The sequence below is a fragment of the Elgaria multicarinata genome, chromosome 6 (assembly GCF_023053635.1).
Source record: "Elgaria multicarinata webbii isolate HBS135686 ecotype San Diego chromosome 6, rElgMul1.1.pri, whole genome shotgun sequence".
NCBI lineage: Eukaryota > Metazoa > Chordata > Lepidosauria > Squamata > Anguidae > Elgaria > Elgaria multicarinata.
In genome coordinates this window covers 16,765,540-16,895,398 of record NC_086176.1, presented here as the reverse complement: position 1 = coordinate 16,895,398, position 129,859 = coordinate 16,765,540, and the positions used below count along the sequence as shown (strand labels likewise).

The window sequence follows — 129,859 nt, the reverse complement described above, 5'->3', positions numbered from 1 at the left end:
GAGGCATTCCATAAGGTTTTGCGGTCCCAAGCCATGTAGGGCTTTATAGGTTAAAACCAGCACCTTGAATTGGGCTTGGAAACGTATAGGCAGCCAATGCAAGCGGGCTAGAATCAGTGTTATATGCTCAGACCTCCCTGCACCAGCTATCAATCTGGCCGCCGCATTTTGCACAAGCTGCAGCTTCCGAACCGTCTTCAAAGGCTGCCCCATATGGAGGGCATTGCAGTAATCTAATTTGGAGGTTACCAGAGTATGGACAACTGAAGTTAGGTTATCCCTGTCCAGATAGGGGCGTAGCTGGGCCACCAACCGGAGTTGGTAGAAAGCACTCCGTGTCACTGAGGCCACCTGAGCCTCAAGAGACAGAGATGGTTCTAGGAGAAGCCCCAAGCTACGAACCTGCTCCTTCAGAGGGAGTGCAACCCCATCTAGAACTTGTTGAACACCCCCCATCTGGTCAGAGGAATAGCAGTCTTATTCAGTAAAAGAGGCTACTGTAATTCTGGGAGCAAACTGTAGTATTTCCTGACGCATAACACTAACCTGAAAAAAAATCCAGGCATGCTTTGAGGTATTGAAAGCCGGAGGAATAGGGGGAGAAAGGGTTGAATTAGTGGAAATGCACCACAAAAACCTGGGTTCATATTGCCATTCAGCTACAATGGTCACGAGTGATCCTGGGCCTGTCACTATCAAAGCCTATTCTACTGCACATTTTCTTTTATATTGCAGGGACAAACATAGAGAAAACACCATGTTGGCTGCTCCCAGAATCTTGGAAGAAAGGCAAGATACAAATGTGATACAAAAATGTGCAGTTCAGGATTGTGGGAGAGAAGACAAGTGTTACATTGACTGGCAACTACTGTCCCACCATTCAGTTCAGCCCCAACGGGCTTCCTAACTGGCCCCTCCCATAGTCCTGTTCCCTCCCATCACCATTACACAGCCATTTTCTCCCATGAGAGCAGAGCACAGGGAGTGATATCACCAGAGTGAATTATTAGCTTGTTTGGAATATGAATTTCTCCAACTCGTAACACGTGACTGCATTACAAATCAATTTCCCTGAGAAGGTGCTCTGAGGCTCAGGTGGACTGAGCTTCTGAACATGTGCAGGCCAGCAAGGAGCCTTGGGACATCTTCTTTTCCAAGGTGACCTCTTCACTGAGCCATAGGGGCCCTGGAAAAAAAAACATTTACCAGGGTCTCTGGCACCTTAGACACTGCAATTTCAGCATTCCCGCCACCTGTGAGGAATGAAGTCCACCTGGTTGCCACCAATGGGTGAAGTGAAAGGGAAGTCAGAGCTCAGATGCGGGCGTGGGGATTGGGAGACAACATTTCAGGCTCGTTTGCATTCCGAATGTCAGCAAGATTGCCACAGAATTTCCAGATTTCAGAAGGAGAGGGGGCAGAGAGCTTTCTTCCCACTTTAAATTAGCCGAGTCCATTCTGGTTTGAGTTAAGGGATGTTTATCCATCAATAGGCACAGCCGTACAACTCCTCAGACTGGTGGGGAGGAGACTTATACCCACTGAAGGGTGTGTGTTTTAACCCCTTAATATCCAGCTGTACCTTAACTTCTGATCATGTCAATCTAGGGTGGCCAGGTGTCCTGTGTTACAGAGGATAGTCCTCCATTTGAAGACGACCTCTATTTGATGGGCTGTCCAGTCTAAGTCTGGTTTTTTTTTCCGGTTTTTTTTATTATTTTAAAACACAAAATAAACATCTTACAGAAAAGAAACAACAACACAACATACTACATACATTTTGAATAAATGTTGAATACATATATAAGATAAATATTAACTATAACCTATCCTATCATTACATATATAATCATTCTAAACATATAAGTGCACCCTCCACCTCGGGATCTATTCCTGCTTCCAAAATCTCATACTTTCTTCCGCTGGCGGTTTCCCACTTCCCTTAGTAAACACAAATATTAGGAACTGTTTCCAGATTCCTTCAAACTCATTTATTTTAGTTATGCCTTTCCTCCACTTAATATTACAAGTCAATTTATCATTAATAGCTATATCCCAAACTTCTCTATACCACTCTTCAATAGAATATTCCCCCTGAATCTTCCAGTTCCTAGCTATCATCAATCGTGCTGCAGTCAGCAAACTCGATATCAATTCTTTAATTTCTTTTCCACATTTTAAATCTTCAAATAGTGACAGCAATGCAATCTTTGGTGTTTGTTCTATCTTCATTCCCACTATTTCTTCAGTTTCCAAAAACACCATCTTCCATAATCTTTGTACATATTTGCATTCCCACCACATATGTAAATACGTTCCTTTTTCCCCACAACCTCTCCAACAGTTTGCTGAATGCTGCTCATTTATCTTATTCAATCTAATCGGGGTTAGGTACCACCTCCACAAAATTTTGAAGTAATTCTCTTTTATTCTCACTGACATACTTCTCAACACTCTTTGTTTCCACAGTCTAAGTCTGGTTTAAAGTAAAGAAAAACCAGAAGGAAAAGGGCCTTAAAGCTACCCATCAGCAGTGAGTACCTAGACCAGCCTTCCTGAACCTGGGGCGCTCCAGATGTGTTGGACTGCATCTCCCAGAATGCCCCAGCCAGCTGGCTGGGGCATTCTGGGAGTTGTAGTCCAACACATCTGGAGCGCCCCAGGTTGAGGAAGGCTGACTTAGACAGTAGACTGAAGTGCTGAGTCCTCTTCTTTTTTTCCCCTCATTCCTTTTCATTCATGATGTTGTGAATGGCTTTTTTGTTGTGTTATTCTTTTCACTGCTGTTGGTTTCCCCCTTTCTCTTTTTTTGTTTCTCTTATAATTGCAGAGGAAAGAAAACAGGAACAAAACAGTCAGACCCTAAAATCCAATTTAAGAAAGCCTGGTAGAAATGGGGTGTGTGTTAAGCAGAGATAAAACCAACAGGATCATGAATCTAATAAAAAAGATAGTTCCTAGCTAAACTAGTCATTTAGGCTGCAACCCTATATCCACTTACTTGGTACTGAACTCATTTGGGCTTACTTCTGAGTAGTGTTTATTTATTTATTTCATTTTTATACTGCCCAATAGCCGAGGCTCTCTGGGCAATGCACAATGAAATTAAAACATTAAAAGTTTAGGATTGAACTGTTAGAAATTTAAGCAGCATCCAGATTCTCATAATACATTAGGAATGTGACAGTCAACTTGAATGCTCAGAGGACAATAATTTATATAGGAGATTACAGGGGAGTTGGATCCTTCAATCAGATATGACCGTGTGGGCTTGGGCACACCTCCACGAGCAGTGTTTTGATACTGGGACAATGTCCACTGGAAATAACGGGGGATATGCCATTCACACCTTTCAACAACCAGTAAGGTGGTATAAGATATAAGAACTGGGACAGATTTGCCCTCAGATCCTGGCAGACAGAACCATCAGGAGACACTTCCATCCTGTGTGCACAGGCTATGCTGAAACTGGTCAACACATAGGTTGGCACAATTCATGCTTCTCCCCACAACGTGCCAAATCAGCTCAGCATCTTGGGATGGGGGAATTACATCTGTGTTAGAGGCCTGCACTGCCACGTGTTATTCTGTTGCAAGTCTAATTCCCTATTGTGGCCAATGCTGTCTTGTACGGGTTGCCATGTTCAAGGTTCTTCTGCAATTGATAGGACAATGTTAGAGCCACACTGCTCCATTGTACAGAGTAAAGAAATGAGCCTTCCTAGGACTAGGCAACCTGTTGCCCTCTGGATGTTTTGGACTGCAACTCCCATAATCCTCAGGCAACATGGCCAAAGGTCAACATTTATGGGATTTGCAGTCCAAAGCATCCAGAGGTCACCAAGTTGCCAATCCCTCCTTAGTGGGTAATGATGGTTGAACAGGCAGAAATCTAAGAAATTAAAAATCCGTGATCCTATATACCTACTGTGACCGGAAGAATATTATAATAAGATTATTGTGCAGCTTAAATATATTGTGTTAATTCTCCCATTTGGTTCTTTAGCAAGTGAGTTGGGTTCCCCTTCTATAGTCCATACACCAACAGACAAAATGCCACCAATTTTAATTACCCATCTGAATTGGTACAGTCTTCCCCACTGTGGTTAGATGTACTGTATTTCCGTTGAAGTTATAGTAATTATTTCCAAATTTGTGTCTCTGTATATAGATTAGCATATACAAATCTATCCCCCCCCCTTTTGGGGGGCAATTCCCCCCTAGGTATCTTCACCCAGTGGCGGCTGGTGGTTCTGTGGTCAGTGCAGCTGTGAATCTGTTGTTGTGCTGCTTTATTTCAGTATTGAAGCGCACTGATCAACGTTGGGGCGCATGACACATTCCATATATCACATTCATAGTGTTATTTCCTGCTTTTTATCCCACGTTATCCAAAATACTGCAACAAATGTCATTGTGTGACCTATGTGGTATAAAATGCACACGAGGAATATGTTTTGACACAGGGTGTAGATCTGGCCTGGGTTTCACTCACAACCAGCCAGAACTCTAACATTAGAACATAAGAAGAGCCCTGATGCTGGATCAGGCCAAGGGTCCATCTAGTCCAGCACTCTGTTCACACAGTGGCCAACCAGCCATCGGCCAGGGATGAACAAGCAGGACATGGTGCAACAGCACCCTCCCACCCATGTTCCCCAGCAACTGGGGCACGCAGGCTTATTGCCTCAAATACTTGAGATAGCACACAACCATCAGGGCTAGAAGCCATTGATAGCCTTTGCCTCCAGGAACTTATCCAACGCCCTTTTAAAGCCATCCAAATTGGTGGCCGTCACTACATCTTGTGCTAGTGAGTTCCATAATTTAAATATGCGCTGTGTGAAGAAGTACTTCCTTTTATTTGTCCTGAACTTCCCACGAGTCAGCTTCATGGGATGACCCCGGGTTCTAGTATTTTGAGTGAGGGAGAAAAATGTCTCCCTGTCCACATTCTCCACACCATGCATAATTTTGTACTCTAAAGGAGCTATCCAAGGTGCTGAACGTATTTTGGGGATAGGGCTCAGCACTTTGGACAACTCCTTTAGAATTCTGACTAGTTCTGACTGAGACCCAGTGTAGATTCGCTGCCCCACTGACATTGGAGCCACCAGCTTCCACTGCCTCCACCCTGCCTGGGGTGGCGCCTAGTATGGAATGAGAATGTTGTCACACTGACACCACCAGATTGCACACTGGTCTCCAGAGTGGGGGCTATTTTGTTGAATGCTAGCCTGCACTGGCCGTGCGCTCCATAAAAATCTTTTTACTGAGCTAACTTCGGAACATTGTTGCCATTTGTCACACGGTGTGACTTGAGGGAAATCCTGGGTGCTCCAAACAAGTTTAATTTTACTCCCTGTGCCGAAAATGAGATGGTTTAATCCCCAGTGAGAGTGACCCGAGGAGAACATTTCCTTCCTCATCTGTTGCAACTGCTACCAGCTTCCTCTTCAAAAGCTTCACAGTTTGGTGCAAATCCTAAGCTCTGACATCAAAGAGAACCGGTTCTCTCATATTCACCTCTCCAGTCAGCAGCTGAATGTAAAAGAGAAGCAGAAGGAAGCCATAGCTTTACAGCACCCCCCCCACCAGAGTTGTTATTTCTTTCCTTTTTACTAAGGCTTTTTTTAAAAAAAATGTAAGAAGACTGAACCTTAATCTTAGGTTAGATTTTGAAGAAATTAAATCAAACTTTGAAGTTGCGAAAACTCAGAATGTCAGGCCCAGTCCTTTGTACGTTGACTGAGGAAAAATGTCCTGGTGAGAATCAAAGTTCTAATGAACCTTTAGGGAAGGAAAAGGTGGGGGCGGGGGGGGCGGGGAGGTAAAGTAAGGGACTGTTATAATGATTCCTTTTAACTTGGGAAAGAAAATGAAAGATCTTTGTTGGTGTAAGCCGCAAAGTCATTTGATGGTCAAAATCTGCAATTGGTATTCGTTGATGCAAGGAGAGAAGACCACCATGGAAGCCTTGCTTTGCATTTATTTTTTATTTATTTATTTATTTATTACATTTTTATACCGCCCAATAGCCGAAGCTCTCTGCACTGCATTTACAGCAGTGCAGAACATAGCAAGAATCTCCTGTTGTGCTGTCACCATTCAACTGCGGCTGATAAGGGAACATTTTGGGCACACTCTGACCCAACCACGCTGCTGCTGCCTGTTGCCACAACGTTCTTTCAACTGCTTAACCCATGACCCCTACAGTCAGTCATCTGCCACAGCAGCAGTATAAAACCCCCGGCAGACGAAATCCCATCGCTCTTTTCAAGAGAACACAGCAATCAGGCAAAAGACCTCAGCCCCATCATTCTCAGATAGCATTTTCCTTGGAAACGTTGAAATGCCGGGAGGACGGAAACCAGAATTTCTGCTGTTCTTGCACTCGACTGGTTTCTACGAAAATCTCCTCCTCTTCTAGAGAAGCAAGCCGGGTGACTCTGAGCTCAATCCTATGCTCGTTGACGTGGAAGTGCCCCCACTGTGATCCATGGGGATTAAGCGTGTGTAGCAATGCAGCCTAAGGACGCAAACCTAGCTTGCTGAAGAGTAAGCCCACTTGAAAAGAGTGGAATAAACATACAGAAATGTAATATGGGGAATGCCCTGTTGAGGCATATGATGTGGCCGTGCTTGCAAAGAGACTCCTATCGCAGGCTTGAAAGGGTAAATACCCACCATCTGTCATTCTATGGTCGGAAGATTTTACTGTTCTTGCTGCATTTGAACGTATCTCGTACAGCCATCAGTTTCGAATGGATGCTTATTTAGATATATGGACTGCTTATATTAATGTATATATTTAAAGCATAGAATCCTTGATTTTCTTTTTCCTCCTCCCTCCCACAATATTGATGGAATGTTATTATGGGTGGATATGGTTGTTTTTCTGAGGTCAATGTTGTTGTAGACATTATTTTCCTCTCCTTTCTTGTGTTTGTTATAATTAAAATTAAAAAGTGTGCATAGCAACGCAGCCTGAAACTGCAAGCCTAAATTACTATGGAGTAAGCCCAACTGAAGACAGTGGAACTTACATCTGAGTAAACATACAAAGGATTACCCCGCCCCCGTCTATACGACAACGGGATTGCTCCTCATTAAATATAAACCCGAAATTTCATTGATCTGAATGAAGGTAAATAAAGTCACACTGCAGCAGCAACACTGATTTATTTCCTGAATTTATTTATTTTAATATGAGTTATAAATGCACACATGCGCATTATCACATAGACGAAGCTATAAATTTTACATGCGGAGCTCCGCAGATTCATATAACACACAAACCGGGAAGGGGGAGGGGAAGGAAAGACACAGCACAGGAAAAGGAATGAGGCTACAGAGGGAAAGGAGTGAGGCAGCAGAACACATCCCCTTTGTCTGGCCGCCTGTTTCCCCCCTCTTCGTTTTTGTGAACCACCCAGAGAGCTTCGCATATTGGGCAGCACAGAAATGCACTAAATATATAAATACAGAAATAAATTTGTTTTAAGACGCTTTCTCTGCAGAGCTCCATAGAGAGACTTCAAACTAAAATCGGGGCGAATCTGATTGGTGCAAAATTAGGAAATCAGCCAATCACATTGTCCTACCTTCAAAGCTCCGCTCACATGTCAGAATCTGAAATTGTTGGAGAGGTTGTGGGGAAAAAGGAACGTATTTACATATGTGGTGGCAATGCAAATATGTACAAAGATTATGGAAGATGGTGTTTTCAGAAATTGAAGAAATAGTGGGAATGAAAATAGAACAAACACCAAAGATTGCATTGCTGTCACTATTTGAAGATATAAAGTGTGGAAAAGAAACTATAGAGCTGATATCGAGTTTGCTGGTTGCAGCACGATTGATGGTAGCTAGGAACTGGAAGATTCAAGGGGAATATTCTATTGAAGAATGGTACAAAGAAGTATGGGATATAGCCATTAATGATAAACTGACATGTAATATTAAGTGGAGAAAAGGCGTAACTAAAATAAATGAGTTTGAGGGAATCTGGAAACAGTTCCTAATATTTGTGTTTACTAAGGGAAGTGGGAAACCGCCAGCAGAAGAAACGATCAGATTTTGGACTCAGGAATAGATCCCGAGGTGGGGGGTGCACTTTTATGTTAAGAATGATTATGTTGTAGTATGATAATGTATAGGTAATATTTCTTCAACATATATGTACTCAACATTTATTCAATATGTATGTAGCAGTTGTTTGATGTTTCTTTTTTTTACTATTATTATTATTGTAATGTTGTATGTATGTTTTATAGAAAACAAATAAAAACTATTAAAAAAAAAAAACTCCCCCAATTTAACTCCCCCAAAGACACATAGCCATAATGCGGTGCAAACTCGGACGTGATATAAAAGTTGCGGTAAATCGCCAATGCGAAGATGCGCATTATCACGGTTAAAACCCAGCGCTGCGGCAAATGGATGACTGCGTCATGTAACCTAAAATGTGAATATGCGCATTTAAGTCGGAGTAAACAAGCCATATAGACAAGCCCCCTGTAAATGTGGCAGCACTAAACCAGGGATGGGCAACTTGTGGCCCTCCAGGTATTTTGGCCTACAACTCCCATCAGTCCTCACCATTGGCTAGGCAGGTGGGGGTTGATAGGACTTGTATGCTAAAAGATCTGGAGAGGACATGCTGATCTAGAAGCAACAAAAGAATCATTTAGCCAGCAACAAGGGGGGAGGGAATCTACCATTTATCTAATTCTTTTGCTTTCATCTACTTGATGAATAGCTGCAGGGAGGTGTTTTTCAGGCTGAGTAGAGCCAAAGAAGTCAGAGTGCTCTGCCTGTCAGCCTTTCAAACCACAGGATGCTGTTGCTTTGCCATTTTCAAATGCAAACCATTTGTAGCACACCTGAATTCCCTAGCACAAGAACAATAACTCTCCTCTGGGAACGGAGGCACAGCTATTACCTGGGAGCACATGATATTCTGGAGCTCTGGCTGAGAACACAGAAAGCAATAATAGCCAAGTGCATTTCTTGAAATGACAGTTGAAGTACTCATAACTTCAACCGCTTGTTAATGTCAGCAAAAAGTAGGATTCCTGACCACTTGATAATTAACACAGCCAGCCAGCCCATGTAAAAAGTCACCTTTTGGGGTAACAGGTTTAAGAAAGATGAAGAGTAATTGGGGTCGTGAAATTAGAGAAGCCAGTTACCAAATAAGTCAAGGCTCCATAACATTTGGGGGGCAGTGACCACCTTTGTAATGTTGAGAGAGTGTCATAGGTATTGCTATGACAAAATGGTCGCCGTGGTGGTCATGGCTGATCATAGAACAACCATTTCCCAGAAGGCCCAAATGGCGAGACTGAAAGAAAAGTAACTTATCCTTTAGCCTACGTACAAGGCCAAAGTTTCAAAACACAAAACCTTTTTTTAAACTGACAGTTTCTACTCCAAAACTCATTTCACAGATGTGCTGATGTTTATAGCTGTGGGGCCCAGAGGCATTCTTGCACATAAAAATGGTGCTGGAGAGGGTGAGGCCTCAGTGTGCAAAATGCCTGCCTCCCAGTTAATGTTTTACTTTTTAAAGTCCTTTAAAAATAAAAATAAAATCAGGAGGGGCAGGAAGCCTGGCGGGCACCAAGAGAGATGTCCGCCAACAAATGGGTTCCCACCTGCCCCAAAATCAGATAATCAAGGAAGAGTTCAAGGGCCATGCGATACTTAATGGAATACTGGCAAACAATGCCAAATTCTCCCAATGCCCAGAACAAACTCCTACTGGATCCTAACCTTTGCTTTCCTAAAACCTTTGCTCACAACACAGATGGAAAGCATTGGCTGGGGGTATTCATTTACACACAGTATACTTTTGCTATTGCTCTTTGCTGTCTCCAGTCCAGAGGGTCTCCTACCAGCTTTCACAGTTGGATCCAGACCAGGGGTACGGGGGCCTGTCCCCCTCCTAAATTTCCTCTCCGCCCCCCTAATATTTTTTTTACAAACAAAAATTAAAGAACAGTTTACAATTTTGTCTTGGTCACAAACTAAGGGAAAGTTTGTGGCCATAGAGCTATTAAAAAAGAGACCCCTGCAATCTTATCTTTAAATTGCAGCTTGGTTCTCAGAGAAGAGGACTCATGGGAAGGTAAGTTCTGGTGGCCGCAGGAGCTGGGAGGTGACTGAGAACCGGGGGGGGGGGGGGGGAGAAGGGAGAAGGGAGAAGTTCCAAATCACATGAGGTACTGGTTCCTCTCTATTCGGCCCTGGTTAGGCCTCATCTAGAGTACTGCGTCCAGTTCTGGGCTCCACAATTCAAGAAGGACGCAGACAAGCTGGAGCGTGTTCAGAGGAGGGCAACCAGGATGATCAAGGGTCTGGAAACAAAGCCCTATGAAGAGAGACTGAAAGAACTGGGCATGTTTAGCCTGGAGAAGAGAAGATGGAGGCGAGACATGATAGCACTCTTCAAATACTTAAAAGGTTGTCACACAGAAGAGGGCCAGGATCTCTTCTCGATCCTCCCAGAGTGCAGGACACGGAATAACGGGCTCAAGTTAAAGGAAGCCAGGTTCCAGCTGGACATCAGGAAAAACTTCCTGACTGTTAGAGCAGTGTGACAATGGAATCAGTTACCTAGGGAGGTTGTGGGCTCTCCCACACTAGAGGCCTTCAAGAGGCAGCTGGTCAAGCATCTGTCGGGGATGCTTTAGGGTGGATTCCTGCATTGAGCAGGGGGTTGGACTCGATGGCCTTGTAGGCCCCTTCCAACTCTGCTATTCTATAATTCTATGACTCCGGTGAGTCTTTCCCAATTGGGTGGACAGGGGGAAAGGCCCAGCACCACTCCAAATTGGCCCGAAGCACCCTGAGGCTTTGGTACCAACTCTGCTTCATCCTTGGGGTGCCTCAGGACAACCCGGTACCATCTCAGAATTCCAACAAGATACCTTGGGAATTGTAGTGTGGTTAGAATTCTTTGTTGAAGAAAACTCACCAACCCCCATGGAACTACAGCTCCCACGGACCCTGCGAAGTGAATGAGACTCTCTGTGGTGCAGATATACCCTCTCTCTCGTGCTTTATGATTTTAAAACACCACACTCTGTATGCGATTATTCTAATCCTTGGATTCTTTTTTAAAAATCAGCCCAGCTGTCTCAATATAGATATCTCATCTTTCAGAGACAGACACACACTCACACTCATCTGTGTTATTTTGTCATGCCCGGGTTCTATTGAAAATTTGGGCACACTTGGAAACAATTATTTTGTGAACCATTTGACAGCAGATTCCATTATCTGGAGATGGAATGCAGAACAAGCTCTTTCTCTACCCCCCCCCCACCCGCCCCCGTTTTAGTTGTCCACAGATGGCAACACACAGATATGCTACAATTACCAATTTAGGAAACAATGGAAGGCCTTTGAGCGATGGAAGCTAAGCTGCACTACCAAGCAACGCTCCTTGCATATCTTGACAAGTCTGTCAGCAAAAGTATTCTCTAGGCTTCAGGGCGTGGCGGCTGTTCATGGAAAGGACAGGGCAGCGAGCGCTCCTAGGAGAAGTGAAATAATAGTGTCAGGCAGGGGCGTTGCTAGGCACCCAAAGGGCCCGGGGCCCTGAGACAAAGTATGGCATACAATTTGCATGTGCGAATGTATATCTGCAAATTTAGAGATAATAGGGTTTAAATTGTAGAAAGGCACGCCAACTTTCAGAGGCCTTCTGACACTTTATGAAGGCAGGCTGATCTGGGCCTGCTCTTAACCTCACCGCCTTTGAGGAGTTGTCTGTTTCTTAAAGGGCCATTGCTTGATTCTACAACCACTGGCTCCTCTGGCATGGGGATGGTGGGGGGTGGGCATGTGCCCTCTGAGTCCAAAGAGCCTGGTAATTGCACATCCCCTGGCCAGGAAGGTCCCAGTGTAACAGACAGTGGTTCACTGGAGGATGTCTCTTCCACCTTGGAGTTGTCCTCTGAGCTAAGGAATCAAGGGCAAATAACAAGTCACCCTCTTCCTGGAACACACACACACACACACAAACTGGACAAAGTTGAGGACTGAAACCTTAAGAATGGAAAACCTAGCATCCAGGTCATGGCTCCAGGACTCTTGTGGCTGGCTGGGCAGGCAAATAACTGACCTAATTTTTAGTCTCATTCGCTGCTGCTGTACACTTCTGGAGCCTGGAGTGTGCCATTTGGAGCCTAAAACGGGACTTCAGAAGAGCACGCTGTTGGTTTAAAACATAATGCTGTTTTACTTGTGTCAAAATGTTTTATACAAATGTCTTAGTAAGCCCATTCAAGGTGGTTCATATGGTGGCCAGATGTCCTCTTTTACAGAGGACCAGGGTTGAAGGGCTGTCCAGTACAACTCCAGTTTAAAGATAAAGAACTACAAGAACTATGGCACAATATACAGCATTTCTAGTTAAACTATCAAAATTATTTCTAAATTTGCATCTATGCATATCAATTAGCATATGCACATTTTATGCAAATTGGTGCCCTCTTTTGTCCCCTTTTTTTTTTTTTTGGTGATGAGTTTCCTCTTTGGGGGCTATTCAGAAGTGGCTACCCCAGTACACAGATTAAATCATAAAAACAATGGGGGAAAAAACATTCCCCTGGTATATGCATTTGGATGATCCAAACACATCCTCTTTAGAGCTGAGCCAGAATTACCCAGCCTCCAACAGAGGCTGACCGGAGGAAGGCCAGGCCAGATCTGTCACCCATGCAGATCCACAAAAAGCAGCTTCCTTTCGGGGTGCATACTGTGGGCTCCCCGGCACCTATAACTATTTAATTCGGAGCACTTCAACCCCTGAGGCACACGAATCAACCGAAGCACGGAGTTTGGGCAGCGGAGTACTACAGCAAGAAATAGTGAGCAATATCGCTGGTTGCTTGGTCATAAACCCGATGTCTTCTTTCTACCATAAAGGCAGCCATTATATTAAAGTGCTCCAATGGGGCGATTTTCTTTCAGTGTTCTGTTGCTTTTGCAACGTGACTGAAAGCCATTACTGATGACAGCGTCATGCTCTTCGACCTGTTGGGGCCTTGGACGCCCTTGAGAACTCCCAGTAATAGTGTTTGCCTACTGCTGGAATTAAAATCACTTGCATTCATCATCTATCAACCAGAGCCACTCATATTACACTTGACATCAACAGAATTAGTTCCCAATGCATGGCTAATTGTGTTTACTGTACACAATGTCTTAATGATGTTGCAATGAGTTCAGCCCTCAAATGCAAAGCAAGTGGCTGGACATTAGGGATTTAACAGTTAACCCTACCTTCTCTCGTCTCAAGATCCATCCACGCAGCCCAGTATCACCGCATATAAGAACGCTGGACCAGCCATATTTTTTGAGTGTGTAGATGCCTCCAGAGAAACACGTAAGGATAGCATAGCTTCACCAAAAGCAAAAACGTGTTAGAGTAGGGAGCATCAACTTGTGACTCCAGGCAAAATCTAGCTCTCCCGCAGATGCCTTACAATTGTGACCGTGAAGACGGAAAATATATAAAGTGGAGGTCGGTAATCAATTGTCCTGGCAGGAAACGACAGGGGATTAGGGGTTGGCCTGCCACCCAAGGGTGTTGCTAGGCACTGAAAAGATTCAAGGCCAGGCCCACAGGGCACAAATTTCCACGTGCTAATTTATATCCATATATGTAAATTTTGAAATAATGACTAGGATTTAAATTTCACAGGAGGCAGAGCCAGTTAATTCATTTCTCATCCAAATCATCTCAAATAAAATAAGCACATCAGTCTATTTTTGCAGTGACCCAGATGTTCCCAACCAATGGGTGGGGGGGGGGGAACCTGTTTTCTAAGTTTAATTGCCATGCAAGGGAAGATTTATTCTAGGTGGGAAAAGTGTCACAGCATATAGGAAGGGAGAGTTAATCTTTCTCTGCCCATCTGCAAGTTTCCTTGAAAATTCCCCCCTACATGGTGTTTAAGAGCTCTGTGGACTAGATCCCAGGTCCAGGAATGGCAAGGCCTTGGCTGACACCCCTTAGTTATCGAACTGGCCTGTCTCAGGAAAACAATTTGCTGATTGGAATTTAGGGCTGCAACGTTTACAGGATCCAGCACCTGCCTATTCTTGACGGAAGGGGGACACTCTGCTCATGGAAGATGCCACCACCCAATTTGGGGGACCCTCCTTCCCTCCCCCTGCACCATAGCTAACTTTATTCACTAGGGTCCCCATACCCTCTGCATAGCATTTCCAGGGGGTTGGAAGAGTTGCTGTGGTGCCCACTTCCAGCAGCCCAGCTGCCTGTGCTGAATTCTGAATATGACCCACTGAGTTCAATGAGGCTTACCCTCATGTCAGTGGGCATAAGACTGCACCCTGTGGTTTGCAAACAAGGGTTAAATAACCCACCATTTGCCACCATGACATGCAAACTGGGTCATTATCTGCATCAGGAATAGATAACCAGGTACCCTCAAGATATTTTGGACTATAGCTCTCATAAACCCCAGCCAGCATGTCCAACGTTCAGGGATTCTGGGAGATTTTATTTATTTATACATTTATGGGTCTCCTTTCAGCCCAAACAGGGCCCCTGAAGGCATATTACAGTTGTGGTTTAAAATATCTGGAGGGAACTGGATTGCCTAACCCTGGATTCTACGACAGGGCTGTTTGCATGACACGACAGCCCACTAAGATTGCGGCACATGCAGCCACCATTTTGAATATGCCAACCCCATTCAAGGATTGTGTTGTACGCACCCAATGATTGTGGGTTATATGAGGGTTAAACAACCTAGAACAGACCATGGGTTATGGAAGGGTTGTTTTGTAACCTATGATGAGCTGCAGCATGTCATCCAAACCCAGTCATTGACTGAAGGCAGCTCTCCAGGGCTTCAGACAGGGGCCTTTCCCATCCATCGTTGCTGGGGGGGGGGGGGGGAGAGAGAAGGGTCAAGGGCTGCTCTTGGTGGTCCTGGCCTGATCTACTCTTGCCTGGAGAGGTAAGCTGTGTTGGTGTGACAGGAGTTGAGAAACAAGGTTGCCAGGAAGTCCACCAAGGTGTATATTGAGCACTGACAGAAGAATGATGAGAGCATTCCTTTCCAGTAGAAAAATCTCATTTACAGAGAGATGCATTACGTGACGTATGCCATCAAGCCTGTGCAAGAAACACAGGACAACAGAATTTCCAGAGGGGTCATCGTGCTCAACTATTACAGCAAAAGCCAGTGTGGTGTAGTGGCTAGAGTGTTGGACCAGGACTTTGGAGATCCGGGTTCTAGTCCCCACTTGGCCATGGAAGCTCACTGGGTGACTTTGGGCCAGTCAGAGACTCTCAGCCCAACCCACCTCACAAGGTGGCTGATGTGAGGATAAAATGGAGAAGAGGATTGTGTACGACGCCTTGGGTTCCTTGGAGGAAAAAAGGCAGGTTATAAATGCAATCAATAAATAACGCAACCAAGTCTTGTGGCATCTTAAAGACTAACACATTTCTTCAGCATCGGATGTAGTGGGATACGGTCCACGAAAGCTGATGCTAGAATAAGTGTGCTAGTCTTTAAGGTGCCACAGAACTCTTTGTTTAGGATAGAAGAAGACTCTTCATTCGTGAAAGGTCTGGCTCCAATTCAAGAAGTATTGATTTCACTTTAGGTGCCACCAGAGGGCAGTGTGGGCCAATGTTCCTCCTTGATCAATTGCCACAGCCAGGAACATCTTTGGTCTTAGGGCCCAGCTGGATGAAAGATGTGGCATTAAGGTCTCATTTTCTTTCTCTTAAGTTAAAAACGAGAGATTGGCTCTGGGGAAGGAGAAATTAACCCTTACCATTCCTCCCCACTGCTTTCCCATTTGGCCACCTGGGAGGGAACATGTTGGCTTATACGCTAAGAAAAGTCAACTTAGGCTGCAATCCTATATAAACCTACCTGGAAGAAAATTTAATTTACCCCATTTAATTTAATGGGCTTTATTTGAGAGTAGTGGTATAGGAGGTGTGTGTGTGGGGGGGGTGGAGACCTAGTCAGGATGTCTACACAGGAAATGGGGTTTGCAGACAATGGGTGCACCAGGTGATGGGATTTTCAGGGAACAAGGAAGTCTCAGTCAGTTTTAGATCCTCCATATTTGAAAATATAAAATCCAGCTGATAACTCAAACCTGTCTCCATCCTGAGGAAACCAGATAGGTTCCCTTCTTGGTGGGAAACAGAAGTAGAGATTAATATAGACTGATTAATCTAGACAGGGCCGCCCCTACCATTAGGCAGAATGAGGCAGTTGCTTCAGGCGGCAGATGCTGGGGGGGTGGCAGCAAGGTGCTAGAGGAGAGAGCTGTGTGGCCAGGTCTGCACTCCCTAAACAAGCCTGCTGCCTTCCAGTGGGGTGGAGGTTGCTGCTGACCCATTGCCAGTATAGAAGGAAGATTCAACTGCTGGTCCAGTTGTCTTCTGTACATGGAACAGGAAGGGGTGTCATCTTGTCTTTCCCTTCAGGCAGCAAGATGGCTTGGGCTGGCCGGCCCTGCACACAGAACATGCGTGAACCTCTTCAACAGGGTCACCTTTGAAATCTTGCCTCACATGAACGCACGCACCACAAATACCCGTTTAATTGTTTACAACAATAGTTACGCAGTTGTGTAGAATGAGTGAGTCGGGCACGAGCCACTCTTGAGCGGATTGAGGAAAGCGCTTCTGGTCTGACACACAAGCGAAGACACACAGCCCAGTCCAAAAAGACACCCTGTAGTCAAGGTGCCCAGACTGAATTGGGAGACGTTATAAAGTGGTTTACTCTTCATTAGAATCCTTTGGCTCTCTCTGTGGGAAAGCCGCACACTAAAAAGAACATGGTTCAGGAAAAAGCACCAATACCCCCCCACACCTTTCCCCCACCAAAAAAGGATGGAGATGATGGGAGTTATAGTCCAACATATCTGGAAGGGACCAAGTTAGAGAAGGCTGCTACCCACACTTATCTGGGAGCAAGGCCCTTTGAACTCAGTGGGGCTTGCTTCTGAGTAACCGCACGTAGGATTGTGTGTTATGGAAGACATAATAGAGGCTTATAATAATAGTTTTTTTAAAAAAACTGCACAATAGATTGGAAAGAAAAACGTTTCACTCCTTCCCTATTACACAACTCTGAGTCAGCTAGTGAAAACTTGACTGACGATCGGTTCAGTTGAGGACAAAAGAAAGTTATTTTACCACAAATTAATTTCTGGGATTCACCTGCGCTAAGACACATTGACCTGATTCACATGACAAGACAGCCCATGGGCTGTCACGCACAGGCAGGAGAGAGAGGATGCCTTGCCTGCTTTTACTCAGCAGCCCACAATTGGCTCTGCCTAAGGCTGCTTAGTGTGATGTGTGAACCCAGAGAACTGGGATGTTTAGGGGCTAAACAACCCAGTGATTAACAACAGTTTGTTGTTGAATTTACCACTGGGTTGTTTAGCCCTCAACCCCCCCAGCACTCTGGGTACGTATGTCGTGCTCAGCAGCCTAAGATGGAGCCAATCAGGTTTTGCTGAGTAACAATGGAAGTAATGGGCGCACCGCAGCATTGCACCTGCTCTCTCACTCTGACCACCTCTGGCAGACCAGTGGGTGGGGAGGAAGAAAGAGGGCTTTTCTGCATGAATCTGCATCTTTATGGAGTCTTCTCTTTCCAGATTCATTGTGGGATTAAGATCAGGTCCTTTACATGTTTTTTCCCCCAGGGGCTTTCTTTCTCTGCCTTTCTATGTGTTCCATTACACAACCAATAAGTATAGCGGAATTGCACAACGGCACAAAAATTCCATGGCATTTTAGAAGCCATTCAGAAAAAAATACCATATTTCTATCGTTAGGGGAAAATGTGGTAATGGTCACAAAGCATGGGAGGAATCCTGGAAGATTATGACATCATGTAAAGGTTCCACAAACTACCGTGAGGAAGCAATTGTGAGCGCACAGTAGAAGTCTCATGTACAAAGGCAGAGAGAGATGGTAGGTAGAATAAAGAGGGTGGCAGATAGAAAAGAGGGGGTTTCCTGCCCACTTTTGCCTCTGGCCACTACTGGCTCCAGCCATGCCCACTGCCAGAACGCAACCCTCATGAAGAAATACAGCACTTGACAGAAAAAAGATTTACCACTCCTGAATTAGATGATCTGATCCAGAAGGAATTGAGTGTCTGCATCCCTTTCCTTTTACTCTCTGAAGTGGAGCGGCACAAACGCATCCCCCCACCCACGGGCCTCCCGCTCCCCTCCCTCCAACTCTTAAATAATAATAATAATAAAGTTCACAGATGGAAGCAGCAGCCAGAGACGAGAGGTCAAATATCCCATTAACAAGCTGCCAGAGAAGGTGCCAGCATCACTTAGCGTTATAGAAATTCACAGTGAAATTGACAGGATCCAACTAATGGGCATTAAAATGAGAAATTAGAATTGAGTATTAGAAGCACGTTAAGGTACCGTCAAACGGACGGGAAAGGGAGGGGCGGGGGGAAAGGGAGGGATGGACGTGAATGACATTTGTCTAAACAAAATAGCGCTGCTGTTTTAGTGGGGATCCCAGCCACATCGCAGCCACTGTCCCATCCCCCCAGCCCATAATCAGCATTCTGTGGCCCCTGAACGTCTTTGGTGTCCCCCCTCCGTAATTCCCCCCTTGTTTCATTTTTCAATCCACGTGGTTTCCCCCAAGATTGCTGACCCCTCCCTCCTTTCTGTGGGTGGGGCCATCTGGGCTACATAAGCTAGGGTGACCATATGAAAAGGAGGACCGGGCTCCTGTATCTTTAACAGTTGCATAGAAAAGGGAATTTCAGCAGGTGTCATTTGTATATATGGAGAACCTGGTGAAATTCCCTCTTCATCACAACAGTTAAAGCTGCAGGAGCTATACTAGAGTGACCAGATTTAAAAGAGGGCAGGGCACCTGCAGCTTTAACAGGTATGATGAAGAGGAAATTTCATCAGGTTCTCCATATATACAAATGACACCTGCTGAAATTCCCTTTTCTATGCAACCGTTAAAGATACAGGAGCCCTGTCCTCCTTTTCATATGGTCACCCTACATAAGCTACACCACTTGCAGCTGGACATCTGGAACACGTCGCAATACAGAATTGCAAACTGACGTCCACCCAAAGGCCACAATGCCGGGCTTTCCTCGGTGACTTTGGATACGGGGAAAGCATCCATGGTTCTGCTTTACACGTAAGGATTTTAATATGACATTTGACTACATTGTTGTACTGTACAGTTTTCAGTTTTGTTTTATGAGAGAGAGAGAGAGCTTCAGCCACCAGGTGGTAGAGAAACATAATAAATGTAAGTAAATCATTAAAGGTATTATCCCATCCTAAATTGAGTCCTGGCTCTTTACTAGCCAATGCAGGGACATAAACAAAAGAGTGGTCAATCAAGCAGGAAAATGGTCAAGCACAGGCAATCAGTCAAATACGTGGGGTCAGACTAAAGCAGCAGTGGTCAAACACCAGCAAGGCAGTTATACATTACACAGTCAAGAAGCCCAAGGGTCAATATCGCAGGGCAAGATACAAGGCACTGGAACTACTAGAACAGTGTTGTTTCCACTACTGGCTAGGCATACACTGAAGGCTTTTAACAGCAGAGCTTCCTGCCCCATCCAGGGCTCAGCTGCAGTACATTAGAGCTCTCTGGTCAGAACTCTCATGAGGAGCCCCTTTCCTTCCAAGTAGACCTCTGCTGCAGCCTGGCACTTGGTTGAGGTTCCCTGAGTTGGGCCTGCATCCTTTGGCACCATCACTCCCTGAGAGTGCTCAGCCTCCTCCTCTAAAGCAGAGTTCCCTGGCTAGGCATACACTGAAGGCTTTTAACAGCAAAGCCTGCTGCCCCACCCAGGGCTCAGCTGCAGTACATCAGAGCTCTTTGGTCAGAACTTTTCCCATGAGGAGCCCCTTTCCTTCCAAGAAGACCTCTGCTGCAGCCTGGCACTTGGTTGAGATTCCCTGAGTTGGGCCTGCGTCCTTTGGCACCATCACACCCTGGGGGTGCTCAGCCTCCTCCTCTAAAGCTGAGTTCCCCTCTTCCTGAATGGCTGGGACCTCAGCAGGCTCTTCCATGGACTCGGGCCCCTGTTACGGTGCAGGCCCTGACTGGAACTGGTCATCATCGGTTGGGATTCCAATAGGGGCATGACAAAGCTCATGTTAGCAAAGAAAAATGAGAAACAAACTACAAGGGAGCACAGGCACACAAATTCCAGCCCTGTGAGGCTGGAGATCCTTCAGAACAGGGATCTAGAAGTAGTCATTTTGGCTAATGATGCGTTAGAACCAGCAATTTCTCTTTTGCAAGAGGAAGGGACCTTCAGCAAGAAGAAAGGCTCCACTCACAGAATGTCCCTTTGCCTTATTTGGGGGGATCCCCCTTCACCCTTATGTCACAGCTCAGCCCATTTGATAAAGCATCTTGGATAGTTCTTTTAGATGGGTTCTTACTGAACCCAGGAGTGGATTCACCACCCCACTGACATTGGAGCCACCAGCCTCCAGTGCTGGTCCTTCACGTCTGACAGAAAAATGTTGGGGGGCCAGAACAGATTCATCTTCGAGTTGAGAAACCGGGCCAAGGAAATCCAGGAAAGGAGGAAAAGCAAAGGTAGATCCTTACCTAAAGTCACCCATCAATCCCACTGTGAATTAGGCCTCATCCTCTAGAATCAACCCATCGTCATTTCAACTGAACCTGCGTTGTGAGACCTTTCGGGGGATTTTCAACACACTGGACTAACTTCCTGTGGAGACTGGAAGCAGATGTCAATTCATGTCATTTGTAGGTAGCAGCCTGAGCTCTGAGCTGCAAACACTTCTTCCCCTCGTCTTCAATTCTCACTTTGTTACTATAATCACGCCCTTCTGCCGTGCTCACTACGTGTGCATTCTTCCTCGTGTGCATTCCTTCCTGATGAGATAACTCCCATCAGGGCAAGAGCAACACTCAGCACTGTGTTTACGGAGTGTTTTGATCCAACCTTGGTTCCTTTAGGTGCAGAAATCACTACCCCAAATCCTTCTCTCTTCACCTCAGGGGCTTGCCTCCCTCCCAACCACGCAAGGCAAGCCAGAAGAGGCTTGAGTTTCCTGTCACTTGCACCATTTGTACTACATGGAAATGCATAGACAGCTTGGAATATGGAAGAGAAACAGAATGGACATTTCTGCCAATACTGGCATTACATTCCTATTTCAGATGAATCTAAGAAAAAGCCAATATAAGCTCCATATCTGAAAGAACGAGTGGGCACTCTGTTCACAGTGGCCAACCAGCTGTCAACTAGGAACCCACAAGCAGGACACAGTGCAACAGCACCTTCACACCCATGTTCCCCAGCAACTGGTGTATGTAGGCCTACTGCCTCTGATACTTCCTTTTATCTGTCCTGAATCTTGCCACCAAGCAGCTTCATGGGATGATCCCACTGGGTTCTAGTATTACGAGAGGAGAAAAATCCCTGTCCACAGTCTTCGAACCATGCATAATTTTGTACACCTCTATCATGTCTCCCCTTACTCACCTTTTCTCCAAGCTAAACAAGCCCAGCTGTTGTAAACTTCCCTCAGAGGGGAAATGCTCCAGCCCTTTGATGGTTTTACTTGCCCTTTTCTGCAACTAGTTCCCACATATCTGCCCACAGACGAATGCTAAAACATGCTTTGAACTGAACTGACAATTACAAGATGCCATGCCATGCCATGATGAGTAGTAGTTCAGATGGCTTTAAAAAATGGTTTAGCCAGGTTCAAGGACCCGGGTGTTCAACTGGTTCTGGATGAGGTTGCACTCCCCCTGAAGGAGCAGGTTCATAGCTTGGGGGTTCTCCTAGAACCATCTCTGTCTCTTGAGGCTCAGGTGGCCTCGGTGACACGGAGCGCTTTCTACCAACTCCGGTTGGTGGCCCAGCTACGCCCCTATCTGGACAGGAATAACCTAGCTTCAGTCGTCCATACTCTGGTAACCTCCAAATTAGATTACTGCAATGCCCTCTACATGGGGCAGCCTTTGAAGATGGTTCGGAAGCTGCAGCTTGTGCAAAATGCGGCAGCCAGATTGATAGCTGGTGCAGGGAGGTCTGAGCATATAACACTGATTCTGGCCCACTTGCATTGGCTGCCTATACGTTTCTGAGCCCAATTCAAGGTGTTGGTTTTAACCTATAAAGCCCTACATGGCTTGGGACCACAATACCTGATGGAACGCCTCTCCCGACATGAACCTACCCATACACTGTGTTCAACATCTAAGGTCCTCCTCCGAATGCCTACTCCAAGGGAAGCTCGGAGGATGGCAACAAGGGAGAGGGCCTTTTCAGTGGTGACCCCTCGACTGTGGAATGATCTCCCCGATGAGGCTCGCCTGGTGCCAACATTGTTATCTTTCAGGCGCCAGGTCAAGACTTTCCTCTTCTCCCAGGCATTGAATGGCATTGAACGCTAAGTTTGTTTTTTAATGGACCCCAGAATTGTTGTTTTAAATGGATGCTGCTGTTTTTATACTGTTGTTTTTATGTTTCTGATAGTTTTTAAATTTTGTATACTTTTAATGTTTACTGTTTTTAGCTTTTGTGAAACGCCCAGAGCGCTTCGGCTGTGGGGCGGTATATAAATGTAAATAAATAAATAAATAAATAAATAAATGAAGAGCTATCGATCATGCTAACTGGAACCAAATTCAAGATCAGATGCTTGGGACATGTCACAAGGGAGGGTGGTGGCATTCATGCCTGCTTGTGAATTTCCAGAGACAATTGTCATTGGAAACAGAACACTAGGCTAGATAGCCCTTGGTCTGATCCATCAGCGGAGTTCTTACACCCGCCCCCCCTCCCCAAAGGACAATGCTTTTCAGTTGAGTCAGTTCACACACATTCAGGTCTATCAGGTCCATCATCCTGTTTCCATACTGCTGAACCAGGCACCCCCAGGAAGTCCACAGACACGACATGAGCACAATTGCCACTGATAGCTTTATCATCCATGAATTTGTCTAAGCTCCATTTTAAAGAAGTCTAAAATAGTGGCCATCGCTACACCTTGGGATAACAAATCCCATAGTTTAACTATGTGTTGTGTGAAGAAGTATTTCCTTTTATCTGTTCTGAATCTCTCACCATTCAACTTCAATGGATCACCCGGGTTTGAGTATGAGGAGGAGGAGGAACAAGAAGAAGAAGACAAGGAGGAGGAGGAGGAACAAGAAGAAGAAGAAGAAGAAGTAGTAGTAGTAGTAGTTGTTCTCCCTACACACCATGCATAATTTTATCATGTACAAGTTGCTTGCCTTTTCCTGAACTAAACATAGCTGGAGCGTGTTCAGAGGAGGGCAACGTGGATGATCAGGGGTCTGGAAACAAAGCCCTATGAAGAGAGACTGAAAGAACTGGGCATGTTTAGCCTGGAGAAGAGAAGATTGAGGGGAGACATGATAGCACTCTTCAAATACTTAAAAGGTTGTCACACAGAGGAGGGCCAGGATCTCTTCTCGATCCTCCCAGAGTGCAGGACACGGAAAAACGGGCTCAAGTTAAAGGAAGCCAGATTCCAGCTGGACATCAAGAAAAACTTCCTGACTGTTAGAGCAGTGCGACAATGGAATCAGTTACCTAGGGAGGTTGTGGGCTCTCCCACACTAGAGGCCTTCAAGAGGCAGCTGGACAAGCATCTGTCGGGGATGCTTTAGGGTGGATTCCTGCATTGAGCAGGGGGTTGGACTCGATGGCCTTGTAGGCCCCTTCCAACTCTGCTATTCTATGATTCTATGATTCAATAAACCTTACTCGTGAGGGAGTCACAAGTTGCATAATCAAATCATGTACATACACTTGTGTGACCTAGACCTATGACAATCTGTGGTCTACTTTGTTGTTCCCTAAAGGATGCTGCACAATCCTAACCCACCCTAAAACACACCACAGATGTGGAGCTATTACCAGACTGCCAACACACAACTAACTGCCCTTTATAATTACGAATAAGGAAGGCTAGGATTGATTTCTTTTAATCACTGAATCATAATAATTTCAAAGCAAAATACTTTGATCCAGGACATTATGTGCCAAACATTCAAATAGATTATCCATAATTGTTTACAGGGTACAGCCTTAAGACAATGCTCATTTTATGTACATACACGTTTATACATTTTTTCATTTGACTATTACCAAAATTACTCAGCACACAGAAATTCCCCCAATGAAGACAAAAATAAGATTTAGGTTTCCCTTTGTTCATTAGTTCACCAATCCCGTAAACCCCACCCCACTCAAAAGCAAAACATACAGACTACTTATAACAAGGACAATAAACTTGCAACATTATATCATAGAATGAGCAAAAATCTCAATTCATTAAATGTTCTTCAATTCCGTAAGACAATATACAATACATTCACCAAGTGATCAATATCAAAGTGTCCACAATGCCTCTAAATCCCATTTTGATTTCTTTCTTATTTCAAAAGTTTAAATAAATGCATCCTTCATAAAAAACAGTTGCATCAAGAATTTTGAAGGTTTCTTCTGAAACTGGGTGTGCAAAAAGCCACAGCGTAAGAACAGGCAAAATGAGGGGTTAAGTATGCAAGGACTCCCCCACCCCAAAAGAGAATGGCAGACCCCTATTTTTATTGCCTTAATACAGTTTCTTTTTAAAGCATCTTACACCCCTTGCTTAATACTTTGCAGTTACTACACTGGATAATTAAGAAATCCAAAATGGCGGTTGGCAAACCCTAAAATAGAAAATACTCACAAGCCCTAAAATAGAAAAACATCAGCTGAAGAAAGTGAGATTTGGATCGCTTGTGAAGTAGTAAAAACAGAAATGGGGAGGGGGGTAAGGGTTACACTATGACCCTGTTCCGACAACAGGCTAAGCCATGGTGGTACATAACCACAGTTTAACTAACCATTCGCTACAAAAGGGTTAGAGGCTTAACCATGGCTTAGCGTGTTGTCTGAACAGGCTCCACATGTCAAGGGCCCCAGTGCTTGTAACAAGAATCTTAGGATGGAGGTGGCATCTAATTTGAGTTGCCACCGAACTACCAGTGCTTATGGCCCAGAGCGTAAGTATCAGACCAAGGGAATAGAGAAACACGATGACATCCTCTGTCAGCTGGAGACTTCTGGATTTGCCAGGCATAAATACAAGAATACACTCAAAGGGTTGTCTTTAGTCCCAGTTCCAGCCATTGACTGTAGGGACCTTTGGTGGCAGAATGCCCATTCCGGACTGGCTTCAGGTATAAGCTCACCTGTGCTCTCAGCCCAATCCTGGGCCACTGGCCACTGGCGTGCATTCATGCCAGTTATACAAAAGCAAAATTGCTCATAGGCTAAGGAAAGGACATCAAGTCAGTGGCTGGAGGGTGAGGTTTAAAAACAACAACCAGACAAATGTCAACACTGCGTTTACCCAATCCATTTTTACATTGTCATCATGACACTGCTCCCATAGTTACTTGTTCTTATAAAGCACCCACATCTGGCAAAAAGGGGGGAATGAATATTATTTTTCAATGGAAGAACGTTACGGGATTGCTGTATAGATTTGTCAAGTGATGCAGCCGGGCAAGGTTCCCTTCAACCTGCTTCACAAAACTGAAGCATCGTTAGAAAACAACTGAGAAACAGAAGGGACGTTACGAAATCGGAAACTAAGTTAGCTAAGATGGGCAATTAACAATGACATTCTTCAACACTCTGAAATACCGTTTTGGAGTATTACAGCCCGAGCCATGCTACGCTGCCATCGGGATAGAAAAAAAGAAAAACAGGAAGCATTAAACGGTTTGGAACACCCACATGTTGCTCCAGTGGGCTGAATGGGAGGCGCAGTTTCTCAGCCTCAGTCAGAGCTGACGGCCCAGAGCCTGGCCTGCTTATAGAGTTCCTACTGATCTCTGCAAATTCACAGCCAAAACGGAGAAAGCTCTTCTCGCACACCTGGGGCTGCCTTGCTACGCCACAACCGCCATGTTTAAGCCAGAGGGGGAGAGACCATAGCTCAATGATGGAACACCGGCTTTGCATGCAGAAGGTCGCAGGTTTAATCCCCGACATCTCCAGGTAGGGCTGGGGAAGTCCCCCATCTGAAGCCCAGGAGAGCCACTGCCAGTTATGTTGGTTGGGGATAATGGGAGCTGTAATCCAACATATCTGGAGGGCACCCAGATAGGGAAGGCTGATATAGACAATACTGATCTGCATCAACCAGTAGAAGGCAGCTATCTACATCCCTAATCCCAGATGACAAAGGATCGGGTGATAGACGATGGGGAGATATGATGGAGGTATATAAAAGTATGCATGGTGTGGACAAAGTGGATAGAGTGTGTATAACCACAAGAAGTAGTGATGGCCACCAATTTGGATGGCTTTAAAAGGGGATTATAGCCATGTTCTTGGAGGGTAAGGCTTTCAATGGCTGCTAGTCATGATGGCTAGATACAGTATTATCTCCACTATCGAGGGCAGTATGCGTCTGTATGCCAGTTGCTGGGTTCATGAACAGGAGGATGCAGTTGCACACATGACCTGCTCATGGGCTTACCAGAGGCATCTGCTTGGCTACTGTGCGAACCGAATGGTGGATTAGGTAAACCTTTGGTCTGATGCAGCGCAGCTCTTCTTATGGTCTTATGAAAGATGTCCGTCTGAGACCCTGGGAAGTTCCTGCAGTCAGAGTAGATAATACTAGGCTCGATGGACAATTGAGTCTGACCTGGTGCAAGGCAGCTTCCTATGTCTTGCTAGGTGTGGCGTCACATCCCATACAAGTCATAAGAGCAAGCCAGAGCCTTGGTGGCTGCATCAAGGGTCCCCCTTTTGTCTGTGTTTGAAAAGACATGATTTAGGCCACGGGAGAGAGCTTGCCAATTGTCAAATCGAAAGGAGTTCACTTAGTCTAGCAAAACTTGAGATCTGCCCCCATCTCCAAGGAAGGTGCCGTTCTCCAAGCTTCCTAAAGTAGTGCAAGGGTGTCCTTACGTAGAGATACACATCTTCAATTCTCTCACTTTTTTATATTAAGGAGTGAGATGCCTACATCCACACTTTGAGACATGGCCTTGTTTTCAATAATGATTCTTTGAACCTGTTGGCTAAATTTAAATGGATTTGCATTTTAACAAAACTTCAATACAGGTGCCTTTTTAATTAAAGTCACAGAAGGATGAAGTTGCTTAGTATGTAACTAAAGCTTTCACTCGGTCTGTTTTTTCTAAACGTCTTTTATTTTTATCCTATATAACAATTATACAGCAGATCTAAAATAGTCTTTAAAAAGCAAGTTCCCCGTCGCTCACAGCCCCAATGACAAATTTGGCCCCCAGTTCACCATGAAAGTTTGCAATCCTACTTATTACCCTCTTCTTCCTCCTCTGGTGCCTCCTGCGTTAATGAAATTTGGGCTGCAAACAACTCTGGGCCAGGGCCAGCTTTTTCCTTATGCTACTCTGTCAAATATCATGAACATTGATGGGAGCACTGTGAATATTATTTAAAATATTCCTATCCTGTCTTGCCCAGGTGTTCAAGGAAGCTACATTGTATATAAACAACCATGTGCAAAGCAGCTCCTGGAATTTGGTCCTAACACTCCATTAGCTGGGTAAAAATAAAATAATAAACCAGTAGCTGCAAGTTTTGAATTAGTGGAGTTTCCTTAAAAAGAAGAGGTGGGCCCTTTCATGCAGCTGTGAATTTTTTGCACTCTTGAGGATTAAACTATTTTATAACATTTGTAATAAGAGCTGGGGTGGGGAGAATCTTAGGGCAGTATCCAATGTGACACGAGCACTAGCATAAATGATGTTGCATGAGCATAATGCGCAGAGGAAACTTCTATTGCAGTACCGATAGCATTAACAGACATGATTGGATTCCCTGAAAAACCCAAATGCATCAGCTAATGCTACTGGTATTGCACTACAATTCCCTTACACTAGTGCAACACAGGCCTTAGCTAGACCTAAGGATTATCCCAGGCAAATGGAGGGGTCATCCCTGCCTGCTCCTGGGATCCCCTGTGTGTTATTTGGATGCACAGGGGTGATCCCGGGATATAGGCCTGGTCTAGCCATGGCCATAATTGCTGTAAGTGCTCAAGCCACACTGGATACTGCCCTTAATGCAAACTAATAGAAGCTATTGTGTACCTTTCTCCATGTCATAATCTAAAAGGTCCTGCAATGTTATGAAAAGGGGAGGGTTACTATGGAGCAGGGGTGGGGTGCAGAGAGAAGTTTGCAGTCCTCATTGTTGCTGGGATCATCCTGGAAATATATTGGAAGTTCTGCGGAATATGTCTTCAGCCAATGGGCCGGGCCCTGACTTAAGATCAAAACCACAACCGTTTTTCTTTGGTTTAGGATCTCGGTTGTACGTCTGACAAGGAGAAACTCGGGAGAGTCATCCCAACTCTTTCAACTCAGGCCTGCCGCCAAAAACGTCAGCCCCAGGTCAAGAGACTTCCCTTCCATGAAGTGAAGGACCCATATCCATCTATTTCCTGGTCCTAGATGGTTGGCCGCTGCCGGCCGGGGACAGGAAAATGCACAATGTGACAACAGGATATGGTTTAAATACAGATTATGGAGAAGGAAAAGGGCATAGTGCTGCCTTTTCAACAGCAGACCTGGACCCTCTTTCATCATCACTCCATCCACCAATAGAAAAACAACATCTGCCATAGATAATTAGATAGCAGTTCCCTATGGATGGCTTTAAAAACAGCGAAGAGCACTCTAGTCTGTGCCCACAACTCTGGCTGTGGTGGGAGTTCTGGCGTAAGGAGCCCGACTTTGACTAAATATAACTGCATGGAGACAATTAATGGGGCTCAACCATAAAAGCACCAGATGTGATGGATGCATGAGCAGCCGTAGCCATTTGCAATGCTGACTGCATATGAAATGCAACCCAATCCATACTGCTGTGCTTCCAAAATAAGATTTATACTAGTGTAGGTCCAGTCTAGAAATTAAGGGGTAGAGATTTTCATGACTCAACACTCCCCAGGACTCCCATCATCATATATGGGAGAGAGTGCAGAATCTACACAGCACTGCTGCAGGACAGAGTCCAGGGCAGTTGCCTCGAACTCTGGATGGCCCATAGGCGCTGCCTATGGGAATTGTGTAGCCTCATTCACAGGATGTTTTCAGAAAGGAAGTTGGGGGGCAGGGTGGGACCAATTGAGACAATGGTAAGGCTGTTCTGCAGACCCGATTCCTCGCCAACCAGAACTCTCCCACTAAAACTAAATGGGCAAGGCAACTAATTGGAAAAAGTTAGGTGCAACACAGACTGCAGCGGTCCCCAAACTCGTTCTCCATAAGGGGTCTTCTCCCTAATGCTGCCACTGCTGACAACCTAAGAGGTCCAGCTGCCATCAGCTCCGCTTAGAAATATGGGAAGAATCCAACCATAGCAGTCTTCCCCAACCTGGGGCCTTCCAGATGGGTTGGAGTGGAATTCCCCAAATTCCCAGCCATCTCGCTGGCTGGGAATTATGGGAATTGCACTCTAAACCCATCTGGAGGGCCTCAGGTTGGGAAAGGCTGGACTAGACCAAATAATAATAATAATAATAATAATAAAAATATTTCTTACCCGCCTCTCCGTTTGGATCGAGGCGAGGAACAACAGTAAGTATAAAATACATAAAACTGAATTAAAAACTTAGCATACATCATTAAAACATCCTAAAATTCCACTGGATAGGCCTTCCGGAATCTATCAGTCTTTATAGCTTTCTTAAATGCTAAAAGACTGTTAAGTTGACAAGTCTCCTCCGGCAGGCCATTCCACAGTCTGGGAGCAGCAGAAGAGAAGGTCCTCTGGGTAATACCTGTCAGCTTAATTTTGGCTGGCTGAAGGAAATTCTTCCTGGAGGAACTGAGTGTGCGGGGCAGATTGTACGGGAGAAGGCGATCCCGCAGGTAGCCTGGACCCAAACCATGTAGGGCTTTAAAGGTGATAACCAACACTTTACACTTTGCCCGGAAACTAATTGGCAGCCAGTGAAGAGATTTTAAAACTGGTGTCATGCCTGCATTGGTTTACACTAGCGCACCATCAACAGTGCTGACACATGATATGACTGAAAACCTGGATTGTATCCAAAAGCTACATTAGCAACCCTACTGTCTCAATCTATCAAGTATGATTTTGAATGCCTCACACACACACAAAGAATTCGGGTTTTATCAAGATTTTTTTTTAAAAAATGGAAATACTGTTATAGAGTAACGTATAGAGGGCCAAAGAATTATGAAGAACATGGAATCCTCTACTGGGCGGACTGCCTCCCTGCCAGAAACATACAGTAAGTAGCTTTCAATCTACAACACCCAAGTTGGTGCAGCTAACGTATATATGGGGTCATAGCTCAGAACAGAGCATGTACAATAATCCGGAGCTTAAATGCCACAAAAGAGGAGGCCACGAATGTCTCACTGGAATGCAGTGTTTTCCACAAGTGAAACACCATCCCATTTATTTACCACACCCACATTAAGCACACACACAAAAAAACCCCATTTCTATGGGTCAAATAGCCTACTTGCTTGAATAATAGCTATCTCTGTTTGTAGGTGTGAATTTCAGTTGAAAAGATTGTTCAGATTTTACATAGCAATAGCCAATTGGTAACCCACACAACTGATCTTGACTTCCAATGGGCGTTACTAAACTTTAATCAAGACACGGGGCAGTTTCACTCCTGAGAAAAAAGGAAACGGTTTCAAAAAGTTGTGACGAACATATACACATTCCACGCCACAATATCCTCTCTTTGGGCTTGTGCATTTTTACCAGGCTTACAGGGACTTGGAGACTTCATTGCAGAGCTCAGACCGTCTGTAAGCAAAGACGAGTCATGCAACCACGTACATGCCTGCCTCCTCCTTTCACTCTTGGTCCTCTCTCTGAAGAATGAAGTAGCCTCCTGAGAATACTATAGGAATAGCAAGTTGTTTGCTGTGTTTATTGGGGGGGGGGGGCGGAATTGATGGAAGAGGTCAAACTTTGTCTTAACTTTGTTCTGAAGCTGCGAATTGAAAAAGCACCCCTCCCTGACCATACCAAACCTCCCACCTCAGCAAAGAAGTTGTAAAACCAGACTGGACAAACCAGGACGGCTTGCAAAAATAGCTTAAAATCGAACCAACCTGAATGGCAAAGCTAACACTGAACACTGGAAGATGCCAACACAACCCTAGACTCCATAATGCTGATTGCATACAGAGCTAGCCTTGCTATTTAGCGGAGTATTGTATTAAATTTTTCAGTTTACAGAAGTGAACGATAGTCGGGCAAAGAGTGCATCTCTCCATACTTTAGGCTTAGCCAGCATATCCAAGAATCCAGCAAGATCCTAATTTTTGATCCCCACGGACCTCCAAAACCAACAGGCTTTCAAACATGCGAGCAGATGTGATCCATAGCTGTCAAAAGCACAGGCAGGCCTTCAAAACGGCAGCTAAGGAGGCAACGTTTACCCAGTTCAGTCTGACAAAAATCAAAGTAAAAGAAGCCATTGTGCTCCCATTTCAAGTCTCAGCAGACCTGCCAGCCTGCTTCCCTCCTATACAATCCAATCATGTCCATTGGAAGGCACATACTCCATTTAACTGAGTAAGGAGGGGAGGAGAGACAACGCATAAAGTTTCAAATGAACTCTTCAGAATAAACTTTGAACAGCCTTGCCTCCAAGAGGATCATAATAAATAAGACAAGACCAGTCCTTAAATTAAAGCTGAGATCTGTTTCCAAGTTTACATTAAACACACACACACACACGCAAAACCCAAAGGTTCACCTTAGACCAAGTCTTCCTCCAATAGGAGCATTTTGGCCAAGCTACAGTGTAAGGAACGCAGGTGTTGTCAGAAAACTGTTTAATTATATACAGAATGATTATCGGAATGATTACATAAAATACAGAAGAAAATGTACACCTCTCACAGAAACCAGGAAGAAGAGACGCTGAGCAAACTCACAGCTGATAAGGTAACTAAAGCACTTTGAATAAGGCAAACAAGTAAAGTAACAAAAATCAAAAATCACAAGGACTACAGGGGGGGAAATAGAAATGCAAATTGAGGTCGTGTGTTTCTTCAAATGGACAACCAAAAAAAAAAAAAAATCAGGATTCAAAATGGATGATGTTTCCCATAGCTAAGTTTGCCCACAACCAGCAGTCATCGTCAGACTTTTCGGCAAGGCTCCATGCTAGCTGAGATGGCCTGGAACGTTCCACTCCCAGGGCACAAACATCCCGGCGCTGATGGAGCCAGAACGGCCCCTGTGTGACGTCTCGTATTCTATGTCCTACAATACGCGCCAAATTGTGAGTGTATAGTTTCAAGGTGTGCAACAATCGGGAAAGGTCTCTCCCCCCACCTCCCCTCCCCTCCTCGGCCTAAGGAGGTTACACTAACAGCACTCAAGATTTCGGTTTCGCTGCCAATACATTTCGAAATCCTCCCCCTGCAAAAGGGAGCATATTAGAAAAGCGATTTTGATCCTTGGTTTTCAAATTCTGACCACGCGTCGTTCAGCTCCATGAAGATCATTTTGGCGTACTGTTCGTAGGGCTGCCCCGTGGCCTGCAGGCAAAAGAAAAGGGAGTATTACTATGTAACTGCCCAACCGCAGGGGCAAGGCAGCCCTTATTCCTTGAGTTAACACCAGAAAACAAAAGAAAGCTCTCGTGAGGTCACCATCCGCTCAGCGATACGCCCTCCTCGCAACTGCATACAGCAGGGGTGCAGAACCTCTTTCAGCCTGAGGGCCGGATTCTAGTTTGAAGAGGCTCTCGGGGGCCGCATTCTATTTATTTATTTATTTGCTGCATTTCTATACCGCCCGATAGCCAAAGCTCACTGGGCGGTTCACAAAAATTAAAACCATTCAAAGTATAAAACAAACAGTATCAAAACATAAAATACAATATAAAAGCACAAGCAGGATAAAAATCAGCAACAGTACAGGAATCCAAATTTAAAACAGTAAAGTTAAAATTAAATTTATAGACCGTTAAAATGCTGAGAGATTAAAAAGGTCTTCACCTGGCGTCTGAAAGAATATAGTGTGGGTGCCAGGCGAACCTCCTTAGGGAGCTCATTCCACAGCCGGGGTGCCACAGCAGAGAAGGCCCTCCTCCTGGTAGTCACCTGCCTCACTTCCTTTGGCAGGGGCTCGCGGAGAAGGACCGCTGAGGATGACCTTGGGGTCTGGGCAGGTACATATGGGAGGAGGCGTTCCTTCAGATAGCCTGGCCCCAAGCCATTTAAGGCTTTAAATGTTAATACCAGCACTTTGAATTGGACCTGGACCTGGATTGACAATGCATCAATAAGCAGCAGAAGCAGAATTCTCCAAGCTGCTCAAAGTAGCAAGCAACCAAGATGCCTCTATGCAGGGCCTGGGTTGGGGGTATGGACACTACAACTCACTTGCTCTGGCCCATTGTTTTCCCTGCAGTTCCCTCCTATGGCCAAGAGGTGGCAATGACAGCACACCGGTTGGAATTTCCACCCAGCACCCTTCTGGTTCCCAATTCAAGGCGCACTACAGACTGAAGTCCTGCCGAGACTGTATCACATGTTCCATTGTGCATCACTCTGGGCACGTGCAATGCCTTCAAAGGGACCCCAGCTGCTCTGCTCTGCAAATGTACTTGCTTCCGAGTGGAGGGAGCAGAGCACTCTGAGTCTGGGCTACCAAACATCCACCAATAGGGGCAAGGCTTGTTTGCGCTTTAGGTACACAGGAGGACTTTGGCACAAGGAGTTTGATAAATAGCCTCAAACACTCACCTTATCTGGATGAACAACAAGCACTGCCTTCCTATAGTACTTCTTGACATGGTCTGGGGTAACCAGGTCTGCCATGCCAACGGGTTTCCACTTGGTTTCACCTTCCCAGAGCACAGTGTGAAGAGTAGACAATAAAGCTCTTATATTCCTCTCTTTTCCATCAATCCAATCTAGAAGCTAGAGAGAGGGGGGAGATTGGAGGGGGGAGAGCTCAAATAAGAAGAAAAATCGCACAACATTCCATCTATTTGAAATATTCTATTTAATTATCATCATCACCTTCATCATCTCTTCCTCCTCACTCATGGCGGTTTTTCTAGACGAACATGACGGGCTTTGCCCAAGTCATGCTATATTTTACAGATTCAGGACTATTGAGATTTCCTGACTATTGAGCATGTTTTAAGTCTGACTGCTTTCTGGATGTTTGTGTGGATGTATTTTAGTAGGCCCAGTTTCTGAAGGTTTTCTTTAGGGCTGTGCTCTGCTCCATTTCGGGTCGTAGAAGCGGGAGTGCCGATTCACCTCCGCCAAAGGCGGAGCTGAATCAGGTCAGGGCAGCTGCAGATCGAGACGAAGCGGATCGAGACAAAGTGAATCGCTTTGCCTCGCTCTGGAGCTCCGAACACAGGTTAGTGGGGGGGGGGGAAGGGGGGCTTACCTGGCTGCGGTGCCACAGTCCGTGCAGCGACAGCGGCAGAGCCAGGTAAGGGGGCAGGGGGAGAGGGGAGCTTACCTGCCTCCATCGCAGTCCTGTGGCGGCTTCAACTGAGGCCTAGCCCTCAGTTGAAGCCTGTGCCAGACCGCAATGGAGGCAGGTAAGTGGTGGTGTGGAGGGGGGCCTTACCTGGCTCTACCGCCCACCGCCGTCGCAGTCTGTGTGGCGGCGGATGGCGGAGCCAGGTAAGGGGGGAGGGGGACTTATTCGCCCCGCATTTTGTTCTCCACTTACCTGCCTCCGCCATGGAGGCAAGTAAGTGGGGAAGGGGGGGCAAAATGGTGGGCGAATCTCGATCCAATGCTTTGGATCTCGCTCCAGGATCCGAATCAGAGCAGGTTGGGGGAGGGTCGGATCGGCCCAAACTGGTTTGGGACTGATCCGTAAGTTCTGGATCGGGCCACGAAGCGGTTCGGGGGGCTGGTGCACAGCCCTAGTTTTCTGTATAGTTTTTTGATGTGACAGAAGTGACTAACAAAGGCGTTGTTGTTGTTGTTATTATTATTAGTAGTAGTATTTATTACAATTCTATACTGCCCCATTGTTGAAGCTCTTTGGGCAGTTTACAAAAGATAAACCACCCAGATACTCTATTTTACATATAAAGTATATTTAAGAATGTCACATACAGCATAGAGTTCACTTGTTGGGGCCTTACACACCAGAAGAAGTTGCAGTATGGTAAGTGTACAGTGTAAAAACACCAAACCTTTAATTTTAGAGGATCCATATCTTTAGACATTTCTTGCTTTCTCATCTCAGCTATAGTCTTTGGTCCTTTTCTATCCAGTTTCGCTGAAAACCCTTGATTCGACAAAAGATCTTCAAAGTCGTTTTCTGAAACTTTGGGTTTTTGTCCTAGGAAATGAAATAAGAACAATGAAGTTCCCTGTTGACTGAAGAATGACACAGAAGTGGGGGGGAAATCCAGTATATATTGTAATAAGAGGACCCATGTTTTATAAACACATTCATTCACTATCTCCAGGGATACCGTCACAAATCAATAGCGCAATCCTATGCACGTTTACTCAAAAATAAGTCCAACGGTGTGTTTAGGATCGCAGCTTAAGACCTTTATTTATTTATTTATTTAAAACATTTGTATCCCGCCCTATATCATTAGGATCTCAGGGTCACCTTCCAGTGTGTTCTCAGCAGCAAATTTCCTTTTAGGTCGAAATTTCCCTTTATGCCAATGAGCGTTACACAGACCCACAAAATGACTGATCGTCATGAGCCATCCTATAAGAACACAGAAACGATGCAGCTGGAGCACACTGGCTTACATAGTGAGCCGGGAAGTTTCGGTTCAAATCTCACCTGAGCCACAAACTGAGCTTCTCCCAAACAAATTTCTCTCACCTCAGCTCCACATCTCTACGAGAGCCATTTCCACGTAGGGGGACAAGAGTTCTGGACTTGGGGCTCTGGAGACTTGGATTCAGGTCCTTGCTCAGGCAGCCTCAGTTGTGGGACTAACTGGCCCAGTCACTATGGAGGCCGTGTTCTCTAGCTAAGGGCCCCTTGGGAAGCTGCTAGAGCTTGGATGACCTCAAAGCTACAGATGTTGGAGGAATCTGCATGGATTCAAATGGGCTCTTTTTGAGTCACACAGATTCCATTGGTTTTTCACTTTTGCGGAGGGATTTGCGCTAATGCGCATTAGCGCAAGTAGAACAAAATGCTGGTTAAAAAAAATCCAAGCAGACGACGGAACAAAAGACATGAAGCACAGACAGAGTGGGTTCAACAAAATCCGTAGATTGCCACACACACCCACACACACCAGGTGCCGTACTGTTTATCAGGAAGGGCCAAAGGGGCAGATTCCTGGTATTTATCCCTGGCCAGGCTAATCTAGCGGCCTCATATTGCTTGGGGATAATGCTGAACATCTTTAAAACACACACACACACACACACACACACACACACACACACACACACCTTGAAAGGGCTCTGCAAACAAAACTCAGTCCTTAGGAGATCCCTGGGTTATGTCTCATCCCAAGTCCAGAGACTCTTACAATCTCACAAAGGTGACTGCTGCTCAAGTTTGTTTAAAGACAGAGAGGATGGACAGAATCTGATTAGTATGTATGGATTTTAAAAAGTGAAAACTCAAGATCTACATAAATGGACAAAAGGGGGGGAATACTCTTCAAAGATGAAGAGAATTGGAAATGGAGAAATGGGTAAGCTTTACTGTGTAGACGAGTTCTCACGCCAAGACTTTGAGCCTAACGGCATGATCCTATACCCATCTACTCAGGAGTTAGTCCCAATGAGTTCACTGGGATGTAAGTTTGCATGGCATGGCAGCACATCGGGCATCACACAACAGGACTTACCAAAGCCAGGGGCCCTGATGCCTCTCTCTTCCCGCCCTCCAATGACACTGAAATTCACGGTGTAGTTGGGTTTCAGCTGCGCGCTTGGCCTGGCTTGCTCGGATGCTTTCGGCTGCGCCGGAGTTTGCCACGATGTGCCAGCGGTCTGCTGTTTGCCAGCCTGCCACTGGCTCCCTGCTTTCTGAGACGGAGCGGACTTCGGAGCAAAACTTCCAGCTGGGAATCCTCCACTAGAAGCACCTGGACAACAAGGATCAGGGTGGGTGGGAGGTGCTTTGTTTAAGACATTGAAGGAACGCCATTTTGTTTAAACCAATGAGCACGAAAGAAGCCAAAGGCTGCTTGAGCCTGACAAGCCCTGCAGTGTTCTCAAACCGTCCAGGGAGCTTTGGCTATTGGGCAGTATAGAAATGCAATAAATAAATAAATAAGACCATGAATAACAGGGGTGTTGAACCTCCGGCCCATGGGCCAAACCTGGCCCACCTCTGGTCCCAATCATGGCCACGCCGCCTTCCACTGACCCCACCTCCTTTTCCCCAAACCCTTTGGTGCTTTCCTTGGCATGGTTTCTTTCTCTCCCCTCTAAAAGGTTAAAATGCCTCTCTCCTAAGCCTTAGCTGCTGGCAGAAAGAGCTTCAAGCTTAAATAAACAAGCATTTATTTATTTATTTATTACATTTATATCCCGCCTTTTTTCCTCCTTAAGGAACCCAAGGCACCATACATAATCCTCCTCCTCTCCATGTTATCCTCACAACAACAACCTTGTTGAGAGTCTGTGACTGGCCCAAGGTCACCCAGTGGGTTTCCATGGCCGAGTGGGGACTAGAACCCGGATCTCCCAGTCCAACACTCTAGCCACTACACCATACTGGCTCCCTGGTATTTTGGCACCACCCCTTTTTGCTTTGGGCCCCACCCACCCCTAAAATGAGCCCCACCCCCACCAAGAGTTTTTGCAAAATTGAATTCGGCCCTGGTGCAAAAAGAGATTAGATGCCTGTGACCTAAAAGGATCCCTTTATATAGAGAGAAGAAAAGCATGGCTAGGGTAGAAAAAAACCTATTGTAATAAGCCCAGTAAGGAGATAAAAAGGTGCAAAAGAGCTCATGACAGCTGCGGAAATTGCTCATATGATAAACTGACCCTCATTTCACGGGCGGTCGCCATTAATTAGAAGGTGCAGAGTCCTGACGGAGCGAGTTCACTCAAAATGGCTCTCAGAACCTTCTGGAAACCCAAACCGGGGCAGGGGGGACCACTGGCTTTGGGATGTTTTTGTAACCTGCATATGGTTACATGCCCATCACACAGAGCCCAAACTTGTCACCCGTGCAGAGAGGCTAACACGCTCATGACACCCCAGGGCTAGCATACTTCTCAGAGGTCATGCCCCCAATTACTTCGCAAATATGCTCTTAGCTTGTCAAGCCGCCAAGTTCAGCCGACAGGGTACTAAATATCCCAACGTTCTGTTGCTCAATTTCAGTTGCCTATGCAACTCTTCAAGATTGACCCTTTTCTGTACTTAGGCTTTTGTGCAGAAACAAAATGCAAACGGGTTTATTCAATTCAAGCATGATTCCATTTCCGAGTTCAAAAGGCCCTGGGGAGCTTGTGAACAAGCTACCCCTCAAAACTAAATGACGTAACAAGATCTGTGGAAGGCTGTTTGTGAAGAGAGAGAGAGTTGCACAACCAGGCCACAGGAGTTGAGTCCTCAGATATGCTACTGAGCTGTCCTTAAGCTGAATGAAAAATTTGCAAATTACTTTGCAAATCGCCGCCTGCGTTTTAGCTGTAGTATCCACCCTAATTTTTTATTTATTTATTGCATTTATATCCCACCTTTTTTCCTCCAAGGAACCCAAGGCGGCGTACGTAATCCTCCCCTCCATTTTATCCTCACAACAACAACTCTGTGAGGTAGGTTGGGCTGAAAGTCTGTGACTGGCCCAAAGTCACCCAGTGGGTTTCCATGTCCAAGTGGGGACTAGAACCCGGATCTCCCAACTCCCAGTCCGACACTTTAGCCACTACACCACACTGGAGTGACACTAGAGATATGAACCCTAGAGATATTAACACTTTTAGGGAGTAATCCTATGCTTCCTAGACAGCTCCTGGAGGGACACAGGATTGTTCGTTTTCCCGCCTCCCCCCCTCGCAGCCTGCGTGGAGAGAACCGCGACAGACACTTTTCCACTCTCACAAAATGGAGTGTGTAGATGGGGAAAAGGGGGAATTCCTGGGGCAGGGAGGTGAGAAGGCTGGGATGGCTGCATTATGCTGTTTCCTGTGGCCGTCCCAGACGCCTCCCCTTCCTCTCCAAAGCGCCACTGCTAGACGGGTGAAACACCCGTCTAGCAGAAATGCAGGGTGGGGCTGGAGCGTGGTGCAAAGATTGCTTCTGCCCTGCTCCCACTCATCAGCCTTTGAGTTTGGAGGCTGAAAGGAATCGCAATGCCCTTATTTTCCTTTTATTAGGCACTCACACACTTACCTGGAAGGCCAGTTCTCAGGTTGGCAAGGTCAGCAAAGGGATCAAAATTCTGCGATTTTGCTTGACTGAACGAAAGGCCCGAGGAGACACTTGCTGGACCTCCTGTCGTAAAACTTTGGCCTACGTAGTAAAATGCAATTACTGTACAGTACAAAATGTCACATTAGTGGTAGCAAACACTCTTACGTTCTTAGGCCTGACTAAGAAAAACAGCTATGTATTTATAATACGAGAGCAGTGAATGGGCTAAATTCAGAGGAAAGCTTTCTTTGGCAGACTACGAAAAATGACCTACTGGTATATTGATTAGATAGTTATTGTTTTCACTAAAAGGATGAACAAAAGTATCTTACAAGGGCTATTGCTAAATTTACTCTTTATTTATTTTACTTATTTGGAATATTTATATACTGCTCCCCATTGAAAAATTTCGGAGTGGTGTACAAGATAAAATGAAAATAAAAACAGAATAAAACAGTTAAAACAAAATTTAAAAGAAGCAAAAACAGAGATTCAAGGCTGCATATTAAGGAAAGGCTTCTTGGAATAAAGATGTTTATTTAGACAGCATGGACAAAGCAAGTTACATAAATTCAAAACGTTACTGACTGTGCACGTGGCAACCTTGTTCAACTCCTATTATTTTGTTCTGTTTTAGTTTCCTAAATATTACGCAGGTAGTATTGCACATAATCTTTGATTCCCCTGTATGCGACCATTTCATATTGAAATTGTAGTGGCCATGGTGGGTAGTCAGTAAAAATACAAAACCCAGTTACATCACAGCTAGGCTGGTGACACCTAAAGTACACACTGGATTCAAAATATGCTCCTGGTGGTTCCACATAGACCCATCCTCCGATTGGAGTCCATCGGGGAAGAGCCTTCAGGGTGGTGGCCCCCCTCCTGTGGAATTCCCTCCTCTGGAGGTCAGGCAGGCGCCAACTTTGTGCTCTTTTCAGCACCTCCTGAAAACATCATTATTCCAGGAAGCCTTTCCTTAATGACCAGCCACGGTTCACCTTTCATTTTGCTTCTTTTAAAAATCTATTTTAAAGTGTTTTATTCTGTTTTTGTTTTATTTTATCTTGTACACTGCTCTGAAATTTTGAATGGGGAGCAGTATACAGATATTGCAAACAAAATAAATAAAATAAAATATATGGACTGGAGCCTGTGTGTCTAGATCACCGTCTGCCAACTGCCCATTGCTACAGCACCACCACAAAAAGCAGCCTCAAAGCAACGTACATAAACACAGAAATCCTTAATAAATCCACAAATATATAACAGAAAACCCACCAAAATCAATATACCGTAATCAGCGCAATATAAATAAATAAAAACAAACACCATAAAAACATGACCTAAAACGATTACAAGGTGAAAAAGCGCTCATTCCCAGTACACAAAATCTACTGTATGCCACACACACACCCCAAAAATAGAAGGAACACCACAAAAGCACCCCACAACAACTGGGGCAGGGAAAATCAGTATGCGTTTGTTACAAAATCAAGTAAGTACTTGAACTCTTCCCTATCTGCATGGAATGGAGTTTGTCTACATCACCCTTCAGGCCCTTTCTAGCTTCACTATTGCGCAATGTCTTGTTTCTAGTCGCTGGAAATGTAAGGGAGCCTCGTGTCCGATACCTTCCAAAGTGGACTTCTTCGGCGGCTGCGCTGGTGCCGTGGTGCTAATTGGTGGGGAATCAGCCCATGAATCCCAACCTCCTAAAAGGTCTGGCTGGCTTGCAGAGGAAGTCATTTTCGGTGGGTCTGGTGCCAAATTTCCTAAAGAAACACAAACCCAAACGCGCACATTAGGGCAAAAGCATGCAAAGAATGCCGCACACACGTCAGCCCATACAGATTAAAATGTGGCAGTAATACTGGATTTCTTTTCTTTTTTAAAAACAAGTTCTTTAGATTTGAAGGCAGTTATTGTACAAAGCTGCTGTAAATCCATTTTCATCATAGTGAAATAAAGGAAATCTCAATTTCTTTCCCCACTTTCTAGAAGGAATTAATACCTCTGTTGTAAGAGAACCGTACTTAATAAGGTCCTAATTTTATGACACCAGTATCCTATAAAAGTGACACAGACCCAGGTTCGGCACTCTGGAAAAATAGCCCAATGGCTATAACATTTTTTTAGGATTGTCAGAGGTGGATGGAAATTGCAGGCCTAGTAGCCCTTTAGAGGAGATTATTCCTGCCAAATTTCAGAAAAAGATGTGCAGTTGACTTTGTGCACACTCCTTTTTATCAACACACACACACAATTACACAATTTCAAGGGAGCTGGTGGTAACACTCTTATTTCTTGGCAGAACTGGGTGAGATTTGTAGAGATAGTTGAGCCTTCTGTTAGGATCGAGCCTGCCATGTTTCAGACTAATAGGTGCAAGAGCAGCCTCTACAATTTGTGAGTATCTAAAACAGGATGCAACATTCCCTATGATCCTTGTGGACCATTTTTCTGAAAGCGACAGACAACACAGAGGTGGCTTTAAGTCAGAAAACAGGCATTTCAGAAGAACAGGGGCCGCAGTTCATGTGGAAGGGGAGTGCTCGAATTTTTTGAGGGGAGGGTGGGTGATTACGTTCCCTACCCTGGGGGGTTTCTGGGGCAGTTTGTATGAAAACGGTACACATAATAGAAGTATCCCCAGGAAAGACACCCGCACATTTTCAGAAGGATAGGTGCAGGAGCTAGGATGGGATGATGACTGAAAACAGGTATATAGTGAAGCCTGATGCATTGGAAGAATGACCATCTCACAGTCCTATCCTTGTTCTCCCTCAAAGCATACTGATTGGAGAGCCCCAATCATGCCATAAGATTAGAACATGCCATGCGAGTAGAAGGCACTCAACCCCACTTTCTCCCCCCACCACCAGCATTTAAAGAAATGAAGGCAAAAGGCACTACTGGGCACAGTAATGGACTGAATGAGGGCCAACAAACTGAGACTCAGTCCAGACAAGACGGAGGTACTGTTAGGGGATGGTTCATTTGTCCGGCTGGGTGATGTCCACCCTGTTCTGGAGGGGGTTGCACTCCCCCTAAAGGATCAGGTTCGCAGTGCTCTTGGATCCATAACTCTTACTTGGTGGACTCAGTGGAGCACCTTTTATCAGCTTAGGCTGACATACCAACTGCACCCTTATCTGGACAGAGATAGCCTAGCTAGTTATCCATGCTCTGATAATGTCTGGTCTGGATGACTGCAAAGTGTTATACCGTATTTCTTCGATTGTAAGACGCCATCGATTGTAAGACGCACGCTAAATTTCAGTATCACCAACAGGAAAAAAAACCCTAAGACACACCCGCGATTCTAAGACGCAACCCATTTTTAGAGATGTTTATGTGGGGAAAAACTGCGTCTTAAAATCGAAGAAATAGGGTATGTGGGGCTGCTTTTGAAAACGGTCCGGAAACTTCAGTTGGTACAAAACAGGGCAGCACGTTTATTAACAGGGACTGACCGACGAGACCACATTACGCCAGTCCTTTTCCAGCTTCATTGGCTGCCAGTCCAGGTCCAGGCCCAATTCAAAGTGCTGGCATTAACATTTAAAGCCCTAAACGGCTTGGGGCCAGGCTATCTGAAGGAACGCCTCCTCCCATATGTACTTGCCCGGACTCTAAGATCATCCTCAGCGGTCCTTCTCCATGAGCCCCTGCCAATGGAAGTGAGGCAGGTGGCTGCCAGGAGGAGGGCCTTCTCTGCTGTGGCACCCAGGCTGTGGAATGAGCTCCCTAAGGAGGTTCACCTGGCACTTACACTATATTCTTTCAGATGCCAGGTGAAGACCTTTTTATTCCCTCAGCACTTTAACAGTCTATAAATTAATTTTAACTTTGCTGTTTTAAATTTGTATTTTAAATTTGTATTTCTGCACTGCTGCTGATTTTATCCTGGTTGTGCTTCTGTATTGTACTTTTATATTGTGTTTTATACTGTTGTTTGTTTTATACTTTGAATTGCATTTGATGGTTTCAACTTTTGTGAGCCACCCAGTGAGCTTTGGCTATTAGGCAGTATAGAAGCGCAATAAATAAATAAATAAATAAATAAAGTCCATTCCACCTTGATAATCACCAGAAATGGTCTAAGGGGCTCAATACAGCTCAGGCTGTGGGCAAATCTGATATCCTGCTCAAGGCATACACAGGTGAAGGGTAGACTAAGAGACAGAGATTTTCTGATGGCCATAAGGCGAACCTTCAAGCCCTCATTTCCCTGCCCAAGACCACACACACGTTATCCGCCCAGCTCAAGTTCAATTTCTTGCTTCTGAATGTTACTAAGTAGGCCATAAAGATGATGGTTTTGTCAACATTAACTGCTAGCTCCGACAGTGTGACACGCAGCATGAATAGAGAAAAGGTTTTGATGTTCTCTCAGCTGGGTAATTCAGACTGCGAGGGAACACAAACTAAAGAAACATCACAGAAAGAGCGCCCACGCCTCAGAAGAGCTCAGGATTCAGAAACCTGATGTGAACGTGGGTGCCATCCTCCGAGACACCTAACACATTTCTGGGCTCTAGCAGGAGGCGGCAGCCTCTTAAAATAGGCCTTTTGCACCACCTTGGGGAAACTGACTGAGCAGGCAAGTTCAAGGCTTAACACCAAAGTTTTTTGCGGGTTTTTAACACGGTGCCCAAATGTAAGACCCAGTACTTGAGAATGTCTTGAGTTTACAGGGAGCATTCCTTTTTCATTCTAGTAGCACTGCTCCCTTCAAAAACACGGAATGGGATTTTACGAATAAATGTGACAATGTAATCCAACCACACTATGTCTACACATTCACTTGAAGCCAGGCTGCAAATCTAAACCCCTAGCAAAACAAAACAAAAACCTTCCTACACAAATCTCTAACATTACAAAGCGTTCTGTTCATCTCTGCATAGGATATTAATGCAACTGTCCAGATACCTCAATACTCCAGCTGGGTTCACACAAGACACTAAGCCACCCAGGGTAGTGGATTGTTGTTGAACCCTAGTTTATCATGTTGTCTTGTGATGGTTTAGCGCTTTTAGCAATAAAGATTTCATTCATGTTGTCTGAACGCAATGCGTTTTTCTGCAGGGTGGGTTATCGTTTTGTTGGAATGCAGAGGGTGGCTAGTTAACCATGCAGTGTGCGTTCCCAAGGTGGCTTGTTAGAGAAAAATAAACCACACTGCATGGTTAACAAGCCACCATGTGGAAAATGTGCTGTGTTCAGACAACACGATAACCCACACTACATTCCGACAAGTTAACCCACCCTGTGGAAAAAGCACTGTTTAGATGACACAATAACCCATGGTGGGTTAGCGTGTTGTGTGAACCCAGCTTCCATGTGACCAGCTTAAAGTTCTATCTGGACAACCAAGACATGTCCAGTTAAAGCCCAAACAATCACAGGTTTTGATAAGGGATTTCAAGACCACCACGGGAAGACTGTGCATACAGCTGACGATTACCCAACTCCTAAAGCAATGCTTGACTAAAACAACCATAGCAGCAGCACATAACCACAAAGATTTAGTCATGCTGTTCCTGCCCCACACTCAACATAGTGGGGGAAATAAGGTTGGCAGGCCTGGACTGACAGAGTTTCTCTGCCTTGGGTGGCTGAGAGAGATTCAGCAGGAACAGCTTCTGTCTGGGCACTGCTGCAAGAAGAAGTCACACTTGCTGAAGCTCTTCTTCCTACTCTACTGATGGAGGCCCTGAACTGTGCTGCAGTTGACAGAACCGGTGGGAAATGGGTCTGAAACTCACGATGGGGGGCGACTAACTTCAAGTGAGCTGCAGCTGGAAAGCTTCAGTTAGGGGACAAAAGGTATGGAGGAAGAGCCAGGGCTGAGAGCAAGGGAGTCACGGTTATTTGACCCGAATAAGAAGCTGAAGAGCGGATAGACCAAAAGCTCTTTGCCACTTCCTGGAGAAGAAGTCAAAAGGTTCTACGACTGCCACAGTAGTGTAACCAGGTGTAGCAGAGACTGCTCCATGGGAAAAGGTAGGCATTTCACATCCTGTTTAAAAGGGTATGGTTACACTCTTAATACAGCTGGCCTGAAAATTAAACCCTTTATAGAACCCAAGAGTCTAACATGTAGCTACTACGAGACATTTAATAAAATACAAAAAAAAAAAATCTGGCATAACCCAGATATTCTAGAAAATGTATGAAGAAGATCTATGAGTGGTATGACTAACAAAACTGCTGCTGTTTGGTAAAATGGGTATGTGTGTACAGGCAACCCTTTCGGGCACATCTGACATTGTGGAAGTGTCCTGGGCACCACCACAAACTGCAGTGTGTGTTGTGGGGGACAGGGGAAAAGGTTAGAAAACAACCCAGCTCTCTAGATTCTCACTTTACCTGCCCACCCGCTGCCCCAGTGAACAGAGGTGGGGACAAAAGTCCCCTGCCAAAAAACAGGTGAGTGCAATGAGAATCCACCTTGCTCTGATTTTTTGAACAGAGGTAGGGAGATGAAGGGGAAGCAGAGGTGAGCGGAAGGCGAGACATGGAGCCTCGTGGGAACCCGGGGAGGTTTTCCGGGGTGTTGCGTTGCCAACCCCTGCTTTATACTATTAGCTTGAACGGTAAATTTCTCAGTTGCTTCTGTGCTAATGGATGACCTGCAAGCCTTTAAGACGCGCTTGCACACAGAAGATCTTTTAATTCTCTAATTAAAGATGACAACCAGGATTTCCTGAGAATCGAGATACAGGTTTAGCATGACATAAGATTTAAGCCTGTCTAATACCCGCTTCCAAACATGCCAGCTCTTCATTATCCAGTCGCCACCATCTAGAAAAAGCACAACGGCGCCATTTAAGGCGGGCCGGTTTGCATTCACCACCACCTGACGCCATACGTTTGTACCACAGGTTTGATGGGCGGCTTTTCTAGGGCATTCCACACGGGGAATCTATCACTACACCAAAGAATCCTCTGTCTCTCTTGACCGCTTTGCCAAGGGCAAAAGGAGCTGCCGGATGCCCTCTAGTCTGGAAAGTCCACCCTCTTCCATTTGAACAGCCCTTGGAAGAAATCATAATAGGTCAAGCCAGCTTCCCGGTCTTTGAGACAAGGGAGTTAAATATTTAAAAAGGAGGGTCCTTAGCTCAATGGTAAAAGCACGTGCCTCTCGCTACAAGTTCAATCTCTTCAATCCCGTCTTTATGCTTTTTATGGTTTTAAATATTGTACATTGGTCATCACCACCACCACCACCACCACCTTCTCCTCTCTGGTTAAAGGAGCTCGGAGTACATAGCTAGGGAAAAACTCCACTGGAGGCCTTGGAAAGCCATTCCTAGACTCTGGAGTTAGACCAGCCTTCACAAGTGCTGATTGGGGAAGATGGGAATTGTAATCTGGAGATGTGTTTCACTTCCGTTCACATGATCCCCAGCCAGCATGGGCTGGAGTAGACTTATTATTATTATTATTTATTATTATTATTTATTTATATAGCACCATCAGTGTACATGGTGCTGTACAGATAACACAGTAAATAGCAAGACCCTGCCGCATAGGCTTACAATCTAATAAGTTGTAGTAAACAATAAAGAGGGAAGGAGAATGCAAACAGGCACAGGGAAGTGTAAACAGGCACCGGGTAGGGTGAAGCCAACAGTATAGAGTCAGAACAAACTCAATATTTGAAGGCTATAGGGAAAAGAAAAGTTTTTAGCTGAGTTTTAAAAGCAGTGATTGAGTTTGTAGTTCTCAAGTGTTCTGGAAGAGCGTTCCAGGCGTAAGGGGCAGCAGAAGAAGAAGGACGAAGCCGAGTAAGGGAAGTGGAGGTCCTTGGGCAGGCGAGAAGCATGGCATCAGAGGAGCGGAGAGCACGAGCGGGGCGATAGTTTGAGATGAGAGAGGAGAGATAGGCAGGAGCTAGACCGTGAAGAGCTTTGAAGGTCAATACTAGGCAAGACAGAGTGAGGGTCTGGCTCAATATAGGGCATCAATAAATATGTACGTCTCTGGTGTTAATCAGAGCTGGATGTGCGTAAGCAGAATTTAATACATGGCCCATTCGGTATGCATCCAGTCCGACACATCGAGAATGTACAAATGCTACCAGCATATGCAGAGAGAATATTATGTGTATTGCCTGGGCAATATACACGACTCCAAGTGATGTGAAACAAGGTGAATTCCTGCAAATGATTTCAGCCATTGCCCAAAGACCATTATGAAAAAGCCGAACACTTTCATTTTTGAACAAGAAAAAATAAACAGCAACCACATTAGTGCTTATATCCTAAAACACACATAACGTAAGTAGAGCCAGGCTGGATCAGACCAAGGGTCCATCTAGTCCAGCACTCTGTACATACAGTGGCCAACGAGCCATCGGCCAGGGATGAACAAGCAGGACATGGTTGCAACAGCACCTTCCTGCCCATGTTCCCCAACAACTGGTGCACACAGGCTTACTGCCTCGAATACTGGAGATAGCACACAACCATCAGGGCTAGTAGCCATTGATAGCCTTCTCCTCCAGGAATTTATCCAACCCCCTTTTAAAGCCATCCAAACTGGTGGCCATCACTATATCTTGTGGGAGTAAATTCCATAGTTTGACTGCGCTGTGTGAAGAAGTACTTCCATTTATCTGTCCTGAATCTCCCATCAATCAGTTTCATGGGATGACCCCGGCTTCTAGTATTATGGGAGAGGGAGAAAAATGTCTCCCTGTCCACACCATGCATAATTTTGTACACCTCTATCAGGTCTCCCCTTAGCCTCCTTTTTTCCAAGCTAAACAATTCCAGCTGTTGTAACTTTCCTTTATAGGGGTGATATTCCAGCCCCTTGATCATTTTAGCTTCACTTTTCTGCCCTTTTCCCAGCTCTACAATACCTTTTTTTAGGTGTGGTGACCAGAACTGTATACACACACACAATAGTCATTTCTGATTTAATACTGGGAACATTTCCTCACCATTGGCTAAGGCTGATGGAAGTTGTACGCCGAAATATCTGAAGGCCCACACCTGGGATAAAGTATTGTTCCAACTTGCATTCATAACCATATCATTGGGTACAGTATTACAATGTAGATTTTGTAAACACTGGTATGGAGCTTAATCTTAAACCAGCAGAGACGTGGATGTGAACGAGTGTGTGCAGCATTCACTTTACACATAGTCCAACAGATTGTATTGAATAGAAAAAATATATGCCAACAGCTTGAGTTGTACACCTTAACATAAAAGAAATACGGAACACATAAAACCAGGATAATACTACAAATGTTTAATTCCTATCACTAAAATTGCATAGCTCACCCCAGAACGTATTTATATTGTAATAAGCAGCTGTCATGAAGTGAAATTTGTAGTGCTCTTCTGAAATCTCACTTTCAGTGAGATTTCAGAAGAGCACTACAAATTTCACTTCATGACAGCTATTTATTACCACAGACTTGGCCTTTTCGGTGGTGGCCCCCAGACTGTGGAACAATCTCCCTGACGAGGCTCGCCTGGTGCCAGCGCTGCTATCTTTCTGGCGCCAGGTTAAGACTTTCCTCTTTGCCCAGGCATATGGCAGCACATCTTAAATCACCCACGTTTAGTGTTGTTGTTGTTTTAACGGTTTTTAATGCTTTATGTGTGTATGTTCTGTGTTTTCAAATTTTAAACTTTGTATACTTGTTTTTATCTCAATTTTAGAATTTCTGTAAACTGCCCAGAGAGCTCTGGCTATGGGGGCAGTATATAAGTATAATAAGTAAATAAATAAATAGTGTGTTCGTCTTCTTGCACCAGCCTTTGCTTGTGGAGTGTTTTGCTTGTGACATTAAAACAGTAACTACTAACTAACTGAGGGAGAACTAGCACGATTTCTGCAAAGTCTTGCCTCGCTAACTTTTTAGCGTGTTGGCAAGCATGCTGCAAACTGCCCAGACAGCTTCAGCTATTGGGCGGTAGAGAAAGGTAATAAATAAATATTGCGTTCCTAAACCAACGGTGGTCGCTGCCTGAATATCTTACTCAAGCCGCTGCCCTCCTTTTACAATCTCACAGTAAGCCAAGATGTTCCAGCGCCTATGGCGGAATTCCAATGGGATGTTCTAGCTTCCCCTAACAGGCTTCTAAACCATCAGTCACCTGGTCCCAGTGGCAAGTGACCACCACTATTAGCAATACCAAGAAGGGAAGCTTCGTAAGTGTTGCTCTGCTGCCTTCCAGGTTAAAAGTTTTGTGGAAGAAGGCTGCCTAGTTTAAAAAGAAACTGGGGGCTAGTAACTTTAGTGGACTTCTTTGTAAGACTGTTCTTTAAGGATGATGCTCCCTGCCCTCCTCTGCGCAAAGCCAATAGCATATTTGACATCAAGCAAGCTTCACACAGGATGATGCTAGCATTAACGGCAAAGGCTTATAAAATTATGCATGGCGCAAGGCAAAAGCCACGCATGTAATCAGACGCAGCCGATATTTCTACAGCAGCTTCTCCCATTGCTGGGCAGGCCGGCTCACCCTGCCAAGGAATTCACAGAGGTGTCTCTGGAGTTCTCTCATTATGCCCTAACATCCTGCCAAATCGGCTAGGCAGAAAGACTTGCCCAAAATGACCCAGTAAGCTTCATGGCTGAGTAAAGACCTGAATCTATTTCCTTTATCTCAATCCAACACTCAAGCTGTTAGACCACACTGACTTTCAATCTTATCGATTTGCATTCGAGGCACTAAAGGGTAGCTTTTTCAATTGAATCCAGCAATCTTAATATTCCTGTGCCAGTAAGCAGGAGCCGAAACGTATCACAAGTTCTCTGATAGGATAAGAAGGTGAACCCAGCTCATATCCAACAGGACCATGGGGTATTCTGAATATGAAGGCCAGCCACTGTTTTCCAAAGGACACACCAGCATGAGTTTTGAAAACGTGCTGTTTTTCTGAATTGGTTTGGGTGTTTAAAATGATCACCACAGCCAAGTAGAGCCAGAGCAATGTTTAATTAAACCTTTCTTATCTGGGGGCTACCCAAGTGTATAGACTACAACACCCATCATGCCCAGCCAGCTAGGGATGATGGGAGTCGTAGTTAAACACACTTGGAAGGTGCCAAGATGGGGAGGTGGGGAAAGGCTAGTCTATGTCAACATGGGACTGTCAAAACTCAGCTGTGGATATTCCCCATTTTAAGAAAAAGACGCCTCTGTATGGAAGAACAGACAACAATTTCTCCATTTCAAATTCTCTCTGCAGAAATCTCTCAAGGCCCAGGTCACTGCCCACCTCTGTCTCACAGCAAGCCCACTAGATCTCACCCACAGACCCACACTTGATAATTTTAGAAAGACTCTCTACATCTTTCCCTAAGGTGCAGAGCGGATGCTATTTTTGTGCCGTTAAGTCGGCAGGAGAGATCTCTTCCTGATTCCACAAACAGCTATTTATAGGTTTAATCAGGAGAGAAGCCTGAGCAACAAATGTGCGCATTCCTCCTCTAGCAGTTCAGAATTATTACATGACCAGGGCTATTTTACACATTCTGTTAATACACCCACAGGCGCATATTCAGAGGGAGTTTTACTACGGTGGGGTGGGACAGATGTTGTGTTCCAGCACACAGAAATTGGCCCCACGTACAAGAGGAGTCTAATGAGTCAGGAAGGCAAAGGGGAAAGTGCAAGTAGTTTGGTCCAGACTTCTCGGTGCCCCAAGGAGAACAGACGCATGTGCAAATATGGCCCAGTGGCTCCAGCACGCATGGTCGTCTCTGTTCTTTTTGAAAGAGCAACGAAAATACACTTCCTTGTTACAGATTAAAGTGACATCATCTCCATATGCAGGCCAGGGCATTTAATCAGAACTACGGAGAGTGAATTAAATTCTCTGAGCTCTTGCCAATTTGATCAAAAGTAAGGACACAAATCATAATCACCACAGATGTCTACACTCAATTCTTCCGCACTTACTTTTGTTTTAGCAACCTGTGGCTCTCCAGATGTTTTACCCTACAACTCACCATGATCTTTCACCATTGGCTATGCTGGGTAGGGATGATGGGAGATGTAGGTCAAAACATCTGGAGGGCCACCTCTTTTTTAGACTGAAATGAAAAGGTCACTGCCAGAGGAATTTAAAATCTGGTACAATCAAGCAGATGTCTAAAGTCAATTGGTTTTTTTGGTTTTATTAGGTCGCAACATTATTCATTTTTGTGTTTTGCCTTTAGGATTTCAGAACACTAAAATGGAACTGCTGATTTCTATATCTCTACTGTCTTGATATTTTTTTTCCAATTTGGGAAAGCTATTCTCCAAATAGCACAATTAATAGTTTGTATGACGAGTGCTCAAATATTGGATTTCTAATCTAACAGTCACCATATAAAGTATGTCAGTTCTCCAAGAGCTCATCCATAAGCAGTTAAAACTCCACTATGATATGCACAAGTTGGAGATAGCGGCAGGCTTGGGGGATCCCCAAAGTTTACAGAACTACAAAAGAACCTTTTAAGAAAAAAACACCCCAAGTACAGCCAATGAGGACTGAACACACCCAGGGGCCATGAAACTGGGCAAAGGGGAGGCAGGAGATGGAAATTAGGGGGAATGGAATATCCAGGAAGAGAGCAGAGTTCCAGCCAGCCAGCCATGAACAGGAACATTCCACACTGCAACGTTTTGTTGCAGGCCACACTTGTAATCTATTACTGGGAAGAACTTCCTTCAGCCAGCCAAAACTAGGCTGACAGGTATTACCCAGAGGACCTTCTCTTCTGCTGCTCCCAGACTGTGGAATGGCCTGCCGGAGAAGACTTGTCAACTAAACAGTCTTTTAGCATTTAAGAAAGCTATAAAGACTGACCTCTTCCGGCAGGCCTATCCAGTGGAATTTTAGGATGCTTTTAGTATGATTTTAGTATGGTTTTTTTTAGGAAGTTTTAACATTGTATACTATGTTTTAATCAATATTTTATGTATGTTATACTTATTGTTGTTCCCCGCCTCGATCAGGATGGAGAGGCGGGAAAGAAATAAAATTATTATTTTTGTTGTTGTTACAAACTTGTCTACCATGCTGTATTTGAGACTGTATTTGAAACAACTAACGAGCTTAGCTCCTAGTTAAAGTATAGGTAATCTATAAGTATCAGGACATACAAGATGTTGTTACTAACTACAATGCTAGATGCAAGTGGGTAAGGATGACACCCATCTGCACGGAGAAGGTTAAAAATAAGTAAGCCAAAGCGATTCTATCATCTTATAGGCCGAGAGGAACTGTCATCACAAAGTGCCAATTTCATACCATTACAAGACAGTTAAAGGCTAGGATGGCCAAACAGGGTCCAGGGGGACCTCAATTTGATCTGCCTCCCCCCACAAAATGTTACATCCAAGTGCAGTATACATTTGCCAACAGCGCCACTCTGAAAGAAAAAACGTATCCAGATTGTCAGGAACAGAAACACCCTAAGTTTGTAATGTTATGTCTCCAAAAAGCGCAACTAAAATGATCAAAGGAGATGGAGCAACTCCCCCATTAAGGCCAGGTTACAACATCTGAGATGGTTTCGCTTGGAAAAGAGGCGAATAAAGGAAGACGTGACAGAGGCGTGCAAAATTAGACATGGGGTGGAGAATGTGGATACGGAGACATTTTTCTCCTTCTCATATAATACTAGAACCTGGGGGTCATCCCATGAAGCCGATTGGTAGGAGATTCAGGAAAGAAAAAAGAAATTCCCTCTTCACACATCGCATAGAATTCAGTTCCACAAGACGTAGTGACGGCCAACGCTTTGGATGGCTTTAAAAGGAGCTTGGACAAATTCATGGAGGATAAAGCTCTAGTCCTGAAGATTATATGCTGCCTCCAGTATCAGAAGCAGTATGCTTGTGTACATCAGTTGCTGGGGAACATGGGTGGGAGGGTGCTGTTGCACTCGTATCCTGCTTGTGATTTCTCATGGGCAACTGGTTGGTCACTGTGTGAACAGAACGCTGGACTAGATGCACCCTTGCTCTGAACCAGCACGGCTCTTCTCATGTCCTCTTTTTAACTTCGCATGTAATGCTTTCGCTATGTCTGAGCACCTGCATTCTGTAACTGTGAAGGCGCTTGCGTTTAGATGACTCCAGCTGTGAAGCGGTAGTTTATATGGCAAAATAGAATAATTAACTCTCAGATCACTGTGGATAGAGTAGCCCCCGAGGCCACAGAAGTTAGCAATCTCTGATGTAAAGAGGTATTACATCTTTTGGGAAGGGGGAGAGAGGGGGCAGGAGGCCAATTTGAAATGCAATGTTCTGTGTTCCCAACTCAGACCCCTGAAGATAAAAGCCTCTGCATTCACAAAATGCTAGCCATGTTACAGCGCAAATGCTAAGTGCGCACCTGTAACGCAAAGCTTGTTAAAATAGCAACACCGTCAAGTTGATCCATTAGACGCTAATCCACCTTGACTAATCTGAGTGGAGCGTGTCATTCAACGGGCCGTGTGATGGCAGGGCGGAGGGAGGGAGGAAGGAAACCATGTCAAACATGCACTTACCTAAATTAAGGAAGTCTGTGCTAGAGGAAGGAGGTGGAGCACTATGCGCAGAAGGAAACATACCAGATACTGTCGGTTCATTGGGACTAAGGAAGTCGCCAAAGAGATCAGGGCCGGTAAGAGTTGGATTGTCGGGGTTGACTGTGAACGGGTCAAACGGGTCGGCTAAAGACGGAAAAAAAAAAAAAGCAACATGGTTGGTTTTACTGAGAGGCTTCCAGAAATAAGTCACAGGCAAAAAAATTAGATCCTGGCTCCCGCAAGTTACGGCTGGCATGACGCCGTCTCGCAAACACGGTGGGAACACCTGCTTTCTAGCACACCGTTAAGCGCTCCGACGTTCTTCCTGACATGAGGGCTTAGATCATTCTTCCCCATCGTGGCGTCCTCCAGACGCTTTGGACTACAACTCCCACAATCTGGCTGGGGGATTATGGGAGTTGTAGTCCAAAGCATCTGGACGACGCCAAGTTGATTCAGGCTGGCTTAGATGCTCTTACGTAACACCAGGATTTCTGCTCACCCAACGGGAAAACAACGCACTTCTGAGATAACTCCTCAGACACTCGCGCATGCATTCAGCCAAAGCACCACCACCCCAGCTCCCCCCACGAAAAAAACCCTGCAATCCCCCAAAACGCCAGTCAACCGTGCCAGACCGTCATTCTTCACTCAACCAAAGAAAGTCAAGTCACCAATGGAAATGGCTGCAAAGGAGTTGAGCAGCAAGGAAGCTGAGAGGTTCTCCTTGCAAAGACACAGCCAGAGGTTGCTCTAGGAATAACAGAAAAGCTGTACTGTACCAGTCTGGATGGAAGGCATTGCTGAGGTGGTCTTTTTCCTCCCACCCAGAAGGACGGAGAAGGCCAACAGAAGAAGCGGAAGGATGCGGAGAGAGAGGCAGTCTCCAGCCACAAAGTCTTTCGCTGACCACTGTCAAGCAGCGGCTAATTGGAGCCGCTCAGGGGATAGTATTTATACTCAGCAGGAAGTGGCATACGATGGCCAGCAGGGAGCCTGGCCGGCACTCCGGCTCGTGACCGCCGCACTCAAAGGTCAAGATCTTTTCAAAGCCAAGCCTGCCCTAACATTCTCACACTGCGAAGCACAGAGAGAGCCCAGTCAATTGGCAACAGCACTGCAGAAGGGAAGGGCCCCGTTTCAGAAACACACACGTGCGTCCCTTTACTGCCGCTGCAAGCGGGTAATTTAGCCCACGCAACAGCAACATCCCCCGGAGTTTTCATCACACACCAGTCGTCGTGCCCAATAACGAACAAGCAAGTTTTCAGAAGCAGCGGAGGCGCCGCAAACAATCCCGCATCTGTAAGCGGTCAAAACAATCGCCGCACTGTTGCTTTCGTGTGACGTCAAGACATCTTAAACAAGCATCCGAATAATATATTTTCCAAACGCATCTTTTTGTCCTGTGGGAGCAGGTTGTGGAATGACAAAACACAGACTGCTCTTGCCTTTCACAAGTTCCATCAGTTCAAGAAACGTCCAGATGTTAAACTGCATTTCCAGCCATTAAAAGGCATAAGGATGCCTCTTGCTTAAGCACAGAAAACAGACATGCCCTCTACAACAGAATACACCTTGCATTAGTTCTACGTTGAACTTGAAAACCCAATTTCCCTGGTTTCTCCCACTGCACAACCTCTAGCCAGTGGGTCTCATCAGATTCACAGTGCGGTTACAACAAACCATTCGGAATCCAGAAAGGAGAACAGCTGACCGGCTGACCAACAGCAAAATGGTGGGTCAGGACCCATCGGTGGGCTATGAGAGCTTTTGTTGAGAAGGGCTATTAGGCTATTGGCATTTTCCTGAAATACCCCACTGTAGTCAGCTGGGTTTCCCACTCAGGCCAAGAGGCTTCCAGACAGATGGATGAGATTCAAATTAACGACCTAGTGACCTGACTCCGTGGGAGACTTCCAAGCAAAAAGTACATCCAATTCTGTAATCATTTTACACTACAATTGCTTAGAGCAGCCTTCCCCAACCTGGTGCCCTCTGGATGTGTTGGACTACATTTCCCATCAGCCCCAGGCAACATGGGCAATGGCTATGCTGGGTGGGGATGATGAGAGCTGTAGTCCAACATACCTGGAGGGTGCCAGGTTGGGCAAGGCTGGTATATAGAAATTCAGAAGCAAAGCTTTACAGTTTTTAGATAACTTTAAGGCTTCTATGCAGAAATCAGAGGCGGATTGGGACTCCCTTGCCCCCATGCCCACGACTGGGCAGAGAAGGCAACAGTCAAAACAGATCGCATGATGTTTCACTGGCACAGGAGAACACCTGATGCTTTCATCTGCCCCCTCCCTTTTCCATTTGGAGACAGATCATGGGGTCAGAAAGCTCTAATACACAGAGAAACATGTTACAACGAGACAGGTTTGAACGTTGCTTTCCACGCATACAGGGCGGGGATCAGGAGAAAGTTAAGTGTGAGCCCAGGACGCCCTCCCGCTGTCACTGCATTACATCCGATTTTCTGAAAATTGAGAATTACATCAGCGTGCCAAAAACAGCACTGCAGAGGGCACTGCCAAATAAGCCATTTCTCATTTGGAACGTGAGTTTGCTAGAGTCCGAACCCGAACCGGTGTTATATGCTAGGTTATTACATGCCTGCCTCTCTTTAAAATTAGCAGTTAAGCTAAGGAGAGGCCATGAGGATGGATAAGCAGGCAGTTTTCTCCTTCTCTCATAATACTAAAACCCAGTGGGGTCATCCCATGAAGCTGATGGCTGGGAGATTCAGGACAGATAAAAAGGAACTGTACTTCTTCACACAGCGCAGAGTTAAACGCCACCACAAGATGTAGTGATGGCCACCAATGTGGATGGCTTAAAAAGAGGATTAGCCATATTCAAGGAGGAGAAGGCTATCAATGGCTACTAGTCCTGATGGCTTTGGGCCACCTCCAGTATCAGAAGCAGTAAGCCTATGTACACCAGTTGCTGGGGAACATAGGCGGGAGGGTGCTGTTGCACCCGTGTCCTGCCGTAGGTCCCTGGTCGACAGCTGGTTGGCCACTGTGTGAACAGAATGCAGGACTAGAGGGATGCAAAAAGGGGAGAAACGAGTCCTCAAGATGCTGAACTTTTTATTTTTGTATGTTAGGTTGAGAAGCCCGACGCGTTTCAGCCTGTATTTTTGCTAGGCCTTCCTCAGAGGGTTGTAGGAAGTAGTTGGCAGAATTCTTCTTAACAGCAAAATGTCGTTCACTAATTATTATTAGTTCAGCATCTTGAGAATGCTGAACTTTTATTATTATTATTAGTTCAGCATTGTTTCTCCCCTTTTTGCACCTTTCTTGGACGCTTCTCTCCTCCTGTTTTTGCTTCTGGACGAGATGGACCCTTAAGTCTGATCCAGCATGGCTGTTCGTATACACAGCTCTCGTCTTGTCCAGAAGGAAAGGGAACAGGGATCCAGAATCCACAAAGTTCCAGCTCACGGACTATCTCCACTTCCCCCACACACACATGCACACCCCTTGCAGTCACAAGGACTAGAAACGTGCCCTTTAAAAACGAAAACTGTTTTTCCAACTAGCTTTTCTTTAGTGCAGAAGCGCAATGGAAGGGAAGCCCCAGCTACCCACCTGCAGAAGCTGGGGCGGCTACCGCTGAGGGAGCGCTACCCTGGGGATTGGCTGAGGGCTGAGGTTGGCCACCGAAGAAGAAGTCCGCTCCCCCGCCCAGAAGGTCTGCGGTCGAGTCTTCCGTACTCTCGGGCGCGCCAGCCACGAACAGGTCGTTCAGCAAGTCCGCGTTGCTCGAGGAACTCTTCATCTCTGAAGGAGGCTGGAGCAGTTCGGGCGGAGCTTCCGAATCCAGTCCCAGCAAGTCAACACTGTCTTCCACGAGAGAACCTTCCGGCTGAGCGGCAGCGGGAGATTCAAAGTCAGCTTCAAAAAGCTGCTCGTCCGCTTCCTGTTCCAGGGTCTGTTTCTCTCTTTCCTCGGCTGGTCTCGCGTCGCTGGGAAAGGCAGCAAATTCTTCGTCGGAGAGCTCACTGTCATCCCTTTCCTCAATTGGCCCTGGACTCGTTTTCAAAAAGTGGCCCTCGGGTGCTATTTCAGAATGTTGGCCTTCTGTAAGAGAAAGAAAACACCGATACGTCCTTGGAACTAGTCTGTTTTAAAAACTGTTTTAAATGTTAGCTGTTTTTATGTTTTTGTTTTTAAATTTTGTATATCGATTTTTAATGTTTAGCCTTTTTCATCTAATCTTTTCAATCTTTGTAAGCCGCCCAGAGAGCTTCAGCTATGGGGCGATATATAAATGTAATAAATAAATCAATAAAAATAATAATGAAATGGTACTATTCTAACACTCAGCAGCTCATTGTCTTGGGGGGGGGGGTGGCGGCGTTACACCCCACAAGTCAGTTCCCAAATGTATGCCTGCAGTTTGTAAGTCTGTGATGTGTTTAGAATGTTGGCCTGAGTGGGCGGAGTTAGAATGTCTTGGGAGCGGGGAGGAGTGATATATAAGGGAAGGACTGATGGGATTGAGAGAGACTTTTTAGGTACTCTGTGCGTTAACTCTTGGGGTTTACAGTACTTGGGTCTGGAGAATTTGAGGTTCAGAGTAGAGAGTGGTGTCTTTGGAGTGTGGTGTGCACATAGTTGATGTATATTAATCAATACTGATAATAAAGAAAGTTCAAGAGTGATTGTGTGAGAAAAAGGAAAGCGTGTATGTGAGTGAGTGAAAAGATTGTATGATAGGTTTCAAAAAGGTTTTTAAATGGTTTATTTGAAACAAAGCTTGTGTACTTTTGAAAATAAATTTTGATTGTTTTGTTTTTAAACTACCACAAAAATCCCACGTGTCTGTTTGGCGTTTATCATCTAAAGTTTACTTATTTAACACCCACTCTGACAACCATTCACCTCAGCACATATAACTCACAGTGTTTTATTTTATATATTAAAATCCTTCTCCATTTAAACCCCTTTCTCCACATAGTTTGGAGGAAGGTGGGTTTTATCCCTTGCCTCAGGCGTATCAAGTGGTGGTGCTTGGCTTGAGCAGGGAGTAGCCGCGGCCAGGCCTGGTGTTCAGAGCCTGTTTCGTGGCAGGGGGTCATTCTGATAACAAAGAGATAAAGAGCAAAGGGTTCAAACCACCCCACCATTCCTCCAACTGGCCTGCTGCCAAGGCCTCGTGCTACAGACCCCACTCCTTCCATATCCCTCTTTTACCTCTAGGTTGGCCACCACACATGGTGAGGTGGCCAGATAGGAGCCTCCAGTTTCTGGGCCCTATTCTGTTCAAAGGAAGCAGGTGACATTTCAGGACATGGCCCTAATTTGAGAGAAAAGACTACTTTGGAAGGCCATAGCCACCAAAAACCCAGGGAAAAAGCAAATTGTTTACTGGCTTTTCTCATCTGGTAGAAGAAACCAAGAGAAAGGCTACCTTTTTGAGTTTAAGCGCAGTGGGCTCTCCTTTTGTGGCGTTTGGTCAATTTGACTCCCCTTAACTGGGAGTAGAGGGTTGAGGCCTAGCCAGAAAGGAGCAAGGCAAGAGGCAAAGCGACAACAGCGCCATCACAAGGTCTCTACGGACATACTCTTACTTGATGTCAGGTCAGAGTCAGCGTCACAGACTTCAGCTTTTCTCAGAACAGATTTTGAGTGGCCTGGTGAGAAATTGTTAATGTTTGTAGCAAGGGTGGAGGTGTACAACGGAAAGCATCATCGGGAGCTATTCTTTTGGCTCAGTTGAAAGATCAGCTCCATCAGGCTCCTCCCGCCCTCTAGCAGAGATGGGAAGCAGGGCCCACTAGCTCCTCCTCACCCAGAACGGTTTCTAGCTGGTTATTGTAAGAGCTACGACTGAACTTTAAGAATTGGGGCCCGAGCTTGCTTCTCCTCCCCTCTTCCCTCCCCATCCCGTTTTCCTTTCGTGTCGTGTCATTTAGACGTCTCATCTGCAAGTTAAGCCTTGCTTTTATTGATTGGACATAAGCCGCTCTGGGAGCCTTTTCAGCTCAAGCGCGGGATCAACATGCTTGAGAGGAAGAAATAAAATAAACCGCAGCAATGCAACCGGTGTCCGTAAGTAACGGGTTTCCTTTACCTTGCCAGTCAAGGGTATGGAAGAAATTTGCGTCAGTGCTGCTGCTTGGCGGAGAATCGGGCTCCCCAGGTGTGCCTTCCGAAGACTGTTCCGACTTGGATGCTTCCGCTTCGTATTGGGCAGTTGAACCTGGCTGCCTAGGTAGTTCCGGCTTACCTATCAGGTGAAAAATTCAAAGCTCAGGAATTTAGAAATGCGGGGGCTCATAAATTAAATTGTAATTAAACGGAATTTAAATGGAATTAAATTAAATCATTCAATGTTAAAAACATCCTATATCCAGGCTTGAATAAATAAGTAAATATATATTTGTATTGGCTCCGAATGTACATATGTGATGTATTATTTGATCCCTGTAACTGGAACTACAAAACAATAAAAATAATAATAATAAAAAAGAAATTTAGAAACGCCCTTTTCAAAGCTTCGATCTTTTAGGAAAAGGGGAAGGGGCATGGCTAACTGGAGACCCCCCAGGTGGGCCGGATTTGATCCACAGGCCCGAGGCTCAACAACCCTGTTTTAGTGAGATGCAAGTTACTAGTGCTCATGCTAAAGAAGACAACGAAAACACATGCATGCCCTGAAATGGAAGCCTTTGAAAACTATTAGCACTATTTCAGCCCAATTTTGTTTTCCTTTACCGAATTTGGTTAAAATCTCTTGCTGTTCCTCCCGGCTGGAGAAAAGGATCTTGGGATTTAGACCCTTGATGTTCAAGTTATCCCAGGGGGCTCGCTCAGTGCTGGGTCGATCCCGCGGCTCCACCTCAACTTCCAGGTTCACTTGGAATAAGTCAGGATATTTCTCTTGAATGTCGCAGGCGTCCAAATCGTACCTGCGGCAATTTCACACCGTAAGAAACACGCACATATAATAATAATAATAACAACAATAATACGAGCACAATTCGCTGGGAAGCTAAATTTCTCTCCTCCACCCCACCCACTCATCCTGTGATGCCTTGACCTCAATTGTTTGGTTTTGGGGCTTTTGTGCAAAAATGGGGGGAAATGCACAGAAGCCAGGAAACTTCCGAACAATCGGCACCTGGGGGGGAGGGGCAGTAACCATCTGGGGACACTGGAAGGCTGAATTTGGGCCCTCAGGCTGGCCGGATTTGGCCACCAGGTCTGAATGTTGCCACCCTTGGCCTAGACATCCATGCTCAATATATGGATAGGGTGTTTTTTTGTGGGGAGGGGGGGAGGCCAGTTCACACAGGCACCACCTCGCAGCGCAGGTCCGCTGCTACTTCATCATGTGTGCACACGTGTGTAACACATGAACAGGGCTACCATTTACCACCAACATATGGTTGCAATATCGAGCACGCCAACTTGGAAGTAAATTGCTGATACTACGCAGGATGCGATTCGAAGTGTGTACATTTCAGGAGCGGGGTGTGGTTTTTCACAATGCGTTTTGGTAACTGGTACGTAATAAAATTCGACACTGTGGAAGAATTACGATTCGGTGGCTAAGTGGCAGCCAGGCCATACCAAGTACGACAATGGAAACTGTTACCTAGGGAGGTTGTGAGCTCTCCCACACTAGAGGCCTTCAAGAGGCAGCTGGATAGCCATCCGTCAGGGATGCTTTGAGGTGGATTCCTGCATTCAGCAGGGGGTTGGACTCGATGGCCTTATAGGCCCCTTCCAACTCTACTATGCTATGATTCTATGACCAGTGCGAGCATAACACTGATTGGAGTCAAGTCGTCTGGAAGTAGCCTGCAGGATTACGTGATCCCACCCCCAGCCCTTCCTTCTTGCACATGAATTCTCCTTGCCCAGGTCTACTTGTGTTTAGTTGTTGCGCTTGACTACCTTAAACCTGGGTGAAGAAAAACCTGAAGCAACTCAAACTAACTTTTAGAACCCCAAATGTAGCAGTTGCCTTAACTGCTCAGAGGATGGCAACAAGGGAGAGGGCCTTTTCAGTGGTGGCCCCCTAATTATGGAATGATCTCCTCGACGAGGCTCGCCTGGCACCAACACTTATCTTTTCAGCGCCAAGTCAAGACTTTTCTCTTCTCTCCCAGGCAGGTAACTACATGTGCTGAGTTGGTTTGCTTTTAACTGACCCCAGAATAGTTGTTTTAAAAGGATATTGTTGTTTTTATGCTTTGGATGGTTTTAAATTTTTGTATATTTGTTTTTAACTTTTGCAAACCGCCCAGAGAGCTTCGGCTATGGGGCGGTATATAAATGTAATAAATAAATAAATCCAGGTTTGGAGAGGTCAGAAGTAACAGTACCAATGGTTTTGAGGGGGGGGGAGAGTTTGCACACCGGGGGCTGGGGTGGAAGGGACCATACAATCTTTAGGCTGCTTCTGATCTCTCAACTCTGGTACATGTCACACCTGTGCTCATTCAGAGACATACCCACGGCTGAGGAAGAGTGTTGAAGAGAATGCCACATTTAAAACACACACACACACACAAGCCCAAAATTGTCCCAGTAATCAAAACTGTATACAGCAGCATTCACTGCAGTTGTGCTGGGAGGCTTTTCCCAGCTCAGTTATTGACGTACTTTGCAAATTTCACAGTAGTGGCATTCCGGGGTACGAATCCTGTATGAAACTGGATCTGGAACATCTTCATTGACGCCATCTTGTGAAGGAATAGAAAATGAACAGGACAGATAAGTGGAGCAATGTACATTGAAGGGATGGAGGTTAACCAGACAATAACCTGCAGTTCGTCACAACTATTCCCTAGCTAGTGGTGTTGTGGAAAGTGACTTCGGCCAGGGAAATGTTTTCTTCGACATCACAGTAATTTATCACTATTATAATTTATTCATAGCATTCAGGACCATGTCTTCCATTATGTTTTTCCAGGCACAGCAAAACGATAATCAGTGTTGATCAACTACATGGGCAAAAGCATGGTCCGAATTAGTAACTTGGTGCTATTTTAAATCAGCATTCAAGAACCTCGCTGGGTTGTCTAGAACGAAGAGGATACGATCCTTACCTTGGCTTGGAGTCTCCCGCCTAAAGTGGATCTGGCATGATAGATCACAATGAGAACATCTCCTTGGACTGTGATGCCTAATGGAATTTCCGCTTTGACGTCTTCCATTCTAAAATCCCTAAGAGAAAAAAGCAGACATTTCATGTCACTGTTTGGTAGTTCATGCAATTCACGAACATTATGCCAATAAATTACACTTCAGTTTCTCCAACCCCATTCCCTGTTGTTGTTTTATACTAGAAACTCAAAGGTCCACCAGATGGAGCCTGGTGCAAAACAGTGGATCACGCAGATGTAAATGAAGAATTAAGGAACAAGGGTGCCTCTGAGCACGCCAGCCTCAATTGCTTCCATCCCAGGTGGTCATTATAAGGACGCTGTAACTTTAAGAACTGATGCCTAACTTTGCATTTTTCCTCCTCCCTCATCATCCCTTATTCCTTTTGTGTTGTAGCTTTTTAGATTTATACGCCTGGGGGCAGGGACTGTTTATATATATATATATATATATTAAAAAAACACCGACTGCTGTGTGAGCCTTTCGGCTGAAGAGTAAAGTAAAAATACTTCAAATACACAAAATAACCATTTTGGGGTGGGGGGGGGGGTAGCTTCTGCTACCAAAAGCTAGAAACCACCCCATCATCTAATGCAAGAAATAGATGCCTGCAACAGACAAAGTGAGCTTCACCTGACGAACGCTCAAGCCACAAACATTCGCCATTTGACCTTTGTGCGTGCACATGTGTTCCTTTTGCTGCAAGAGCCTAACAGCTGCCCTTGGGGCATTTCCGCTTACTTCATTTTATCATATTCTTGTGAGGTAGTGGCTACTCTTTCATCCCCGACATAAACTTCACAGAAAGGCCTGCAGCCATTGCGCTGCTTGCTGAAAAGAGGGACTGGAGTCATGACGATCGACTTGATGAGGATGGGCTTGCTGTGAGGGATAATGGGCTCTTCCGCCATCATGTCGCACATGTATTCTATATACCTGCGAAAACACAAGAAGGGCAGACAAAAGCGTATCGTCTATGAGTCTCAGCAACATCCACGGACCTGAAGCATTATAGCGCAACGCAACGTCATGCACGCTGGTCAACCTTGCATAGCCTTTCAAGACAAGTGCTCAGAAGTTACTAATCATAGAATCATAGAATCGCAGAGCTGGAAGGGGCCTACAAGGCCATCGAGTCCAACTCCCTGCTCAATGCAGGAATCCACCCTAAAGCATCCCTGACAGATGGTTGTCCAGCTGCCTCTTGAAGGCCTCTAGTGCATTCAACTTCCCTACGTAACTAGTTCCATTGTCGTACTGCTCTAACAGTCAGGAAGTTTTTCCTGATGTCCAGCTGGAATCTGGCTTCCTGTAACTTGAGCCCATTATTCCGTGTCCTGCACTCTGGGAGGATCGAGAAGAGATCCTGGCCCTCCTCTGTGGGACAACCTTTTAAGGATTTGAAGAGTAATCCGTATGAATACTTTCAGCTAGCCACATGCGGGCAATTTTGTTGCACACGGGTGACTGGAAGAAATAGAGCCGGTTCTCTTCCAGATTGCAAAAGCTTCCCTTCTTACCACCTGGGAGATGTTGTTTGCCCCTAGCAGCCAGACAAATGACTCGTTCGCAAGTATGTCTTAACTGAAGACTGATTTCTAGCTAAGCTCATACTAAGAAACGACTCGAGTTTTTACAAAAGAAGCTGTAGTTTGCAACGGATGTGTGGTTTGCTACTTGCTTGGGACAAATACCAGTTAGTCCAGGTGAGTAGCTGGGCAGCTGAGTGTACTTGGTACCTTCCCTCTACAGAGTAGGTCATCCACACCCAGTCACGCAACTGGCCTGCATTTGAGGGACAAATACTTTCAGTAAGCCCAGGGTGCAGAACCTCTTCGGCCCGAGGGCCAAATTCCATTTCAGAGCAGCACTCGGGGGGGGGGGGGGCGCATTCCAGTGGTGGGCGAGGCCGAAATACCAAACCTTTTAGCCTAAAGCTCTTCCTGCCAGTCAGTAAGCCTTGGGAGAGGCATTTTAACTTTTTAGAATGGGGAAAAAACTGCACAAAGCCAGGAAACCCCCAAAGACCGTGGTTGGGGGAAAGGGGGCAGAAATGCTTGGAAGGCTGAATCGCGATCCCCGAGTCTGAGGTTCTGCACTCCGGCAGTATGCCCTAGGTTGATTTTAAAATCCTTTGAATGGAGGGGGATTGGGGATTATGCCAACCGGCTGTGACCCTCGTAGTGCCCCACTGGCCATTCACATTTCTCTAGCGTCCCAATGTGCCTAGGCCCTACCTGCATGACAAGCCCGACACTTGAATGGCAGGTGAGGGCAAGGAGGGGACGGTGGGTGGGAGAAGCAGCCGCCTTGATGCCCCCTGAAAGGCTGCATGAGACACGCTGCCGTGACCTGATGCAGAGTTTGCGGGCCACCATTTAAAGTCCTCGGTCTCTCTAATTTCTACAAACGCCATCCAGCTTCTACAGAACCGGAAGACAAGAGCTACAGGGGTTCTTTCCGCAGAGCTCGTACCTCTTATGCGACGGCCAAATACCCGGGGGACAGCGCTTCATGCTAAACATATAAACGGCCGCTTCGGCAGTGGTGAACAGACGGCAGAAACATAAAAAAGAACAGACAACGACAGCAGATGCCGCTCTTCCATCCTACAAAAGAAAGAAACCCAAAAACGTTAACGTTTTCAAAAGTCCAAGGCAAAGCTGCAAAGGGAGTGTCTGCACCTCCTGGAGGACATCGTGCCCGCCATTTTTTTTTTTTAAGTATACAGGAGCTGGTGCGCACCTGCGCTCCAGCGAAAAAGTAAAAAAGAAGAAGCCCCAACCCTGCTCCCAACCCCTGGACACTTCCCGTTCCAGCTCCTTCCCTCAGATGACCACCGCTACTCGTGGGGAAGAGGGAAGAAGCCAGGACAGCCGGCCACACCACCCACAGTCCTTGGGATCATCTCGGGACCACGGGAAAAGCCACGAAGAAAGGATATGGCAATATCCCGGGGAAATGCAGGGATTATCCCTCCCTGCTCCCGGATTATCGCCCGGTGTAGACATGCCCATAGCGTATGCACTAGCTATTGATAGGTAAATGCATTATTTATCCCGACTGTTGACCAAAACGTTTGATTTTAAATGAAAGAATCAACGAAAACTCACAAATCCATTATTCAAAACCACTGCTAGTAAACTTTAACATGGAATTTTCGTTACTGAGCTAATTTTCATTAATGCTGCACACTGAGTGAGTATTTCACTGAGCAACAGACCACAATCTCTTTCCTAGGGTGCCTCCGGATGAAATTTTGCTTGTGCGGCTATATTGCCTGATTCATGGAATTTTACAGGGGGTTCAAATGGCAGCATCTCCTGTTTGTATGCTTCCGTATTTGCCCACTGCTTCTTCCATCTTTTTTCTTACCAGAAAATATCCCTTGGGAAAGAAAAGACTGACCACGTATATAATACCTCCCAACTGGTAGTGCTAAGAGTCCTATTTCTCTGGGAACCACCCCAGTCACAAGCAGTTTTGACCACATCAGCGTATGTGTCACATGGTGTCTGTGGGGGGGGGGGCTTTTTTGCCCGCTCTGCATTGCGTTACATTTACTTACATGACGTTTTGTTGCCCAATCCCCATTTGGAGAGATCTTTTTGGAGCTCTCCTGCCTTCTTGGGCTTTCAACGTCCTAAATAACGTGGTTTCATTCACAAGCATGGCCGCCTCTCTGCTGAGACCTCCCTCCAGGTCACCCGTGAACAAGTTAATTGGCACTAGTCCCAACAGAAATTGAGACCCAACAGTGCTTAATTCCCTCTATTATTCCTACCCTCTGTTTGTTTGGTTTTTAAACTAAATTCCCAATTTATTTATTTATTTTATTTATTTATTGCATTTTTATATCGCCCAATAGCTGAAGCTCCCTGGGCGGCTCACAAAAACTAAAACCATTCAAAGTATAAAATAAACAGTATAAAAATGTGATACCATACGTGAGTAAAACATCTTTAAAACATCCTTAAAACATCCTAAAAACGTTCTAGAATTTCAAATCCCTCAGAGGACTTGCCTCATGTCACACGACCGCTAAATTGACTCAGGATTAGGAGCAGCCTTTGACGAGGGGCTTTATCAAAAGCGTTTTGGAAGTCCGAGATTATAATATCTCCTGGATCAACCCTATTTTTAAAAAATGTATTTATTACATTTCTCTGCCGCCCCGTAGCCAAAGCTCTCCGGGCAGTTCACAACATGCTTGCCAACAGACTAAAAATATTGTGAGGTGAGCCTTTACAGAAATCATGCCCATTTCCCCTCAGTTACTTACTGTTCTAATGTCACAGAATCAGAGGACTGTTATATGGGATAACAACTGTAGATACTGTTAACTTCTCTGAGGTCTTTGACACTGGAGGCTAAGGCCCAACTTGAACATTATTTATTATTATGTTATTTATTTATTTATTATTGCATTTATATTCCACCTTTTTTCCTCCAAGGAACCCAAGGCAGTGTACATAATCCTCTTCCTCCTCTCCATGTTATCCTCACAACAACAACCCTGTGAGGTAGGCTGGGCTGAGAGTCTGTGACTGGCCCAAAGTCACCCAGTGGGTTTCCATGGCTGAGTGGGGACTAGAACCTGGATCTCCCGACTCCCAGTCCAACACATTAGCCACTACACCACACTGGCTCTCCACATTATAATCCCATTTCCCCCTATTTTCTATGCTTTGAATAGGAAAAAAATCTGGGCAGGAAACTCATGGTAGACCAGCAAGTCTGTTGTGTCCCCTCCAAATCTGTCATCTTTTAAATAAGGGGACGGGCACCCTGCAAAACCTCTCTGCAAGTCATCAGTTTAAATCCCTGGCTAGAGTGATCTGTCTCTCCCCTGGCAGCCTCATGGGTGGAGAGAAGGGAGAGGAAACGGGGTACCCATGTTTGGCTCTGGCTCCATCCACTGCTGTCTTTGGGCCCGCTTACTGCCAGCACCTGATTACCCCGAGAGAATGCAGCCCTCGGCAGAAAAGAGGTCCCCACACTCATTCGAAATGTTTGAACTTCGTATAAAAGAATACGGCTGTGTTATCCGAGATCTATCAGACTGATTTGGCTCATTTTTGTTTTAAACTGAAGCTTGGGCATGTGTGGACATGCAGAAGATTTTGGAAGTTGCAAGAAGTTCAAAGCTCAAGCTTTAAGAGCAATTCATTTCCTCCACCAGCGGGATGACGGACAGCCATGCTCGGCCAATCACGTGGCACAAAGGATATCGCCGCCAGCAGAGAGGGGAAATGGGATGGAGGTAGCCAATCAGGGCGCACGGGCAGGGGCTCAGGCCACATGGCATGCAAATTTCGGAAGGCGGGCTTCACGATGCATGAGTCACATTTGCATTATTCATGAGCCCCTCTGTGGTGAGGGGACTGAAGGGGGGGAAAGCAAGAAAGAAGCAGGACTAAAGCATCCATGGCGATGTATCATGGTACATTTCTTATTTTCCTAATTGACATTGCATTACGTCCATCCCCTTACCCCAGTCATTCATGGAGGAGTCTGACAACATTTCTTTTGGCCCAGGAGGTATTGCAAGCCTCATTGAAGCTACGCTATAACATGTCAGGAGCAGTTGCTACTTACAAGGCAATGAACAATGCAAACATTCTTTGGATCTTGCTTCAGCCATAAATGCATGTTCTTGCAAATGCTATAGAGGTTTTGAAGGTTGGGTGAACGCCTTGCTGGCCAGCCACATTCGGACACCTGTTTCAGAGACAAAACCAAAAACATATTAACATTGCAAATCTTGACATTCGACTGGTTTACAAAGCATGGAAGCAGCAGTCATTTTAAGTACAGCCCTCACCTACAAACCAACGCAACTAAGGCATGATCACATAGGCCCCTTTCAGAAGACACCTTAAACCATGGCTTTAACCAAGGTGGTTAAACCAGAAAACCGGGCTGTGTTCAGAAGACACCTTAAACCATAACTTTAACCATGGTGAATAAAGCAAAAAGCCTCATTCTTTGTGGTTAAAGGTGTCTTCTGAATACAGCTTGGCTTTCTGGCTTAACCACCATGGTTAAAGCCATGGTTTAAGGTGTCTTCTGAACAGGCCCATAATCAGTTAAACTTTCAAAGCTGAACTGCACATTTTACAAGGGCAAAGGGGTGCACCTTTTCCTCAATTTAGTCTCGTTTTCTGAAATAAAAAACTTTCACAATCTGTACAGACATCATATAAGGTACCATCCCCCTATGCGGCAGGGTCTTGCTATTTATTGTTTTACTCTGTACAGCACCATGTACATTGATGGTGCTATATAAATAAATAATAATAATAATTTCTATAAGCCCCACTGAGTGGATGATTTAAGGAAAGGAGAATCCCCAAAGGATGGCCAAATGCTGCACAGATGTTAGCTATTTCTGGTACTTAACTTTCCCACAAAAAGCTCCAGAATCAGACAAGACGACCATACCTAAGATGCCCTATTTCTAAGTCTGGGACTACATTTTGCGATTGCAAATATCATAAATGGAAGCTCAGCAGCTTAGCATGCATGTGATGACCTGCCATTTGTTTTGTGGTCTTTAGAACATGATTCTAAAAGATGCTAGGCCAACCCTGTGCATGTTTACGCACATCTCCAGCAGTCATCATCACTTGAAATGTTAAACAGAACACCACTGAGATTAAAATGTAGCACTGATATTGGATTTTTTTTAAAAAAAGAAGACTCCTTTAGATCTGAAGACATTTAGTTAGACAGATGCTGTAAATCCATTTCCACACGTTTTTCAGATATCGGAACCTGCAAGTCTTCCTTTACCCACTTTCTGAAAGGAGTTGACATTTCTGTTATAAGAAAGCAGTATGTGATAAAGTAATGATCTATCACACTGTTATCCTTTCTTTTCAGTCAAGGAGCTCAGGGTGACACAAACAAGGGGCTATTTCATTTTAAGGCAACCCTGCAAGGAGTTTGAGAGATTTATGAAGCTGATTCATGGGAGATCCAGGACAAATAAAAGGAACTGTACTTCTTCACACAGCGCATAGTTAAACTCTGTAACTCACTACCACAGGATGTAATGACGGCCACCAATTTGGATGGCTTTAAAAGGGGGTTGGATAAATTCCTGGAGACAAAGGCTATCAATGGCTACTAGCCCTGATGGCTGTGTGCTATCTCCAGTATCAGAGGCAGTAAGCCCATGTGCACCAGTTGCTGGGGAACATGGGTGGGAGGGTGCTGTTGCACCATGTCCTGCTTGTTCATCCCTGGCCGATGGCTGGTTGGCCACGGTGTGAACAGAGTGCTGGACTAGATGGACCCTCGGTCTGATCCAGCATCAGGGCACTTCTTATGTTCTTAGGATTTACCTAAAGCCAGGAACTATTTGACCAGCGGTATGTTTCACTTCGCTCATCTACTATCACATTGGAACTTCCTACTCAAACCTCCCCATCCAAACCCTCCAAATTCAGAAACTAACAATCAACCAGCCAGGAAGTGAAACATAGCATAGGATGTTTGGAATGTCTCGGTAACGTTTCTAAAGGATACCCAGGTTAGCATAAGGCAGGGGTGTTGTACCTCAATTAGCCTGAGGGTCAAATTCAACTTGGGGGCCATATTCCAGTGGTGGGTGGGGCCAAATGGCAAAAGGGGATGGGCCAAAAACAGTGGCTTATTTTAGCTTCAAGTTATTATTGCCCATCACTAAGCTTTAGGAGAGACATTTCAACCTTTCCAAACAAGGAAAAAGCTGGGCAAAACCCTTGAAGCCAGCCAAAAAATTGGCAGTTGGGGGAAATAGGTAGGGTCAGGACCATCTGGAGAACCCCAGAGCACCGGATTTGGCCCCCAGGCTTAAGGTTCAACATCCCTGGTGTAAGTGATCAACACTCCCTGCAACTATTCTGAAGCTCCAGAGAGATTTACTGTAAGAAGGTAGGCAAGAGCTCTGATGGTTGAGATAACACAGGTCCATCTTGTGCCCCATTCTGTTTCCAAGTGCAGCCAACTGAAACTCACAAGCCAGTCATGAAGGCAACAGTCCACCCTTGCCTGGGTTCCCCCTAGTACCTGGCATTCAGAGGTACACAGTCTCTCAACAGGAAGATATGATTTGGCCATCAAGACCAATAATGGTTGATGGACTTGCTCTCCATGAATGCGCTTAATCCCCTTTGCAAGCTGACCAGGTTGGCCTCCATCACGTCATGGTGGCGGTGAGTTCCAGAATCATGAAACTCTTATCCAGTGGAGGAGAAATCAAGGATGGAGACCAGTTTGAGGAAGAACTTCCACCAAGAAAGATCGAAGACTGTGTTACCATACAATCAAAGATGGCCTTCATAGAGGGAAGCCAAGCAGCCCCGTTGTTATATCCTAGCAACTATTACGATGTTGCACTAATCAAGGATGCAGCAGGCTCACAATGAAAAAAGATGGCAATGGTAAAGAAACAGTGGCAAAGCAGTAACAGTTTACAAACCCTATTGTGAAATCTGGAGGGTCTGTACGTTCTTGGAGACAGATTGTAGACAGCATAGCGTCCAGGATGTTTTGAGTCTAAGAACAACCGCACATCTTCTATATTATTTTTTATGGCAGACTCAACACCTTCTGCTGGAAAGGACATCACTGCGGGGCGACAGGGTGGGGTGGAGACACAGAACGGTCAGGACTGAAGTCTTTTTTTTTTTTCATGAAATGCAGGTAAAATATGCAATTTAATAAAAGGCGGTCTTATCATACCAGCAATTCTGGAAGTGATGTATGATATATCCAGATCTCCCTTTGCATAACTGAAACATATAAAAAAATTGAAATATTTGAGTTAGATTACAAGAATTGAAGTTCATAAAAAAAAACAGAACAGAATTTTTAGTCTGGGAAGTACCTTATTAGGTGATCTTTATTATCTCCCTCGCCCTTCAAGCAGGAATGAACCTAATTAATCCCACCCCCAAAGGTTCTCTCTCAAACATCTGTCTCAAATATCTGAATTACGGGAGGTATCTAAAGTATCTGGAACAGCAGCCTAGGCTAGCATGTGGATAGCAGTTTCCCAATCAGGGACCAATCTGGAAGCTCTCTGTCTCCTGGGCAGAATGTGAGGAATACCAAACATCCCAAAGCTGAATGGTTTCCATCACCTAAGGCACCTAAAGGCTTTGCAAAGTGAAATTTCTCATAAAGGCTGGGGGGAGAGGGAACTGTTCTCAATGGTCTAGATCAGACTTCCTCAACCTGGTGCCCTCCTGACCAATGGACGTCCTTGGCAGGGGGCTGATGGGAGCTGAAGTCCCATTAGGATTGCATGAAAGAACCTGCGAGATTCATAGCCTACGCTCTTCATTTAATTTCATACAGCTATTGCAGCACAAACTTCAGGCCACAAAAGTTAAAGGGGCTTCCTTGACTTGGCAAAGTGGGGCAGACATATCCTGCTCTTCCCACTCAATATATTAAATCGGGGCGCATAATGTTTTCAGCCCCGAGGGCTGCATTGGACCTCAGCTGGCTTGCTGGTGGGGGGGGACACATGCTGCATGGTTGCCCCCCGACCTGATTACTGCCTCACTACTGCCATTAGTGGTGGTAAAACAGCGGTCTGGGCTGCTTTAGGTCACAGGGGAGGGAAAAGGCAGCCTCCTCCCTATCCCCATGATCCCAAATCTTCTATATTGCCACTGTTTCTGCCACGGTTTTTGTGGCGGCAGATGGGTCCTTAAAGCAGATTTTGGGAAGCCATCTGCGGCCCGCAGATCAAGCACCCCTCAATCCTACAAAGAACAGCAAAGGGTGGCATCACTGTTCCCACCTGTTGAGCCAACTAGAAAAACGGCCAGGGATCTCTGCCAAGGGATCACTGGCAACTTCACAACCCCTCGGCTAGCCCTTCTTCAAACATGCCCCTTCTGTGCCGTAGAGGTCAAGGAATGTGGTGTTGGTGCCCCTGAGACCGCAGCTTCAGATGGACCAGCGCCAAGATCCGGTTCCAGCATGAGAGGTTAACAAGCTGGACTTCCAGATCTGCTACCTCAGTGTGGCATCCGACATGAGCTGGGGATGAACTGATGGGGGGTCACATGTAGTAGGATCATGTACTTCCCATACCAAAACAAAATGAAGATTGTACAAAGCAAGCACATGTGAACGACTTCTCTTACTTTGCACAACCTATTCTGCTTTTGGAAGTCCTGAAGACAGCGAGCTCCAGTGCACTAAGAACCCACCTTCTTGGAATTAATATGCAAGATTCCACTAGCTGAAATCTTGCAAGCTTTTAAGGATATCTTCGGGATAATATGAGCCAGAAACTCAGTTTTGGTTTTCAAAGAATTTTGGGCGCCTATGAAACTGATAACACCCAGCCTACGTTCTATTTCACAGGGGCATGACTGGAAGCCGAACTCAAGACAAATTAAATTCCCAGAATAGTTAACATATTTGAAAGAGTTTCTACAAAAAGAAAAGACATTTTGTTAACTCATGACTAATAGAAAGAACTTCCCTAAAAGAATTGCATTAAGCTGCATGAATTAGCACTTTTTAGAAAGAAGAAACCCACAAGATGCTACTGGCCAATTCACCAGTATGAATTGGTCTCAAACAGTGAACATAAATAAGGTGAGATGCACAGAAAAGCAGGTTAATCTAGGTCAGCACAGGTATCATTTGGACTCCTTAGCAGAGATGTGTGTGTTTACAGTTGGAAAAACAGGATTAGTGCCTTTAAAGTAATGTCGTAAAGTTAGAAAATTAAACAAAAGCAACGCATGCTCACTCTCCCAATTGACAATCTTCTTTAACTGATTACTTAAAGCAAACTGCTTTCCACATTTATGCTATAGAAAAGCTACAGAGAAGCTTGTTACACTTCCCTTGCATATACTATCTAAAGGTCCTTCACCCTCCTTACAGCGGCAAAATTTTGAATCTACTACTTAAAATTCCTTCTTTAACAAAAGCCAAAGCTAAATCTTAATCATCAGTTCTGTTTCTGCACCATGTTTAACAAAAGCATGCGGCAGAGTCTTTCCTGGACTCTACCACTTCAGATTCAGGTAGGCCGGGGAGGGAGTGGAGATTCCATTTTTAATATTCCTGCAAGTTAGAAAAAAAAATACCCAATGTGTAGGAAACTCTCACATTACAGTTGAAGGTTGCAGCCTAGTTCTCTGGCTGATATGCAGGGAGTTGTATACATGGGAAGCTTTCAAAACTACCATTTCCCTCCTACCCCTCCAGTTTCAGTCCAACATGGTACAGTCCCAGGAAGAAACCCACTCTGATTTTGCTGAATGTGCCAATCGCCAGGTCCGTCCCAGTTTCCTGTTTCATTACTCGGGGACAGAGCCATCAATGTTCTCATTCAGTAGAAAGCCACCATGTGGCTTGTTAACCCTGAACAGCCCAACAACAAACTGTGGTTCTCAAGGTGGTTTGTTCAAGAAAAATAAGCCACACTGGTTGTTTAACAAGCTACCCTGCAGCTTGTCCGGAGTTCAGACAACCCACTAACCCACGGCTGAACAATAACCCACACTTAATCGCTGAGTGTGAGTTAGTGTGATGTGCAAACCCAGTCAATATAAGCCGCACTGTATGTGAACAAGCCCTACTTGGCTTAGACATTATACTATTACAGGAAATTAATATTTCAAAAAAGAAGTGATTTTAGTGCAGAGTTGCTAAGCAGCTAGTATATGCAGAGCAAGTATTATTTTATCTGATCACACACTTCCCAAAACGGTCGTCATTTTCCCAACCTTTAAAAATTATATTGAACCAGAAGGTCTGCACGAAATTAAAATAATAGTATTCGCTTTTTCAAGGATACTATTTCGCCCCGCAACACACACACACACAAAACTGTTTGCTTTCCTACCAGACGGGGGGGGGGGGGGGGGAAATGGTTCCAGAAAATATAACAGATGTTATATTATTCGGCAGATTAATAAAGAATAGAAGCTCTGAAGTTATACACGTGTGAAGACTACCAAACGAAAATTCAGTATTGATGTATAATGTAATTTACAGGGCAATTCTGTAATTCACTTTAGTATAGGTCTGCCGATGTGCATGTAATGTTAACTGCAAGTCATCTCTTATGTATAACTTGAGACTTCCGAAATTCTCAGTGGTCGAGTTGTTAACGTTAGCAATTAAGGTCAATGCAATCCTGTTAGCATGCAACACACAGAACACATACTAAACATATGAAGGCATATTTACCTTGGACTGCTAAGGAACGTGGGTATGGAATGATGAAAGTTGAAGGGGAAAAAATGGGCAACGAAATAAGCATCACACACAAAATCAAGATGGAGAGAAAAAAAAACCCAAAAAGAGAGAGGGAAATCCCTCTCTAAACAACCCACACCCCTCAAAACCAAATCTTGCTTCTTTCCCCCATAACAATATCTTAAGCCATGCACTATTATGTGTAACAAAAGCCATTAATGATAACAGCCTAAGCAAGAGCATCAGCCATTGCAGGTTTAAGGTTGTATAAAATAATCATAGAATCATAGAATAGTAGAATTGGAAGGGGCCTATAAGGCCATGGAGTCCAACCCCCTGCTCAATGCAGGAATCCACCTTAAAGCATACCTGACAGATGGTTGTCCAGCTGCCTCTTGAAGGCCTCGAGTGTGGGAGAGCCCACAACCTCCCTAGGCAACTGATTCCATTGTCGTACTGCTCTAACAGTCAGGAAGTTTTTCCTGATGTCCAGCTGGAATCTGGCTTCCTTTAACTTGAGCCCGTTATTCCGTGTCCTGCACTCTGGGAGGATCGAGAAGAGATCCTGGCCCTCCTCTGTGTGACAACCTTTTAAGTATTTGAAGAGTGCTATCATGTCTCCCCTCAATCTTCTCTTCTCCAGGTTAAACATGCCCAGTTCTTTCAGTCTCTCCTCACAGGGCTTTGTTAGAGAGCAATCCTATGAGTCTGGGGTGGGTGGGTCATAGAATACTTCAGATTGCTGGATCCAAGGTCAGCGAAAGCGCTCCGACCTCAGACCCAGGAGTCTGAGCTGCCTGCTTCCTCCCCTGCCCCCTCGGAGCAGCCCAGAAAAAACCATAATGGCTGCCTCTCTGAGATTGCAAAGGCAATCTCAGAGAGGATAGAAAGGGGCATGCCGATAGGCGGGGAGGGGACTGGGGGAAGTGGGAATATGAGCTATCCCCAGCCTCCCCCAACCTCCTTCCCTCCTTGTCCCCGGCAGCTCAGCTAGATGGGCATTTTGCCCTTCTACCTAAAATGCAGGGCAGGTAAAACATGGAGGCGAACATCATCTTCATTCTCCTCCCGCTCTGCATAGGCTCCTCGTCAGCCTCTGAGTTCGGAGGCTGACGAGAATCCCAAATGGACTGCACCCTTGAAGTCTGAGCCACAAGTAATACCCTACAACCAGCCATTTCATCCCACAGTTTAAAAGAGCAAGCTATTGCTACACCAACAGCCATGTGCTTGTCAGGAGTCAAGAGAAATATTTCATTTGAGCCTAGTTAACCATCTCATGGAAGTCACAGATGCCACCATTTAGACTGGTTTGACATGTTCCACTTCAGTGATATATTCCAATTCCAGAGAGAGGTAGGAACACCTCAACTCTATCCGTGTGCTGACCTGGAAATTTCAACAAGGCTGTCTTCCAAGTACGCATGCTTAGGGTCTGGATATAAAAGACAGGGCTCACAAAGTTTTGGAAATTATCCCAATCCAGTCATTTGACAATTGCGATCTCAGGAAATACAGAACTCAGACAAAAGGACTTTCAGGATCTACCAAGTTCCAAGTTATCCAAGGCAGGATCCAAGAACTATTTTAAGCAAACCCAAGGGAGTTGGGCATTGTGTTTTCTTTGCATTTCCCCTTGGAAAAGCATTTTGTCAGTTCTATGATATGGAGCTGGACAGGCCTGCTATTCCAGCCCCCTTCCGTTTTAGAAGTCATTTGCTGTGTCCAAGGGGAATTGTTACAAAGGAAGCACAAAACTCAAGCTCCCTTGGTTGTGTAGAACAAATGCATGGCTCTTTGGATTCATGCCTTAACTGAGATAAAAGAAACTTTGGCCGAGAAAGTATGAGCTACCAGATGACTCCGTTGGGCGGCCCAAGCAAAGAGATTCCTCTGTGAGTAACAGAGGGACAAACAGATAATCTGGGCCCTTGTTCAACACCGATGGTAAGATCGCTGCTTAGTTTTTTAGGTGGCCAAAAGAAATAATTTTACTGCAAATAAAAGTATTTTAGGTTGAAGGTATTTCCTTATAATAGCCTTTGCTTTCTGAAACTGCACAATTTGAGTAAGTGAAGGTGCTAGTAGTATGGCTCAGGTCCTTAAAACTAACCCAACATAAAATCTGTAGTGGGCTTTGAGGGTTCTTTTTTCAGCGGTGTGCTGCCAACTTCTCCCCACCATCACTGTCCAAACCTCTCCTTTCTCTGTACAAGTCCATTCATACATAGCCCACGGGGCCTCCAAAGGTCTTTAACTGACGTGCCAAATGGTTCACCTGGCCCAGGAAAGGCTCTGCTTGAAAGAAACGGTGCCAGTCCATCCGAAAGGGGTTTCCCTCTGACAGAATACAGCAGCTAGCATTCAAGCACTCAGCATCGAGCGAAGAGAAAGATGCAGGGCCAAGCGATCTACTCTCGGCCTACGGGCCCTCTGCACTTGACCTTAGCTTGTGTAACCAACAGAACGGCCTCATGAAATGTGAGATAATTTGCAACTGGTTGCCTTGATCCTGATGTCATAATCACTCTCTTGAGTAAAGGGCCTAAATCTCTACCTATAAAGCTGAAAGTATGTGTGGGGGTTTGTATGTCCGTAAACATGCGTGGGGGTTCGTATGTCCACTTGGAGTTGAGGTAGACCCTTAAAGCTGGGCACACAGATAGGTCCTCCTGTACAGTGATCAGGAAAAAATAATCTAACATTCAGTTTTTCTTGGTTTTAACTAATTTTACTTGATTAAAAACTAAACGTACACTGACGCCTACAACTCCAAGCAGCTGAAGGCATGCTGAGAGGTGTAGGCGTTTGAAAGATCTCGCGGGATCACGCACGGCCACACGGGCGATTTAGTGAAATCGCTGTACAGGCTGCAGTTCCAACCATGCCTGTGCTGGAGCTGGACGTGTCCTCTGACAGCCGCTTCCCTCCAGTCCTCAGCAAGCTAGAACGGGTTCAGCCCAAGCCTCTGCCATGCATACCACCGCCACTGTGGGGCATGGAAGCCTGCGGCAGCAGGGAGAGGACCGCTCAGGGCAGTCCCAGGTAATGGCCAAGTCTTCCCTCTTTCTTTCCTAACCCCATTATCATAGCAGCCTGTGATGTAAATGAGATCGGCTTCCCTTCTATACGTTATTCAGGCAATGCTGGGTATATCAGCTACTCTAGCTATAAATCAGTTTAAGGTCCTTACTGCCTCATGACCCTCCCTCCCTGTGTTCTCTTTCAGTGCAGACTGAGCTGTGTGGAGGAAGAAGCACGTTGTACTCCTAACCCAACCTTTTCTCCTAGATGCTTTCTCCCACAGATGTAGGTACAACCCCATGGGAAAGTTGGGCTATAAATTACTATTCAGATGGGGGACTGTACCTCCAACTCCCATTGATGTCTTCAGTTGCAGAACTTTACCTTATATAAGCAAATGGCTACCCGTCACCGGAAAGGGAAAAGTAAACTCATAGAAACAGTGTTCAGGTGTGAAGAAGCCCAGACTACTGGCACTGGTGAATCTAGCGTTCAGGTGAGTCCGACTTTATCAAGCTCCACACATTGCAATTTTCCGGAATGAATGCAGTTGCATCCATTTTATTTAATTTTTATTAAAAACAACAACCCAACCTCCACTTAGAGCAAGTGACTTTTATCAGAGAAAGTGAACAGCACTGTTTCTCAAGTACGGATGACGAAAACGATCAAGAAGGCAGGTATGACCTAGAGAAGGGGTAGGCAGAAGGTAAGATCTCCGGATGTTTGGGACTTCAACTCCCAGAAGACTCTGCCAGCATGGCCAATGGTCAAGAATGCTGGGAGTTGAAGGGCAAAAGGTCTGGAGGTATTACCTTGTGCCCACGCTTGACCTAGGGGGTGAGAGGCTCTCTTTTGCTGGACACTGTCCCAGGAGAGGCTGCACAGCTATTTATTTATTTATTTATTTATTTATTGCACTTACATACCGCTCCCATAGCCAGGGCTCTCTGGGCGGTTTACAGAAATTCTATAATTAAGATAAAAACGAGTATACAAAATTTAAAATTCTAAAACAGAAAACATATACACATAAAGTATTAAAAACCGTTAAAAAAAACCTAAACATGTGGCTGATTAAGATGTGCCACCATATGCCTGGGCAAAGAGGAAAGTCTTAACCTGGTGCCGGAAAGATAGCAGTGTTGGTGCCAGGCGAGCCTCGTCAGGGAGATCATTCCATAGTCTGGGGGCAACCACAGAAAAGGCCCTGTCTCTCGTTGCCACACTCCGAGCCTCTCTCGGAGTAGGCCCCCGGAGGAGGACCTTAGATGTTGAACGTAGTGACTGGGTATATTCACATCGGGAGAGGCGTTCCATCAGGTATTGTGGTCCCAAGCCGTGTAAGGCTTTATAGGTCAAAACCAGCACCTTGAATTGGGCTCGGAAACATACAGGCAGCCAGTGCAAGCGGACCAGAACAGGTGTTATATGGTCAAACCTTCTGGTTCCCGAAATCAATCTGGCCGCTGCATTTTGCACGAGCTGCAGCTTCCAAACCGTCTTCAAAGGCAGCCCTACGTAGAGCACATTGCAGTAATCTAACTTGGAGGTTACCAGAACATGGACAACTAAAACCAGGTTATCCCTGTCCAGATAGGGGCGTAACTGGGCCACAAACCGGAGTTTGTAGAAGGCACTCCGTGCTACTGAGGTCACCTGAGCCTCAAGTGACAATGATGGATCTAAAAGAACCCCCCAAGCTACAAACCTGCTCCTTCAGGGTGAGTGCAATCCCATCCAGAGCCGGTAGAACACCCCCCGTCCTGTCAGCGGAGTCACCTACTAACAGCATCTCAGCCTTGTCTGGATTGAGTCTCAGTTTATTAGCCCTCATCCAGTCCATTGTTGCAGCCAGGCACCGGTTCAACACATCCACAGCCTCTCCTGCTGAAGATGAAAAGCTATCTGTTGGGAATGCTCTAACCCTAGACTTCCTGCATGGAGGAGGAGACTGCACTAGTCAGCCAAAAAGGAACCCTCCAGCTCTCTGATTTGAGCGTGAGTGTGCATGTGTTTTATACTGTATGCTTTTATCTGTACCTGAGTTCTTAATGATATAGGGCTGGAGAAGATGCTGATGCTAGGGAAAGTGGAAGGCAAAAGGAAGAGGGGCTGACCAAGGGCAAGATGGATGGATGATATTCTGGAGGTGACAGACTTGACCTTGGGGGAGCTAGGGGTGGCGACAGCCGACAGAAAGCTCTGGCGTGGGCTGGTCCGTGAAGTCACGAAGAGTCGGAAGCGACTGAACGAATAAACAACAAACAAATGTTTTAAATAAATAAATAAAATAATAAACGTGTGAGTGTGTGTGTCTTCCCTCTTCCAGCTGCAGTTGTAATAAGCAATCAAGATACCTTGCCATATTATTTCATCAAGTGTAAAAAAAAAGAAAAGAAAAGCGCAGTGTTTTTGTGTAGTTCAAGATAAACTGAGAGACAGTGGTAGACTTCGCTGCTGAAGATGCAATTGGTCTAGTTTCAACACAACCGCTTGCGGAAACTAGATGGCGATTCTAGTGAGGGAGCCAACAGACTGATGCAATCCCAGTACGGACCCAATTTTTGCAAACTTGCACTACAACAAACAAAAAGAGGATTTGACTTGTACTGCAGACATCACATTAAAAGATTACTCCGGGAAAAATAAAGCCCTGATTCTCATGTTACTCGCAGACAGTGGCTTAAGAAGAAAAAAGTGCTCAGTGATACCTCACAGGAGTCAGAGGGTGACGTCACAGGGGAGGAGCCCTTCAATAGCTACCAGCCCCCCCTGCATTTGACATGAGAACCAGATCCAAGACCAGTGCTTCAAGCCTCAAACTGCATTTCAAAATCTCAGTAGCACATGCTTCACGTTTGGCCCGATTTATTCCCAGACTCCTTCATTCTCTCCCCTAACCCAACAGGTGAATATAAACTATCATGCCTCCATTTTGGATCTAAGATCATGACGCTGTAGCTTTGTGCTCAGCGAAAGGGAGCCGCCTGTGGAAAAAGTGACTAGGAGCCCAGCGCTTCTTTGTCAGGGTTCCAACGGAAATGCTGGTCAACAGCCATGTTCTCAACCGTTTGTAGTGCTGTTTTGGAGAAGCTGTAGGCCAAGACATCGCATCAAGGCAATTTTAGGAGCAGCACTGGCAAGAGAGTGTATAATCAGACACCCCTGGTGAAAGAACTCTATTTCCTTGTTCGCTTAGGTTACTCAAACCACCTTCTGGAGGTGCCACAGCCACCTTGGAGTTAGGCTGGCAGCTACAAGGAACAGGGCTTTTACTGTGGTGGCCCCCTTTTGGGGAGCTACTCCCACCCCCAGAGTAGTTTACCTGGTCCATTATCTTTTATTTATTTATTGCCAGCATTTTTATTCTGCTCTTCAGCCAACAAGGCTCCAGATCTTAGAACAGTGGACTATTTAATGAGGAGATGATAATGACCGTTTGGTTCCTTTTCCTCTCCTGCTTAAGGGCAGTTGGTGCTAATGGCCTCTGGGAGGGGAGGGGAGGCCCAGTCCCATGTGGTGAATTAGCAGCAGCAGCAGCTGGGGAAGGCAGTCAAAGCAGGTTGCTTCACTAGCTGCTGCTTCCTCCTTTACCTTTTATTCCAGGTGGTCTTTGGGGATTTACAGTTTTCATGCCAATTTGATTACTGGTCCTTAAGGGTTTATAGAGCTACAGACTGCTCGTGTTTTTAATACCCTGTTTCTTTGATTCTAAGATGCACTTTCCCCCCCCCCCTATAAACATCTTTAAAAATGGGGTGCGTCTTAGAATCACGGGTGTGTCTTAGGGATTTTTTTTTCTGTTGGTGGTACTGAAATTAGTGTGCGTCTTACAATCGATGGCGTCTTACAATCGAAGAAATACGGTATGTTCCTTTTTCCGTTTTTTAGGTTATTGTTTTTTAAGAAAAAAAAGCTTGCTCGGGAAGCAATTATTATATTATTATTATTATTATTATTATTATTATTATTATTATTATTATTGTATAAGCTGCCTTGGGGGTTGCAGCACAAACCAAAAGAGGGGATATAATACACACACACAGTATTTTCAGACTCAGCAGATGGCCATCACTATGCCTTTGACAAAAACCGAGTGCGTTCGAAATACTCCATACAAAAATTCTTCTCCTGGGACATGACATTCTTAGGCTATTCTAGCTAGGATCCCACTTTGCCATTTTCTTTTCATGGGTTTATCGTAGAGTAGGTGGCAGGGAAATGCAGACTGCCCTAAATCATGGCTAGGCAACTTGTGGCCGTACAGACATTTTGGCCTACAACTCCCATCATCCCTCACCACTGGCCGCCTTGGCTAGGGCTGATGGGAGTTGTGGGCCATAACATCTGGAGGGCCACATGCTACCCACCCCTGCCCTCGATGATATAGGAAGTGACAGGCTGGCAAATCAAACCTGGTATCATTTAACACAATAGATACATGTGTTATCTACTTCTGGCCTGAATTTGTGTCTGCATATCCATGATACAAATCTTTCAGTACATCTCTTTTGATGGGGGAGATAATTATCATCATCATCATCATCCGCCTCTCCATTTTGATCGAGGCTGGGAACAACAGTAAATATAAAATACAGGCGAAGAAGAACTCAGGGTCTGTTCCAGCTAGAAATACCCACCACCACCGTTTCCCAGGACTATCTACCACCTACTGCCCTATAGAAAGGATTCCAGGAGAGACAGGGAGGTGTATGAGGATGACACCAGACATCTGCTCCTATTATTATTATTATTATTATTATTATTATTATTATTATTATTATTATTATTATTATCATGTATATCCCGCCTTTTTTCCTCTAAGGAGCCCAAGGTGGCGTACATTATCCTTCTCTCCATTTTATCCTCACAACAACAACCCTGTGAGGTAGGTTGGGCTGAGAGAGTCTGTGACTGGCCCAAAGTCACCCAGTGGGTTTCTATGGCTGAGTGGGGACTAGAACCTGGATCTCCCAACTCCCAGTCCAACACTTTAGCCACTACACCACACTGGCTCTCAGCTGGACTCTTCCTGCCCCAGGGCTACCTTCCACCAAGTGCCCCGAGGGAAGGATCCTGAGGATTTTGAAAAGAATTTGTTCATATTGTTTTTATTACCTGTATGCTGCCTTGGTAGGATTTGTATTCTAAGAGGAGGCATACAAATAATTGAAATAAATGAATATTTTTGGAAGAACAGTTCTGACTTTTCCGGATGCTTAATATTTTTGGCACACCCCGGTTTAAAGACTTTGGGTGGAGGGAGCCCTCTCTATTGATGCTCACAACACACTACGTACATGGAGTGCCACTACTGAGAAAGCCCTACCCTGGGAACCACCACATCTAACCTCAAAAAAAGACGGTACACAGAGTGAGGATTCATTCACGGATCTTGACATAATTCCCCAAAGCCCTTTTCCAGAAGGTTTAGAGTGGGTCATCTCTTAAGTAACCACAAAGGGCGGGGGGGAACCCACCACACAGTACGTTAAATACCTATTGCACTGAGAGGGGTAAACCAAGACAGGGGATTTCCATTCTCTCTACCAACACACTTGCATTTCTACTTACTTTGCCACAGACTGAATCACTTTGGAAGATGTATCCTTGATGTTTGTGAGAAACCTCTCCGTCCCACCTCTAAGGATATCGAAGAACCCTCCGTACGTCTGGTCGCATTCTGCTACCGTCAGACCTGAAGCCAAGAACACAGAGTTACAACCCAAGGCGCTTCTCCACCATCGTCCCATCAGTTCATGTCCCTAATCCAGCAGCTAAAACACAGAGATCCAGCTTCAAGTCCAAAGCTTCAATGGGACACAATTATGTTCTATTAGCAAGGCTTAGATCCATTATTAAGGGAATAGCCCACTGCCGCCGTTGCCAATTGCTAACGAATTGCTAAGAATAAATAGTAAGTCTGACTTCACATATTATGAAGCAAAACAAAGAACATGCATGAGCCCTTTATGTGAAATAGACCAAGCACACAATTTCGGATGGCTGTCAGCCAATACTACATGGTTTGGGTCCAGGCTACCTGCGGGATCGCCTTCTCCCATACAATCTGCCCTGCACACTCAGGTCCTCAGGGAAGAATTTACTTCAGTCAGCCACAACTAGGCTGACAACTGTTACCCAGAGGACCTTCACTTCTGCCGCTCCCAGACCGTGGAATGGCCTACCAGGAGAGGTCCACCAACTCAACAGTCTTTCTGAATATAAGGAAGCAATAAAGACTGATCTCTTCTGACAGGCCTACCCAGTCGAATTTTAAGATATCAGGCTCTTACTTTAATAATGTATTAGTTTTATATCAGTTTTATGTATTTTATAATACTTTTGTATTCTATGTTGTTCCCCACCACAATCCAGAGGGAGAGGCGGGTATTTTAGTGGTGCTGAGAAGAGAACTACTATACAAAAGGCCGGCCTCAACAGTAGGCCTGATTGAGCACCTGCTGAGGGTCTACACTCTAGCAGGGGCCCACAGACAATAACCCCTTGGAGTTCCTCCTCTTCCTCATTGCAACCTGCTTGTTCACCCGCCTCTCACGCTGGCCCAGTTGTGGTGAGAAAGATGAGCAGGAGATGCCATGACCTACTTGCTCCCTGGCTCTTTGCCTTTCAAGGTGGTGCTGGGGGATTATTGCTCTGTTGCACGGCAACTACATCACGGGGTTCTACAGGACTCAATTTTTATCCACCAATGCTATTAACATCTATATGAAACCACTGCGGGAGGTTATCTGGGGCTGAGGTGCCATCAACAGGCCAATGACACCTAACTCTACTTCTCCTTTTCATCAAAACCAGGTGAGGCAGTGGGTGTCATGAAATGGTGCCTGAGTAGGGCCAACAAACTGAAGCTCAATTCAGACAAGACGGAGGTACTGTCAGCAGGGGGGTACATCTGAGCAGGAGACGCCCCTGTCTATTTGCTTTCTGGCTCCCTGCCTGTTAAGCAAACCAAAGGAGCAACAGCAGCTGGTGACAACCATGGGAGGAAGACAGACTCACTGGAGGGAGTGGGCCCATCGGGGATGTCTGACCCAAGGGCCCTCCAAAACCTGCAGTCAGCACTGAATTTTTTAGCTATACAAACTTGCACAGTGTATTTGATTTAAAAAATCTCCCAGTCATATATACAAATTTTACATACTGGCTTTCATTGCTCAGGGATACCGTTTGTAGGTAAGATACTGTTTGTAGGTAACATTGCTATTGACTCCTTTTTTGTCTATTTTCTACCTGTCCAAGCCAGATGTCAAAGCGATGTATAGATGGTCCCCAGATGGTTGACCATCCAGGTACTGATCAGACCTAGACTAGGTTGATGCAGCAAGGGAACTTGGATCCTTTGCCTGCAGAACAGGCCTTGTTATCTTTGCTTCTCTCTCTTTGCCTTCACTCCCCACTAGACACATGTGCACACATTGCACAGCTGTAAGCTCTTTGGGGAAGGGACATCTCTTTTGCTTATTTTACGTAGGCGACCATTTACAACGGCCGCACTATATGAAAGGGAATCAAACGTAGTCATCACAACGAATGCACCCCATAGACAACGGGCAGTATGTAGTTTGACAGTAGCATTATTGTAAATTATGTTGCATGAGCAACTTTTAGCACAATGCTAATAGCACTTGCTGGAGCGACCAGTTTCCCTAGAAAAAGACTCTGTGAACCTCTATAGGAATGCTGAAGCTTTGTAAGAAATACAAAAACCTGGACTTCCTATCATTTTTAGAGAAAACGCGATTTGGAAATGTACCTGCGTTATACATATTGTTGAGCTGTCCTGCGGGTTTTGAGTTCTGTGGCACCACTGCTGAAGATGTCCTAGGCTGAGCATTATTTCCATAGCCTCCATTTTGCTCAAGAAGCTGAAAAAAGCAACCACTTTTGGAGTTAACACATGTACGTTATAGTCTCTCTCTTACTCACACACACACACATACCAGTAAGGATCCACAAATCAAATCCTGACCAAAGGTGGGTCACACCACTGTTGTCTTTTTGTCTGATTAGGGAGTCTTTTACTAACAAAGTTAACTGGAAAAAAGAAGGTAAAAATACAGGAAAAATACACCCCCAACAGGGCCCACGCATGCACGGACAGCTGCAATCAGCGCACGGTCGCGGTATTGCATTTCTGGGGGGAAGCCCTGACACACGCGAAAACATGCGTTTCCAGAAGGAGCGCAACCTGCCCAGCACATGGTTCTTATTGGATACTACCCATAGTAAGCAGATGCAAAAGAAGATAGAATTTCATTTTTAATTGCTGTGCGCAAGAGGAAAATTCAACAGGTACAGCTTTCTACATCCCTTCAGGCTACACCTGCCGAGAATGTGGGTCCCATGATGAAGGATGAGGTTGAAGATGGGTCCAAGTCTGAAAATTGACATTCAAGATCTTAGCCCCTAAGCCCCTATAGCTACTCTCCCTTCAAATCACAACCTCGCTAGGTGGCCTTGGGAAAGCTGTTCCTCGCTGTGCCTTAGTATCCTCATCTGCTTGTCCAGCCTCACCCTTAGCCCATCTACAATATGGAGATAGTATCAAAGTGCTTTAAACATATTTGGTAGTTTGAAAGAATCCCCCCCCGATATAATTCTGAACTTTAATCTACTGTAAATCCATTGACATGTCAAGCACTCCAGAAATAATAAATCTTGATTCGTACGTAAATGCCAAGTATTCCTATTAAAATGGAAGTAGTCATTGCTCTATTTCAGGGTAAGCAACCTGTTTTGGACTACAACTCCCATCACCCACAGTCAGCATGGCAAATGGTCAGGGATTATGGGAGTTGTGATCCAAGACATCTGGAGGGCACCAAGTAGCCTACCCCCTATTCTACACTTTCTCTGCCAGTCACTTTCCTTACTCTTTTGACCCCTGGAATCATAGAACTGGGGTAGGGAAAGAGAATAGCTCTAGTGACTTTTGGAAGAACTGTGCAAAAACAAACCAGGCCATTCTAGTACATTCCCTGATTTCAGAGTCTTTGATGGGCAATTTGGAGCTTCAGTACAAAAGACCCCAAACCCATTACCTCCGTGATGGGAGACTTTGGGTTTACATTCCTAGCAGCTGCGATCTCCTGCAGTTGATTCACAAGCTCCGTAATGGACAACCTCTCTTCTGGGTTTACCTTCAAGGAAGAACCTAAAAAAAAATTACAAGACAGGTATTACTTAGACCAGCGCATGATATCTGCGGAATCTCTATTTCCCCCCTAAGTTTTCTATCCTGCAAGCCGGCCAAACTGACTTTCAAGGTGGCTTGATTACAAGTCAAGATGTGGAGGAAATATATGTTTCTGTCATCAAGTACTTGGGCTGTGATTAGCTGAGATTATACGCTCTTCCAAAAAGGAGAGGCTCAGAACATTTAGAATACCTTTAGGGAGCAACCCTATTGCCCCCTGGGCAGTGTCTGAAGGGCCAAAGGACAGCTCGGATGCCCCGATCCAAGGTTGGAGGCAAGTCTCCGACCTCAGAGGGGAGCATCCAAAAACCGACCCCCTCTCCCTCGCCACCAGCATGGAAAGAAATATGGTGGCTACTCTCTGAGGTCTCGATCTCTGAGAAGGGGGGAAAGGGGGTATTTCGGTGGGAGGGGAGAGGCCAGGATGTGAGCTAGCCTGAGGCTCTGCCAACCTTCTTCACTCCCCCTCCAAAATGCCTGCAAAACAGCCCATCTAGTGAAAAATGCAGGGCAGGAGGATGGAGAGGTGAAGTTGGCCTTCACTGCTTCTCCTGCCCAGCAGAGGATGATCTGGTTGGCCTCTTCCACAGACGGTAGAAGATGCCTATGAACCTTAATTTGCTTTTGTGATCCAGAAGCCATGACATTTTAAAACAGGAAAGGCACTAGGGCCAAGCCACAACTTCATCACTCCCCTCAAAGAACAGGGAGATGGGATTTGTGAACTTCACTGCCACAACCAATGCCTTATGCTTCTCTCCAAGCTATTGGTGTATACTGTTCTATTCACATTAAGCTACATGCATAGAAACAATTTGGGGGGGGAAATGCACCTGCATTTTAAAAAGGAAACAAAAAGTGAACCTAAAATCCCTTCTGACCTATTTGTCTTTTATTCCCCCTCACCCCCTCCAAGTGAATTTAGCATGCTGTCTTTCAAACTTACGAATGAGATCATGAAACACTGTGTATCTGGTGTCATTTTGTGGGATGGAATATTTGCCATTGACTATTCGAAGCTTAGCTCCATCTTCAAACGGATGTTGCCTAAAGCACAACAGGTAGAGGATGCAACCCAAAGCCTGCAGCGAAACATTAAAGAGGTTACAAAAAGAAATAATAATTAAAAGGTTAAACCATACAAGATTAAATTGAATTACTTTGTTTCATCTGATAAACTATCCCATCCAAAGAGTTCAGGGCAATTCTGCAGCATTTTGTGATCCGGTGCAGACATTTTCAGCCAAGGTGAGTGCTGACTATGGACCGTTGCATTATCCCTTGTTAAGATCCCAAAGCGTCAGTGAAATCATGGTTGGCTTGCCAAGGTAAGCTCTCTCCCACTGGAAGGAGATATCAATGAGGCTGGCTTGCCATGCAAATTTGGTTTTAGGAATCTAATCCCATCCGTCACATTTCAGGTGTTCTCATATCCTGCTCTCCAGTCCACTAATCTTCTCCACTTCCTCAGAAACAATAGTGAATACTAGCAATCAAGTAGCAGCTTACCAAGATATGTACAGAAACTAGTTCTGGAGCAATCCTATGATCCCTGGGAGAGCATAACTAGGGACTATAGGATATGTTGGATTTCTCCCACTCCTGAGGCAGAAACCCAGGTCTGGAGGCCATATCTGGCCCTCTGGAGGTCCCATTCCAGCCCTCCGGGTTTCCCCAGAAAGCCCCAACCCCTTTCCCCAGACCATTGGTGGTTTGGCATTTTTCCGGTTTTATATGCAGTTTCTTCCCCATTTCAAAAGGAAGAAATGCCTCTCCTAAGATTTCATTACTGATAGTAAGAGCTTTAAGCTAAAATATACTGGTGCTTTCGCCCCACCCCTGTTACTTTTGGCCCCGCCCACCCCGGAATGCGGCCCCCAAGAGCTTCTCCAGAATGAAATTCGGCCCTCGGGCTGAAAGAGGTTCTGCACTATTGATGTAGACGCTTCTTTGACCTTGGGAGGGGGAATCAGACACCAGGCCATTTCTCCTCCCCTTCCCCCAATTCCTCACAGCTGTCACGGGAAGCCTTCCCTCTCCACAACAACGTAGATCAGCTAGATAGGCTCAGAAGCCCATCTAGCTGACACGTCCATTTTTAAAGAGGCAGAACCACCTATGTCCCTCCGCAGCCCTGCCTGGTTCTTGCCGGCAGGGCCCAGGGTAGTCAGAAGGCTCCAATCTCAAAGGCCTCTGTCTATCGACAGCAACTTGGCCATAGTCCTGCTAAGCTGTGGGGATTTTAGCATTCCAAATTTGCCCAGATCTGCTTCCTTAGATTTCTCATCAAGGGCAGAAGTGTGGCAAACGCCTCCTTAATCCGCAGCAGAACTTGCCCAGTGGTTACATGTACAATGTGTTCAGTTACCTCTTAGTAAACCGTCGCCTGCATTCACCTGCTGCTTTCACACACTCACACACCTTCCCACCAATCAAACCTATACCCAGTTTTACTTACAACCTCAGGCCGAAATCTGTAGTTCTAAGCATGTGCTTTCATGCATTCATTAGGAAGGGGAAACATCCAACTCCCCACCAGTAAGAATGGAGCACCATCAACCATCCATTGTATTATGATTAATGAATTCCTATCGGTACATTCTGTCAAGACATTATATACCGTATTTCTTTGATTCTAAGACGCCATCGATTGTAAGACGCACACTAATTTCTGTACCACCAACAGAAAAAAAGCTTTGACTGTAAGAAATAATAAACGCACCCACGATTCTAAGACACACCCCGTTTTTAGAGATGTTTATATGGGGGAAAAAGTGTGTCTTAGAATCGAAGAAATACGGTGTGTATATATGTGTGTGTGTGTGTGTGTATACACACACACACACACACACACACACACACACACACACCCCAGAGAGCTTCAGCTATGGGGCAGTATATAAATTTAATAAATAAATAAATAAATAAGACTGGCAACTGGTAAATCATTCCCTGGCTTGCTTCTCCCTTTGCTTCCCCGAAGCCTGTTAGAAGAACTGTGGCTATACCTTCAAGTTACTTTTAAACAACTCACCTCTTTTCTTTTAGCTGTTCCGCCTTAGATCAGCACTGGCTTTTTTTCCCCTATGAACAAGTTACATAAAAATTCCTACTTACCACCCCTATTCATTTTTTTTTTTAAAAAAAAACATTATAGAAAGCCAGTCTGCTTGTTTGTGTGTGAGTCCTGCCCTCCCCCCCCCCCCCGTTTCCTTGGGTTGTGTTATCCTTTTTCAGCTGAACTGGCAGAAACATGCCTATTTTTAGTCAATGTACAGTGCCAGGCACAGTTCTGAGAGCTTCATAAACAATCACATTTACTCAATAGCTGTCTGAAAACAGGCTGGACATTAAAAGCTTGCTGCTTTTTCATACTTCTTTTCCCCCCCGGAGCATTTAACAGCCTTCCCCCAACTGGTGACCTCCAGTTGTTTTTGGACTACAACTCCCAGCCATGTGGGCTGTGGCTAGTGGGAGTTGAAGTGCAAAATATCTAGAGGGTGCCAGGCTGGGGAAGGGTAGCATATAGTATATAGTTGCCAGACAGGGAGGCCTGTTGGGGTCCTACAAGTCTCAATTAAGTTGGGAACTCAACCATATCTTAAATAAAAATGAGTGACTTTCACACCTATGAAGCTAGCGAGCAGAGGAAGAGACAGCTTAGCAGGGCTCTCTCTGTTGGCTTGGCTGAGAGGCTCTTGCTACCTTGAGCTCTTTCCTCTTCCTGAGTTGTTCCCATTCAGGTTGATCATTATAAGAAATACGTAACTTTAAGAACGGATTCCTTCGCTTCTTTTACGATTCCCACCCCATGCTTTTTATTGTGTATGTGGTCCTTTAGATTGTAAAGCCAGTGGCCAGAGGCAGCCTTGTTTCTAATGAGCGTACAGCGCTTGGTAAAATGTTAGGAGCTTTATAAATGATAAATAATAAGTCAAGGAAAGAGTATCAAAAGCAAAATCAGGAGGATCACTCAGAGGGATGCAGCTCCCAGTTGAGTGTGATGTCCATCGAGTAGATTAAAATTGTCAGATTCTCCAGGGCTCTTAAAAGAAGGCCGTATCCAATGGGGCTGCTCCGTCTCCATGGAGTGATCCCTTGTACAATGGGGACTTGGCACTTCAGCCTTGGAAAGGACCAGAAATGTTAATTTCTGGATCAGGACAGATCCATGAAGCTCCTTTCTGTAAGCTCTGCTGACCCTGCCCCATTCCAGAAAGGAGGACAGCTGCAAAAGCCCCGTTGCACAAGTGGTCGCTTCCAAGAGCCCACGGACCCAACGGGACACTACCCAGAAGCTTTCAGCTTTATGTTATCCACCGGGAAAATTTTTGTTCTTGGGCAAATTGAAAATCCAAATTAACAAATGAATACTATTTGATAGAACCTTTTAATTGATATCACGCTTTTAAACCCTTTTTAAAGCTGCCGCTTTTAGATTTTGCTGCCGTTTTTATCTCAGCTATAATGTGAGACCAGGCTTGCCTCGCTCTCGATCTTTGGACCCTCACGATCCTGACCTGGATGGTTAGCGCCGTCACTCCTCCACCCCAGAAAGAACTTACATGGCACAGCACGTACAAGGCGTTACTGCTGCCTCCCAAACTCTCCTATGCGTGCACCCTTCTACATTTGCTAGGAACGATGTACACGGCTTCAAACGTTCTGAATTCAAGAATCATTTTGTATTGCGACGGCATTCTTATGTATGTTGTATCAATTTACCTTAAGCTATCTGGTGGATTCTACAAAGGGAAAGAGAGGGACTAGAACGCCTCTGAATAAGTAAACGTGAAATCCAGATAACCTTTGGAAACAAGACATTACACAAGGTCTAATCTATGCAGAAAGAAAATGCATACCCAGATATCCTGTTTTTCATCAATTGGGAAGTTTGAATACAGGTCTATTATTTCAGGGGTCCTATACATTGGTGTGGTGTTCCTTGTGATCTGTAGACACAAAATGAATGAAGGTCAGCCCTATTTGTACCCTTACGGCAGAGGGCCAGAGATTAACATACTTGGAAAGTAACATAGAACACTCAAGTGCTAAAGCCTTTGGTGTTCATCAAATAACACATTTGCCTAATTTTGGCTTCTATACAGAAATAACCGATCAAAAAGAAGCAGCTGATCCCAGCCTCCGCAGTAACAAATCAGATGAGCAAAATGAAAAAGCCTTCATGGTACCAACATGAAGGTCAATTCTTGTTCCTAAGTACCAGTTGCATAGGGGTAACAGCAGGCCACGGGCGGCTGCACAGGGAACGTTCAAAGACGAGGATGAGTTTTGATCTCTTTCTTGGTTACGCTGAAGTGGGGGGAGACCAAATTCATTTTCCAAGCAGCTCCTCCTCCTTTAAGGGCTCCTTTAAGAGCTCCCTAAAGCCACCCAGGGCCTACAATGGGAGGATGTTGTTGCTGACACAGCTACAGCCCTCCTTTCTTCACAGGTCCATTCAAAGGGTCAACAACTGTTTATAGCAACCACGAAGAAGCCATCTGTCGGTTGAAAGTTCCCAAGACCCCAGTAGGTATTGGAATAAGCAAAATAAAGCAGGGGTGCTGAACGGGCCAAATCCAGCAAGCCGGAGTTCTCCGGGTGTCCACACCCCCTTTCCTCCAACTGCTATCCATGGGTGGTTTCCGGGTTTTTGCACAACTTGCCCCCTTCCATTCTTTAAGGTTGGAATGCCTCCTCCAAGGCTTAGTCAGTGGCAGAAAACGCTCTAAACTGAAAAATGCTGGTATTGTTGCCCCCACCCCCCTTTTGCCTTCAATCCCGCCCACCGCTGGAATGCCCCACCCCCACCCCCCACAAGAGCTTCTCCAAAAATTGTACTCGTCTCTGGGGCTGAAAGAAGTTCAACGCTTCTGAAATCCCAATCGATAATACCAGTTCCTGCAACCTTTCAAAATGCAATAGGAACACCAAAGAGCCGACATCCCAATCCAACCCATTCCAATGTGACGAAGGAACGTAACACAGGGCCATGCAGGTTGGGCTGGCTTGGTTCTCCTTGGCGCTAGTGGCCTCTTTCTCCCTACCTGCCCTCTGGGTTCCTTGTTTTCCCTTCGGGCTGCTGTGCCCTAACCTCAATTCCCCCCTCCCCAGTCTACAAGGCCTTGTCAAAAATACCCAAGCTCCTTGGGGAGGAAAAAAATCCTGTTCTCAGAAATAGAATTGCACTACATAGGACAATACAGACAGGCAAGTTGGCCGAGAATATAGTTTGAAAACCAAATGCAGAACTCTGGTTCTCTTGGGACACAACCCTGACGTTATTCATGCGGAGCGTATTCAGACTTCTCTGCTGGATACGTCTTAAGAACACAGGAGATGGAGCATGTATGGCATGGTTCAAAGGGAAGAATATCAAATGACGCCTCATTCTGTATGGCTTTACAACAGAGGCAAAGGCAGCTGAAGACTACTAACTCCTTTGTTATAATAGTAGTTTGAAAATACCAAGTATTACATCAGGGAAAGCTAGGCCCCTTATGTAAGATTTCCAACCCAATACACCACAGGGCCTGATACTCAATACTAATGTATTTAAAGGTGTGTGCATATATAGGCAAGAGATACAAAATGTTGAAAATCACAGCATGGGGTTCTCACCTCATCTTCAACCGTCGCTCTCTTTTGTGCAGACCAGTTGTAGTCTGGGTAATGTGCTATGGTTGTCGCACTCCCAAAGTCACACAATTTAATTGTTCCTTGGTTACTCATTAGCATATTTTCAACCTGTAGAGACAAGTTAGCTAGCCGTTTAAATGCATAAGCAGCACACCCATTTACATTAAGAAAGTGTGCATCAATTCTCCCACTAAATGGAACATTTAAGATTGGTTGAGCATGACTGAGACAGTCTATCCTGAAATTCAAACAAGTGGGCTTGCAATTCTTTCCCAGTTCGCAAACCATCTTCAGTGGCCAGCAGGTCTGAGAAAGCAACTTTTCTAGTTATCTGCCAGGGCTGATGGATGAATGACTGGCAAAGAATACACACACAAAGGTCAAATTAAAGTTGAAGTTCTAACTGTGCCAACGTTAGCAAGTTTACTTAGAAATACGTCTCCCAAAATTCAGTGAGCTTGCTAAAGTGTCTTTAGGACTGCAGCCTAAATTAGGGGATGAAAAAATGTTGAGCCTAGCCATTTAAGAGCAACATAGAAAGTCTGATGGTGAGTAGAACAGCGTCATAAATTATTATTATTATTATACCTTTTTTTGCAATAACACTTCTAACAGAAAGCCTCAGGATGAATTTACAAATTTTTAATAGGAATATTCAACATTTATTTATTTATTACATTTCTATACCGCCCAATAGCCGGAGCGCTCTGGGCGGTTCACAATGGGTTGTATCCAAAGTTAGTCCTGCTTAGAGTAAACCCATTGAAATAAATGGAACGTAAGTTAAACTAACATTGGATACAACATGACATACGTTGTAATTTCCCCCCAGGTATTAGTTCTTTTAAACAATGGTTAAACTATGAAATCCTTCCACAGAACACTGTGTACTACTTCACTGAGGGAAAGATCTGGCATGGATGTCTCTCTTGCATTCTATCACATGGAGCACATAATACTCTGGGGAAATCATTTGAAATAGAAAGCTTTCCATTGGCTCAGTTTGGACGACATGTTGGTCAACGGTGGACTATTGAATAGTCCCCCATTGACTAAAGTGTCATCTGTCCAACAAAAAACATGGCATGGTTGGTTATTTCCAAAAAAAAACCAAAAAACCCACCAACGGAGATAACCAACAGTTTGCAGAGTTGTTTTTCTGCACAACTGTTGCTTATCACATCGTGCGGCAGGCTCCGTTATTTTCCATGCCGACAGAGTCGCAAGGCAAGAGCAGCAGAAACCCCAGGGCGCTGTAGCCCAGTGGGGCTCCAACGGCAGGGGAAATTATCCTGTGCCAGCAAGCACTTGGGGAGCCCCGATCGTGCCGTCCCTCGGTGGGGCGGCACAATCCTCGGCTCCCCATGCGCTTCCCAGCATGGGCGCTTGCCATCCCCAGGTGGGCCACCGCCAATCACGGCACCTCACATGCTCCAGGGATGTGCACGTCCCTGGAGCTCTCTGCCTGGAAACTAGATGGGGACCACTCGCACCCCGCCCTGCGATCCATCTGAAGATAGGCTTGATGGAATAGAAGGGGCAAAGAATGCCTCCTGTGGCTGGACGTGAAACATCCAACCATGGGGAAAATCCATCTGCCGATATCGGGCCGAAGGGCGCGCAAGGATCCGAGCTGCTGCTGTGATGCGCAGGACGGAGTCTTCCGCGTCCCATCCTGTCCCCATTCATGAGAACAGAAGAGGAAACCTTTGCTGAGGCAGGAGGGATGCTTGCGCATCCAATTCCCCTGAAGCCCTCCTGCCTCAGAAAAGGATTCCCCTTTTGTTCTTGCGAATGGGGACAGGACGCGGAAGACTCCGTCCTGCGCATCACAGCAGCAGGTCAGTTTCTTGCGTGCCCCTCCATTGCCATCATTTCCATAACAGCAGGACGGTAGGCGTTGCTGTTGTAGCTGTCCCTGTTGCTATGGAGACGAGGGTGAAGGACGCGTTGGCATGGAAAGAACTTCTCCGCTGGTCATCAGCTCTCCCCGCTCTCTGCCTCGAAACTAGATGGGGACAGAAGAGGCACCGCTGAGACAACTGATGTCCTCTCAGCTCTCTCTGCGCCGACGCGTCCTTCCTCGTTGGGGCCACGGCAACAGGGAAGGGGGTGGCGCTGCTATAGCCGCCCACTTCCTTGTTGCCATGGCCCCAACGAGGAAGGACGCATTGGTGCCGAGCCATGTGTCGATGCACCCGCCGGTTGTCGCGGACACCACTTGCTTGCTTAACAGGCTGGAAGTTAGAGAACAAGTACACAGTGGCATCTCCTGATCTTCCTAATCACCACCACCGTGGTCTGGGCCAGAGCAAGGGGCAAGTGAAAAAGCGGGTTGCAATGGAGGAGGAAGAGGAGGAGCAACTCCAGGGAAATCTTGAGAAAGGGCCTTTACTGGGGGTGGCCCCTCAGCAGTTGGCCAGCTATGCCTACCCTTGACCCCAGCTGTGATTCCATCTTTCAGACCTGGGCATTCATCTCCTATTAATACCGTATGGGCACACCCATCTACTTCTGCATGTCAGATAAATGCAATGTTTCCAGACATTGGGCCCATTCAGAAGACACCTTAAACCATGGCTTTAACCATGGTGGTTAAGGCAGAAAGCCACGCCATGTTCAGAAGACACCTTAAAACACAGGTTTAACCATGGTGAATGAGGTTTTATACTGTATTCACCAAAGTCAAAACCATGGTTTAAGGCGTCTTCTGAACACAACCCAGCTTTCTGGCTTATCATCGTTTTTAAAGCCATGGTTTAAGGTGTCTTCTGAACAAGGCCTTAAACTAAGAACAAGGGGTGCATAGTGAGATCCAGTGCCACACTGACATCTCTCAGCGTCACACGCACAGGCCACACATGCTCTGAACAAGAGGTGCTAAAGTTCCAGGACCTGGAGCTAGGGGAGCCCCTGTTTTCAATATGGGCATACCAATAGTACTCTCATTGTAAGTAACTCCAAGCATGAGTTAGCGCACCTCTGGGCATCTGACAGGTTGTTGGACACGATGGCCTTATAGGCCCCTTCCAACTCTACTATTCTATGTTTCTATGACCAGGGACTGGCAGAAGGGGATTAAAGGGCTCTATTAAGCTTCATAAGGAATCTTTTCACATGCCTACAGGGGCATGGAAGAGAAGGATGAATATATTTTATTTGTTTATACCCATTTTTAAAGCACTGATTTAAATTCATTTTAAAAAGGTGTCTCCTGTAATTTAATTCATGCCTAAAACGACTTTGAACTCTTCCACACCTTTTCCCAATTTGCATATGTTGACTCTTATGGCACCGTCTTTTCTTGGCAACTTTAGAACTCACTATAGTACATACGGTTTACACAAGCCACTGGCAACAAGCAGGGGGAAACTCCAGTTGCTGAAGACATGCTAGAGCCTGGAGTGTTTAAATAGTTCAATCATTTCTATAAGGTAATTGCATTAAGCAGTTGAACCATTTTCTAAACCAATGAAGAAAATTCCATGCACACATTCCTCTGAAATATTCACACCACTTACCATATTTCTCTTAGATCAGAAACAGAATATACTGCAGAAAAACAAAAACCTAATTCTAGAATCAATACCATGTTCTAACAGCTACACCTGCTTCTAGAGTTATTCCAGTTAGCTAGTCAAATATTTTAAGTATTAACTTTTACTTCATTTTATTTCATGGATTATACTTCTATACCGCCCTTTAGCCAAAGCTCTCTGGCTGGTTCACAAAAATTAAAATTAAAATGACTTATTAGTTCCCATACTATTAGAATGTAAGCCTGTGTGGCAGGGTTTTGCTATTTTATTGTTTTACTCTGTACAGCACCATGTACACTGATGGTGCTAAATAAATAAATAAATAATACATACCAGGGGAACACAGAACCCTACCTTCAATTTCAGCTCCATGGAAACTTGCACAATAAAAATGCAAGAAACAATACACATTTTCTACTGATACTTTCTAGATTTGTAACAATAGATTACACTACGTTTTAGATGGTTCACACAGCCAGCCAGTTGAAAATTCTGTCGATCTTTCTATCTACATTTATGAATCACTGATATTAAATGCATTTCTAAGTGATGTACAAACTCAAATCTTCACACCGAGGACAAGATTAAGTTTTTGGTAGGTGCCGAAAATTTGGATGGGTTGGCACCTGCCTAATTTGTAGTGGCAGAGAGTTCCAGAGAGTGAGTGCTATGATACTAAAGGCCCTATTCTGAGCCATGATGGACCAACCCTCCAAAAACGTGGGTACCAGACTATATGCACTATGTGCTCAGCAATAAAATGCTAACTAACTAACTTCGGCAGCATGTCATATACATATAGGCCCTGTTCAGTCATAATGGCAGCATTCAACAGCAATTTGAAGGTTAACTAACTATGGCTTAACTTTGGGTTGTTTAACCCACAAACAACCCCAAGTGCCCCGGTTCTGGCATCACAAAAGCAATCTACGAATGCCACATTTGTAGGTTGTTGCTAAAAGTGAAAGAAGCTTGCAAGCGGTGCATGCCCGCGCAATTCGTGGGTTAATTAACGAAATTACAGACTGCTGCCAAAGAACAGGGTCAGGGCCAACGCTCAAGTTCCTCCCACCTCTTTATTCTCAGCCAATGTAGTTCATAGCGTTCACCAACCTACGCGATACTTTTCAAATTACTACATGACCAACTTTGCCCAGGTATTAGTGCTACTGCTTGGAATCAGCTGAACGGCTGGCTTCAGGTTCTGTACCTTTAGATCCCTGTGGATAATAGGAGGCTTCTGCTTGTGCATGTGTTGCACGGCACGACACGTCTGGTAAAATATCTTCAGAACCGTATCACACGAGAGGGGCCCTTTGGATTCGGCTTTCGTCAAAAATTCCACCAGTTGCCCTATGGACAGGGAAATCGAGTTAATGTGTGGATCACGCCTATTAGGAAGGAGGCAGTCTAACGTTAAGGCTGGTTAGAGACACCAAAGTCACATAAGAACCCACTTTAGCATTAGAATTCTTATTCAACTACCTAACATTATACAAATAAAAAGGTTCAGGATGTCTCCTCCTGGCTGGACGAGACAACACTATACACCATCAGTAGTTTAGAGTAGCCTGTCTTGCTGGGACTCCGCACCAGCATTTTTTTTTACTTAGCAGAGACACTGATGTCATCTCCCCTCCCCTGCCCCACACCCGCTCAGGGTTCCCTATTTCCTCTGAGCTTCGCCGCCAACCTCACAATAGCTGGTGGGGATGAATTTTCCAAGCACCAATATATCGTTATGAGCTATCCCTGTTGTAACGCGAAGAATTTCCGAGTGGCCTGGTCTTGAACGGGCAATCAAGACCCAGCTGCTTCAGAAAAGATCTGTTCCTGGTCAAGATAAAAACAATCAATATCAACTGGTCTGTTGATAGAGAGCAGCAGAGCTGAGCTACTTGCAGTTTCAGCCTCTCCTTGGGGCGTAGCTACAAGGACTCCCATGATGAGTCCTTCTCAATCATCTCAGAGTGCAGGACACAGAATAATGGGCTCAAGTTACAAGAAGCCAGATTCCGGCTGGGCATCAGGAAAAACTTCCTGACTGTTAGAGCAGTATGACAATGGAACCAGTTACCTAGGAAGGTTGTGGGCTCTCCCACACTGGAGGCCTTCAAGAGGCAGCTGGACAACCATCTGTCAGGTCTGCTTTAGGGTGGATTCCTGCATTGAGCAGGGGGTTGGACTCGATGGCCTTGTAGGCCCCTTCAACTCTGCTATAATTCTGTGCCTGCACTGAAATTATCACTACACCACTGCATACAAAACCCTTTGGATACAACTCCAAGGGAAGAAATGGCTAAGCGACTAATGCCGTAGGCGTAGTGAGTAGGGTGCGCCCCACTATCCTCTGCTAGAAGCTTCTAGGCTAAAGAGGCAGGATTAGGCCCATTCTCTCTTTGGAGGAGAAGCTGGGCCACATCCCTCCTTCCTGTCATTCTTGGATGGTGTATGGCAGGGGTGGGCAGAAAGCAGATCTCCAAGTGTTTGGGATTTCAATAGCCAGAAGCCCCTGCCAGCATGGCCAATGGTCTGGAATGCTAGGAGTTGAAGTCCAAAACACCTGGAGCTCTTCTTTCTGCCCGTCCCTGCCATTTGAGAACAGAAGGAAGGAAGGAGGGAGGGAAGGGGCACAGCTTCTACTCCTCCGAAGAGAGTATGAGCTCAATCCTGCCTCCCCAACCCAGAAGTTCCTAGCAGAAGAGGGTGGGGTCCACCCTGCTCACTAAGGCATTACCAACTAAGCCATCTCTTTCCTTGGGATTATATCCAATGCATTTTGTATTCAATGTTAGTGTAACTTAAGTCCCATTCATTTTAATGCCCTACTCTAACACTGAATTCTACCCTCGCTTCTTCCCTTCTTGGACAACAGACATTATGAAATTGGGGTAAAGCCCGCCCAACCCCCTCCCAACGTTCTGCCATCTGAAGCCAGGAGCAGGGAGGGTTCGCCCAGCTTCGTTGTAAGGCCAGCCTTAAGCCTTCCGGTATGCTTCCCATTATCACGTTTGCAATATTTGACGGCAAACAAGTCTTCCTATCCTGCTCCTAATAATTCCTGAATATAGGCAATATTTACCACCTAGCTCTCAATTTTCTACTCATGGCTCAGATCCAAGAGAGAAGGGGGTGGGGGTGGGGAAGGCAAAACACTGAACAATATTGGCTTCAGTTGCCTGTGGTTTTTATTATTAGAAGAAAAAGCATAGTGTCTTCAAATGCTAATTATCTACTAGCTTTGGATACAAATCAAAAGCAGAAGCTATTGAAAAAAAAATCCTTTTTAAGTGATTTTCTTCCCATTTGGCACAGTGATGAGGAAGCCACCATGCCTGCATGACCTGCATAGCAGTGTGCCCTTCAGTCTCGTCACACCAATTAATTAAAGAGCAAATTTTTAATCCACAATTAAAGCAGCAATTAAAGCTCGCAGCCCTAATTAATATCAGTCTCGGGGGGGGGGGGCACACCTCATAACAATGTGGAAGGAAAAAAAAAGGCACTCTTAGTAATTCCTTCTACACTTAAAATGCCTTAAAATAACTAACCTAATTCATGTAACAATATCACAGAGCATGAGTTGAATACAGAATGTTGCTAAATCATTGGTTGTTGCTTAATTGTGGTTAGTTGTTATGTATGAACCTTGCACTAAGGTTTAATTAAAATGTTGCTAACCATGAACACCCCAGAGTTTATAACCCACCAACAAACCATGGGTTCTCTTCCTGGGTTGTTTGTGGTTAACAACCCATGGTTAAATCATATGCAGGTTTCGCATGTAACAACAACCCATAATTCAACAACCCATACTCTGGGTTGTCGTTATGTGCACACCAAGCCACGGTTTGCAATAACCTTTTTCAAAACAGAATAAAACAAACGCAGAGCTAGAGGATTGCTCTGGGGTACAAGTGTAGAAGTATAAAATATTCTGTATTTCTTTTGCGACGACTTAGACATCTGCTTTGACCAATGTGGTCACCGTCATCTCTCAAGTAAGAACCAGCCTGGCTGAGTTGTTGGATCAGACCACCAAACTATACAGAATCCACCAGCTATTTTACCTCTACACAGCTCAGTGAGCAGAAGAAACTCCCCTTGCCCGGTATCTGATTCTTCTTTTCCTATCGATGCAGCAGAGCAGAACTGGACGATGTTTGGGTGACCAGACAGCTTTTTCTAGAGGATTTCAGCGGTTAAAGTTTCAAAGGTGTCTATATTTGGAACACAGCTTTTCCGTCATGTCAGATAAGTTAATTTCCTTGAGTTATTACAGTCTCAAGTCCACTGAGACGCAGCTAGCTCTAGAAACAGGGAATGTACATTGATGGTGCTATATAAATAAATAAATAAATAAATAAATAATAATAATGTGCCAATAAATGCACACTGGACAGGATCAAGGTGTCCTAAATTCAGCAAATCCTCCCAACTTGCTTAGTCAGTTTTAGGCTGAATTTTTAAAGGTTGGTTGGCTATGTGCGATTACGTTCTGCATGGACTCTGATACGAAGACAGAATGGCATTTCTAACAAGGTTCCAATAATAATAAGAATGGGACACACAGCACATACCTTCTTTACAGGGCCTGTGCTCAAAATGTCCTGCCCCAGCCATGAATTAGGAAAATAAAGCCATGACAACTTTTCAGTATATAGGCATTTCCTTAACTTGGCAAAAGAAAGCCAATAGTGCAGAGAGAGAGAGAGAGATCCCCTCTACAGTTTATGCTGTGGATATGGGCTCTTAGAAGATGGCCATGACATATGACATCAGAGTATGCACTGTTTTTATTTTTTAAGGACGGATTTAGCAAAATGCCCAGTTCAGGTGATCAAATCCTGGCTTTCTGCATGAGCTTCAGGCACCCACACATAGCCCCTTCGCTCCTCCTTGTGTGAGCAGTGAAACAAATCAGGAAGTGGCAATTAATCCGTTGCATCCAAATCCTGGTTTTAAAGTTGGCTTGTCAGGAAACCATTAACTATAGTTCCCAGTTCGGACATTCACGGGAAGTTACAATTAACTGCATCAGCCTCATGTGGCGCAGAGTGGTAAGCGGCAGTTACTGCAGCCGAAACTCTCCCCACGGCCTGAGTTCGATCCCAGCGGAAGCTGGTTCTCAGGCAGCCGGCTCAGGTCGACTCAGCCTTCCATCCTTCCGAGGTCGGTAAAATGAGTACCCAGCTAGCTGGGGGAAAGGTAATAATGGCCGGGGAAGGCAATGGCAAACCGCCCCGCTACAAAGTGTGCCAAGAAAACGTCAGCGAAAGCAGGCGTCCCTCTAGGAGTCAGCAATGACTCAAGTGCTTGCGCCAGAGGTTCCTTTCTTTTCCTTTCCTACAATTAACTGCAGCTTCCTGACTTGTTTTGCCGCTTGTGTAAAGAGAAAAGTGAAGCAGCGACATGCATAGCCCACGACCATCCAAGCTCAGTCAAAGCGTTTCATCTTTTCTCTAAAAGGATACCATAAAACAAACTTCTTGAATGATGGCTTTGTTCTTTTCTTCTTCATTCGATAGTAATCTCTGTCAGGAAATAATAGACGTCACAGAAAATAACTTTTTTAATCGATTCCCGCTAACACAAATACACGTGAAAAAACACAAGGCTAGGGACGCTCAGGGGATATGGATGCCTTCCTTCGATCTTGCATTGCATATCGCTTCTCATAATCAAAACGGCCCCTAATTTCTATGGGCTCCTGCCTTTGAAGACCACACAGAAGCCTGCGGCTTGCCTCTTTCGGGATGCGTCTAGGGAACACATAGCTCTTACTCTGGCTCAACTGCTGGGAACTACCTTTGTAGTCCTAAGCAGATCAATTACCAGATCACGTGAATGAGGACTGAAGAGACCGTTGCTTCCCATCGTGTGAATATCGCATGCAATCTGAGCTGCTGCAGCGCCAGGCCATCTCCGATGTTCATTCCGGAGACGTCTAATGTTGCTGCACCGGGGACCCAACCATGAGTTACCAATTCAGGTTACGTTACTCTCACGAAGTTACATGGAGGAATAGCACCCACATATGGGGGAGGGGGGAGAATCCAGCCTCAGTAGAGCATAGGAATCAGCTTTCAGGCTTTGACAGGAAGTTTTGGCTGGAAGCTGGTACTCAGTACAAGTCTGGCACCGGGTAAATTTAACTGTCCCTGAAAAAAATGTTTCGGACCATCATCTTCATTATTATTATGAGTTGAACACATACAAGAACTAGGCATGTTTAGCCTTGAGAAGAGGAGATTGAGGGGAGACATGATAGCACTCTTCAAATACTTGAAAGGTTGTCACACAGAGGAGGGCCAGGATCTCTTCTCCATCATCCCAGGGTGCAGGACACGAAATAATGGGCTCAAGTTACAGGAAGTCAGATTCCAGCTGGACATCAGGGAAAACTTCCTGACTGTTAGAGCAGTACGACAATGGAACCAGTTACCTAGGGAGGTTGTGGGCTCTCCCATACTAGAGGCCTTCAAGAAGTAGCTAGACAACCATCTGTCAGGTATGCATTGAGTGGGGGGTTGGACTCTACGGCCTTGTAAGCCCCTTCCAACTCTACTATTCTATGATTCTATGAAACATCCACATAGTAAACACATAGTGGCCCATTCATTCCCCCTTTGGTCCTCCTACTACCATGAGTGAGCAAATAAACCATGGATGGATAGCTTAATGGGATAATCCAAACCAACCACGATTCACAAGCCAATATGAAAACCTTGTTTCAAGATGGCTTATAAATTCGGCTTCTTTGGTCACAATAACCATAATTCCGAGTTCAATGTCATGTCAACTTTATATTTTTACCCACTCACACAAGCAGGAGAAGTAAAGAGGATGCATGCGCCAGCACCTGTTCACACTGTGGTTTAGCAAGCCATGATTCCCGGTTTAAAATTATGTGCACACATGGCCAATCTCTAATAAAAACCTTGGATACTATCACATATGAAATGCAGTGCAAGAGTTTGCCACTAGATGACAGTCCGGTCAGCCCGATCCATGTATATAATAATAATAATGATAATAATAATTGTGCTACACTTTACACTTGATGTTTTTAATATAATTTTCCTATACAGAGATAAAATCTGTGATAAAATGTGTCTCATCTGGAGTGACCCAAAACCTTTGGGTGGGAACAGCATCTCTTCCCATATAACCAAGCTACGCCTCACAAAAAGCTCCAAGGCTAAATTCTGGTCCAGTCAAGATGGGCCTTTAACAATTAAGAAGATACATCCTTTTAATTTAGACTTTTAAATTATGTAGTGGTCATGTTTTGATAAAACAACCAAGAGTCTTGTGGCACCTTAAAGACTAACATGTTTATTCTGACATAAAATTTCAGACTACATTTCACAAAAGCTTATGCCAGAATAAATGTGTTAAGTCTTTAAGGTACCACAAGACCTTGTCAATGTTTTTCTGTATTTAATGTTCTTTTTTAAAAAATTGTTTTAAGGTCGTATTGTTTTAAATTGCTGTACACCACCATGATGGCTTTTTTTTTTAGCAAATAAGGTAGTATATAAATGTTGCTAACAAATAAAAACAAATAAATGGCAATGGATCCATCTTGTCATAATTAAAAGTAGCTGCCTACATAATTGGGCTGTACATTTGCTTTCCACAACACCCACCCACCCCAAGAGCAGGAAGTGACTAGCAGAGGACATCCAAAGAGTTCAATACATTTAACATAACACCTGTTTGGGCTGCTGTGAGACAGCCTTATAGGGGTTATGCTAGAAGCCTCAGTAATAGAGCAATACGGGATATGAGTGCCCGTGGGGTGGGGTGGGTCACATGCTGGGCTCGGGAAGCCTGAGTTCAAATTCGTACTCAAACATGATGATCACAGGGTGGTCTTGGCCAGACATTACGTCTCTGCTTGACCTATCTCACAGGGCAGTTAAGAACCTAAATGCTCATAAATAGCATCTCTGACCCCATGCCCCAGAACCATCCAAATGCACACTTCCGGGCAGCTTATTCTTCCAAACTTTGGAACCATCTGGTAAAAGTGAAACGGCTTACAATTCGTAAAAAACAAACTGTAAAACGCCTGCAAACAAAGGTTTAACATTGACAGCTGTTCCAGATTGTTCTGAAATAGAAGCCAGCTCAAAGAGAGGACAGAAGCCTCATTTGTAATGTTTCTCGTGCTATTCAGTCACTATCCTCCTGTTGCTATCACGTCCGATCAGTTTGCAAAAACATGCAATATCAAGTGGCACAATCACAATGTCTCCGTATCAGCACCGCACCAGAGAGGCACAAACAAGCCACACAGGCACATAAATAAGCAAGGGAGGCCTGCTTTGGGGCCCAACATCTACTTTCTTCACAGAGACAGCAAGGAAGCCTAGGCTTGAACCAGTGTGCATGCGTAGCCGTTAGAGGTGCATGGGAGACATCAACGATTTAAAATCGAGTAATGTCACTTCAAGAATTGATACCTGAATTTGCTTGCTTGTCACCTGTGTTGCCTCTGATGGACTTTAAGCCTGTGGACAGGGACTGTGGTGCTACACTTATAAAGTGCCTGACATTTCCTAAGCGCTATACAGATATTGAAAGGCAGCCCCAGCCTGCAGGCTCACAATCTAATGGACATGATGCAAAAGGAAAAAGGTAAGGGGAGGGAAGAGGAAAACAAGCCCGGGAGTAACTGCACCATCACTGGCTGATGACTGGGATCAGGATGGTCTCCCCTTGCCATGATATTCTTCTCGGGCGGCAGAGCATGCAGCCTTTGTAATCTCTGTACAGCACTTCTAAAGTTTTAGGAGTTTTATAAATGAATCATTATCATCAGTTGCTTTACCCACAGCAGTTCACATATCTCAGCAGTGTGGTGGATATTTTAACCGGTAAATCAATGCAGCAGTGGACAAAATCAAACAAATCTATATTGCACAAGGCACACACAACTACTAGCCTATAATAAGTTTCAAAGCTGGGGTAAGAGAATACTTTTTATCACATATATCAATTTTTAAATTCTACGCATATAATATCATCGACGAAGGCCCCATTCAGAAGACACCTTAAACCGTGGCTTTAACCATGGTGGTTAAGCCAGAAAGCCAGGGCTTTCTGGCTTAACCACCGCGGTTAAAGCCATGGTTTAAGGTGTCTTCTGAACGGGGCTGAAATAACATTGATACAGTTTATATTAACCAGCTGACATGGCTGAATAAGAGTGTTGAAACAACAGTTACCAGTCGATTATAAGAAGCAAACACTAAGCGGTATTTTATACAAAGACAATAAACGTTTTTAACAATGTTATTTATAAAGTGAATAAGCACCATCAGTGTACATGGTGCTGTACAGAGTAAAACAATAAAATAGCAAAACTCTGCCACATAGGCTTACATTCTAAAAGAATCATAATAAAACAATAAGAAGGGGACGAGAATGCACCAAACAGGCACAGGGTAGAGTAAAACTAACAGTATAAAAGTAAGATCAAAATCAAGTTTTAAAAGCTTTAGAAAAAAGAAAAGTTTTTAGCTGAGCTTTAAAAACTGCGAGCAGCTTCTTCAGAAAATATTTCTTATTAGCACCATCATGAAAGCTATTGCCGTAGTTAAATGGAGGGATTCATTCCTCAACTCCATGTAGAAATGCACTTGAAACCCCGGCCAAAATTGTAAAGCCTCAGATGTGGTGAGCTCTTCATTACAGCTACATCATTAACGGGGAGTAACCCAACGGGCTGCATGCAGCCCATGACCTGACTTCATATGGCCAACCCCATAGCAGCTATATTTAGCCCTTGTAGTGCTCTGTAGCACTACGGAGTGGTGTCAGGCCTTTTGAGGGGACGGGATGCAGAATGCTGCATATAGTGGGGGCTGGAAGGCAAAAATGGCCCCCAAATCACCAGAAGTTTGCCCACTCCTGTCCTAGACACTGCAGGCCCACTTTTGCTCTCTGGAGCACCCCACTGGGAGTTAGGAAGCTGCCTTAGACTTAGCCAGAATATTGGGCCATCTGAACTAGTTCAGAACTGTCTGCCTTACCCTAACATGCTAAGCCACAGTGGTTAAGCATTTTGAGCTAAACATTATGGCTTAGCGTGTCTTGCATAGCTTGACTTGAGTGGGTTGCGCAAACCATTCCTAACCATGGTAACTACATAACCACGATTTAAACCATTTGCTGCCAAAGGGGTAGCAGCCTAACCATGGCTTAGCGTGTGGTCTGAACAGGCTCACTGTCTAATGGCTTGACAAATTGTAGCCACAAGCACAATTGTCTGCCCTTAGAATTTAAAGAAAGAACCATAGGTGTTTCCTGGCAAGCAGGACAAATTGGATGTTTGAATTCGTTCATTATGCACTACTGTATTTAATATTCACAATGCTACTGTTCATCAAATCAACAATGGAAAGACACCACTGAGAATTAAAACTGAGGAAACAGAGGGTATTTACCTTTAAAGCATACTCTTTGCCACTTCCGAGATCCTGAGCTTCATATACAAAAGCAAAACCACCTATGGAGAAAAAGAGATGATAATGAGACCTAAGTGCTTCTAGGACACTAGCCAATCCGATGCAACAACAGAAATACTGCCCAGAAGAGGAAGACGAGCAGACGGTGCCAACAGGTCGCTGCAGAGCAAGACACATTTAAGTCTAGACGAGGGCACGGCGTTCCCTTAGTTTAACGAAACAGAACACAATAACGCGAGTCCTTACGCACGGCCAGAAGAAAGGAAACTCATCACCCCACAAAGAGGCCACCAATTTGCAACACATTTGCATGGGGTACATGCATAAATGCAAATTTAGAGGTAATAACTATAATATCCATAGACCAGTTAGTCTAACATCAATCCCTGGGAAAATTTTGGAGCAGATTATAAAGAAGTTAATCTGTAAGCACCTTAGAAACAATGCAGTGTTTACAAGAAGCCAGCCTAGATTTATCAAGAATAAATCCTACCAGACTAATTTGATACCATTTTTTGATCAGGTAACATCCCTTGTGGACTGTGGGAATGCTGTGGACGTAATATATCTTGACTTCAGCAAAGCTTTTGACGAAGTGCCCCATGATATTCTGATTAGCAAACTAGCTAAAAGTGGGCTGGATGGAACCACTATTAAGTGGAGCCACAGTTGGCTACAGAATCGGACTCAAAGAGTGCTTATCAAAGGTACCTTCTCAAACTGGGGGAGGTAAAGAGTGGGGTACCACAGGGCTCAATCCTGAGCCCAGTGCTCTTCAACATTTTAATGATTTGAATGAGGAGGTACAGGGAATGCTTATCAAATTTGCAGATGACACAAAACTGGGTGGGATAGCCAATACTCTGGAAGACAGAAACAAACTTTAAAGTGATTGGGAGGGCCAGGAAGCCTCTCTTTCCATTTTTCCCTCCCTCCCAGCCTCTACGTTCACTATTTCTCTCTCCCCCACACCACCACCACCACCTCTTGACTAGGCAGACCCCCATGGCAGTCATAAGGTGACTAGCCCCACCCTTTGAAGTATCCTTCAATAATAAATACTCTAGGAAAGGTCCCATGTCGTAACCGTGGAGACCAGCCTCAACTTGGCCTGGAGCTCTCTGACCTACAAGAGAATGACACTATAGCAGCCGTCCCCAACCTGCTGCCTTCCAGATGTGTTGGACTACAAATCCCAGCGGCGCCCCAGCCAGGAAAATTGTGCTCAAAGTAACTACTTCACAGTAATACCCGCCCTGACTAGGAAAGAGCCTGAATATTATATATTGCTGCATCCTGCCACATATGTCCATGTTTGTCAAAGCTTGCTTCCAGTTTGGCCAGAGCTTCACAAGATCATGGGCAAAAATCCTACAAAAATATTCAAGGAACGAAGCCCTGAAGGCCTTAGGAACACAGGAAATGCAAGCTTGGAAATAAACCAAAGAGCTGCCACACTGGAACAATAAATAGTTTTAAACAGGTCTGTCCTCAGGAAGGAATATAGCCAGAAACTGGAGCAAAGCCTTGCCCAAGTGTTTGCTAAGCATTAAGCTTCCATTTATTAGTAAAACTATGCTGGGGGGAACATGGGTGGGAGGGTGGTGTTGCACCATGTCCTGCAGGTGGGCCACTGTGTGAACAGAGTGCTGGACTAGATGGACCCTTGGTCTGATCCAGCAGGGCTCTTCTTATGTTCTTATATTATGAATCCCTCGTTGCCCAATGTTTAAATATGGGTGAAAAGGTAAGGGGAATCTTTAATGGAATCCACCAGCACCTTAATGGGCCTCACCCCAATTTTAGCCAAACTATGCCATCATTTAGCTTTTAAAAAACAACGAGGGAGCTGACACAAAATGTAAAAAGATGTAGTTTTGAGCACTGTCACCACACATTTGAAAACAGGCCTATAGGAAGCCTGCAGACAAAGAGCAGTGTCTTATCTTTCACTGACCCTGTCCTGACGACACACCAAGCCACGGTGGTTAAGCATTTTGAGCTAAACATTACGGCTTAGTGTCATGTGAATCATTCCTAACCATGGTGGGTACATAATCATGGTTTAAACAAGCTCACTAACCATTTGCTGCAAAAGGGTTAGCGTCCTAACCATGGCTTAGCGTGTCTCGTCTGAACAGGCCCACTGGCATTGAAGTCTAAAAAGCTTTTTGAATGGTTTAGGACAGACCTCTATGTTGTCCCTAAACAATTTGATAGTTTAGTCTATACTGGTCCTCGCTCATGGCCAAACTAAACTGGGAGTGGGCAGACTCAAGGTTTGTGGGATCTACTTTGTGTGCATGTGTTTTTACCAGCACCCCAAGATCTCCCAACCAGAGGCTGGTGCAAAAGACATTATTTATTTATTTATTTATTTATTTATTTATTTATATAGCACCATCAATGTACATGGTGCTGTACAGAGTAAAACAATAAATAGCAAGACCCTGCCGCATAGGCTTACATTCTAATAAATGTAATAAAATCATCATCATAATAATAAAATCATAATAACTTTTCACTTTACAGCTGAAAAATTCTGAGCCCGGGAATTTGTTTTGAGTATTAAAAACTGAATGGAGCTCACAGTGTTTCTGTACAAAAAAAATGCACTCCTGGTTAGTCAGAGCTGTCTTATTTTCAGCAGTATAATTTAAGGGGGGCGGGGGAGAGTCATTTTGTTGCTAAACAACTGGGAGTCAGAAATCCTTGCTGATCTACTGCAAATCTAGAGATTCTGTCATCAGTACATCCAGATCTGCCTTCTGTCCACCTCTGAACCATCTGTCGCTCAGCCTTCCACAGATCAAACTGTGCAATTCTTCAGTGCTAAATAATCAGAAAGCAGGCTGACAACCTGTACTGGGCACATATGATACATGAAATTTATTTCAGTAGGGCTATTTATGCAAAACTCTGACCCACACTCAGTTGCTGAGTGTGGGTTGTTTTGAACCATGGGTAATCATGTTATATGAATGCAGCCAAGAGGACGTTAACCATGCAATGTGGCTTATTTTTCTCAAATGAGCCACCTTGAGAACCCATGGTTTGTTGTTGGGTTGCGCAGGATGGTTAACAAGCCACACTGCATGGTTAACAAGACACCCTGGCTGTGTTCAGACAACACAATAACCCACCCTGCAGAAAATGTACTGCATTCAGACAACACGCTGTTCAACAAACCCATGGTTCAAACCAGGGTGGATAAAAACCAATGTTTTTTAAAAAAAAAATTAAAAAATGGATTTTTTTTATTTAAATTGATTTTTTATATATATAAAATGCTTTTTGAGGAAAAATCTATCTAAAGATAGCTTTCGATTTAAGATACATTATAGTCCAAAGGTTATTTAACGATCAGTTTTTAATTATATAGCATGAGGCTGTATATTCATGCAATGTTTAAATTTTTTGGTAAATGAATTCCATTAATCCATTCACAACGTCCTGCTCTTCCAGAGGTTTCTGTAAGATTATTGGGCATTTTTTCTATCTAGAAGATGTTATCACAGATGCTTGGTTTTACAGTTCTCAAAACTGTGAATTTGTGTCTGCAGAGATCACAATCCCATTGTTCCTTTGCAAATCTATGTACACAGAATCAACCCGTTACCTCTTAAGTGCTAAGTTTTAAAAAAAATCAATGAACAGAGTGCACTTTTGGGGGGGGGGGGAGTCACATGATTAAATCAAATCTTTCTGAGTAGTGATTTGAATTGTGATTTAAATCAAATTGATTTAAATCAAATCCACCCTGGTTCAAACCAACCCCAATTTTTTGGTGTGTGTGTGTGTGGATAGCTTACACATAGTGTATTCCAAACTATCAGTGGTTAGAGTGAGGGCAATTATCTTTGATGTTATATGTGTCTTAACATCTTTTTAAAAACTTTTAAAAAGAAAAGAGCATTAACCGGATCGGGGTGGAGAGTGAATTCAACCCCTTCCTCCCTTGAGGTAAATTCCTTCTCTGGAATTAATATCTGCATCCACAGGAAACCCCCCACTGGCTCCAACAGGGAAATCCCCACCCCACCCCCACTCCCCCCGCACAGTTTAGGATGACCATGTGAAAAGGAGGACAGGGCTCCTGTACCGTTAAGAATTGTAGAGAAAAGGGAATTTCAGCAGGTGTCATTTGTATGCATGCAACACCTGGTGGAATTCCCTCTTCATTACAACAGTAAAAGCTGCAGGAGCCCTGCCCTCTTTTGCATCTGGTCACTCTAGTATAGCTCCTGCAGCTTTAACTGTTTTGATGAAGAGGGAATTTCATCAGGTGCTGCATGCACACAAATGACACCTGCTGAAATTCCCTTTTCAATACAACTGTCAAGAGATACAGGAGCCCTGTCCTCCTTTCCATATGGTCACCCTACCGTACAAACGCACAAAGCAACTAGAGTTGGGAATAACCAATGTGCAAGACGGTCCCCACTTTACAACAGAAAAACTGCATACATCATATGTGCCAAGTACAGGCGTCAAGTGTGATGCTTGATACAGCATCTTTTGTGCTAGTAACTAAGGCCCATGCCCTGTTCCAGTTGTTTGCCTGCTTCCAGACTGAGAAGTTGCATAGGGCTGATCTGTGAGAAGCTGGTGGATGGATGGTTCAGCCTTGGGGCAAGGGGCTGCTACCGTTCCCACATCCTGTTTATTACTCAGGGCTGAGGGATGCACATTGCCTGCTACATCAACCTGATCTGTCTTTTCTCCTCCTCGCCACCATCACCACCCCAGGAGGTGCACCTAACTCACAACATCAACCTTGGCTTCAGGAAATATTTTCTAAGCAGAGAAAAAGAAGATCACAAGGGAACATTGTTTCCTTAACATGCACTGAAGCTTTCTAGTCCTTAATGAAACCTCGCTGCCCAAACTTTTCGAAGTAGCTGGGGCTTAACAACAGTTTTACAAATAAGATGTCAAATCTTACACTTCAAGGGCACATGGATCTTACACAAGCAGCCCCACGAAATGTAGACCCCTGGCATCCTCACAGCCATGAGCAACAGTTGAAGAGCTTGTAGCAATCCCTCATCCAGAGACTACACGACTGCCACCCTAGGAATCTTTTTTTTTACTGATGGGCGGGTATAGAACAACTAAAACCAAGGCAAATAGAAATCCAGCAACAATTTTGTTCCTGTTAATCAAGTTCATGCAATAACTCTGGATTTAAAACTCCAGAAGTCGAATCCTTCAGATTTAGTTAGAGATGAGTTATAGTAGCATGAACCTGATTTTCAGGTTTAATGAATACATATTTTAGCTCACAGACTAAGGGAGCCTACAGTCGGAATCAGGACTAAATGGGTTTAATAACTACATTTTATTTTAACTATCACAAGGGTGCAAATACATGAGTTCACCAAGGTATGCAGAATCTCTCTACCAAAACAGTGACATCAACACTTGCAAAAAGTCAGGGGTGTGGGGGCTTAACGCCTACTTAGTCCTATCAAAGATTCCCAAACCACTCCCTGCACTGGGGTATTTGCTATCCCACCCCACAACCAGGCCTCACTCCAAAGCAACTTTCAGTCTCCAGCTGGGTTAGGTCACAGAGCAGATATGTAAAACTCCAACCTTATCAAGCAAGCACAATGTTGGATCTGGTCCTTGGGTTCAGACCTCTCCCAGAGAGATCTAAGATGCACGAGAAGGAAATGTTACCCGCTTTGGAGACTTGAAAATAAATATAAGACATAGAAAGACACGAGTTTAGAAGTGACCCCATGTGTCTAGAAAGAAATCCAGAGATTTACAAATTCGGGCATGAAATCATTTCTCAGAAAATAAATTCACTCTAGGCATCGCAACCCTACCACCCACAATGAGCATTTCTTTCCCTGTATCCATGAGCTGTTTATTTGATTCCTTAAAACTTTAATGTAAAAATGCACATAATTCCAAGAATGAACATGTTAACATTGGATTATTCAATACCACAGAACTTTCAAGGTTGCTTATCATGAAGCGGGAGTATTAACCACACAAAAGCGTCCCTCCCCTTCTCACACAAAGCACTTGAACAGCCCATGCCAAGCGATACTGAAAGTTGTATTGTGTTCAAGAACACCGCCATTTCATTCCACACAAAAGCTTTAAGGCTTTAAACCAGCCAGACTCCAATGATATAATTGATTCCACTGTTTAAGACCACTTTATAATGAGATTTTTTTTCACTGTAAAAAGCACTCATATCTATGGCCTAACCATTTACACAGCTTTTAATTTTTTTAAAAAAAAAAAGTTTATGCTGCATTTAGTTATCTATCAAGCAAAATAGAAGCAGCCACTTAACAATTCACTACATCAGAAGTGTCTTTAAAAAAACGGAGCTCAGAACTGTCCCGGAGTTATTTCGTACAGATCCTTACGTTTTTTCACTGAACATCATTGTTTTTAAGCACTGTATGCAAGTGCTTACTTATTCACACTTTTTTTTGCCGCAAAAAGTCACCCTGGCTGGAGAAATTTGGAGTCCCCTCTAACTGTCATACAATCAACTATAATTGGTTGTGGTGAAGTCAGGGGTTCACAATGTCTAAACCTCTGCAGGAACGTGAGCTGTTCTAACAGTTCAGTTGTAAGGGCGCCTTTCTGTAAAATGTGAACACTGTACATAAAAGTCAACCGACCCTCTGGAGTATACAAAGGGGTCTACACCTGGCAAAGCACAGGTGTTCAAGGGTCTTGCTTGAAATATCACATGGCAAATGCCTTTGCCACTTTGGCCCGCACCCCACCTCACATGGGAGCAGGGCTTGAACTGGTACTTGAGCTTTCAATGGAGGTGAAATCTACATACCAAATTTTATTATTGTCTCTGAACGCTCAAGAGGATTGCTGCATGACATAAGAATATAAGAAGTGCCGTGCCAAGGGTCCATCTAGTCCAGCACTCTGTTCACACAGTGGCCAACCAGCCATCGGCCAGGGACCAACAATGCAGGACATGGTGCAACAGCACCCTCCCACCCATGTTCCCCAGCAACTGGGGCACACAGGCTTATTGCCTCGATTACTGGAAATAGCACACAACCATCAGGGCTAGTAGCCATTGATAGCCTTTGCCTCCAGGAATTTATCCACCCCCCTTTTAAAGCCATCCAGATTCATGGCCGTCACTACATCTTGTGGTAGCGAGTTCCATACTTTAACTATGCGCTGTGTGAAGAAGTACTTCCTTTTATTTGTCCTGGATCTCCCACCATGATTACTTTGCCCCCTCGAAAACAGTGCCAGCAGTCAAACAGGCATACAAACTTGAAATGCAGAACTGCGTCCAGAATATGCACACTCGCATTTAATTTGGCTATTTCAATCTTCAGGACAGATACCTCAACACAATATATTTTGAATTCTTCACACCCACCCCAGGTACATAGGTCAAGCTGTAATTCAAATTTTAAAAACAGAATTTCATCCTGAGCCATATTACCACATATCAATTGGATACCTCAAAGTTAAAAGAGGTGTCATGTTACAACTTCAGTTACAGATAGACATGAGGCGAAAATCCATTTGGGCCTACGGCAGGGCTGGACTCCCCCACGTCTGGCCTTCCTGGGCTCCAATGGATGCACCCAGCGGATTTTGGCACCTTGGCTGCTGTAAGACCAAGGGGGTGCAGGTCCAAGCGTAACTCACATCCCCCGTGACCTGCACAGGCCCTTTATCCTTTTCCACACTGTGTTAATGGAGGGCGGCCACCATTTACACAGCAGGGGGAAATACGCAATTTCTCCAAGGCTGAGGAAATTGTATATATTCTCCCTCCACTCTAGTGGAGGGAGAAAGGAGCAAATACACAATTTCCTCACACTTGGGGAAATTGTGTTTCTCTTCCCCCACCCACCCCCGCCGCCAATGGGTGTGTTAAAGGCCCTATTAACAGGGCCTTTAAGGCCCCCATTGGCAGGAGGGAGAAGAGGAGGAGGGTTTTTCCCTTCTACTTTAATGGTGGCTACCATTAGAGTAGAAGGGGAAAACTTCTCCTCCACCCCTCCCGCACCGATCAGTGCCTGAAAGGGCCTCTTAACACTTGCCTTAAGAGGCCATTTCAGGCCTCGATTGGCTTGGGCGCGGGCAGAGAAGTGCACTTTTCAGGCCTCCAGAAACTGCACAGATTCCCAGAGACCCGGAAAGTGCGCTTTGCCTCTCCCACGATGGGCATGCCGGGGGTGGGGGAGGCAAAGCACGCTTTCCAGGGCCTCCAGAAAGTGCGCAATTCAGGAGGCCCCAGACTTGCGTATTGCCAAGTGCTCAGCCGGACCGGCCAGGGCTAGCTGAGCAGTCTTCAACGAACTCACAGGGCAGGCGCCCTGCAAGTTTTTCATAGCCTAGTTACAGAGAACACTGAACTCTTGAGAGAAACCCTAAGGACTCACTTCACTCAGCAAACAAAAGTATGCATGGGGTATGAATCAGGGAGAGAGTGTGCCACGTTATCCAGAAATTTAAATGTTGGCAGAGAGAATTTTAAATACTGTCCCAGCCCTAAACACACACTAAAGCGCACATAATGTGCTGTGGAGTTCCAAGGAGAATTGACTGTGGTGTCGTCAAGGAAAGTCAAACCCACGTTGAGGGGAAAAGGTGAAGACAGACCTTCCCTGCAGCTGGCAACAGTGTAAGTACAATAGGCAAAGAGACTTGAAATTGACTGGAGTTGTTTCTATCCTCTGCTGAGTGTCCACTTGTGTGACTTCCAAGGAAAATGTCTCTGTAATAAAAGGAAGTGCGCCCAGCTCTCAGGAAACTACAGCAGGCATGAAATCTCTTACCCCTACCCTGGGAAAACTCTTTGTCCTGTAAGACTTTCTTCCAGTGAAGAGAAATGTAGCCTTAAATCTCTCAGTGTTAGTTGTGGGGCTCCCTTAAGATAGGGTGATAGCATACAACAGATGTTCCCTGGGAACTTAAAAAAGTTTCACCTCACAGCAATAGAATAATTTATGAGATTCATTCAGCTACTTAACATGCAAGCTGCAATGTTTCTCACATTTGTTAAAACTCACTTCAGATTCCAACCTTCTGTATTATGCCAAGTAGCTTAAACTGGAGAATGTGGGGTTATTAAGAGGCTTAAGTAACGCCGTCTCAACTCATGCTCCTTATTCAAACCAGGGTTCAAATTCTTAGTCTAATATAACAAAACACCGAAACGCAGCTAAATAGTACTTGTGCGTTTTCAAGGGATCATACGGGGAATTTTCTCCCAATGAACTATTTCAATTGCCTTCCCTCAATAATCGCCTGAACTCAGGTTTAGTTAAGAGGAAGATCCACATTCAAAGAGAACATTTTGTGTTGCCACCATGTTGAGAAAACATGGTAGCTAAAATATTGCAGGATACCTGAAAGAGTCTATAATGATGTACAAAGCATTAGACTGCAACCCCTATCATCCCCCAGCTATGATGGCTGAGGACGAGTAGAGTGGTAGTCCAACACATCAAGTTGGAGAAGGTTGACACAGAGAAACCCCGGAGACTGTTTATTTCAATAAAACATGTTTCGCCTTCAGTTCTGTAGGAACCGTGGTCTCATGCTGAATTCCTGTTTCTAGATGGTTAAAATGATTAGAACCTCTCTTATATAATAATAATAATAATAATAATAATAATAATAATAATTTTCTTACCCGCCTCTCATCGAGGCAGGAAACAACAGCAAGCATAAAATACATAAAATACTGATTAAAAACATAGTATACTCTGTTAAAAACATCCTAAAAGCATACTAAAAGTATCCTAAAATTCTACTGGATAGGCCTGCACAGTGCTAGAATTCAGGGGTGTTGAATTTTAAAAATAATGTTCTTAGGTTCAGGACCAACAAATACTATTTCACAGAATACAAGTTCAATGTATGCAATTCATTGCCACAACTATTAGCTTGGACAATTGTCTAAGGGCACAATGCCTTACATGTTTAGACAGGGGGGAAAAGTCATACAACTCTCAGCATTCCGCCAGCATGGCTTGGTGGGGAATGCTGGGAGTTATAGGACTTTTTTTCTGTCTAAACATGCATAGGATTGCGTCCTAAACTTTATAGGGGTATTAGACAAATATATGCTTCGAGAATCAATGCATGTTTCCTAATTAGAGCATACGTGTTTAGAAATTGTATTCCACGAGGCTGAGGAAAAGTCAACAGTAGGTGACAATTGCCTTCATGCTCTGATTGTAAGCTTCCCAGAAGTATCTGGCTGGCTACCATTGCCAACATGACGCTGGATTAGATGGACCTTACTCTGATCCAGAAAGACAACGCCTACACAATTCCATCGTTTTGTTCAAATCAACGCATTTGTGTGCAATGTTCAAAAGCAAAAGGTGCCCTTCAGAAATATTTGGTCCACTAAAGTTAGGATCCCACATCAGTCTCTTTATGGAGAGACCACTGCATCTTTAATGGATTTCAACCAATGACAACAAAATCTCAAAAGCCCCTCAGGATCCATCCTTCTCTGCTTATCGAAATAGAACACACACAACAGATAAGTACGCCATTAATCTTTTATCTGTTTCTGCAGTCCTAGACAATCAACAAGAATAGGAGGATCAAGCCCCAGCTAATCACCCAAAGGTTCTAGATAGCACATTAAGTTCTAGGCTGCTATGGCATGTTGGCTTGCTATGGCCATCCATTTGGCTGCATCTCCCATTGTAGTCCCAGAAGACATATATATCATCACAGTAAGGTTGAAGTGTCCTATCATTTAGGTATGCTTCCACTAATTAGCATGTTCCCAACGCATTTAAACTGTCAGTGTCACATCCTTTGTAGAGTGAGCCACTGCAGCATTTGATTATGAATCATCAATTCCTTCTTCCTGAATTGTTTTAAGAAAACTTACTGCATTTTTTTCCATAAAATTGCAACACACTGTACCTGCAGTATGAGTTCCAGCTACAAGTACTAGCGAGTAATAATGCAGGATTATTGAGTTAAAGAGCTCCCAGAGCGTTTAGCCTTCGGAAAAGTGCTGTACAGATCACCCTTCCCCAACATCGTGCCCTCCAGATACAATTTCCATCAGTCCCAAACAGCACGGCCAATAATCAGGGATGATGGTTATTGTAGTCAAAACATGTAGAGGGCACAGTGTTATAGAAGGTTGATACGGATTCTCACGGCAGCTGTCTCATCTATGTTTCTAAGAGCACAGCCTTGGGAATTGTAGTTCAGTGAGGTGCTGAGAAAGTTTGAAGGAGCACACTGAAAGAGGACACTTTAAAGTTATAGCTGTTGTTTCTCATTTATTTATTTATTATTTATTTAGTTAAGCATTTTTATCCCGCCCTTCAGCCAAAAAAGGCTCTCACGGCAGCTTACAAAAATATTTCTTGACAGTCCCTGCCCACAGGCTTACAATGTAAAGAACATGACACAAAAGGAAAGGGGATTGGGAGGGAGGAGGAAGGGGGAAAGCAAAGCAAATTCAGGCACTACATTCTACATCCATCCCAAGTCAGCACCCTTCCTATCCTTCCACATTATCTACGCTTTTGTCCAGTTTTATCCAAATGTCAGAGCATAGCATTTGCCTAACTAAAGCTGAGAGTGTCCTTTGCTTGCAGTCCAAAGAATGGACTGTAAAGCCCCCTGACTATTAGCCTTTTTCAATTGCAATTACTCAGTCAAGCTTTGCACAAAGAGCACCAGTAACTTTCAGAGTAATTGCTTTAGTTTTCTTTATTCTAGCCAGCCATGCAAGTATGTTTAAAGAATAAGAAATGCTGCCATCCCCAAAGCCCCGATTGAAAGTTTCACTCAGCTTTAACTAGCCCTTGGCAGCCTAGCCGGACTTTATACTGTTAGTTTTACCCTACCTTGTGCCTGTTTGCATTCTCTTCCCCTCCTTATTGTTTTACTATGATTTTATTAGAATATAAGCCTATGCGGCAGGGTCTTGCTATTTACTGTTTTACTCTGTACAGCACCATGTACATTGATGGTGCTTTATAAATTATAATAATAATAATAATAATAATAATAATAATCTTGTGGGAGAAAACGAGGGGTGTTCGGGTTACATCTGCACTGATTGAAAGTTGCCACAGTTCAGGGTTAAATTTCCACTGTCCTTAACTATGATTAAGGTTAACCAGCATTCCCATCATAACCAGTGTCTGAAGCTGGTTTGCCTACCCCGGCAAATGCTAGCCAGATTCACTCTTGGCCATGGTTAAGGCCATCTTGAGGAAAGAGAGGAGAAAGCTGAGAGGGGCTAGGGACCAGAAGAACAGTATCTGCACTGAGCCCGAGACAGCCAGAAGCAAAACCCAGGGATACCTGTTATGGAAACTCACCACAAAGGCAGCAGAGGCAGGCATTTTTACTCCCACATGGATTTTTAAAATATTTTCTCCCTCTCTCAAAATACTAGAACCCGGGGTCATCCCATGAAACTGATTGGTGGGAGATCCAGAACAAATAAAAGGAAGTATTTCTTCACACAGCACATAGTTAAGTTATGGAACTCACTACCACAGGATGTAGTGATGGCCACCAATCTAGATGACTTTAAAAGGGGGTTGGATAAGTTCCTGGAGGCAAAGGCTATCAATGGCTACTAGCCCTGATGGCTGTGTGCTATCGCCAGTATTCGAGGCAGTAAGGCTGTGTGCACCAGTTGCTGGGGAACATGGGTGGGAGGGTGCTGTTGCACCATGTCCTGTTTGTTCATCCCTGGTCGATGGCTGGCTGGCCACTGTGTGAACAGAGTGCTGGACTAGATGGACCCTTGGTCTGATCCAGGATGGGACTTCCATTGTTCTTATGTTCTCACCCTCATACCAAATCTGCAATCCCCAATCATAAAGGATATTCCAATGTATAAAACAAGAGCGATTTCAGATAAAGCAGTAGCCTTTGCACATATTAGAGCAGATTTCCCTAACCTGCTGTCCTGCAGAGGCTTTGGACAACAACTTCCATCAGCCACAGACTAATGGTTGGGGAAGATGCAAATTGTAGTCTAAAACAGCCGGAAGTCAAAAGTTTGGGGAAGGATGGATTAGAGAAGTTACATGTACAGATGTTTTGTTTTTATTTTAACACCTTTGTTTTTCATTCTAGATTTTCAAGTCTTCAAACTGAACGGCCACATACCTCAATATGCCATTTTTTCAAATATGATGATTCTGCTGGCTGAGATAAGGGGGCAGCTCCAGCATGGATGACACCATTTTTTCCAATCTTCAAGTTTTGTCACCTCACTTCACAAAACAATAAGCATAAGCACAGTCAACCTGACATTTACACCCAGCCTTTGTGACGTAACTTGTGACTCAGCCGTTTTTAAACAACTTGAGCATTCTTCCATGCCTGACACAGAAAAGGGTGAAAGAATTCTGGACAATACCACTTTATATCACAGGTAGGGGAATCACATTTCTAAGTAAAACCCACCCACACTAATAAAACGTTTCCTCTCTCCCTAATGTGGTAGTTTATTAGAAGCAGGCAACTTCCATGTTTAGAGCATGTAAACAATACATTAGAAAAACCAAGAAACCTGAAAACATTTCTGGAAAGGTTACATTAAAGCAACATTTCATTTTAAAAAACAACAACCCAAAGAACTCCTAGCTTGTCCCATTCTTCCTCAACAGTAACACACTTCTATTTCACTTACCCACGCGGTAATAAGCATCCACTTCTACAACTAATAAACTATGTTGTTGGTCTATAATACAATCTCACTCCATTACTTATTTTACTTATGCACCCCCCCACCCAGTTACTATGTCCCAAGTGCTAATATACATCATCGTCATCTTATTTTTGTGATTTGCAAACTTTCTGGAGAACCACAGTCCGATTCCTTCATGAGTAGTTGGGTTCCCCAGTCAAGACAATGCCATCTAGTATTAAGGGCTAAATAATAAATGTCTGGATAACTATCGACCCTCCCCAAAGTGATGTTAACAAGAAATTTACACGTTATCCCTTATATTCGTCCACAAATGCAACTGCACAACTTTGGTTTGGTCCCCAATTGATTTCGAAGTACTATTTGCCATGAGAAACATTTCGGTATTCTAAAACAAAAATTGCTTAGAACAAAAATTTTGCCTCTGCTTTGGCATGGTTCTGCAAAACATTTTGTCCCAAGCAATTTTTAAATAAGAAATATTGAAAAAAAAAATCTCCAAGGTAAATCCTTTGAAACATATTTGGAATCGCATCAATTTGTGAGGCTTTTTCTACATTTAATGCCTATCCTGCAACTGAAGCTGATCCTCTGTTTTTGTGACTTTTCCTCTTACAAACATAAAAATATTTTCTTGTGACTAGAACTATGAAGTGGGGAAAGAGTGAACAGATCTATCAGCTTTGGGGCCTGCATCCGTGCTGAGGTTACCCTCTGCCCATCCCTGCTTGAGGGGTGCATACACAGTTCAGCTGGCACAACCAGCCAGACCTATTGCTCCTCATGAGAATCAAAAGAGTACCACAGAGCACAGGCAACACTTCCTCATGGCTGTGAACCACAAGGCTTACACTGGCCTGGTTCAGACAACATGCTAAACCATGCTGCTTAACCACAAAATGGTTAAGGGAATGTATTAACCTTAACGTATTCTATTAACTATTTTGTGGTTAAGCAGCATGGTTTAGCGTGTTGTCTGAACCAGGCCACTGTGACAATGTTGTTAACAGACATTAGAAGCAGAGTATTTTAGTTTTAACAGTGCCCCAATTAGAAATAATTCAGCAGATGAGAACTGTTCATGATCAGAAGACCACCCCAAAAAAAACCCTCAGCGTAAGATTAGAAATTTGACACCAATATATTCTCGTCCCCATTAGCCCTTTCTGACCCAGGACAGGAAACATACCTAATACCAACAGAAGACTACTAAAGTCAACATTCAAGATTACAGGCTGTCATCTACCCTACATAAATCATGCAAGTGAAGCAAGGCAGATTCACTTACACGAATTATAAGGCATTGTTGACATGTATTCAAAATGCACTTCTGGATGGATATTCCCAACTGCGTTGTAATGCTCATCTGAGTTTTATTGAACATGCTAAATATATCTTGACACGAATGACAGTGTGGATCTACATGTGGTCACACATAAATAGTGGCCTTGGTTGTCCATCCATACAAATGGATCAGAAGCAATACTTCTGTTGTAAAAGGCATGTCTGATGGGGGGAGGTGGTCTTGTTCTGGACACAGTGCTTGCTAAGCAGTCTGGCCATCTGGAGCATCTTTGATAGTTAACTAGCTATTTTTCATTAACTTTCTGCTTAAGCCACTTGGGACAGTTCACTTTCACAGAGGTATCTTCACAAATCTAGCAAACGTTAAGTCCAAATGCACAAGTGGACAAGGACTAGTAACACAGGTTAAGTCTTGGGGCTTGTCCAATTGATCAAAGCTTGCCCCAACCCCATTTTAGCCTTTGCAAGGTTGTCCTTTTGAAGCTGGTGGAAAGGTAACAGCACAGGGCCTTTTCCCGGCTTAATTTATTTACAATATTTTTAGGCCATCATTAAAGATAGATCCCTCTCAATATGGGGTGAGGAGTTTAGGATCAGGTTCATCACTTTTTCAATAAAAAGTCTGGGTTGAGGGAAGGGAAGAGGCAGGTGCTTTGGTACAAGAAGGAAGGAGCACATAACTAACAAAACTTAAGTCACTGAACCTGTGAGAGACCTTGCTGGCATAATTTTTGTTTGTTTTTATAAGATAAACACTCCTGCATTTATGCAGCAAGCACCAAGCCTCTAAAATACAAAATTATAACTTTAAAACTGGCAGAACGCAGCAAGGCACGGGGGTGGGGAGAATAGTTGCATCGTTGGACACTTATAAGGTCAGTCATCAAATCGGCGACTGTGGAACAAATGCACCCAAGACCACGCACCAGAGCAACTAACATACTAGTAGAAGAGAGGGAGAAAAAAAGTTTTCCCAACAATAAGACATTACTATAGAAGTGTATTGGGTGGAGGGGGAATACGGTGCCCCTGCAATCCAACTTCAAGATTGATGTCTGAAGTCCACATTTCACCAACAAAGATGTTTAAAAACTTAAACAAGAACTAAATGGAGAAAACAGTTAATTATTCAGAACACCTCTACTTCAGACAGGGCTACGTTCACAGTTACAACCACCAAACCTTGAAACAGAGAAACAGCAATGCCCTAGATGGACTCTTGTCAGTCACCACAGACCATGAGGAAAACATAAAGACCTGACTTATTTGTCAATGTCACGTTACTGCCATTGTCGCCATATCTGCATTTGGGTTTGGAAGCCATAGCATACAGAAGCTCCGAGACATGTGTACATATCAGGTGCCTCTTTTGGTACATGCACATATATGCGTTAACTTCCGAGGCTGCCTTCCAAACTCAAGTACATACATCAAAATAACTACTCCTACATTTAGGTACATCTGGAACGCCTTTGCATGTTGAAACTTCTAAAACACAAGTAACACAAATCACACCATTTATGCTCCATGTTAATGATCCTAGAATAACACTCACTGGATAAAGCAAACTGTGGGTAGTTGTTGCCTGCTTCTTACTTTACCCATAACCATTCACTAAAAGGAATGGTTTTTACTCAGGGATAGGCAAACTGGTGCCTTCCAGATATTTTGGACTACATCTCTCATCAGCCTGAGTCAGCATGGTCAATTACTTAATTACTATGAAATTATTAGACACAGAAGGCAGAAAAAAGTTGGCAACCCTTTATACAGTTCCAGAAATCAATAGCATCTTTTTGACAATGGAAGCAATGTGAAGATAAAGAATTCCAGAAAGGGAAACTCTAACCACAGCTGTTAGGTTGTAATATACCATGAAACCACCAAAAACAAACGAACAACAAAACAAACCTATCTGATATATATTTGCCACTTCTTCTTTTTTTTTTTTTAAGGCCCTGTTCCCAGCCATTTTAACCATTTTATGTTAACTCCCTACCAGGGAAAAACTTCATCTGCTAGACACTGCGGTCATTGGCCTTGCCTTCTTGGCCCTTCCCTAACCTGTTTTGCTAAATTTGGAAACCCAGGAGGCAAGACCCGCAACTGTTCTTGTACAGTTCCTAATGACTTTGCCAATAATTAAAATGAGTGTTTATTAAAAGTTAAGAAGTGAAAGGTGGCAAAGCAACTTCATTCATGGTTTAATTTGATTTTTTACCTGTGTATATTTATTGTTTTATGTTGTGTGATTTTATCTGTACGCCGCCCTGAGTTCCTAGTGATATAGGGCAGGATACAAATGTTTTAAATAAAATAAATAAATAAAAGCAGGTGCAATAGCTGATTTACTCCCTTTATTATTGCTATTGTGTTATTTTTATTGATAGATAGCCTTTGGGCATATATTTTTATATTGATTTACTACTGTGTGTGTGTGTGTGTGTGTGTGTGTGTGAGAGAGAGAGAGAGAGAGAGAGAGAGAGCATGGTAAAAATTCACTAAGATGGCATTGTTTTAACTGTTTTAATTGTTTTTACTGCTTTTAAATTACATATTGTTTTAACCTGGCTCATGGTTTAATTTGTTTTGAGCTGTGTATATTTATCGTTTTATGCCATAGGCTTTTATCTGTACGCCGCCCTGCGATCCTAATGATATAGAGCAGGATACAAATGTTTTAAATAAATTAAAATAAATAAAAGAGGCATTGCTAAAGGAAGAAGTGGGAGGGAGGAGGATGGAGAAGGAGGAAGAGGATGTGCTGGACTTTGAGAAAGCACCTGGGGTCACTGGTTCATCGCCCTATGCCCGGTGCGCACCCCCCACCCCCGAAGCGTTTCTCTCCCACCTCCTCCTCCGGCGCCCCCGCCCCACACACCTTCGGCGATGACCTTCTTGATCCGCAGCTTCATGTCCCCCATCTCCACCACCTGCCCCACGAAGTCATTTTGGTCTCGGCTGGCGGCACCCAAGGAGCCGGGCCCGGCCAGGAACTCCAGTGCCGACTGCAGCAGCGACATGACCGCTCCGCCAGGCGCAGCCGGGACGCGGGTGGGTCGGGCAGGGAAAGGGGCGAGCTGGCCAGCCGAGCCAGGCCGGTTCCTCCTGCCGCTCCCACTACTGCCGCTCACGCCACTAAGTCTAACCCTCCCCGGCCACCGTACTCTGCCCCCGGTCCTCCTCTTCTCACCCACATCGAAACCATTTCCGCCAACGTTGTTCGTCAGAGAAGGAAACCGAGACGCCCCGCCCACTTCCACCTTATCGCCCCGCCCCCAGAGCATCCCCCCCACTCTCTGTGCCCGGAGAGATAGGAAAAGGTGAGAGCCGACTCTCGGCCTGAACTTCGGGCACTAGAGCGAAAGCTGCCCTTGGACACGATTCGCCGCGGTTGCCGAGCGGCGTCGCTTTTGAAGGAGGAAAAAACCCTGTAGAATTTTGCTAAACGTTAAAGGCACAATCCTGTGCACGCTATATGTATGTATGTATGTATGTATGTATGTTTAGACATATTGGCTGGGGAATGCTGAGAGATGTAGGACTTTTTTTCTGTTTAGATAGGGTGACCATATGGAAAAGGAGAACAGAGCTTCTGTATCTTTACCAGTTGTATTGAAAGGGGAATTTCAGCAGGTGTCGTTTGTATGCAGGCAGCATGTTGTGGTTTTATTCTGGCAGTGCTTTTTATATTGTATTTTGTATTTGTGTTTTAAATTTGTTGGTTGTTTTTGTGCTCTTCATGGTTTTAATTTTTGTGAACCGCCCAGAGAGCTTCGGCTATTGGGCGGTATAAAAATGTAATAAATAAATAATAAATAAATAAATCCCCTCTTCATGACAACAGTTAAAGCTGCAGGAGCCCTGCCCTCCTTTGTATCTGGTCATGCTAGGCAGGGCCCTGCAGCTTTAACTGTTGTGATGAAGAGGGAATTTCACCAGGTGCTGCATGCATACAAACGACACCTGCTGAAATGCCCTTTTCTATACAACTGTTAAAAATACAGGAGCCCTGTCCTCCTTTCCCTAGTTTAAACATACCTAGGATTGAACCTTAAGAGTAGCTACTGGTTTGACTGCGCCTCCTCCAGTGTACACAGCTACAGGACAATCCTTGCATGTTTACTCGGAAGTAACTTCTACAAAAGAGGGACTTGCTCTTCGCTCCTCTGATGCCATGTTTCTCGCCTGCCCAAGGGCCTCTACTTCCCTTGCTCGACTTCGTCCATTTTCGTCTGCTGCCCCTTACGCCTGGAACGCTCTTCCAGAACATTTGAGAACTACAAGTTCAACCACAGCTTTTAAAGCTCAACTAAAAACTTTTCTTTTTCCTAAAGCTTTTAAAACTTGATGTTGTGCAGACTTCTACTGTTACTTTCTACTGTTAGTTTTTCCCTACCCTGTGCCTGCTTACCCTTCCCTGTACCTGTTGGCATTCTCTTCCCCTCCTTATTGTTTTACTATGATTTTATTAGATTGTAAGCCTATGCGGCAGAGTCTTGCTATTTACTGTTTTACTCTGTACAGCACCATGTACATTGATGGTGCTATATAAATAATAATAATAATAATAATAATAATAATAATAATAATAATATTTACTGCAATCCTAGGTACACTTATTAGGGAATAAATCCCACTGAACTTTTAAATCAGGTCCTGTTGTTGTTGATTGCTTAAAATTGTTCTAGATATATGTATGTCTCTGAGCTGTTTACTGGTTTGTGTGTAAATGCTTTTTATAATATATTTTAATTACTTTTAATCTTTGTCAACTGCCCAGAGAGCTTTAGCTATTGGACGATATAGAAATATAATAAATGAAAAGGAAAGGAACTTAAGAGAGCCATCTTCCTGAATCCACCTGTTTAGGGTTGTGCTGCTCAAATGATGAACGCGTTATGATTGCATGCCAGGGAATGCACATCTGCATTCAAATGAGGACTGGCTTTGGATCTGGGAGTACTTGCTGTGGGCGATGGAAGAGGCAATTTAAGTCCATTTATATGTTTTATGTGGATTATCTTTTGCTGTCTGCTTTCAATACGGCTGTGATTATTTCAGTGTTGTAATAGAGACAACACGGGGACATAGTTACCAAAATATTTGTGTATCCTATTATGTCATCGTTCTGCTGTATGCATCTTGATAACATGTGCGCTGCATGCTACTATTTCAGTGAAGGCCTGAAAACTGATTGTTTTGATTTATTTTTCTATAAACCACATTGAGACTCTTTGGGGGTAGAAGGTGGTATATAAAATATTTTTTTAAAAAAACTGTAACTTTAAATTTCACCAATAAAGATCTAGAAGATGACAGTTCATAAAACGGTTCTCTAATAAACGCTTTAAGAGTGCAATCCTATACTTGTATAATCAGAAATAAGCCCCACTGAGTTCAATAAAGCTAACAAGTACTTAAAAGGTGTCACACAGAGGAGGGCCAGGATCTCTTCTCGGTCCTCCCAGGGTGCAGGACATGGAATAATGGGCTCAAGTTACAGGAAGCCAGATTCCGGTTGGACATCACGAAAACTTCCTGTTAGAGCAGTGCGACAATGGAACCAGTTACCTAGGGAGGTTGTGGGCTCCCCCACACTAGAGGCATTCAAGAGGAAGCTGGACAACCATCTGTCAGGTATGCTTTAAGGGGGATTCCTTCATTGAGCAGGGGGTTGGACTCAATGGCCTTATAGGCCCCTTCCAACTCGACTGTTCTATGATTCTACTCTCAAATAAGTGTGGGTGCTGTTTAAGGGTGCAATCCTATACATGTTTAAACAGAAAAATGCTGTACAACTCCCAGCAATAGCCAGCCAGCATGGCTGAATGGGGAACTGTAAGAGTTGTAGGACTTTTTCCTGTCTAAACATGCGTAGGATTGCACCTTAAATTACTGTTTTCTTCACACAACAGGTAGTTAAACTATGGAATATGTAGTGAGGGCCACCAACTTGGACAACTTTAAAAGAGATCAGGCAAAAGACAGAAAGAAGACCTGAGTGTGAAAGAGCATCTTTCCTTCTGGTGCGGTGGGAGAGACACTTTCCTAGACGTTTACAGATTCGATGAAGTCCTCGAATTCTCCATTGTCTGCTATAAGCAGCTGTACCCTTCTGATCTTCTCAACAAAGCAACACGGCATCCTCCCATATGTACCCACCCGGACCTTAAGGTCATCCTCAGGGGTCCTTCTCCGCAAGCCCCTGCCAAAGGAAGTGAGGCAGGTGGCTACCAGGAGGAGGGCCTTCTCTGCTGTGGCACCCCGGCTGTGCAATGAACTCCCTAAGGAGGTTCGCTTGGCACCTACATTATATGCTTTTAGATGCCAGGTGAAGACCTTTTTATTCTCCCAGCATTTTAACAGTCTATAAATAAATTTTAACTTAGTGTTTTAAATTTGTAATTTTGCATTGCTGCTGTTTTTATCTGGTTGAGCTTTTATATTGTATTTTATATTATGGTTTTATACTGTTGTTTTATACTTTGAATGTTTTTAAATTTTGTGAACCGCCCAGAGAGCTCTGGCTATTGGGCGGTATAGAAATGTAATAAATAAATGTAACCGATAAATTCCTCTTGCATGCT

General features: G+C 44.7%; 1 protein-coding gene across 4 annotated transcripts; it reads right to left on the bottom strand.

Moving 5' to 3' along the window:
• Positions 1–31,937: 31,937 nt before the first annotated feature.
• Positions 31,938–126,317, bottom strand: GAK (cyclin G associated kinase). Of its 4 annotated transcripts, none has more exons than XM_063129114.1 (29): positions 126,151–126,317; positions 108,260–108,321; positions 103,277–103,336; positions 101,873–101,987; positions 99,013–99,155; positions 94,246–94,371; positions 92,484–92,573; positions 88,568–88,703; positions 87,467–87,579; positions 86,179–86,290; positions 83,976–84,099; positions 71,880–71,929; positions 71,617–71,765; positions 68,748–68,870; positions 65,625–65,758; positions 63,891–64,085; positions 63,092–63,209; positions 62,646–62,725; positions 60,750–60,943; positions 60,106–60,261; positions 59,603–59,665; positions 57,618–58,109; positions 53,998–54,162; positions 41,111–41,251; positions 39,456–39,575; positions 36,949–37,188; positions 35,305–35,453; positions 33,878–34,054; positions 31,938–32,665 (listed from the first exon to the last, which is right to left on the bottom strand). In XM_063129114.1, the coding sequence occupies exons 1-29, from the start codon at positions 126,290–126,292 to the stop codon at positions 32,564–32,566; spliced, it is 4,071 nt and encodes a 1,356-aa protein (XP_062985184.1). In that variant the 5' UTR covers positions 126,293–126,317; the 3' UTR covers positions 31,938–32,563. The 4 variants fall into 4 exon arrangements, with proteins under 4 accessions (XP_062985184.1, XP_062985186.1, XP_062985187.1 ...); XM_063129116.1 differs by having other exon boundaries at positions 54,061–54,162; XM_063129117.1 differs by lacking the exon at positions 53,998–54,162.
• Positions 126,318–129,859: the final 3,542 nt, after the last annotated feature.

Bases quoted from the DNA above. Each gene is read 5' to 3' on its own strand.
- GAK (XM_063129114.1), bottom strand. From the start codon at position 126,292: ATGTCGCTGCTGCAGTCGGCACTGGAGTTCCTGGCCGGGCCCGGCTCC. The intron at 101,988-103,276 runs GTATCCTTTTAG...GAAATCCTCTAG, and splicing joins TTCAAGAAGTTTGTTTTATG to AAAAAGCTGTCTGGTCACCC. The intron at 60,262-60,749 runs GTAAAGGAAAAC...TTCACCTGATAG, and splicing joins AGAGATTTTAACCAAATTCG to GTAAGCCGGAACTACCTAGG.